Source organism: Anser anser (genome assembly GCF_964211835.1).
Source record: "Anser anser genome assembly, chromosome: 2".
Taxonomy (NCBI): domain Eukaryota; kingdom Metazoa; phylum Chordata; class Aves; order Anseriformes; family Anatidae; genus Anser; species Anser anser.
Genome location: NC_139721.1, coordinates 18945052 through 19089230, shown reverse-complemented (window position 1 = coordinate 19089230; position 144179 = coordinate 18945052). Strand labels below are relative to the sequence as shown.

Sequence of the window (144179 nt, the reverse complement as noted above, 5' to 3'; positions counted from 1 at the left end):
CTGCACTGTGCTGCTAGAGGGATGGAGAAAAATGCATTAGCGATATCAATTGTGGCATACCACTTGGCTGCCTTTGATTCCAGTTCATACTGGAGTTCTAGCATGTCCGGCACTGCAGCACTCAGTGGTGGCGTGACTTCGTTCAGGCCACGATAGTCCACTGTTAGTCTCCACTCACCATTAGACTTTCGCACTGGCCATATGGGACTATTAAAAGGTGAATGAGTCTTGCTGATCACTCCTTGGCTCTCCAGTTGACGAATTAGCTTATGGATGGGACTCAGGGAGTCTCGGTTGGTGCGATATTGCCGCCGGTGCACAGTTGTGGTAGCGATCGGCACTTGCTGTTCTTCAACCCTCAGCAACCCCACAACAGAAGGGTCCTCTGAGAGACCAGGCAAGGTAGACAACTGTTTAATGTCCTCTGTTTCCAAAGCAGCTATGCCAAAAGCCCAGCGGAACCCTTTTGGGTCCTTGAAATATCCTCTTCTAAGATAGTCTATGCCAAGGATGCACGGAGCATCTGGGCCAGTCACAATACGGTGCTTTTGCCACTCATTACCGGTTAGACTCACTTCAGCCTCCAATACAGTTAACTGCTGGGATCCCCCCGTCACACCATAAATACAGATGGGCTCTGGCCCTTTATAGCTTGATGGCATTAGAGTACATTGTGCACCGGTGTCTACCAAAGCCTTATACTTCTGTGCGTCTGACGTGCCAGGCCATCGAATCCACACAGTCCAATAAACTCGATTGTCCCTTTCCTCCCCCTGGCTGGAGGCAGGGCCCCTCTAGTCCTGGTCAGAATCTTCATTTCTGTGTTTAAAGGACTGCCTGCTGGAAGTTGGAGCAGCAAACCTTTCAGAGAACTCCTTTTTCCCAATTGTTTTCCTTTGCAATTCACGTACCCGTGCCTCTAGGGTCGCAGTAGATTTTCCATCCCATTTTCTCATGTCCTCTCCATGGTCACGTAGGTAAAACCACAGGGTGGCGCGGTGTGTGTGCCCACCATATTGTCTTCCTTGCATAGATGAACGTTTACCCCTAATAGCTGAGACACTGGTTTGTACAGGTGGGGAGGAAAATAATCTCTCTTTAAGTTGGTGGATCTCTTCAGAAAGTTTCTCCAAGGTATTCTCTTTTAGCTGGTGGACACTAGTTCGTTCAGGTGAAGGGGAAGATAATCTTTCTTCAAGTTGGTGGATCTTTTCAGAAAGTTTCTCCAAAGCATTCTCTTTTAGCTGGTGGACACTGGTTCGTTCAGGTGAAGGGGAAGATAATCTTTCTTCAAGTTTGTGGATCTTTTCAGAAAGTTTCTCTAAAGCCTTCTCTTTTAGCTGGTGGACACTGGTTCGTTCAGGTGGAGGGGAAGATAAATTCTCTTTAAGTTGGTGGACCTCTTCAGAGAGTTTCTCCACAGCTGAGACACAGGCCTTTAGGGAAGAGGAGAGATTTCCTTCGTACTGCCGGAGTATTTTAGTCACTTCATTCACTGTGGGATTCTCCTCCGTTTTCCAGGCTAGTATTGCCAATGAGTTGGCATATGATGATGGGGCACTCTGTACAAACTTCCGCCACATGGGTGGTGTACACCGGACTGCATCTGGATCTGCGGATGTTTGTGCGTCGTCTAGGTCCTTATAAATTACTTCCCGTACGGCCAATTCCCTCAGGTACTGAATTCCCTTCTCCATGGTGGTCCATTTGCTTGGTAAACATACAAGTTCTTCCTTGAAGAGATACCTTTCCTTCACAGCTGACAGGAGACGCCTCCAGAGGCTGCGAGATTGTGCTCCATCTCCAATTGCTTTGTCAATGCATGCGTCCCTAGCAAGGGATCCCAGCCGCCTGGCTTCCTTGCCCTCCAATTCCACATAATTGGCTCCCGTGTCCCAGCACCGGAGCAGCCAGGTGACAAGCTGCTCGCCTATACAGCGACCAAAATCTTTTCGCACATCTCGTAGCTCACGCTGGTATAGAGTCCGGGTAATTACTGTTGATTTTCCGACATCCTCATCCTCATCTTCAGTCTCCTGCACCTTTGATGGCTGGTATGGAGTCCGGGTAGTTACTGTTGATTTTTCGCCATCCTCATCCTCATCTTCAGTCTCCTGCACCTTTGATGGCCCAGCCTCGTCTTCACTACGCCCAGACTTAGCAGAAGACTGTCTGCGTTTTAAACGACCTGAGCCTCTATACCATTTTTTCACCTTGTCTACAGGGGCAACTTGCACTGCTACAGCTCGTTTCTCTGACCCAGCCACAGGGTCTGCCACAGGGGTTGGAATACCCTCTGCGGGGTCAACTTGCACTGCTACAGCTCGTTTCTCTGACCCAGACACAGGGTCTGCCACAGGGCTTGGAATACCCTCTGCGGGGTCAACTTGCACTGCTACAGCTCGTTTCTCTGACCCAGACACAGGGTCTGCCACAGGGCTTGGAATACCCTCTGCGGGGTCAACTTGCACTGCTACAGCTCGCTTCTCTGACCCAGCCACAGGAGTGGGAGCAGCTGCACGAGCTGGGGCAGCTGCAGGAGCTGGGGCAGCTGCAGGAGCTGGAGCGGCTGCAGGGGCTGGAGCTGGAGTGGCTGCAGGGGCTGGAGCTGGAGCGGCTGCAGGAGCCGGAACGGCTGCAGGAGCTGGAACTGGAACGGCTGCAGGAGCTGGAGCTGGAGTAGCTGCAGGAGCTGGAGCTGGAACGGCTGCAGGAGCTGGAGCTGGAGCGGCTGCAGGAGCTGGAGCTGGAGCGGCTGCAGGAGCTGGAGCTGGAGTAGCTGCAGGAGCTGGAGCTGGAGCGGCTGCAGGGGCTGGAGCTGGAGCGGCTGCAGGAGCCGGAACGGCTGCAGGAGCTGGAGCTGGAGCGGCTGCAGGAGCTGGAGCTAGGTTGCTAATAGCATCAATTGCAGCTCGATAGGCACAAGCCAGACCCCAGCACGCTACAGTGATTTGTGTCACTTTGGAACTGCCAGAGTCATGACACCTTTTTTTCAAGCATTCTGCCAGCTTTTTAGGATTTTGCAGTTGTTCAGGGGTGAATGTCCAAAACACTGGAGGTGACCACTGCTCTAGAAACCTGCCCATATCCTCCCACACTCCCTGCCACTCGCAACTATCCCGCCTCAAGACAGATCTCCGGATGAGATTCCTAAGTAGTTGTTTAACCCTCCACAAAATCTGAAGCGCATTCAGGAGACATAACAACAAGAGCAGGCTGGTCTGAGTATCCCAAGGATATTCAACATCTCGGAGAACCACCGTAACTAACTCGGGGGATAAGAGGGTGGTGGTGAAGGAGAAAGGGAGAGTGAACAGGTAGGGAAACATGTCTTCCCCTGTCCCCTTCACAGATGGGCTCCCTAACGAAAACAGGCAATAGGTGTAATTGCTAATAGTTTCCGAGATATGGGTTCCAAAGTATAGAGTCGACGTCAGTGCTGAGTACAAATACCAGGTTAAAGTCGTGACCAGATATTTCATCATTTCATAAGCCATTGTTACACCGCACAGTACCATAACAATCTTAAACCAGGGCCCGGAAAGGATAAACAGTGCAACAGGGAGCACATACAGAAAGTAACGCACCATAAAACTCAATTTGGAATACAGGTACAGCAGACTGGAGATTAAGGCAATCAACATCGTGACTAGCAACTATTAAGCAGGTCCAATACTTATACCAATTTTAGTTTAACACACTCTGGTCAGATTTGTCGATATCTCAACCCTTCGGGCCCCACGTTGGGCGCCAAAAAGACTGTTGTGGTTTAACCCGGCTGGCAGCTAAACACCACACAGCCGTTCGCTCACCCTCCCCCCTCCCTCTCTGGGATGGGGGAGAGAAACGGGAAAGTGAAGCCTGTGAGTTGAGATAAAGACAGTTTATTAAGACAGGAAAATAATAATAACAATAATAATAATAATAGTGATAATGGTAATAGTATTAACAATAATAATGTGTAAGAAAACAAGTGATGCACAATGCAATTGCTCACCACCCGCTGACCGATGCCCAGCCTATTCCCGAGCAGCCGGCCCCCCCACCCCGGCCAGCCACCCCTATATATTGTTTAGCATGACGTCAGATGGTATGGAATACCCCTTTGGCCAGTTTGGGTCAGCTGTCCTGGGTCTGTCCCCTCCCAGCTCCTGCTGCACCCCCAGCCTGCTCGCTGGCAGGACAGAGCAAGAAGCCGAAAAGTCCTTGGCCTGGTGTAAACACTGCTCTGCAACAATTAAAACATCAGCATGTTATCAGCGCTCTTCTCATCCTAATCCAAAACATAGCACCCTACCAGCTACTATGAGCTACTTAACTCTGTCCTAACTGGAACCAGGACACACATGTATTTAATTATCACTTTGTCTCTAAAGCTGATATAAATGCCAGTAATATAACACAATCTAAAACAATTTAAATACAATCCACTATTATTGGAGCTAGACATTTTTCTTCATCTTGTGTTTAAAATTAGTTCTACTATTCTTACCAATTATTCTGATATTTTCTTGCTTGTCTTGAATTTTCCCTCAAAGAAAACCTTAGCTTAATAATGTTTTGTGACAACACATAGACTTTTAAAATGAAAACACAGTAGAAAGCAAAGATCATTGGAGTCAATGAAAACAAAGTTAGACAAAACAAATGCAGTTTGTTTCAACTGCCTTTGGCTAGAGAGCTACCTCCTCTGCATGTAGATGCATCATTGAGAAAACACGTGCAAGTAAAATCTGGTAATAATAGCAGAGTACTCACCAGTCCTATCTGTGTACTAGTTATGAGGTAATCTCCTCAAAACTGTTATCCTCAAGCTCTCAATGAGGCCCATGCCTGCAGGAGTGTCTTCCTTACTTGGCATTGTAAAGGCTCTCTAGCCTGCTAGGCTCCAGAGTTTTCACACGTATCAACTGCAGTGACCTCATGTAATCATACTCTCACTGTATATAACTTGTCTTTCTCAAGTAACATCTAGCAGCATATTATTTTGTACTTTGCAGGTCCCATTTCTCTAAGTTTCGGTAGGACAGCACGCAGATGGCATTGAAGAGCTCTGGCAAAGTAAGGCAGTGGATCTGCTGCCTGCCTCAGTAACAGAGACCCCCTTGCCCTGTGGCACCAGTCCCCCACCATGGAGGAGGAAGTTTCTCTCCTTAGAGTTCTTCAAAAGCCAAATGGACATAGTCTTGGCAACTGACTGTAGGTGGCCCTGCCTGAGCAAGGGGTTGGACCAGATGGCTTCCAGAGGTCCCTGACAATCTCAACCATTTTGTGACTCTGTGACACCGGTGGGATGTTCCTGAGCCACCAGTCTGCACTGCTCTCTGAGTAGTGACTGTTCTCATGTGCATCTTCCCCCAGGCCAGTGCTCTAAGACCCTCACATGCCCACACCTCATGGAAACCCAGAGGTCATTTATATGAGCCACCTTTCTAGCAGAACTGGCTTTTCCTTTGTCAATTTAAAATAACATTAAAAAGGGGAAAGAAATGGGCTGTGCTTTCTAATGGGGAGATGGGTTAAAGGTTCTGTTGTGGCTTAGTCCAGCATCTTGAGATGGCTAAGCTAGCCAGAATATCTACAGATATTCTATTTGGTTGGCATGAAATATGAACACAAATGTGTGGAAATATATCTTCCCCTTTTCAGAATATTTCCTCCTGTGCTGAAAATAGTGATAGGCAATGTCCTTTGATTTCACTTCTTAGTGCTATTCATCAGGCAGTTGTTTTTTCCTAGAGAAGTCATATTTTGTGAACTGCATGGCTATAAGGATTTCTAAATTTGACTAGTATCCTCTCACCCAAATCATATCTGAGATTTTGTCTGAAGTAGACAGAGCATGTGGAACATTGGTTTTATCCTGACCTCTAAGAAATCACGATTTTGATCCTGAATCTTAACATCTCAGTATGCCCTCCTATCAATGGCTACAAGAGCCTTTCACTCGCTTAGCACCAGGTTATGTGCCTCTTCTCTCATAGACTGCCCTCCTGCTCCCATCTCTTTTGCTCACCACACCATGGTAGCTAATTTACATATTCTGGAAAACCTCTTATTTTTCTGTGACTTTGTTAACAATCGCCTTGCCCAGCTGCTCTGAGACTCAGCTCTCCCTGGGCTCTGGCTTTTGATTATTTCTGGCTCTAGCATGAAATGGGAGGAATGACATTCTCTCCCCAGCTTTATACAAGATTTTTAAAGGGAAAATATTAAAGAAACATTTTAACCAAAGATTTTTTCACAGTCTGAAGTCAGATGTTTTATTTTTTCCTGTTGACTTTCATATGTGTTTAACATTAAAAAGGAGACAGGAAAGAAAGAAATTTTTAACTTTGCTCTGTCTCTTTTCTGTTTTCTTAAGTACATATATACATGCCTGTTCAAACAAGAGGGAAGTGAACCTTATCAGTGTGAAAGAAAACTTCACCTTTCCTGTTATCTACTGGTGCATCATTGCATATCTTGGTTACTGTCAGCTACTTAGAGAAGCCAAATCCCCATGCTCTAGCCTAAGTTGAGAGGGCAAGTTTATCCAGTATAATATGAGTCCCCTCTGGACTGACCCCGAGGTACTAATAAGAACAAACTGCAGGTTTTGACAAAAGTCAAGAGGGCAGAAAGTGAGGAAAAAGCATCAACTTCAGCTCTCTGTAGACAGTGTCAGGCTGCCAAGAACAAACCTAGCACTTTAAAGAGAAAGGCAATCTTTTCCTTTGACCTCTGTGCTGGAGTTTTGATTTGTGAAATGGGATTTAGATTTAAGCAAATGAGGATGTAAAATTACATAAAAGGTGTTTTCCTTCATCCATCAAGTGCCACAGATATAATCTATCCTTTAAAAATAAACAAATAAATAAATAAATAAAAGTGTAATAGTCTCATTAACTAAAATTAAGGTAGCTGGATGGTAGATGAACTAAAGATCTCTTTATATATTATAAATAAATACTTGATGAGAGGGAATGAAGAGAGATTCTTGAGTGGTCTGCAGTGGAAAGGCAAGAATTAGTAAGAGGTAATAGAAACAAGCTGAAATAAAGGAAAATCCATTTAAACTTAATAAAAATATATTTTTTCTTTTTACTATAAAGGTGGTTGAAAACCTTTAACAACATGGAGAAGTTTGTGGATTCTTGATGCTTGGAGATACTCAAAACCTTAACAGAGACAGTCTGAGCACTCTGGTCCAGCTGACCCAGCTTTGAGCAGTGGGCCACACCAGATGATCTCCAGATGTTCCTTCCAACTTCAAGTATTCTGTGATTCTGCTTCCAAATCTACCTCCCTTGTTTCATAAATGAAATTAAATTAAAATTCATTCAATTTTCATTTTAGGATGAAAGTTAAATTTCCATGGGTAGAAAATTGAAAATTCCATGGGATGAAAATGAAAACTCAAAACTGAAGAGAGTCTTAGTACTCACATAATACCGAAAACGCATAGCCAGCTGAAAGTAACAAGTAATAAACAAGGTAGAACTACAAAGGAAAAGCTCTAGACATCACTTCTAACTAGGGTATTATTCTTTTTCAAAAATATGTGTATACACATGTGTGTCTTGCAAATGACTAGTCCTGGACACTCTGGAAACTGTATGAGCAACATCTTCAGGAACACATGATGATAGCTTGTGGTAAAGCCACACAATTGAATGAAAGCAATTAAAGAAAGCAACCTACACTATACTTAATTTATGTCTGATTTTTCACAAACACGCTGGCTTTAGCTGTGGGTTTTCTTCCCACAGTGTAGAGCAGGCAAAAAAAACCAAAAACAATAACAAAAAAAAAAAAAAAACATGATAAAAACACTTTCCTTTGTCTTCTGGTAAAAAAAATATCTTGCCATGGATCCACATGTAATTATGGGTTAAATGATAAGCAAGATATGGATAGAAGTATTATAGTTTCCATTAGATAAAGTTGGTCTACAAAAAAAATTATCTTACCTTCCAAACTCGGTACTCTCATTTCTTTTAACTACAGCAGCCACAACATCAGTGGATGTAAAGATCACAGGCAACAACAGAAGGGTAGAAAAAGTTTGGTTTTTATTAGGCTTTGAGCGTATAGGACAAAGCTGTACTAGTACATCCAGAAAAGAAGCAAGCATAATATATAAGGTAAATCTTGCCGTGTCAGCTCTCTTCTGGTTAGAACAGTAAGTTGAAGAAAAGGCTAAGTTAGAACTAAGAATTAAATTTCTCCTTTAATCTAAGCTGAACCTATATATATATATACATATACATATATATATACACATATATACATTAAATATAGTACATTAAATATATATACTACATTAAATATATATATAATACATTAAATATTGTAGTTTAAATATTAAATACATTAAATGTTGTATTTCCTTAACAAAAAGAGCTTGCCTTCCATACAACTTTCAGTTCACATCAGCCTTTCAGTCAGGTTTTCTTTTGCTTTTCCTAAACACAGTCAAATTTATGTGCTGTTCTGATTATTATTTTTTTTCCAACTAAAAGGACATCAGGAAAAACTCATGTAGCAGTCTCTACTGAAAAGGCATTGCCAGCATACATAGCAGAAAGGGAAAAAAAAATCCCATCCAGCAGAGAATACAAAGTTGAAATATTTCAACTTTGTAATATTGCCCATTGAAAATTTCCTAGTGATTTCTGCAAGGGAAAGGGAAAGGGAAAGGGAAAGGGAAAGGGAAAGGGAAAGGGAAAAAGAGGAAAAGAGGAAAAGAGAAAAAGAGGAAAAGAGGAAAAGAGGAAAAGAAAAAGAAAAAGAAAAAGAAAAAGAAAAAGAAAAAGAAAAAGAAAAAGAAAAAGAAAAAGAAAAAGAAAAAGAAAAAGAAAAAGAAAAAGAAAAAGAAAAAGAAAAAGAAAAAGGAAAAGGAAAAGGAAAAGGAAAAGGAAAAGGAAAAGGAAAAGGAAAAGGAAAAGGAAAAGGAAAAGGAGAAAAAAAAGAAAAAAGAAACATAAAAAGAAAAGAAAAAGATAGAAAAAGAAAAAAAAGAAAAGAAAAAGAAAAAGAAAAGAAAAAGAAAAAGGAAAAGGAAAAGGAAAAGGAAAAGGAAAAGGAAAAGGAAAAGGAAAAGGAAAAGGAGAAAAAAAAGAAAAAAGAAACATAAAAAGAAAAGAAAAAGATAGAAAAAGAAAAAAAGAAAAGAAAAAGAAAAAGAAAAGAAAAGAAAAAAAGAAAAAGAAAAAAAAAGAAAAAGAAAAAGAAAAAGAAAAAGAAAAAGAAAAAGAAAAAGAAAAAGAAAAAGAAAAAGAAAAAGAAAAAGAAAAAGAAAAAGAAAAAGAAAAAGAAAAAGAAAAAGAAAAAGAAAAAGAAAAAGAAAAAGAAAAAGAAAAAGAAAAAGAAAAAGAAAAAAAGAAAAAGAAATACATAATGACAAAAAATATCCTCATGTGAACTATTGACTCCTTTCAGGTCTGCATTCATTCTTTATGATTTCTTAAAGCTGTGTATTGTCAGCTATTTATACCCATTGCTTTGTAGAAGTATTTGCATGCACGTTCAGCTTGTTCAAAGGAAATATCACTGAGAAACAAGGCTTGAGAGCCAACACATTCAGTCTTGGCTAATTTAGGTGACTCTGCAGAGCTATCCCTGTAAACTTGGACTGCAAGGAAAATGCAGTGGATGTCTTGTTTGTTAGCTTGATCTTTCTTCTGTGCTGTGAAGCTCGGAAGGTTAAAAATCAGGAAGCCACATTTCACGAGAGAGAATATTTCACTTTCATTGATGCTTGAAGCGCCGCACCGCCTCTGCGGCGGCCCCGTGCTGCCCGGTGGCCGCGGGGCGGTGCTGTGGCTCCGGAGCAGGCTCCGGTCCCTCCAAAAACCGTCCAGCTTCCTCCCGGAGCTCTCCCTGGGAAAGAAAAATCCTGCGGCGAAACAAAGGAGCTGTGCGGTATCTACGTGCAGTTCTTAGCCTTGGCTGGAGGCAGGCTGCAAGTGCCAGAGAGCACCATGCGCTTCCCGTAGCTGTTCTGTACTGGTGATGCTGCGGGAGGATATTAAAATAAACCTACACGCACGCCACTGTTCGGCTTTTGTTCTGAGATAAACCTAAATGGTCAAGCTCCTTTTTATTAAAAATGTTCTTACTGTCATTCACGGGGAGGAGGGGGAATTATAACACGAATATGTGTGTTGGTTTCTTGGACGGTTTCCGAGATAAAATTCCTTATCTGAACTGTATTTAATATTTTTGTCGTTTATTTGTTTGTTTGTTTGTTTGTTTGTTTTTCCTTGATAAAAAAGCTATTCAGGCAATAAAACAAAATCTATTAGAACTACTTTTGGAACTGTTCTAGGTTTAGTGTATCTGATATTTCACAGATGGGCATCAGAGTTGTTTTGGAATGAGGCACTATTTTGTTACTAAAAGCTACCATAGTAAAATCTCTCATCTCTGTGCAAGCTGCATACTGATTTTCTTCAGTCAGATAGATCCTGATTAACCAGGTAATCACACAGTATCACAGTATCACAGATTTCTAGGTTGGAAGAGACCTCAAGATCATCGAGTCCAACCTCCGACCTAACACTAAGTACTCCACTAAACCATATCGCTAAGCTCTACATCTAAACGTCTTTTAAAGACCTCCAGGGATGGTGACTCCACCACCTCCCTGGGCAGCCCGTTCCAATGCTTAATAACCCTTTTGGTAAAGAAGTACTTCCTAACATCCAACCTAAAACTCCCCTGTCGCAACTTTCGCCCATTCCCCCTCGTCCTGTCACCAGGCACGTAGGAGAACAGACCAACCCCCACCTCTTTACAGCCTCCTTTAAGGTACCTATAGAGAGCGATGAGGTCGCCCCTGAGCCTCCTCTTCTCCAGGCTGAACAACCCCAGCTCCCTCAGCCGCTCCTCGTAAGACTTGTTCTCCAGACCCCTCACCAGCTTGGTCGCCCTTCTCTGGACTCGCTCGAGCACGTCCATGTCCTTCCTGTAGCGAGGGGCCCAAAACTGAACACAGTACTTGAGGTGTGGCCTCACCAGAGCCGAGTACAGGGGGACAATCACTTCCCTAGACCTGCTGGCCACACTGTTTCTTATACAAGCCAGGATGCTGTTGGCCTTCTTGGCCACCTGGGCACACTGCTGGCTCATATTCAGCCAACTATCAACCAGTACTCCCAGGTCCTTCTCTGCCAGGCAGCTTTCCAACCACTCATCTCCCAGCCTGTAGCTCTGCTTGGGGTTGTTGCGCCCCAGGTGCAGGACCCGGCACTTGGCCTTGTTGAACTTAAATGCTTTGCTTAACCTGAGGAAAGTAGAAACTGCTCTTTATTTTGTGCAAAAAAATGAATCTGAATTAGCAAAAATACTTGAAGTTTAAAACACCCTTGGCCTGTGTAAATATTGGCTTTACTGTTTCTTTTTATAACACTGGGGGAAAAAAGAAAGAAAAGGAAGGGGAAGGGGAAGGGGAAGGGGAAGGGGAAGGGGAAGGGGAAGGGGAAGGGGAAGGGGAAGGGGAAGGGGAAGGGGAAGGGGAAGGGGAAGGGGAAGGGGAAGGGGAAGGGGAAGGGGAAGGGGAAGGGGAAGGGGAAGGGGAAGGGGAAGGGGAAGGGGAAGGGGAAGGGAAGGGGGGTGGGGGAGGGGGAGGGGAGGGGAGGGGAGGGGGGTGGGAGGGAGGGAGGGAGGGAGGAAGGAAGGAAGGAAGGAAGGAAGGAAGGAAGGAAGGAAGGAAGGAAGGGAGGGAGGGAGGGAGGGAGGGAGGGAGGGAGACATATGAAGAATCTTTTCTGATCTGAGTCTGGGATCTATGCAGATTGATGGATTTACCAAAATCTTTATTAACAGATAGATTTCCATTAAAAATCAAAAAATCTTTCTGCCTCCAGAGGATGCTTATTACCTGTGAATCTTCATTTGATTACTTTCAAAGGAAGCGGTGGTCAATTTTGTTGAACTCCCTTATTTTCAAACAGCGTTTATTTTGGTTCTTGTCCTTTGAGAAAATCTTTTGAAGATTTGTGTGATGTGGTTTCTCTGTGAAATCTAATCTGTTTATCTTCTGATGCAAAACTGTTAAGCCGTTAACAAGAAGTCATACATGAACATAATAGCTGTTAAGTAATAATGTTCTATTATACACTGCTGCACAGTGACAAAGTGTTTAGGGGTTACAGATGGGATGAAGATGATAAAGTAATTGACTCCTCTTTGCTAAACCCAAAAGACTAGTAGCACCCTTTCTCCACGGTGCTGCTAGTCCTGGCTTATTCTTGTGGAAAATAAGAGCAACATCAACACAGTGGGACTGAAGGGCAGTTGAGCCAGAAAAGTATATGGTGAAAGGATATTTAGAAAAGCAGGGCAGTTAACTGGAAGTGAACAGGACAGGGATAAATCTAGTAACATGGTATTTTGAGAGCAGTTCAGAACTGGCATTGAAGTCCAAAGTCTACATGGTGCGGAGACAAGCCACAGACTGGAAACTTTAGGCAACCTTGATAATATTCCAGGAAAAGAGATCTTGGTAAGCTTTCTCCCTCTGCATAAACCCATGAGTGGGTGAATCACAGCGTGGAGAGAGTTTATCACTGTATCTTCCATCTCTCCTTAAATAAAATCACATAGCAGGTAGATAAGGGGAGGGGTTTTGTTGAAAAGGTGTCTCACTGGGGTATAAAGGTAACCAAGCCAATGTCATATATGCTAACATACGTGATGTCCTACAACCTGATGATGTTGGTTAGGCATGGGCCAGAAATCGGGCCTGGCATTATTTTGCTCTGTTGCCCAATGTGCAATGTTGGCAAAGTCTAATTTTACTGTTCTGATTACCTTAACGATTAGCAGTTCCTGTTCTGGGTTTCATGGAGCTTTCCACTAGAAATTTAGGCAAGACAGTGGAACTTTCTCCTTTGCTGCAATGGCCAGAAAAATAATGGAAAAATTGATGGACAGATGATAATATCTTCAAAAAAGATAATATGTCTCTAATTATAAAATTTGTAGAACAGATGGATACAGCAGTCTTTTTCACAGGGCTTGAGGCTAAGGAAGATGTCCCAGGCAACCAAAAAAACCTTTTGCTCCATTTTAAGCAAAGATGGCTATAGGTAAGGAACTGGTATGAAATCTGCTTGCTCAAGCTGGAATGTAAAAGTAAAATATAAAACTTTTCAAAAACCTCTTTCAGCACTGGAATACTCTTTTGTTAATACAAAGCAAACAGCTGGCATATTACTCTTGAAAAATAAGAGAGTCAATTATGGTAAAAAAAAAAAAAAAAAGATTAGAGGAAATAAGGTACAACCAGATGAAGGGATGTGAATAAAATCCCAAGAGGTAATGTGCTCAAAGCAGTCTCCTTTTCCATCTCTCTGAAGTCAATAGATAAGACTGTTGTGGCAAGAGCTGTTATTAAAAATTACTTCTTTTCCATGTTTCTTGGTGGCAATACTTGACGTGTTACAGAAGGAGCTCAAAATACAATTGCTTGCTGCTGCACAGCAGCACATTGTGTCTCTCTCTAGACTCATACACTCCCTTGAAGTTTCTGGACCATCTGTGAGCTTCTGCAGGGATGGAGCAGGAGCCTCTGTTCCTTTTTCAGCTTTTTTGAAGACTTGTCAGCCCCTCTCAGAGTGACAGTTCCCTTTTTCATTTGGGCTATAGTTCTGCAGTTGCTAAGGGAAATGATGGAATGTACAAGAACGTGTTGTGACAGTCTTAGTTTTCATGCTAACAAGGATAAAAATGTTTCTGCTCAGAGCTTTGGAATGTAGTTGCCCTCCTTCTCCTCCATGGTGTCTTTCCTTTCAAAGGTCTTGTCCAGAAAGGCCTGGACAAACTAGACAGAAATGAAGTGCTGCTATTCTCTTGGCAGCATTTATTTTAGGCATGGAGGGCAAACAACAGTCATCTCGGTCCTGTGAGTGCTGCTTTGGCTTCCAATTTACACAATAATGCAAAACATCCTCTTTGGCTTCTATTCAGCTTTATGACACACAGAAATACACATAAAGTTTAATGCAAATTTTAGCATCCTCTTTGCAGAACTCTGTTCAACAAAATACACCATACTTCCTAAAAGCTTCATATACTTCTAGTCATTTCCATGGCTTGATTTAAATATTTACTTCTTGAAAGTTCAGCTTTATTTAATACTAAATTTATTAATAGATCTTTGAACTAATACATCTTTTCTATTGTTTTAGTTACATTCTTGCTATCTTCCACTATTATAAACATTTTTGTTGTGCAATGCCTGAATATTTCCACTTGTTTTGTGCAGACAGCTTGAATTAAAGAACAACATGGGGTCTGGGGATTTTATGAATAGGCAGCAAGTCAGGGAAAATGTATGAAGGCAGCAAACATGATCAGTGATTAGGGAGTTCATGCAGAAACGGAAGATTTTGAAATTTTTAACTTCTTCAGACTTGGCAGCTATTTGAATATGTGGCATTGATCCTAAGGAAGCATCTCAGCGTGGCAGCAGACAGCAGGTATCCACAGCAGGGTAATTTTGGTGTTTTCTGCACAGAAGTGTTGTCAGACAGAACTGAGCAGAACAGGATGCCCTCTGCCTCATTTCCAGGGTGGCTGATCTCCACCTTTGCAGTGTGCCTGGGTGGCAGTCTGCTCAAACATACCTTTGATAAATCTCATCCTCATCAGATCTCCAGAATGGAGGAGAAATGTGGAGATTCCTTTACGAAAAATACTTTTGGGGACATTTTTATGACCATCCACTTCTTCACAGATATGTAAAAATGCACTCCAGTTTGTTCAGTTGCATGACAACAGTAGAGTTTTGGCTCTTCCTGCTGAAGGTATTTCTGTCACTGATCCTTTCATTTGTTTCAGCACTGAGGCCAGTTTTGCACCTGCCATTTCTCTTTTCAAGAGCAAAAGAAAGCATCAGGTAGATATGGACATTCTCTGACAGGTCTCTGGATAGGGTTGAACATGTATGTCTCCCTCGAAGGCACAAGGCTCAAGATCTCTGAAGGGCTCTCAAAAGAATTATCAGGAGACAAGAGAATGACTGTACTACTTCAGATGTTAATATTTCTAAATATCAAAAAGAGAAACTCCAGTCTTTCAGCTATTTTTTAAATCAAAACAGTGACATCTAGTCAAAGTGATCCTCAGAACATATCAGTGTAACATTTGGGAGAGTACTAGAGAAATGAGGCTTGAGATACAGCCACTTGAATTTTTAGGCCCTGACTTTTGCAAAATCTCACCAATGGGAGAGATTTTGTGACGGGAAAACCTTTTTCCCTTAATTGTTTCTCTTTAACATCATACTTCTCTCCAACTGCTTTCTACTGCAGACCATTAAATAAAATGCCAGCTTTGTGCAAAATGGTTTCCTTGCAGAACATTGTGGCCTTGGTGCTTACCCAAGTGACTTATTCTTGGGAAAATGATTAATACTACAATACCCCACAGCTGTGACAAGTTACCTTAATTCCTACTTCTTCAGCCAGGAAAACCTGCAATATCAGCTCATCTGTTCAAGTGGATGTTTGCTGACTGCAGAAATACTGATCTGGATTTGCTCTGCTGTGGCATGTGCCTCAAGTACAGCATGTTCAGCCAAGGTCCCCTTAAAACCCAGGCTTATACATTAAATGGTTTTGAATTGACTCTTACCTAGGAGCCTGAACAGTAACATCAGATATACTGTAACATAGGGGCATTTGAGAACACCAATTTTTGTGAAGTTAAGCATCTGTTTCTATTCCAGGTCTCCATTACTGTCAGCAAAAAAATATGACTAGCTACTTGACACAGAGTATAAGACAATGAAATGGAGCTACTAAATAAGGTCCATATTTAATTCTCTCTTTTTTTTTTTTTTTTTTTTTTAAGTGCTGCTGCTACATTTCCAATCAGGATCAGAAATCATATTCAATCAGGGAATGAAACTCATCTGTTTCTGCAGAACTCTTGCCAAACACATCATTTCAGACAGCAAATTACCTGGAAATATTCACACACAACTTCTGATACAATTTCAAGGAAGCAAAAAGAAACACCAAATAAATGTTAAGCTGTCAACAAAACCAGCCCAGTTCATTTCTTTTACTGCCTCCCCATAAACTCCTAGGGGTTTTCAGACTGAAAAAGCTGTTGCCCTGTCTGATGTTTTAATCTTCTCAGGACCTTGTAATTACCTCTGTAACCCAAATGTTGTTAGCAGTTCCCTCAGCTTGGCACTGCCTGGCACGCTACACATCTCAGTGTGTGGAGAATTTTCAGATTAAAACTGAAGCTCAGCTCATCTGAAATATGACTGGCTAACACATTTTGTCATGCTTCTCTCTATAGCATCACAGTATTAGCTCAACGTACCTTTTTTTCTCCTGCTGCAGCCTGTTTCTGGGATCCTAAGCAAGAGACCATGCACCACAGAATGAATACTGAAAGTTTTCCCAGCCTGGCATATCAACACAAGCCAGGGTATTATGAACCACTTTTCATGGGGAGGGTGCTAATTTTTTTTTTTTTTGACTACCTTCATTATTTCCAACAAGGATTCAAAGATTTTGAAAAATAGTTTTCAGGAAAATTGTAAAATAATTAAATGAATAAAGAAGTTTGCATAAGGAACTGGGACATCAGCACAATCAGTGTTACCATCCTGCTTTATCCTGTGCTGTTGTGGGCAAAATGGGAATTTTGCTGGAGTGCCAACAAATACAACCTCCTCTTATTGAGTTTGGTACTGAGAAAAAGAATATGCACACACATGCACAAAAATTTACAAAACCTCCTCCTCAGTCTTCAGTCTCTATTTTCCTTCTTTCTGCTGTGGGTTACACTTGGTCTGTCAAAACTTCTCCAGTGTGGTAGTGAGCTGAGACCCTCAGGGGTGGCACCAGACATCCATAGCTGCAGTCCCTCAGGGGTGTCCCTACCCTGGTAAGGGCTGCAGTCCCTTAGGGGTTGTATCTTCCCTGGTGCAGTGTGCTCACAGGCCCCTCAGGGCAACCATATCCTCCTTCAGCATGGAGCATCTCTTGCTATAAAAGTACCTCTCCAGACTCCTGCAGCCACCAGTGTCTTTCTAAAATATTTCTGAGTAACAGTACTGGGGGCTTCTATGTTTGGCTAAAGTTTTGGTCAGTGATGGGTTTTCCCACAGTTGGTGACTCCAGTTGCAGAGCCAGCTGGAAGCAGCAGTGACCATCACAGCACTGTTCATGGCCACCCTGCACAGATCACCACTGCTTACCCTTGTGGCTTAAACCTTGCAACTTATGCCCACTTGTGCTTATATGCCCAATATAAAATTGGAAAAGAAAATAAGGTGTGCTGAAAACTAAAATGATCATGTAGGACAAGCTACTGTGAAGATAGCGCTGGCTTTCTAAGACCTCAAATATTTATGTCATACTCCAATTCTTCACACTCCAAAGGTTTCCCATCAAAAGAATCCTTTGAACTTGTAAATGGTATATAAAGTGGTTATTTAGGGTGGGTTTTTACTCCAAAAAGTAGTTTTGCAAATTGACAGGTACCACTTGTACCCCAATTCTTCTCTCTTTATATCATTTACTGAAATACACAACTCATGAAAGAACTAATCGTCTCTCTCTCTCTCCCTCCAAACAAAGACTAAAAACTAAAGGCTTGGAGCTTTCTCTAAGAAGCTAAATAACGATTATGAAGCTCACAGTCTTCTAGGTAGCAATTTGCATAACTGGCATTGAACTGGTGCTGAATATGCAAAGCATTGGGTCCAAGCCAGTGGCTTCCTGTTCTGTTGAGAAGTTCCTATTTGCACACATGCTTTCTATCTCTCTTATGATCCAGAGATACCAGGACTGGCTAAAACAATACCATTGGAAAAAATGAGGATATTTTGAGGACTTACTAAGCTTATATGAGTTTTTCAGTTTATGCTGTCCCCCACTGATGAAAAACTGCATCAGTAATTCTACTTTTTCATGAAGATCTTTTGTCTTCATTAAGAATTTATTTCTTCAGAAGTCAACAAGTTTACATACATAGACTGAATGGGGAGCAGCAAAGAAGATCTCATCTATAACTTCAGTTTTTAAAAATGAAATAAATTTTTGTGTTCCCATTTACAAAGAAAATGGTGACTAGATTCATCTTTGTATCAGAACTTCAGCTGCTTGCCTGATTGTGCCACATGTTATTCCATATGGCACATAGTCACTGGTCATACATACAACTGGTCATAATCAGATACAGCTGGTCATAGTCTGTGAGATAATGGATGGCCTCCTTTCCTTTTAAGATCTCAGTGTCCTGTGCAAATAGCATTTTTTTTTTAGTTCCATATATACACAATATCATGTGTTTCTTTATTACTGTTACTATGAAACAATTATTAAACGTGCGAATATAACATACATTTTAGAAGTGCTTTGCTTCGAAGGGCTGAATCTGCATGGAATCTAACCACGGAGAGACTTCACTGGCAAACAACATTTGTGAGACTGCACTTCTGATTACATCTGATGTTAACTTCCAAAATGTTTAAGGGTAGGACACTTGCCAGTTTAAGATTACACTGTTCTTCAATCTAGGCAGAACATTTTTGGAATGTGTTTGTTTTTGTCTTTATCTGCATCTGAATGAGTGCCAATGTGAATTTTCTAAAAAAAAAAAAAAAAAAAAAGCGGGTGAGAGTGGTGGTAGGGAATGACATTTTAGACACCAGCCAAGTCTGTATTTTTACAGATTTCTGCCTTCTCATATTCAATGTTGATTCCCTGAAGTTTCAATGCGCCTTATGGGAGCTCACGAATCAGATGAATACAGTGGCATCTGATAGCTTCACCTCTGAAAGATCTACAGATTCACCTGCAATATTTGATGAGACTCCTGCACCTTCATGTGTCTCAGATTAATGCAATATAGCAGTATGTTACATACTATGTAACATCCCATTGTTTCTGGGATGCTGTGATTTACAGACTGCTATACTCAGATTTATCTCCATCTATTTCAATTTAGATTAATATATGTCTCTCATCAACCCTAGCAAGGCTAGAGACTATGATCTCTGGCAGTCTGTGGAGCAGACAGCTGTGAACTCCAAAGTATCTGGCTGCCACAGGCAACTTAAAGAAAGCTGGTGAGTCAGTCCTCAGCAGTACAACCACAACTGTACAGACACAGTTATACAAGAATTAAAAGCTAGATTCTGGCTGTGCATTGGCCTTCTCTCTGGCCATATGCACATCTAGTCCTTCAGAATATTACATGCTGAGCTCTCATATTCCATATAGGCAACTAATCTCCCTTGCAAATTGCTTAGATCACACTTAGATGGGTTTCCATTTCATACTATTTTCAGTACAATGGACGACAAAAGAATTGTTAAAAGGCTAGGCCAGGCTAAGCAAAGCTCTAAAATTTTATATATAAAATGTTAATGTGATTTTATATATATTTAGGTAGATTTGCTATTAAGTCTCACGTGGACATGTATTTTTCATTTCCTACAAAAACAATTGTATACTTCTGAGAGTTTTTAAATTGTGATTCACTGACCCAGGTGCACTTTGCATAGTTGATGCCATGTGGAAAACGTGTGTGTGTCGTGTTTGAAGCAGGTCCTGTGTGAGATCTTTCATCAAAAAAAAATTTCTGTGCAACTCTTTTCCTCTCTGAATGCTCTGTGGAACCAAATTTTACGAACAATGGATCGCAAGAATTAGCATAAAAGGACTTCTGTATTACAGTGAGAGAACTAGAATAGCATGTAACTAACAAAGCAGAGGATATGTGTGCTTAGTGTTATGCATAACTCATCAGTGACAAAGAAATTCATTACAATTAACACCACTACAGTCAAATTCTGAATCTCGCTCATTTCAGCGTACCTAACCAACCCACCCTTGCCCAGTTCCCAGGAAGGCAGAAAATACACACAATACAGTGTATACAGACCTTGTTGCTGTCAATCAATGTCAAAACTGCTGCAGTATTGTGGAGCATGATCTGCTCTCAAAACCTTTAAACTATTTCTGGAGGGCTGGGGAGGTACAAAAGTTTCTACAGAAAAGGAAAGCGACTTCCGTTTGACAAATGTAGCATTCAAAATGGGCTACAGCCTATGCACAGTTTTCCTGCTGGAAAAGTTAGGAAGGTGAAAGCAGGTTGAAGAAAGACACTCCCACTTGATGTGGAAAGGAAGAATAGCTTGCTGTTTTTGAGACAAAGTCAGATGGAGGAAAACACACATCAGGAATTGCGTTGTATATCCTGCTATATTCCACAGGGGAAAAAAAAAATCTGCTTAGCAATCAAAATCAGTCTTAGTTTCAAGTCCTACTCTAAATTTTAAGAAATATATGTTGAGTTTTAAAACTGATCTTGAACAAAGCCTTGGTGATGCTATAGCCCAGGCTGAAATACATCATACGTCTTCACTGTATTTGCCAAGAATCCTCAGTCTGAATCTATACTTATACCTGTTAATTTGACATTTTAATAGGGAAATAGTAATTTGGTTTTGTGACAAGGTTATTTGTGACAGAATGCTCGGTTGTACAGCTGAGTTCTCCAGCTCCTCTGTATATTCAGGACAATAATGTTAGGGTTCTGTTTAAAAACACACTGATATTCTTGACAGTCATTATGGTTAAAGATCTCACTTTTCTAAGAAAAAAAATTAGAGGCTTCTCAGATCACACGTCTGCCCTTTCTTTTTATATCACACTTCAAAATTGAAGCTTACCAGATAAATTATAAGAATTAATATATTTCTTCAAAATACATGCACTACCTAATTTCTCTCTCTGAAATAACTTCTGGATTTTCTTCATAGTGGCTGGCTGTGTAACTAGGAAATATGCTCCAAAACATCTGCAAGTCTGCCACATGTTACAAAGCATCTGCAGGTTAGAGCTCATGGGATTTCCTTGAAGCAGAGTAAAGGGAGCACTGGGGACAGGAGAGAAGGGGAAGAAAGAGTAGGCAAAAATAACAATAAAAATAAAAATTCTCGTACTGTACTGTTTGCAGAGATGAAAAGCAATAACAAAATGAGAATAAGAATGAAGAATGATTGCCCCATTCAACTGGTCAGTATTGCAGAAATGCAGCTCATTTATGATCAGAGAAAATAAAATTTTGGTCACCCCAGTAAAGACTTTCTAGATGCTATCATTTGGCATTCATGCATCATCATCATCATAACTGCATAAAAATTCGGATGAAAAATTTTTCTTTCACATTCATTCTTACTGTTGCCTAGGGTTCTGTGAACTAGCACTTTGTCATAAGCTGGAAAAATCTTCAAGATCTTAGTCCAAAGTCAAATGTACCTTTAAGTGGTAGAACCTTGTACCATTTTCTAGCAAAGTCACCATCTTTATCAACTGTTCCAAAATAATAGAAAAAAATACATTGATTTTGGACAATCCCATTGAACTGGGATTGAACTGATTTGAATTTATGAATTCACAATGCATGCATGATAATGGGAAAAAAAAATCTTATCTAAACTTAGTAGAGCAACAAACACTATATATTTCTACATATACGTAAAAATTAAAAAATAATAATAAAATAAAAATAAAAACAGACTCTAATGGGTCAAAAGAATAGTTCAATATTCTGTCTCCAGTAGGAGAACTGGTAGATACTGTGTAATGAGAGCACATGAGCCTTTGCCATTATCTGCAGTCCACTCCTCTTGAACTCCCTCAGCATCTGCAATCATTAGTTGAAGGATGTTCATTAGATTGGGGGGTGTATATACTCACCTATTCCTGTTTTAGATAAAGGATGTTAGAGAATACATACTTACCTTGTCCTCTCATCTGTTTAAGGACCTGTAGTCCATGAATTTCTCTAACTCTCTAGAAAGAAAACATCTGATTATAAAATATCCTAATAAAATTATTAGGATCAGCCTCACAGTTTGAATCCTCATGCCCTACCTGACAGAATAAGCAAGCTATAAAGCATTTCTGGTAGAAACACAGTTCATTCCTCCTGCTAAAGACAGGCCAGAGGGTAACAAAGAATACAAGGCTAAAAGGAGAGCACCAAACTGGAAGACAGAAATCCTGTGGCTGTACTCCATGTCCCTGAGATTTTTTGTGTATATACAGAAATTCAATAAAAGACTGAAATGATTCTGGAGCAAAGATCAGAAGCCCCCCCTGCAGTTACGGAACTTAGCTTCTGTAAATGACAACCAGTACCTCCAAGTCTGCTCAGAAAGAGAAAGAACACATGGCCTGTCACCAAAATTTCTGATAAAAAGAGGACTTCAGAGGAAAAACAAAAAATCTTATCTTTCCCAACCTCCCCACCCCCCACCCCCCACCCCCAAAGTCTGATAGGAAAGAGCTAAGACATATTTGCAAGCCAAGACATATTCTCCAACTGACACTGTCTGGGCAATCACTTTTTTCTCTTGAACTGAATTTCCGTTTTGAGAAGTGACTGGGGAGAAACAAATCAGCCTCATTTTCAGTGTTTATTCATTTGTGGTTTATAAACTTTTAGTTAATTTCATTGGTATTTTTCAATTAGATCAACAAGATTGCATGTGTGTCACTGAAGACATAACTTTAAAACAAGGAGTCTGGGCAGCAATTTCTCCAGAGGCATAACCACAGAGATATTACCAGCCAGTTTAGGTATGGTTCCAACTTCCCTGGAGTTCAGAAATTCGCTGGACTTTATTAGACATAAACAGTGCTAGCTTGCCTAAAAATAAAATAATAATAATAATAATAATAAAATCTGTTGAAGCCTTGAAAAGTTACACAATGGACTAAAGGTATCCTGTAGGTCAGGTTGCCCTAATACTTCCTAAATTTAATATTGTTTCTTCACTCCTGGACAGAGGCTTCTCTTGAAAGAAACAATGCCAGGCTCGGTGTAGAGCTTTCAGTGAAGAACTAAACAGAAAGCTTATAGCGGTTTGTGGGTTACATTGTGAGAAGGGTACGTTTTGTTCTTGTTGGTGTCAGTCCAAAATAACATCAGTCTAAACTTTACTGGAATTCATGCTGGCTTACACCATCAGAAGTGGAAGTGAACTAGTAGTGTCAAGAGACAAGTACATTTTGTTGGTGAAGGGAAAGAGATGTGCATTTTGAATTCAAAAGGCTCTTATACCATCTGCTGAGTGGTAGCATCAGTAACCAGTAGCATCACCCACGTTTTTAAAAAATCATGGCACTTTTGCAGGTAGTATCCAGTTATTTTTATTCTATATGCTATTTCACAAACATAAGAAAGTTGAAACATTAATTTTGGTCTTAGTCTGCTTGCAAAAGTCTTCTCAATTTAGAACCTGTCAATTAAGATTTAATATATTTTTTTTATTTTAATCAAAAAAAGAAACAAAGTTAACATGATGTTTCATGTATTTTTGTTTTGTTTTTAGCTGACTCAAATGAAAATCTAACATTTATTTTTGTTCTGCACTATAAACTCATATTGCTAAGGGAAGACATATCTCATATGTTCTATAGATACTCAATTTTCTTTCGTGGGCATCTTTATATATATATAGTACATATATATATAGTATAGTATATATAGTATATAGTGTCAGAGAACAATTTCCTAATACTGACATTTGTAATATGGAAGGTTTGCATTGCCATAATGTGGAGCACAAAGTTTTTTGTTTTTTATTTTTTTCTTTTTTTACCCAGCAATAAGGAAAGAAAAATGTAGTAATAATTTATCACTAGCAAGAACAGCTGAGATGCATTAAAGACCAGCCAGCCACAAAATAATTGCTTTAAATGTTCACCTGTGTTTTTACTAGAAGGTTAGGAGAATGCAGGGCATACTGAGGATACAGAAGTTCTAAAAGGAGCGTGAGGCTATTAATTCTCTCTTCTGAGAAAACTGAATAAAAGAATGTACGTTTTGGAAAAGGAATTCTTTGGACATCATCTCAATGAAACATTTTTTTGTTAACAAATGAATATAGCATGGGAAGTTCTTTATCCTGCTAATTTGAATCTTTCCTAGTTTTAAACAAATTTCCAATAGTTAATGTTTAAAGTAGAGGCATACAAACAATGTGAAGACAGAAGCTCCATGGCTCCAAATCCTTCCGGTATTTAAAGAAACAACTGGATTCAAAAGGTAGTGACAGTTCTGAAAAGGAAAAAATGTAATATGTGGTTATTTAGCCTGAAGAACATGCTAGAGGGAAATCTAGCTGCAGTCTTCAGCTGCCTGAACAGGGTTTAGAGAGGAGACTGAGTTCAGGATGAATAATAACAGACAGAAATCACAATGACAAAATTCTTATTGGACAAAAGGAGAAAACTTCCCAGTGAAGGTGGTCAAACACTGCAACAGGGACTAAAATGTTGTGAAATCCTCCACCTCAGACATATCTGATTTAACTTTGAGGTTAGCCCTCTTTCAACTGGGGCCTGGGACCAGATGGTCTATCTAGGTCCTTGCCAATTTCAAGAGAAGTATGATTTTATGACATCCCAAATACTACGAGTGCTTTTATAGAATCTACTCTGCAAAAGCAAGATAAAAATAGATGTCTAGGTCAAAGAAGAAACTACACATGAGGGCACTTGCTACTTAGAGATGAGTTTCCTGTGCCTATACTCTCAAGGAAAAAACAAATATGAAGATGACTAGGAAAAAAGAAACCAATGTGTTTCTAATGTATAGTGCCCGTATCCTTTTCAAACATGTTGTAAATATCAACAAAACCATATCTGTTTGGAAAATCTCAATATTTTCCACTCCAGTGTGAGAAAATCTGCATCCACACACCTTCTCCAATTCTTCTGTTTGCATGCTATTCCGAAGGAATACACTCCTTGAATTAAAAAGGACCAGAACTATTTTAGTCAGAAGCTTGTGACAACATTTTATTGTATTTTGTAGCATTCTTTCCATGACATGCCTAATACAGTATTTGTAACCACTATTAGAAGGATGGTACGAAGGTATTCTCTGCACTTACAGCCAAATTTGATAACCAGTAAGCAAAAAAGCAGCTAAAATTCTTATTGTCCTTTTCTATTATTGTTATTATTATCTTTTTTATTTTAAAGTGAGCATTTAAAGTCCAAAATAGCAGCCCAGGATCAGAACAATCTTACTGTCCTTAACATTATTATGTTCTAGGTAAATATGAGCATATTCTAAATGAAAGGTGAAAACCTCGTGGTTAAGTGGAAGTCCACGAGCAGTTTAATGGAATGTTTGTATGTGTCTAAATTCTGCACATTTTTAGCAATATGTGTCCTAGCTAAGTATGAATATATTTGTGCTTATAGGTGCTTTATTTCCTTTATTTATTAATAAACATACAACCCATAAAACTAAAAATAAGATTTGTGGGATTTTTCTAAAGTATATCTCAAAGAAAGATTTGTAGGGCTCTGTGGTCTCTTTCACCTTTTTCTTTGTTGGAGAACACTGGGACTCCATGTGTGCAGTAACGCAAGTACAATTTAAGCCAGGTCAGACAGAAGCTTTATGGACTTGATCACAGTGAGAGAGCATTCAGATAGCACCTTCCCCTCTGCTCCCCCTTTTCTGGCAAGCAGTTGCAGAGGACCCACTTACTTACTGTTTCAAACCAACAAAAGATGTAAGGAGAATTATTCTAACATTAACTGAGCCAGATGTCAGTCCTTGGGAGGGATGGGCTCCAGACAATCATTTCTTTTTATGTTAATAAGGCCAAATACCCATGCCTGGGAGAGATGGACTCCCTCAGTAGCTTGCTAACTGCCACAGCTGACACTATGGAGCAATGGCTCTTGGTGGAGCCAATACGAGCAGCGCATCCAGTACATTCAGTATTATCCTAGCTCAGAAGTGAGTACAGGAGTGGGGGATGGAAACAACAGATTCCTATATTTTATTTGAAAGGAATGATCTTTTTGTTAGGATAAACATGTTAGACAGACCCGTCACAACTTAAATATAAATAATTTTAACACCACACCTTGGTTTGTGTAGGTAGCGGTGCAAGGTTTAGTCCTAGAAGTAGAATAAATTCTCTAACTGACAGCATAAGTGACAGCAACTTTCGTGTGGGCTTTTCCAAGCAGATATTCAAAGATCTCCTCAAATACAAGCTAATAATGCAGGATTACCAAATTAGACATCCTGAGCCATTTTAACTTCCTACAAAGACATCCCCCTGCCCCCCCATCCCCAACCCAGATGCAGATTAAATTTGCTAAACCTACAAGTAACTGGCAATTCTGGGATATTGACTGGTGCTTGATATACTTTTGAATGACTGATCTTACAGTGTTTTTCTTTTGATTCTCTGTACTCAGGTGTTCAATTGCTGTATCTGACTGGATCAGGACTAACAGAAATAAATCATTGTGCATCATATTTGAAAAACTACACGTACAATCTTAGATACCAAGAACTTCTGAAAAAATTTCTTTCCTGATACTCAAAACATCTATCATCATTATGCCTCATCTTTAAAAAGTTACCCTTATTTTTCTTAGACAAAATACACTGGGGATGAGATAGGAGTACAGAATAGCAGAAAAGACTTTTGTTTTACTAGTCTGATAAGTATACTTCAGAGCTGACACTCCACCATCCACTGTGAGGGTCAGTACAAGGTAGTTTAGCCATATGAATGTGCTTTACAAATGAGAAAAAAATCCACTTTGGAACTATTGAGAAATACGAAAAGATACTTAAACATAGTAAAAAGTAAACATTTACTGGGTTATTTTAAAGTATATTACTAGAACCAACAGGACATAACTTTAAACCTGTATAAAGTATTATACATAAAAATGCATAGATGTACAGTAAATATGTTCATTTATATGTAGACAGCATAATATGTACACGTAGGGTCTGTTGCGTATCCATAACTCTAAGCAATAATTCCTGTGGTATATTGTTTTAAAGCGGTTTTATTATACAACTGTTTCAATGTAGCAGGTGCTGAGAACAATGCACATTAACACTAAGTAGGTAAGTCATACCCATTTAATCTTGAAATGTACAAATATAGGGAAAAAAGGCCATAAATGCAATAGTACCTACACCTCCAAGACTTCCTTTTTTTATTTAAATATGCACAAGTCCGCCTAATGGTGATACATAGGTCTCTTTCCTGCTTCCATTCAGTGTCAACATGTTGACCAAGCACTCAGTACAAAATCTTTGACACACTTCAGCACCACTTCCACTGATTCAACTCAGTGCGTTCCTGACCTTGAAGTCTTCAGGTCAAAAATAAGACGAAAAAATAAAATAAAAAAATATATAAATAAAACAAACAAGCTTGTGGGCTTCTTTTCACAAGTTATTTGCCACCAATACTGTTAAAGCAGCTGAATCGTAGTGCATCCATGGGCAGGAGCATATAGCAGCTTTTCTGCACTTCGCAAAAATATATTAAAAAAAAAAATCAAGTCTTTACTGGCTTGTTTTATCTGTAGCTAAAAAGATGCTGTGCTGCTTCTGAGCCCTCTCCATCAAATTCTTTTTCTTCTTTTTTTTCTCCTTTGTTTTTGTTGCCCTTCTTCCTAAAAAATATAAATAAATAATAAATAAATAAATAAATAAAATATCTATGAGTCAATTAAGTAAAGAATACAAGGCAATATTAGAATGTAGTCAAAGAACTCAGTGGCACAGAAATTACTGATGGAGACTGCAGATGTAATGCTCGGTTAATAAGCTTTGATCATCAGTGAAAACAGAACTTTTCAATACAGTACAAGAGGAAGCAGGATCCCCAACTGTCAGCACTTGTCCACATGCACAGTTTTGCTGGTATGAGTAATAATGTTTATGTGGGTCTCGGTTTAATGGGATAATTCATGCAAGCAATATTATGCAAGTGCCTAGGGCCCAGAGCCAAACAAGTACGTAGACTCTAACTCACTAAAAGCTGGATACGTGCCTTAGACCCTTGCGTAAATTTGCTTGAGTGAGTAATCCTATTTAAGTCAAGTCCAATATATCCCTGATTTACATGAGAAATTAGGCATTGCAGCCCAAGTATTTGGCTCGATGTAGCCCTACATGCTTTGGCAGAAAGAATGCCGCCTCTGTAAAGAACTGCTATTATTGGTGATTAGCACACACTGCCTAATTCTCACAGCACATTATTGCGCTGAAACACAAAATTCATTACGCACTTTCTGTTACTGGAAGTTCACTGAAAAATAACCAAAATCATGAAATCGGGATCAATACAGGAAGAATTCTCAGAGATTCTCAGGGATTCTCAGAGTTCCTGAAATGAGAAAGATTTTTTTGCTGTTCACCTCTAATAATAAATCAATGCCCTTTGACTAATTTAGCAAAGATCCCATGGACTGAAAAAAAAAATTTAGACAGAAAAATCTTAATTCAGCATTGTGTTAACTTTTGTATGTATGTTTAAATTCTATAAACTTTAGTAGGATTTAAGGAGATGACTGAATTTTGTCTTGAGTGAGAGTGGTCTGTGTTTTCTTGGCAGTATGATAGACTGAAATATGTGATCAATGGAGAAAAAATGACATTAATCTCTAGAGGTGTCAACCCTAAACTTTCAAGAAAAGTAAATTAATGTAAGAAAACAAAAAAGAAATTTCAAATAGCTGATAACACAAAAATGTGAAGATTTCTTTCTTTTTAACTACAATGACAGCACAGTATTAACTGGGAGAAATGTTTGTTAGTATGACTTTGACTTACTTCCACATTGTTTTTTAACTAAAAGAATAAAGGCCCAAACCAGTATGAAACATTCTTTCTCTATTTGATAACAAGGCTGAATGAATCTGATTCTAAAATCATAAAAAATTATGATTCATTAAACACATAGGTATATATATTTAAGATTACATATTTGTAATCTGCTAATCTGCTGCCTATGCTACTATTCTTTAAGAATTATTACAATACTGGCTTTTAAAACAGGACAGGACATTAAGGTAATGAGAACATGAGTTTAGCCCATATTAAAATCGCAAGGGTCCTTGGAGTTTACTTCTGCTTCTCGTTAAAGTCTGGCATTAATACTACTATGGCATTTTGCCATTTTTAAATCTAGTTAATCCTACAAAGTAAAACTTCAGTCCAACCAATCATTAATCAAAGCCGCTTTTAAGTTAAAACTCTTTAGTAACACTGTATCTAATGACTAGGCACACCTAATGAGGTCAGAGAGAAGTAAAAGACACAAAGGGGCATTACAACAAGATGGTTTTGATTACACAAATTTCCATATCACAATTTTGTCATTCTATTAGTCGGTATATTGCAAGGCATCAGGACTGGGTTGAATATATAGTTGAACATTGCATTCTGTATTGCATTTTAAATATACTTATTTTTTTTTTTCACCTGAGTCTTTTAAATATTATTAAGGAAGTAGCAGATGAGGGAAAAACCGAACTGAAACAAGTGACAATTCTGTTAGTCAGAAGACCACCAGAACAGTTTTGCTGCACAGTTTGCACAGTGATCTCACATTGTGAAGTTTTGCACTATACAGAACACTCAGTAAAAAGAAATATAATTTCCAGTCAGTGCCACATCTAATTTTCTCTACAATGTCCTCCTGAAAACTAAAGTAAGAGCTTACTGCAAGTTTCAGGTAGTAACAGGTTCTATTATTTTTCCTCTGAAAAGTCTGACATGCACAGGTAAAATGACACACAGCCTGCTTGGTGTGTATGTTTAAGCCTTACAAAATAGCTCTTGTAAGTGTCAAATCATATTGCTAGCTGATGCTCTGCGGCAGCCATCTGGCTGCCTGCATGGAGAAGGCAACACATCTTCTTTTACATGTCTTGCAGTAGAAACCTGTGGAAAGGCAGTACCATGGAGCCCCGCATGCCTCATAACTTGCTCTCATGTTATTGAGACCTTTGTTTGCTCATTAAATTTCAAGTGCTGTGTTGTACATAATAAGTTTTATTATTTTCAGGACAATGCTAAACTACACAAGCAATATCCAGATGACTGGCAATGCTAACACAGTCCCAAATGGCAACTGTCACTTTAACCAGAAAACTGAATATGAACAGTTTTCCTTGGCTAAACATCAGCTCCCGTATTGCTACCAGGATACAACGGAGATTAGAGATTAGCAGAAAAGCAGTGACTATAAAGACTAGAGAGTTCAATGTATGTTGCTGAGGTCCCAGTGCATGAGAACTTTTATTAAATTCAGACTTCAATTACAGTCCTGATTCTGTCAGCAAAAGCACAGTCAACAGAAGTAACTTCTGAATGTCTTGCTACAGGCTTCTTTTGAAGAACACAATACAGAAAGCAGATCCCCAGAGAAGATCTGAGAACCAGACTCTCCAGGTTCCCCAACAGCAGGACCACAGGGTGAGGATGGCCATCAGAGGAGACCTTCCCTGGGTACCAGCAGCAAGCATGGCAGCAGCTCCCTCCACTCCAGGAGACGTTTCAGGGTGGTGGACCTTGTCTACAGTGATACTTGGGTGGCCTCCTCCATGTCTGGCCATGCTCCCTGATCCTGAGAGCAAAAGCCCTGCCTCCAAGGCCCTCTCTCCGTTGGGGCTCTGCTGTTCTTAGGTTTGCTTAGGCTGTTATCATAGAAACACAGAATCATCTAGGTTGGAAAAGACCTCCAAGATCATCTAGTCCAACATTACGTAGCAAGTCCCATCCCTAATCCATGCCCCTTAGTGTCACATCCACATATTTTCTCCAGGGATGGAGACAACCACTTCCCTGGGCAGCCCATTCAATGTTGAAAAGGAGTGGATATTAGCAGTGATTTATTTTAGTCCAGAATTTACCACTGCACACACAAGTAAAATCCTGGCTTGGGGCAAGTTGTCTGAAGAGAAAGAGGGGGGGGAACATAAGGACAGGTTTTACCTCCACTGTGCGGATTGCCAGCCCTCAGAGGGAGCAGGGTGGATAAGAAAGCCAGACTAGCCTTGCTCTGCAAAAGCCTCCACTATGGGCCAGAAAAGCAAGCCACCCCTTTGAGTAAGAGTGACGAAGCTATTTGTAATAACTGCTGAAACCTATACAGCCCAGATTGTGTAAAAATAGGGTTGCTAGAAAGGGAAAAACCCCACAGTCCCCCTCCACAGGTCCTGGGAGGCACTGGGGCCTCACATCAGGCTCTGCCACAGCCTGTTACTCAGCTCAGCGTTTCCTCCCAGCCTGGCTCCAGCTCTCTCCCATCAATAGCAGGTTACAGCATTACTGTACAGGACACAGAGTGACAATATCTGAGATAATAATCCCGGTCCACATAGCCTATAAAACCCTTCTTATCAGAAACAGAGCCCCAGGGAGCAGATCGTTCAGTGCAGCACCTGGCATCTGCAGCCAGCAATGCTCTTTAAGCGACATCGCATCGTCTCCAGTGATAACTCGCCCGCCTGTCAGCTGGCAGATAGCCATGGGCTTTGTTTCCCCTTTCCAAGTTATAGGCCTCCACATCAGATCTGATTTTCAATCTTTATTTTATTGCTGCAGACAACATATCCTTGAAAGACCTTGGTGTGAACAGCAGTGGGAGCAAATACAAATAATTCAGTCAAAGAGCAGGATATCTGAACACGGGCTGTTCAGGTTACTGTATTCCTGTTTCTATTTCAACTGGCTTTTCCCTTGCACGCTAACAAGCTAACCAACTTTTCCTTGAAAAGCATTTTTTATCTCAAACTCCCTAAAAAAAAAAAAAAGAGTGCCTCGATTTTTATTATCTGCGTCAGCTCAGAACATAATTTAGAGAAATATGTTTAATACTTTGTACAGTCATGTGTAGACACTGAAAGATGTGTATGGCCTAAGAAAGAGCAGAAATATAGTTAGATTTGATGTTCAGTTATTTAGCAAATAAAATCCTTAAAAAGCTTATCTATCACTCTGTATCTCACAGTTCTGCACAGAAGCAAGACTGGCAAAGATAGTCAATAAAATCCTTTATTTCAATGTTACACAATTTGGCTTTGTTGTTTGCTTTGTAAATGACTAAGGGATAATTTTTATTTTTATTTTTTTTTCTACAAAGTATATTATCACAATCATCTGTATTTTTACAGTGTTATTCATTAAACTTTTTTTTGGACTACTTGTTTATGGTTGGTGTATGGTCAACTAATATGCTGTGCAATGAAACATTATTGTTAGATAATAATGTAACACGGTTTCTAATGGTATAATAATATACAGGCAAAGGTATAACAACATCTAGGTAATATTGTAATTCCAACATCAATTCCTGGGGGGAGGAAAAAAAAAAGAAAAAAAAAAGTATTTATGCTAATATACACAGCAATTGTCTATACAGCATAGAGTAATAGCTGTGAGTAACTTTGTCAATATGTGAAGGACATTTTTTCTTTTTATGTTGTTGCTATTGTACCACTTTATTATCATTGCTCCTAAAGCAGATGCATGTTGCTAATTAGAGATTCATGCTCAGTTCCCTGGTTTGTCTCCTACCCTGAGCTCAAAGGGATTTGGAAATACTGCATGTTCCTTCTGGATTGACCCTCCTGGTCAATTCAGGATACACATTAGTTGGTTCAGAAGGAGCTTCATTAACTTCTGTCAGCTGCAAAAGTCGCTTTCTCCAGGCAGAATTTGGGGGGCAGATTCTTAACACTCAGGGCCCACCTGACTCTCCAGAATTAAAATGAAGCAGATATATTTACAGACTCCCAGCCATACTGCTTGAGGCCCTTGGCTCAGACATCAGCATCAGTTCTGTGGCCAAATTGTCCTTCATTTGCGGTGTAAATACTGTTGTACGTACAGCTCTTCTAATGAAACATGTCCACTTCTAGCTTCAGCAGACAGAGAAAATGAAATGTGTTTTCATCCACATGAGGGCAGTAAGGATTTCAATCTAAAACATTTAACAAAAGAAAAGAAAAAAAAATCTGCATCTTTACTTCACAGGGTAATTCCCTCACAAATTTTCAGTGTTCACACATAAAAATTATTTTATTTCGGAGAGATAAAAATGCCTAATACTCCCTTCTTTGTTTAAAACATTTTCCTCTTCCATTGATGACTACAGAATGATGGGACTTGAAAATGTCCCTTCTAGTATTTTCATATGCAGAATTTGCACTGCACTGTAAAAGCACAGTGGTGTCCTGGGATAATAGCATACCTCATTAAATGCATATTTTGATCTTTTCTTACATTTCGTTTGGCCTTTTAGGAGCCAAATGTTGCATACTTGTAAAACATTCTCTTACAGATGTAGTTCCAATTAACATCCTGAGTGTGGCAGCATCTCCTCTGCAGGGTGAGCTAGAAACGTTATAGCACTCGAGTCAACAAACAAAAAACAAACATATAAACAAACAAAACAAACAAGCAAACAAAGGATTCAGTCCAGAAATTATTCTCCAATAGAAAATCATTCCCTGGTACTTTCAGTTGGATGAAAAATATCTGATACTGAAAGTGCCAGAGAAATACACAAGTTGTTAAGAAATCTTATGCATTCAGTAAAAGAAAAAAGAAAATCCCCACTGCTACTAACTCAAGCTTAAAGTGTGGCTAAAGCATGATTTACAAACCTACTCTGACAAGTGGTCCACAGGAAGACAACACAATGAACTTTAGTAGCATAGCAAACCTTACATCATGGGCATCACTACCCTTATCACCTGTTACGGAGTTAATGACAGCTTTCGTAATAAGAAATTATTCTGCAGTTATTTTTTAACATTATAAAATTTAGGCTTAAATTGTCTATGCTCAGTGTGTTCTACAGAAAGAATATGACTAGGGGGAGGTCAGCCAAAATAGCCATTTTGTGCAGGGAGTGAAAGAGATTGGGACTTGGATGGTGGCACTGGAAAAAAAAAAAAAGGCAAATTGGTTGAGGAGATGGGACAGAAGGGGACAAGTGTCAGAAACCAGTGCCTCATTCTCCTGGTTGAATTTCTGTTGTTGTTTGAAGTCTTACATAAACACATTTGCCTCAGAAGACAACAGAAAGGACGTTATGATCATATAAAGTACATAATCAGCCCATGCCACCATTTCTAATCCCAAAATATCAGATTTTATAAACATGGGTTAATATTTGCAAAGCACTGAAATATGAGAACAATGAACACCTTAGAAAAGTCATGAATTATTTAATGTTCTAATGGTTGAATAATGTTGAGCAAATTAGGCCTCAGAACAATTACTGAGTAAAAATAGAAGAAAAAAAAATCTAATTATACTGTAACATAACTGATATGAAGAAGGAGGAAATGAAGGCATTTCTTCAGCTTTGAAGTGCTTGATTTTGCAAACTTAATGGTCTTATTTTTTACTTTTTCATACAATACTAATAATTATATAAATTATACATATTTGTAGTCTATTGACATTAATAAAGCTATTACAATAATAGACTATGAAAACGAGTTCCCTTATGTAAAAAGCATAGTTAGACGATTTTTGCACATTCTTCTCTGTTCAACCTGAGCTTTCCTGGTGAAAACCAGGGAAATTTCTGCCTTGAATAGACTTTGTAATTTCTACATAAATTAGTAAGAAAACATTGGTAATGCAGAGCTAACTTGTGTGATATCTTATTCAGTTCCTGGCAGTCAGAATTCTGACATCTTATTTTCAACTTAATCATTTCACAATTTAGGGTAAATGATTATATCCCATCCTACACACAACACTGCATATAACTGGTGTTTGTATGTTGCCAGACAGAGATGAAGGATAATTTAAAGAAGCACATAATTTCTTGACTTAAAAAATAAATAAATAAATAAATTAATTAATTAAAAATCTGTATCCCAAATTTCTGTATCTCAATCTCACTAGCTCTTTTTATTTCAACATATCCACTAAGAAGCGAAAGCTTTTATTATTTAGGGCAAGAATAAGCAAAATGAGGTACTCTTTTCCTCCGAAAAGTACGTATCTACTTTTCATCTGGCCTGAATGAAAACTACTTAAGCAAAACTAAAATCTGATGTTCTTTTCTTCTAGACAATATTGAGTATCACCAGACATTGTCATCTAATTGAGAAATTCCTACACAAAGAATGGAATTTATATGTCACAGTCTACTAAGAGTTCAGAGGAGTTTTCCTCAACTTCAGAGCAAATTGACTAAGAGTAGTCTTACATTGCTGAAACACAGCTTTCTCCACAGTGCAGTTTTACAACATGCACAGTAGATGGCAGTGAGATATTAAATGAAAAATGGTTTCCACTTCCATCAAAGAATATTCATTTTTCTTTGCAGAATTATACCCATTTACTCTGCCTAGAAAAATAAAACTGATAGAACATAAAAAATAGGACTTCACACATACACACTCAGAAAATAAAGCAAAAAGAAGCACATTGTGGGAAGAGGAAAATTAGCAAACTCTAGGTTACATGGAAACTCACAGAAAACTCTGATAGAAGACCTAAGCTTAACTGAGTACTATAGATGTTCAGACATTGGGTATCGTACTCCTTTTAGCCACAGTTATGTGAAAATATGTCAGTCTCCAATGCAGCCAAAATGCTAATCTAAAGTGGATTTAGCTCAGAATTCAAAAGTTCTGGACATTGGTGGCAAAGAGGTTACTCACCATCCTTATCTCAGTCAGCACCATGTCAGATCAGATGCTTTGCAAGCACAGCCAAGCAAAATATTTCCAATGGAAGGCTGGTTAGTTTTTTTATTTCTTCCTTTCACAATTCAATATAAAGTAAATTTCAAAATAATATAAAAAAAATTATGCCCAGTCAATAATTTGCATACATATGTAAATATGCTTTATATATATAGGCAACAGTTAGAACTGAAAACTCTAACTGGCTTTGAACTTCTATATGTTTGATTGAACTCTGATCTGACTTAAAACTCTTTCGTCGGTATTTCAAAATATTCTTTTTTTTTTTCCCCCCCTTTTCTGCCCACTTCAATTCATTTTTTTTAATCTCTTTTTATAGTGAATATAAAATATTTTTTCTTGATATAACATTTATTTGTGGCACCTGCAAGATTTAATTTCATATTAGAAATTGCATCAAGGAATGTTCCATCCGTTGTACCAAAAGTTCCATCAAAGGTCTCTTACAGAGAGAGACTACACTGGAAAGCTGATTTTATTATTTAGTTATTTATCTAGAGAGTTTTGTTCTATAAAATACTATTTAGTTCTGAAGGGTTTATCTTTTTATTTCCCGTTAAGGATTCTGACCTAGAACCTAATACAGGAACAATTTTGCTTCACAACTACAGCTCAGATAATAGTTTCAACTGTCTATTCTGCTTCTCTTTAAGTAATGCACAGACAATCTTTCCAAGACTCAGTAAGAAGAGAGGCTACACTGCACACCTGACTACTGAATAAACTACTGTCAAACAGGACGACCCTGATGAATAGCAACTGAAAACCTATTGATTTTTAATATATTATTCCTAATCCTATGATGTAAAATCATCACCTAGGTCTGCTCATCAAAGAGCGGTGTACTAGATCAGCTGCTAAACCTGAGTTGCTCACATATGCTCATTTGGTTTATACTTGAGAAGGGGCTGAAACAGAAGATATTAATGCTGCTTTCCTGACTTTGGTCAGGTTGGTCTCTGTTTATCCTTAGCTATACCAGTGTGCAATGTGTACACTTTCCCCTTCTCCTCAGACATTTTTCTGGTGCAGGAAGAGGAAATACTTTCACCTGTTTTCTTCACTAAATCTGCAACCAGAACTTCACTCTATCCTTTATAGTTTTCACTATCGGTACTATGGTCATGATGGGGTCACTGTCTCAGTTTTCTAGTTGCAGAAGACTTCTGTATGAGCTTATCTTTTCCAGTACTCCCCCTGTGCTGGTGCAGTGTAACACACTCTCTGTACCTAATGATCTAAATTTAGCTTTCAGGACCTCCCTTTACCTGCACACTGTGGCCACAGACTTCTCCACAGCATTCACTGTAAGTCTGTCAAGGGGTCCCGTGGGATTTACTGCCTTTCCACCTGGGAGAGTAAGTTGCTGAAAGTTTCCCAAGGTTATTGCATATCCAGTTACTGACCTTTCAAGGATTCAAACCCCCCCAGAAGCAATAGGGGAAAGACTTCTCTGCAGCTGTTTATCAAGGCAGACACAGATAATTCTTCTGAAGCTGTAACTCTGTAATCATTTAATCTACCATAAATTTCAGCCACTGAAAAGGGGGAGTTACCCTTCTTCCTGCTTTCACCTCCCTCACAGCAGCTTGTTCCCCATCCTTCCCACGTGTAGGGGCCAGGTCATCATCAAACAGTATCAGAGAATATCCCCAAACGCTGTACCTCAACTGTCTGCTGTGTTTTGGCTGGGCAGCCGGCACCCTCCCCTGCCCCTTCAGGAGATGTCTCAGGAAACAGCACAGGCCAGGGCCATGCTCCTGTAGGCATGTCCCTGGCTGGGGAGCTCTAAGCAGAGCAATGCAGATGTGGATCCTTTTCTGTTGATGCTGGTGACAAAGCAGCCCCCAGCACATTTAATTAACTGCTATTGACATAGTCACTATCTTTGAGCCATGGGCAATCTGGATTTAAGAGATGTTCTGATGTATATGGGTTTATCCCTAAATGTACTTCAGTAGCTCTCTTGCCAGCTTAGAATCACAGAATGGTTTGGGTTGGAAGGGACCTTAAAGACCTAATTCCATGGGCATGGAGCCTCCTGCTTGAACATTAGCACTTTTCCATGACAGCCTATGAGGGCTCTTGGACTTACTGCACACATGGAGCCTGCTAACACTCGTAAGCATGCTAGGTGTATTCATGTTGCAACCAGTTACTTCTACATCATATAGCTACAGAAGGGTTATTCACTATCTGAAGCTTGTAAAAGGGCACTTTTCTGCCTAAATCCTATTTATTTCCCAATAGTCACACATCACTTTTTCACAGATGTTAAAATTAATACTGCACAGCCATTGACAGAAAATAAATAGGTATAGTATCCAATATGGCACTGTATCTTGCTAAAACTTTTGTTTGTGCACAAGTACATCAAGCCATTGTCACAATTTTAGAAACAAACCACAAGCCAATAACCAAATTACTCTAGGCTTATTACTAGATTTAGCAACTTCAAGTATCTTGTTTGCCTTGAGGTTAACAGAAGCAGTTCTTACCTGAAGTTCACTACATCAAGACTGTCTCAAACCTGTATATCTTTACAAAGTCTGTAGAGGAAATAATAAATACCTGGATAAGAAAATTAGACATTGCATCTCTCTTTAAGAATGCTCATTCCTAAATTAAAATTAAAAACATGGTTTATTCCTTAAAAATAAAGAAGATGCGCTGATTGCAGGTGAGAAGCGGGTTCAAGAGAAAGTCTAGTGAGATTTCTTACATAAACATGAGCTATCATATATTGCTCTCTCATCCTGTTGACGTTAATAACTTGTTGGAGAAAGGCATCCGGTATAGATCTGAAGGAAACAAAGGATCCACCACTTCCTCTGGTAATTTTTCCAGCAGTTAATCATTCCACTGTTAGAAATATGCACCCAATTCCTAACTTAAATTTTAATATCCAGCTATTACTTCTCATTATACCTTTCAAGATCAGACTTTTTCTCTTTATGCGCTGTAGATCATCATCTTTTTTGAGAAGTTAAACACGTGTGTTTTTGTGTTTATAACATTAAGGTTATTTTGTAGCCCTCAAAAAAAAAAAAAAAAGTTTGTGACTCATCTCTGGTTCAGTTTTTCAGTAACTTTTATAAATAATGTTTCTCTGATCAGATGTTTCAGTTCTGCTCATATATAGGCTAAAACTAATCACTTTTACTGTGCTTTTTCATATTACATCATTACAGAGCCAAGAAATGCATGCTTGTTCCTTTTTTGTTTGTTTTCTCACAACATTGTAGTAGACTCAATATTTCTTCTAAGAAACATTTTTTTTTTTAATATATATGCAATTCCTCATCCTGCAGGTATGCATTCATAGGTCAATACTTCTTTGATCTTCCGGTATAACATTACATTTAACTACATGAAAATTAATTGTATTTGAATGGGACCACTTTACAAAGCAAAGAAATTATTATGCTAGAGTATTGTTTACTATTATAAACAGAATTTTTATTTTAATTTTTAAATAGGATTGACTGAAACAAACAGCAATGCTGTATAGTACCATATTAAGGCCATCATAACTTTCTCCTTGACATCCAGCCAGCATGTGGTTTAATTTTACTGTGGTAAAGATAAGAAAACTTTATAGATCTATAAAAGTCCCAAGTTTAAACATATCCATTTCAAGTACAGTAGCTATTCCTGCCTGTGACTTCTGTGATGCTTTTGTTTGCTTCATTTCTACAGATGCAAATATTAATCTAAAAGGAGATCAACTGATTTTGCAGAACCTTTCCACATATGAATGTACAGTATCATTCGTCACATGAAGAAACTTTATCTTGAAATGAATTCTGCATGGATAAACTTATCTGCCAGTTGTACAATAAAAAGAAAACAAACCACATTGGGCTGGACTTGACTGTAAGCCTCTTAGAGCCTCTACCAACTTTTACACCAAAAGCTGCAAAAAATAGACAATAAAATGTGATTTGACAGGGAAGTGCCGTAGAACCTAGAATTGTTATGCACCTTCACCATAAAAACCTATGTCTAGAAAGAGCCATGAAACCTGAACAGATTGCATTTCCAGAATGAAATGAGTATTGCTGAGGTTAGGAGGAATGCCCCTTTCTGGATACAACTGGAGCAGCTGAGGACATTTGCCCCAGCAATGCCTCAGTGCCCAGCACCTGGCAATCACTGCTCTCACAGCTTTGTGTGCAGAAGAGACTGTATTATCAACTGCTAATCCACATAAGCAGAAAACAGGGCCTGCAGGACCACTCAAGCTATCTACCTGGGTCCTTAAGGCCACCCGGATGACCCCGTGCAGGACTGAATGGGAGTGATCCTGTTCCTTCCCCGGCACAGCTGTGTAGCTGTGAACACCCGGAGCAGGGCAGCCCTGCCTTCAGATACATAGCAAACATGCAAATCTGAATGAAGTTTACATTGAAAAAGACTTTCCTAAACTGAAGTTACACCTCGACAACAAACTTATCCACAAGAGCTGTTTCACATACTTAGACTGAATAACGAGCATGAATTTCAACCCTAAGTGCATCACTATTTAAACATGTTGTATTTAAAACATTTATATATATATATCAGTACTATATATATATAGTGTATATATATATATAGTGTGTATATATTTATATATATAGTACTGATTTTAAGAAAAACACTGAAATACCTTATTTTCCTACCCAGAAGTTACAGACATGGATTTGTTAGGGGAATGAATGGTCTGCAGCACCTCTGTTGACAGCCTGTTGCTGCAGATGCTCTCAGCACCACAGGGGGCTGTCTTCCCTCCTCATATACACAGCAGCTGGATTCAGCCTTGGCATCAGATGATAAGAAGCAGTATAACGTGGTGTCTAATAATACATATGGAGTGGACAAATTAGGTTATCTTCATATTCTGATTTACATCTGCAAGAAAGACAGAACTATATTTCCACCATAAGTTTAAAGTCATTCTAAACTAAAATGAATACTGAAGGTTTTTTTTCCTGCATAAAATATTTAAAATATATATTCACTGATAAAGCTGAAAAAAAAAAAAAAAAGTGTGGATGCTTTGTTAAGACAAAACGGAAAACGAATATATGAAATAAACACAGCATGTAGCTTAAGGGCCACTTGCCATAAAAGGCTTTTCCTGACTGGAAGTTACAGATGTACTTAAAAAACAGATGTACATCAAAGGCTGTTGATTAGAAGCACAGAGAGAAGTAATTATCAGTTATTTTTCTTCCAAAAAGAAATTCTTTATTCTAATACCAATAAAACCTTAGTATGTACAGAATGAGTCTATGGGTTTAATTAACCATATGAAAATATCAATGTATATGCTATTCCTGTTCCACGTCATCACTCTCTCATGGATACTTTGGGTGCGCTTCTGACAGATGCTTCATTGGCTTCGTTATTGTGTGACAGTGTTAGGTTAAAAATATTGCATAACTGAAATTGTTTGAGATCAATTCATTTTAAGCTTAGAAAACAAATCCCTGATGCTAACAGTTCTTTGTGGGCCAGAGGTATTTCCACCAGTAATAGAGAGCCCATCCTGAACACTACAGCTGGTACAGCAGGACAAACCACAGTCCTTGCTAAACTGGTGGCCAGACACAAGTAGTACAGGTTTGAACGTTGTCCTGAAATACCAGCAGCTTCCCTGGCACATTTCTGATTCGTGCCAAATAGTAATTCTCCCAGGAATGGTACATTCCTTTCTGTACATTTTTTGCAGAATATCAAGAGGTGATGAAAGAAACCTTAACTCTTTAAAACTCTTGACTAACTTCAAATTAGTAGCTGTTTTTCAGGCAACAACTTTTACATTTCTGACTTGGGACGCAGTTGTGATAAGCCCCCAGACTGCAATGTATGGATCTAAAAGCAGACATCTGAGTGCATACTTTGACTGCATACTCAGCCTGGGCTGACACTGTTTCAAATGCTGGAAGGAAGTATTTATTTGAATCAAGCTCAGTTAAGTGATTATCAGCTTCGCACATTGAAGTATAGTTGAGCTCTACTGAATGTTAATTATTTCATCATGTTAGCAAATACTCATTTCTTGGCCAGTGTCTTCATCACAATTTGTTCCATGTGTTGATGTAAACTGTCCTATAAGATTAATAATGGGTGACAACTGGATCATTTTAGGGTGTGACATACTTATTAAATTAGTTACAAACATCCACTCAACTGTTTATTTTATTTACTGAGACAATTAATCCACCATTTATGCCACTTTCCATCTCTTTAAATAAGACTGGAGACAACATTTTAAAATTCTCCTTTGCTGACTTCAGGAAATTCTTTTCAAAATTCTGTTGGAATTTATTCTCCTTCTAATTGTGCTTAACATCTTGCCAGTTTCCTTCTGTGTAGCCAAGTGATAACTGACTCCTTAACACTATCCTTTATTCTCCTTAAAGTGCTGTACACACATTTGGCTTTGATGTGATTTCTGCTGTTGTTATTTTTTTTTGTGTGTAAATAAACTTTAGATACTAGCAATATCCCCGGACCAGAATTGAATGGTAAAGATAAAGTACTAATATCCAGTCAAAAAGAAATGTTTGTAACAGAAGTATGCATTTGCCTGTCTACACAGAGAATTAAATTTTCCACAATTATATGAAATATTAGTTAGAAATTGTCAGTATTGTAGTTTTCCTCTAACAGAACTATAGAAACATCCTAGGTAGAATAATACTCTCTGTTAATTTTATTTGTCATATGTACACATTTTTGTTTGTTAGTGGATGATTAGTAGTAACTTAGTTCCTATGATGTGTAAATTTTCTCTTCAAAAAAGTTTTTGGTGTATTAGAAAGTTAAGAATCACAAAACAGATTAACTCTCATATCTCTATGATGAACCTTCAGAATGCACTTAGTAGTTATATATATGTAGTTAACTAAACACAGCAATCCTGCCACCTATACAATAAGCATGCCACACAGAAAATTAAGTTTTAAAATGAACATTAAGATTTAGCACCAACACCACAAGTTCTTTGAGTATATTAGTTATTTCCAAAGTCAAAGTTTCATTCATACATACTTGACTTTTAAAGGAAAATACCTCAGTCATTTGAATATTTTGTAATACCGAAAAATAATTCAACCATTTTAAAATACTGATCAGTTTCTGCATGGGTCTATCCAAGAGAAGAACCACACAGAAACGTTTAAGAGTCATCTGTGATATAAGAGCAACAAAGCAATTATTCATTGTCAGGAAATGTGTTTATTTAGATTAAATGATCATTACATTGTTCTTTTCCAAGAAATACAATTCAATGCTCTTTAGACAATATGCTATTTAAAAATATTTTGAATTAATAAATGAGATGATTTTTTTTAAATCTGTATAAATATACAAGTGAAATACTTGTGAAACAAGGCTTTCCATGCCAAGCATCAAATATGGGGAATTTTTTATGATTTAGTATGAATTCCTGGAAAACACCATTTATCAGAGAAAAAACTGACCAAACTTTCACAGTATCTGCTCTAACAGGCGCCACTGCAATGGACTTCAGATCTATGAACAGGCCAAGAACAGAAGCTAAAACTAACAATGAACAATGCAATATGTTACAAAGTGGGAAAACAGCTTTTTTTTTTTTTCTTTTTTTTTTTTCTAGATGGTAATAGATGGGATTGATTTTGATCCATAATTTACATAGTGAAGAACTTAACTGGTCTGATTTCATCAAATATTGTTTTGATAAGTGATTCCATTCTGAATTTTCATTTCAATTGTTTGGCAATGAAAATATAGTCATTTTTGAAGAGCTGACTTATTCTCTTCTTACGTGCAAGAATTTCTGCTTGGGAACACAACTGAGTTTTCAAACAACAGATCAGATATAAGAAGTTTGTTCACTCCATGCTGGCCAGAAATCTTGAGCAATGCACTGACCCTTGAATTTCATAAATCCTCAAAAACATAGGTTGATAATGTTACAGGCTGAGACAAACAGCTGGTAGCATCAGAACACAAGAACATGGAAGTGGCTGCTCTGGGTAAACCAAAGATCCACCAAAACTACTATTGGAGCAGTGGCCCCAAACTAATATGTCAGTATCTGTATAAGCGGACGAAAATAAGTGCTCCCTTTCACAAGAAACTTCACCATCATGCATGAGGCCTGGTGTGTAAGTGGCCACGCTGAGCCACTTTCTGCAGGAGGGCTTGTAAACAGTTTTTTTGCTGGGGAATGCATTTTCTGGTAGAATACTTGGAAGTGAATGCCGAAATATCTGCCCTTCTGATGCTCGGTATCTTCTTTGCCACTTCATGATTGTCACATTGCAAAGCTGGTTAAGATCATGTATCTGTGACATTTTGGCTCCTAATTTTTCAGCTGATTACAGATCATGCCAAACTTCCTTTGCACAGAAGGGTCAGTAGAATTTGCATGACACTGAAAATGCACGAAACCTAGTTTTATCAAGGGAAAAGCATAGGACATGTATTGAACCTGCAAGTCTCACAAGTACTGCATGTGACATGAGAGATCAGAAATGATAAGGGAACATCTGAACCACTGTATCCAATAAGACTAGAAGATAGAGGGATAAAGAATGGAGTTAAGCTAACCCTAACAGTGTTCTCAGGTTAAAATCAGGACACCTTATTTCATGGCCCCATGATTCGCATCAGGTCCATTCTAAACATTACAGGGACATGAACCAACTTCTTTACCAATGCCAACCTACAGTATCACTCATCTGTACAGAGGCTGTCAATGAAAAACTCATACCTTCATATCATGTGAATCACTGCAACTCTCATTTAAATGCTTTATGAATCAGGCTTACAACATCTGGAGGAAAGGCTCAGAGAGCTGGGACTGCTCAGCCTGGAGAAGAGGAGGCTCAGGGGGAACTCATCAATTTCTATAAATACCTGAAAGGAAGGTGCACAGAGGACGGAAACAGACTCTTGTCAGTGGTGCCCAGTGCCAGGACAAAAGGCACTGTGCACTAACTGGAACACAAGAGGCTCCATCTGAACATCAGGAAGCATTTCTTTACTGTAGGTGTGACAGAGCCCTGGCACAGGCTGCCCAGAGGTTGTGGGTTCTCCTCCTTGGAGACCTCCAGACACCTCCTGGACACAGTCCTGGGCACCCTGCTCTGGGTGTCCCAGCTTGGGCAGGTGTGGCACCAGGTGGCCTCCAGAGGTCCCTCCCAACCTCAACCATTCTGTGATTCTGTGATCTGTATTTCAATTATCCTAGGTTTACAGCCATAGAAAGTATTGCATACTTTTGCTTATGACTTCCAATTACTTACAGTTTTGAAAACTTATCCTGAATGTTGGTTACAAAAGATGAAAGCATGTGGAGACACAAATTTCAGATAAAATGACTGAATAGTTGGCAAAACTTTATTCTCTCTTGCAGACCTCTACTTTTAAGATTACCTCTTTTATAAATTGATATCAGACAACATTCTGAAATAAGATCTTTATCATTATTGGGAAAGGAAAGAGAAAATGATTTTCCTGATGCTTAAATGGGGTCAGAAAAGAATTATGTTATATATATTCTGTTAATATTCTGTGCTGATGCTCATCCAGCTATTGTACTAATGCAAATCATAAGAGTTTGTTGCAGATGTGCAGCTATATATAATTCAGCCAAATCATCTGGTCTTTTTGCATTGAGAATCTTCACCAATAAGATGACAGTGGGTTTAATGAATATATTAAAATAGAATCTTAAGCACAGCACCTTCCTGCCAACCCTGCCACAACCACCAAAACTGCAAACTTTCAGTTGTAAATGTTATTTTGAGAAGATTAAAATATAGACTGTCTTAGAAACCAAGATACAAGTTGCTAATAGATTTCAGACTTTAATGTTGACATTTCAAGACAGAATCTTTTCAGGTTCTACAGTCACTAATGATATTTCTTATTATTACGGTAGTAGAGAGTCGGAGATTGACAGAGTCATTGTACAACAGAGCAGGTGATTTACGATCATAGAAAAGAGACAAAAATGGTTTTAGTACCTCAGTTGTAAGGACATAGCATCCACAGATGTAACAAAAAATGACCTTCAGATAAACCAAATGAGCTGCGGATATTTTGCTTGAATTACTGTATGTTAGATAAGCTCTAATTACATTTTTTTATTGTATTTTTTTTAGACAGCTCTCTACATGTTTAAAAATTGCCCATGATTGCCTGCAGTTTTCCAGTGAGACCTAAGTCTTCTATAAGGGCAACATCTACAGCTGAACTAAAATATCATGTGCTCTAAACGATATATCTTTAAGGCACACTTGTTGCATCACTTGTTTTTCTTGTATTAATAGAGAACTACATAATTAATAATAAAGCCACAAACTTTCTGACAATGTTCTTACTTTCAAGACAGAAAACAATACAATTGTTACTTACTGTCTTCTTCAAATAGTATTTTGAATTCAAACAACTCCTACATACACACTGATCAGGATTTCTTACTTAAAGGCTGTACAAATATCCCCACATTACTCAGAGTATCTATTAAATACAGAACAGTATCACCACAAAACATCAAAATTGTCTTGTAGGTAGAAAAAAAAAAACTGCCTAGACAAGTTACATAAATTAATTTATTTCATGCAAAATGAATGATAGCTCACAAAAATGTAGGAGTGCTTTTTAGCATGCGTAAATAAATGAGGCATACAGAGTGGATAACACTGGTTATTTAAAATAAATAAATAAATTTAAAAAAAAAAAAAGAAGCAGAAGGAAACTGGGAAAGGCAGGAGGGATGTCATTAAACAGATAGAACCATGTCAAAGACAGAAGGAAGAAGAATGCATGCAGAGGAACTGAAGATCTCACAAAATAATTCTGAAATGTGCTAAAAGCCTGATAGTCATTAGGCCCAACTAAAGGCAGAGGGAATGGCATGGAGGAATTAGGGTGAATTTATGTTAAGTGTTGTTTTTTAATCACCCTCTGATGAACTAATTACTTATTTAATATATTATTTTCTTTTTAGAAAACAATTGTAATTATTTCATAGGAGGGCAGTAATCTGATATCATTACGTTCATCTACTAAGCTCAGCAACTTCAAAAATGTAGCTTTTGTTGCAGCTCCTACACTTTGATACATATACCTGGAGCTGTCATTTGCAGCATGCACCATGCACAGAACCTCTACAAGCACTTGCCAGCTAATCTGTCTTTGTATGAGCATCCTGAGTGCAGTGTAGCTACATCAGACAAGAATACCAAGGCTTGTCTCAATAGAGAACTGACTAATTATGCAGAAGATTTACATGGAGCCATTATGAAGTATTACCAGACATTTTTTTCTCAAGTGACTTTAAAAGTATATATATATATTGAATTTTGTTGTGGCTATGTTTAGAGAACTAAGAAAAAGGGATGGGGGGGCAGAGTAGAAATTTCCCAAGAAAAATGCACAATGTGCACAACAGCTCTGTCTCCTCTCCAAAACTTTGTTATTCCATTGAAACTCATTTATTGTTCTTACCATGAGATAGAGTTTTAATGTTATTTACTAGCCACATCTTGACATTTAGAAAAATATCTGTATATCAAGTAACACAATTATACACAGTACAATAACAATATAATCATACAAAACAAAACACAATCCTTTAACCACCATCTGAATATTTTCATATGCTTCAGCAATTCCTACTTTTAGCCAGTACTGGAAGCTCAAAAAAACTGAAAGAATGATTGTTTTTATGGTATGACTTCAAGGAAAGATTTTACATGTTTTTCACCTAGTGAAATGTTTATCCTTTCTTTTTAAGGGTAAGATAAATTAACTCATGTTGAAGCCTTTTTGTAATAATACAGAAAGGTAAGTATTCTTGAGGTCAAAATGGTAGGTTAGGATTCAAGGGATGTGGGTTAATATCAGGACTCTATTTAAAGATATAGTGTGCTATCATTATTCCAAACTAATACACAGTTCACTCCTATCTACAATAAAGAAATCTGTCCCTCACTATCCATTTCATTATTCCACTGCTTGATTTAGCCTTGTAAAAATATGTTTTAAAATACTTGAAAACAAATTGAGGAAATTTTCACTGATGTCAATCAATTCCAAGAATAGTGTAAAGAAAGTTTTCTTGCCAGATTTGAATCCAATTCTTAAGACAAAGTCATGGAGGGCTCCTTGAAGAGTGTTCAGCACATGTGACAACCAGATTATTTTGTCCTATTTGGACTAAGTACAACTGCAACATATTCAGAAATATTTCATAAATTACCTCACCGTTTTGGAAAAAAAAAATTAGAACATCATCTACAATACTACTTGTAATCTAGCAGTTTGCAATTCTGAATATTTGTGTGGAGAAATGTAAGACTGCAAAAATCCCATAGCAACTGTTATATCATTACTTTAGATAGAAAAAGGCTAACTTTAAGATGTACATTTTCACACGCACCTGAGGGATTCAGAATAGCAAGTCCAACTAGAATTCAGAAGAGCATTTTGAAAGAAGCCAAAGAATATGCTAAAACACATTCCTCTGAAAAGATACTTTTTAGTAGCAAGTGTTCAAAAGTGCTCAGCACCCAGTAGGGCCTGTTAATAACAAAATTATTATTGAACAAATATATTTGGTGAACTTTCAAAGGCCTGAACAGCAACTGTATATTAAAGGAAACACGATAGCTTAAGTTATCCTTTTTTTAAGTTATTCTAGCTACAAGCATCTCCCATTTAAGAAATACCAGCCAACACACACACACACTAATATTAGTATTATAAAAAGTAAATACTTATTCCCCCAATCTCTCTAAAGTGGAGGGTTATTTTGGGGGGGACAAAATAAGTTTTAGGTATAAATGAAAAATATGAGAGATGTCAAACCTATTTAGAAAAAAATTAAGCACACACAAAATCTAAGTATCCATATCTTAGCCAAATGTGTTGAGTTATAAAAATCAAAGCAGAATAATAAATGTTGGCCCTTAAGCTACAATAACTCAAACAAAAATGTTTCCAAATCTTAATGTTACATACATGATTAAATACTCAATTTCCTGCTATTTTTCCTTCAAAATAAAGCTAGACTTTAATAAGCATGGTATGAGCTTCAAACAAGGGAGATCCAGATCTGATTACTATTATTTTAAAATCTGGCAGAAAATTCCATCCTAGCCAAAGTACCTCTTGCACTTATCTTCAGAAGTGTAAGATCACTATGTTTTAGCTCCTTTTTTAAAGAGAACATGTTTGCTAGCAAAAATGAGATATTATGGAGCTTGTTTAGTATTTACTTCTGCCAAATGTAAACCATTTTTCTGCAAGTCACTATTGTATCATACAGAGAACAGCAGTAACTATTATCACTTCATTTTCTGTAAAACTTTTTAGGCTTGAAACCGCCCATGTTTTCTCCTCGTGACTACTCCAGACTATTAAAGGATTGGAAGGCACTTGCTTTCAACATCTAATATGCTTGGTAGTATGGTAACATCATTACTGTTCATTGGCCTTTTAAAATTTGCATTTTTTATTTTAAATTTCTCAGTTAAACGCCATGTTCATATGTACACTAATGTGATAGGATAACTTAAACTTGAAGACAAGAGATAAAACATTTTAAAAATAGCTACTTTGTACTAGCAGAATGTAAATATAACTAAAGACTGGAGTATTTTTATGTGTAGCAGGAAATTGCTGTGCTTAATAAAAGCATTTGGAAAACCTGACTATTTCATAACCAGTTTTAGTGCAATCTCTTTGAGGACACACAATTATACCTATTCAACACAAATGAAACTACTGACAGGAAGCAAGGAAGTAAATTACCAGCTATTTAGCTCAGACACAATGCATTGTGTTATCTTATTTTAAGAGCCTAAACTAGAATATGAATTTCTAATCTTCTCAAATTAGCATGCTAGATTATTGCATTGAAATTTTCGTTCAGCAATAACACTCGATTTTTTTGTTGTTGTTGTTGCTGACTAGGTTTTACTTGCATACAATGAAAGCAAGCTCTTTGAAAATATGCCAAGTCTACAGTCCTACACAGCAACATTATCTTCTTCACAAAATATATGACAAGTGATTTCATACAGAAATACATCAGAGTTTTCATATGAATATATAAATGAGAAACAGCATTTTGGCAAACATTGAAAACTCTTAACCGGCACCTTTTTAAGTTGGATGTCAGGTACAAGCTTGACAACCCCACTGAGTCAAAAATCATGAGTCAGCCTCAATATCATGAGTAAGATTTAAAACCACTAGATTTTAAATAATTAAGTTCCAGTGTTGTTTTTTTTTTTTTTTCTTATTTTTTGGTGTTGAAATACTGGTGTGTCTGTGTTTCCAGACTTTCCCCTGCAGCTACAAACACTGGAAAACTAACTAAAATATGAAAACTGTTATTATGTATTGGTTTCATCAGCTCACTTTTAAGAAATCAGGAAACTGGTGACAAAACTCATGCAAGAAAGCCATAAAGGGAGCTCCCATTAGTGTACTCATCACTGTCTCATTCTCTTCACTGAATCATCTTAAAGAGTAGTAAGTAAGTAATCACCTCTTTATAACAATTACTGCAAAAGTGATGCATGGCATCTTCCATGATTCCAAGAATTCTGTCCAAGCAAGAAGCTGCACTTTCTGCAAGTGTTCATGGGGGATCCATAGGCAAGCTCAGGAAGCGTGGGATAGATGAGTGGACAGTGAGGAGGATTGAGAACTGGATGGATGGAAGAGCTCAGAGGGTTGTCATCAGTGGTACAGTCTAGATGGAGACCTGTAGCTAGAGGTGTTCCCCAGGGGTCAGTACTGGGTCCAGTCTTGTCAAATTAATTCATCAATGACCTAGATTATGGAATAGAGTGCACCCTCAGCAAGTTTGCCGATGTCACAAAACTGGGAGGAGTGGCTGATCCACCAGAAAGCTGTACTACCATTCAGAGGGACCTAGATAGGCTGGAGAGTTGGTCAGTGAGGAACCTCATAAAGTTCAGTAAAGGCAAATGCAGGGTCCTGCACTTAGGGAGGAATAACCATAAGCACCAGGAGAAGCTGGGGGCTGACCTGCGGGAAAACAGCTCTGTGGAGAAGGACCTGGGAGTCCTGGTGGACAACAAGTTAACCATGAGCCAGCAATATGCCCTTGTGGCCAGGAAGGCCAATGGGATCCTTGGGTGCATTAGGGAGTGTTGCCAGCAGGCCGAAGGAGGTGATCCTCCCCCTCTACTCAGCCCTGATGAGGCCACACCTGGAGCATTGTGTCCACCTCCAGACTCCCCAGTACACGAGGGACATGGAGCTACTGGAATGAGTCTAACGGAGGGCTCTGAAGATGATCAGGGGACTGGAGCATCTGTCATACAAGTACAGGCTGAGAGAGCTGGGCCTGTTTAACGTGGAGAAGACTGAGAGAGGATCTTTTCAGTGTGTATAAACATCTGAAGGGAGAGTGCCAAGGGCATGGGACCCATGTTTTCATTTGTGCCCACCAGTAGGACATGAGGCAACTGGTACAAACTGAAGCACAGGAGGATCCAGCTGCGTATGAGGAAAATCTTCTTTACTGTGAGGGTGACAGAGCACTGAGACAGGCTGCCCAGAGAAGCTGTGGAGTCTCCTTCTCTGGAGATATACAAAACCCACCTGGATGCTATCCTGTGCAATGAGCTCTAGGTGATCCTGCTCAGCAGGGGGGTTGAACTAGATCATCTTCAGAGGGCCCTTCCAGTCTTGGCCATTTTGTGATTCTGTGACTGAATACCCTATAGATTACAACGGATCCACTGCTGAGACAATGTTCTTTCTCATTGGCAGCTAAAGCATTGCAACACTGACAGTACCAGAGTTGTTACCAGAAAAAGCATCTTTCCTAAATCAGATATTTTCTGAAGAGGAAGAAGGCCAAACTGTCCATATAGCACTGTTTACAGCAAGTAAGCTTTCCCTAGTGCCTAAATATTGTCATAGAACAAAAACATTGGAAAAATTTGTTTAAGTGGTATAAAAAGTAGTCAGAATAGTTGAATTGCCAGTGAACTGACATGATGCCTTTACCACATACTGAACAGTCCTCCAGCTCCCATAGTTAATTGTATAATTAGATTAAATTTTGGTTCACATGAAAATAAATAAAACACACCCCTATCAATAGATCCACACCCTGTTTTAATAGCCCTGAAAGATGATACAGAGATGCTGACTTGGACGACTGTGTAAAATATTTTAAGTGGTTCCTTTGCAACATATTGTTCCCAGCTTTGAAGTGCACACAGTGATACAACTCTGCTACAACTCTGACTCCAGCCACTCTATTTAAATTCTTATATTCTATACTCATCCAGTTGAGGCAGGTGTATTTTTTTTTTCTTTTTAATCATTGTTTTTCTAGGACAACCATCCCGGTCTTACATAGAGGATCCAGACTTTCTCAATTAAGTGAGAAGGACTGAAGTTATTTTCTGGCTCCTATTTGAATTTCACTATTAAGTTCTGAGATCCTATTACTTTGTGGAATAACTAATGATTATAATGCAGCCAGATTTCCTTTCCATTTTAACCAATCTTACAACAATGATTTTTTGCTGGTTTTCATGGAGCTTTTCTTGACTTCTGTCTATAAGAATGAAGAAGCTCACGCTCATCAGTACTGTTAGAGATCAATAGGTGCTCATCTGTAGAACAATACTGACTTATTCTAGATGAATATCTCATCCAAAGATCTCAGCTGTGACTGCTTTACAAACTCAAACCACAGTTTGAGATACAGTAAGCCTAAGACAGTTAGGTAGTTTTTTTGTTTATTTGTTTGTTTTCCCTCCAAAGAAATGGAGTTCCTTTTCTCTCTCTGAAAATAATAATAATAATAATAATAATAATAATAATAATAATAATAATTCAGATGATTGGAAGAAAAGGGAAAATTAATATACTAGTCTTTCACAACATACTCCACACACACATAAAAAAAAAAATCTAGAAAAGATGCATCAATCAACATTTTTTAGAGTTTGAAATTTTAACAATTCCTTACTTAATAAAAACATCCAGTTGAAAGAAATATTTAGTATGTTATAAAACTCCTTATGAAACACACTGACCTTCTTTGGGTCATCTCTATTACTGTGATCTGTAGAAAATATAAATCCCTGTTCTCCTTTTCATTGCCTTAGCTGCAAGAAAAATGAACCTTATTTCACAGGAATTTTCCATTTATATGTCTAGGACTCATGATCCACTGGTTTTCCCTGCTCTCAAAAGAGGTATTACTACAGCCTACTCTCAAGCTGGCATCGGATTGCAGAGCCGATTAGGAAAGCCTGGTGGCAAAAAAATCACGTACTGAGTGCTGAGTATTTTGTATTATAAAAATGACACCATCTGTAATGATTTTGAAACCAACTTCCTTTTGATTCTAGACTTGTATTCTGCCATGGTGCTTTCTTTTAGCCAGAAACCTTCCATCATCTGTTCTAGTTGTTTAACAAGAGCAATGGTTTGAAGCCTGACACAGGACTTGCTCAGAAGATCTTTTTTAACTGTGGAGTTTTTATGGCCCATAAATTTCTTCAGCAATCCATTATCAAACACAATCTCTTTTCTTCTGTTGTAAATACACTCAGAAGAGTTCTTATATATCACCCTTAGTGCTACACAGTAGAGCTGTGAACTGACTTTTAGTGTGTCTCTCCTGCACAATCTTTTGCAATACTTAAAATTTATTCTCTGTATTTTGCCAAATTGTGGGTTTTCTTTGCTGGGCCTCATAAAAGTTGTTTCTTCTAGTTTAGCTGTTATAAGGAACAGATGGTAAATCAGGAGGTAACAAAATAATCTAGTCCACAAATTCAGAGGAAAAATACAAAGCTGGAATTTAAACATCTTTGTGGTAGTTTAACTAGCTGTGTTTTAGAAACCCTTTGGGCATTTGTCATCTTAAGTAGCAGATAAATGTAGAAGTTTTCTCCGTATTTGAGATACTGTAGTATTAAAGCTAAATAAAATCTACATTCAATACAATTCTGCTATAACTGATCAAAGCTGCCTGGCACTTGCATCTAGTCAACAGCTAAGGTATAATGCAACTTTAAAAACAATGAAATAAGCAAAAAAAAAATGTACAGTTTTTACAGTCCAACTTCTACCATCCTGAAATGCTTGTGTAAGTACAATTACAGCCCATTCAAGATGTTCACATTTGTATCCGACAGATAAGCAAAATAATTTAAGAGCTACCTGTCATTTTCATCAGGAATTCATTATAATACATGCCACAGTATTATCATGGGATATTAATGTCATTGGAAATACTTGTGATCTTTATGCTACATGATAGTGCAACTCAAACATAAGTTCCTGAAAGTCATGTCCCTTGTTTGAACTTCTTTTAAAAAGTTCTCAATAAATCTGGCATGACACAAAGCAACTGTTCTTACTGGTATCCTACTGCTACTACTCTTTACAGCTAGATACCTGCATGCTTCTCTGCTCTCCAGCAGAGTCAGACTTTTTACCAGGTTCTCAGAAGTCATCAGAGTTGCAGTTCTGAAGAGCTAACTGCCAAGGAATGCTCACAGGAAACCAATAAATTATAATTTGAGTAAAAAGGCTTGAAATGGACAAATGTGAACAGCCAAGCTAACCAGGTTCTACAAGGAAAAAGACCACACATGAACAGTCTTAATAGATGTACTAGCAGTTGGCTACTCTTACTGCAGACATATATTGCAGACAATAGACATGTACAACCTAAGACTGAAGTGCTAAACTTGGAGGTTATATGTAAGGCAGTATAAACTTAGTGTTAATTTGAACTTAAATTTCCTTATACTTGATTAACACTCTACAAAGTAATACCAACCAACATACTTTCGTATTAAATGGCATAGAATATGTAAGATTTTAATAGAGTGGAGGATATTTTATATTAGTCTTTTGCAGCCCCTTCAGAATCCAAGATATGCCAGTTTAGACACCGCAAATAAATATGTTTAAGAGAGAAGACTGACTGCCAAGGCATAAAGGAGCACTGTTGGGAACCAAGTATACTGAGTCCAGTATTGCCTCCATCATAATTAATACCACTTCTGTGCTAGATCATTTGAAGCGCAATGCTATATTGACCCAGATACAGTACCGAGCTCCCTCTGTGGTATTGCATTGATATTTTACATGTTACTACTCATTTAAGGCTCATGCATTTTTAAGACTGTGCCCAGATTATTTAAATATACCCATTATGAATTACAGAGTATAATACCATGTAATATCAATGCAGAACAGCAAAGCCCTGTTCATCATTAGTACTGATTGCTTCCTATTGCTTTTCTTCACTGCTAGTTGTTGCTGTTCCTTTTCCAAACATTATCTGCAGTCACATTCATAGTGCTTCAGAACAAAACTGGAATTCAAATCCTTTAAGAGGAGGTTCTTTTCATTCACCTACGACATGTTAAGCAAAAAGTATTACAGGAATCAGTGGTGGTGAAGTTTTCCAATTTGAGGTAAAAATTACCCCAGAAAGCTCTAAAAAAAATAATTAAAAAAAATAAAATCACAGTAGATCATTTCCTCTGTTCCACTCCTTCTTGAAGCTTACCAGAGGTAAAGAATGTAAACATATCTAGAAGCAATCAATAAAGGATTTCCACAGTATATCTTTAAGAATCAGTGATGCTGACTCCAGCCTAGTTCTAACACTGATGGTAACTTAATCACGTGAAAGCAGCTGGAGAGATTGCTCCTCCACCTATTCCCTGTTGGCATTCCCCTTTGACTCCTGTAGCCAGCTGGTGCAAGCTGATTTAATTAAATCTGGCCTACAGCAGAGTACTGGAAGCTGTTGCATTTATGAATTGAGCAGCATCCCCTTCCAGAATTTTGTGAGGCCCTCTGTGATAACTATTTGAGAGGAATGAGAATGAAACCCCCAAGTTAGCACTGATGAGCTATGCATCCATACAGCAAATCACAGTTCTTTATCACAAGCACAACCTCATGTCCTGCAAGATTATATCTGCCTAGCACTGTGCAAAACCTAATAAATCCTGTCTTTCAGTAGAGGTAATCAACTCTTGCATAGTGTTATACTGACACTTTTCAAATGTTTTTGTCTCCAGAGCTATCTTATTCAACACACCAGCTTGGGAGCCTCTGAACTGCACATCAACGTGTATGTGCTCGATGTGTGTCAGATTTTAGAAGTCAATGGAATCCAGTCAGTGAAGTAGCATGTATGGATAGGCTTTACCTTTTGTAGTCAGCTAACAAAGCCATTAATAAGGATTCAAATGTGCCTGCATGAACTTTTTCTGTCTAAAGAGCAAAAAACATGAAGAAGGCCAAACTGCCAATTTCTCATACTCTTTCCTCTCTCGTCCTTTTAGCTGGATTCCTTACTCTCCAGATTCAGGCTCTTTGTTTGTGAGACATGAAAAAAACATTTTTGCTGAATTCAACTGAATACATGAGGCTCCTGTCTTAGGTTGCCTCTAGCTATCAAGCAAGCAGGCTACAGAGCATTCTAAACGATCCTCCAAAAAAAGAAAGCTATTGTAAAGCATCCAGACAGGCCATCACAATCAATCATGTTACAGAGTGTAATGAGTTCCTAACTTAACAGCCAAGCAGCTGTAATTAGCTGCATGTACACTGCTAGCCAGTCAGAGGGTGATGTATGCTTAGACAATTTACTTTCCATTGGTACTGTGCAAGGAGTATGCACCCAGTTAGCTATGGCTCAGCTGAAGAGCTTTAACTACTTCAACTAATAATTTAACTGTTGGCAATCAGATGCACATCCAAAAAATCCTATTTCTGTCACAACTAGTTAGAGATCACCAATCCAGGCCTGCAGGGTAGGCCCGACACGCAGAGTTATACACATTTTCTTATAGCATTCTTAAGCCAGACAGTATCTAGATATTGCATATACAAATAAATCATATTTTCTTTAATATTATGCTGCAGTGAAATCTTTCTACTTCAATCACAGTTGCTGTTGTTTACAGAATAATATTTCATATATCTGAACACTGCCATTGTTAGCACATGTTCTGCTGGGAAGATGAACAGTACAGAAGATGAGTACTGGAATCACCCAACCAAAGATTCTGTCTGGAGCATGTCAGGATATGGTGCTGTATCAATGCTGTGAAAATGAATAATATCTGTATAGCCTAATAAATGTATTACTTTAGAAGAGACTTCTGTGAGAAGAAAGCCTTAGTGAAACCTACGAATCCTTTAAAATGAGCTAGGCCAACTGCTTTATAGACATACCACACCTGAAGCAGATGGATCTCCAGACCTGTCATACCCAGGCCTGCGGCTTGGAAGAGAATATGCATAGAACTGTGCCTCACTGATTGATCCTTAGGGAGGGAAAAAATAATCTCAGGTAGGTGAGGGTTTGCTGGTTTCTCCGCTGTGGCTGAAACAGCTAATTATACTGTATAAAAAAGGCTGTCTGGCTGAGAAATGAGAAATGAGTAAGTATATGTTTTTTCCATGTAAAGGTGAATTGTAGTTTCAGAATGAGCAAAAGACAAAACCAACATGAGTTACTTCATAAGGGCATGGACAATAAAATTTGTCAGGCACCTTTTATGGACAAATGCAATTTATGCACTTGGATCAGCTACAACTGTTTTCAGTATTTGTATTTCCATGTGGATTAGCATCTGGCTCTCTTTCCACATTTTTAAACAATCCTGAACTGTGTAATTGCCATGGGATGGTTCTAACTCATACTCTAACTCACAGTCTGGTCATTTATGGGGATTTGCACTGGTACTTATTTGGTTATTCATTAAAAACAGGAAACTCCCATAGGAGATACTGCATCATATGATACTCATGCTACTTCTGAAATACAATATACTTCAGGAAACACACGTGTCAAAAGTATTTATCTGGTCTAAGATATAATAATGACAATTGATAAATTGCATGTACAACTTTTTAGTGATTGGAAAAGCTATACGAAAGCCTTCCCAGGAAAATGTTTCCTATTGCTTTACTTCAACTAAAAAGGAAGATTGGAAGATAATTTATAGAGAAAGGGAAGGGGAAAATGTGCTTGAGTTGGCACTTCTGTACTGCCAGTAATTCACTGACAATCCTTTGAAAATAACTTGAAAATTTATCATGCTGCAATATGATAAAACAATGCATAAATTCCACAGGCTGAAATGTCCTGATAAGGTAAATAAAGCTAAAACCTTGCACTCTAGTGTATGTAGTCCATCATAAGATATGTGTTGGGCAGTGGTCCTAAGAAGGAAAATTAAAACAGAAATCAGATGACAATGATCTTTTTCCACAAGTGTTTTGTCCATGCATTTACAAGTTCTGCTCAAGTCAAAGAGAACCAAGCCTCTTAAAACCTTTTAAAAAAATGACCCCACAGTTAAATAAAAAAACAAATCTAAACCAGGTTCCACGACAAGACTCCAAGGAAATTTAGACTACTTATTTGTATCTAAACAAGTTACAGGTTTCAATACGTAACTTGTACGTATACGTAACAGTTATTTCACCATATTCACACTGAACCAAAAGCCTTTTTAATACTTATCTGGACTAAGACAGCAAAAAATGGTTTGTAGCTGCCGTGTGACTTGATATCAAACTGCTCAACTGCCACACAAGATCTGCCATTCCACTTTCAAGGAAAATACCAACATAAATACTAATCATGTATTAAAAAAAAAAAAAAAAAGGATAAAATTGAGAAATTCTATGAACCTTGAATGGGTACAAGCAAAGACAGAGAATACTGATTACCTTATACTTGGAAGAGTTATTTACAGCCAGCATAGATATTTTTCTAAGCTTTTTCAATTTTACAACTGACAATCATGCAACCTTTCTCACTGATCTCAGTCTCTTTTTCACTCTTATTGTTACTTGGACTCCCAGTGATTAATTACCCCCCAGTTCTTGCCTTCTTCTTTTTTTTTTTTTTTGTCTCAACTGATTTCTCTATTTAACCCTTTTCTTCAACTGGTATGATTGTCAAATCTTTTCATGCCTCAGTTTCTCCTTCATCTTATGCTCTTTTTCCATCTACCCATATCATAAGGTTTATATGGCTGTCTTTTCTCATAGCTTTCTCATAAGCTGCAGAGCATCTCTAGCAAGATCCCATGATCACATGCTTTTATTAAAAGTATGATAGGCAATATAAATATAATTGTAGAACAATTTAGGTTGGAAGGAACCTAGGGAGACCATTTAGCCCAACTTCCTGCTCCAAACAGAGTTAACTTCAAAGTTACACCAGGCTCCTAAGGGCCTTCTCAAGTTTTGACAGCTTGCAAGAATGGAATTCCCAGGACTTCCATGGATAACCTGTTTGAGTGCTCAAACACACCCACTGTGAATTTTCCGTCTGCCCAATTGTAAATTGCCTTGTTACAACATGTGCTTATTACTTCTTGTGCTTTTGCTATGCACCTCTGAGATCAGTTTTTTTCTGTCTTTTTAAAACCGCCTGTTGGATAGCGGAAGACTATTAGATGCCCAACTAGCTATTTCTCTTCCAAATTAAACAAATCCAATTATCCCAGTTCAGATTAGATATTAGGAAAACGTTCTTCAGTGAGAGGGTGGAACAAGCTCCCCAGTGAATTGGTCATAGCCCCATGCCTGGCAGTGCTTAAGAAGTGTTTTGACAACACACTTAAATCATACGTGATTTAATTTTCAGGTTGTATGGAGTCAGGAGCTGGACTCAATGATCCTCATGGGTCCCTTCCAACTCAGGCCATTCTGTGATGCCAGCCTCTACTACTATGAACCAGCTCCCAAAACGTGGAGCTTCATAGATCATTTGTTGGCCAAGTTGTGATAAAAATAAATCCCTCCAATTTGACAACAAGGATACTACAGGAGTCTACTAGAAAACTTGGCGTTATTCTACCCATATCCACAGAGGCATTTTTTTCATCTCAAGAGGTCCATCAGGTTCAAACCCCTTAGTAAATTCATGCTGGTTTTTTTGTTTGTTTTTTGTATTTTGATACCGTATTATCAGTGGTTTCTGTATGTATATTTCTAAGGAAAGCACATACATCAAACATGTCAATTGATCTCTGTTCTTCTTTGCCACCCTGCGTTACCTCCTGGTTTTCTAAGACAAGCAATACAGATGTGGAAAGTGAAACTATCACCAATGGTCTTGACACAGGAACTCACTAGGCCTGACCAAAGCACAAAGCATGTCATTTTTGTCAAGTGCATATGTAATCTGTCCAGAGAGCTTTCTGTGATATTATGGACAGGTAGCCCACATTACTACTTATGATAGTTACTTTTAGACTTGACACAAAGCTCTTTGCACTTACATGTTAATTTTGAGTGAAGACTACTTCACTAAATAACTTTTTAAAAAGTGATAGATGAGAAGACAGCTGTATATTATTTTACATATATTTTTAATACATTTAATGGACCAACCTCAATGAAAATAGACACATGGTGTTTTAAGTCAATTAAACTGTTGTAACCACTTCAATCGGTTTTAGGAGAACTTCTGTTTGGTTGATTGGTTTGTTTTGTTCTAAACATAAAGGAGAATGAGCACTTAAGGATGCTCAGGAACGAATCCTGCAAGCCAGCCAGCTCCTCATACAAGTCATGTGAAGATTCCTTAAGTGCCTAGCAGGGAGGTACATTAATGTGGGCAAATTCAGAGGAAGATCTTGTGGGCCCTCCCTTCTAGCTAGCCCATCACCTGCCTACTGTGCATGTTACAACAGAAGAGGAGAACTTCCGTATGATGACTATAATCCCATTTTATGCTTCTTATCACTCTTCTTGGTGAAGAAATGCTTAACCAACCAATATGAGCACAGGGGCTAAAACAATGGCTTTAAAGTAAAATATTTCAGTGATTTCCTAGACACATGAATTTGCATGCCCTTTTTCTTAGGAATTCAAATGATTCAAATGATGATACAGACAACATACACCCCAGCTTTTTGTCAAAAAACCTTCATAACTCATCAGAAGGCCTTTCAGGGCACTTAATTGCTTAGCCACTTAATTTAATTGACCATATTTCAAACACATAGAAAATGGAGGAGGATGAATCAACAGCCGTATCATGTTCCCAAAGTTTTAAGAGCAATGTGATGTAATTTAATCACAGCAAAGAGAAGTCATTCCTCTAAAATCTGCAAAGAAAACCTGGATGCTGGTCCTTGCTGGGTAGTACTTGATTTTAGAATTAAACATAACTACTACTTCAGCTGATATTATATAGCTTGTAAGAATAATTTTTAACTACTTTTCAGAAATGATTTTAATCAGATGGCATTTTATTAGAAAATTTTATTAGAAAATAACTAAAGAATGGATTGTTTCCAACATCATAATGGAAAAATAACAGCAGTTTTTAGAAAGTCACGCTAAGTTCATACTTCAGCTCATTTTAATGAATACAAATCCAATGCATACTTAATACAGTTATTTTAACTCTTAGCTCACAAATGCATATGCACTTTCTTTTCTGCATACATTCTGGGATTTTTGTGTCTGGATGGAGGGGTGGTTTTTTGGTGTTGTCAGCTTTTCTTGTATTTTATTGTTGTTGTGTGTTTTTTTAAGTGTTGTTACACAAATTCAGCTGAAACATTTTTTGTGCAAGTGAAGTTTTAAAACAAGATTTCATCGATTCATTAAATCATATTTCCAAATTGATATGACTAAATAATATATATTACACTGTATGAAAAGTAAAATTTATGTTAACCTTTCTGTATCTCTGTCCTAGAGCTAAGACAGCAACACATCATACTACATTGTCAGGAGTTAATGGATTTGTTATTCTTCAGCAATAAGAAAATATCTGCCTACCTTTATGTATTAGTTTCTTTACTGCTTTGATATGAAAGTATGGAGGAGAACACTCTTCCAACTATATACTACTGATTTTCCTGCCTCAGCTGCAGGAGGGAATAAGAAAAACACATAAGAAGTATCAGTACAGGTATTTTTTGTTTATAAGAAATGACGATACAAAATAAGTGGAATGGATTAATGTAGAAAAGAAAAAGATGAGGGTTTCCTCCTATTTTTCAGTTACTTTATACTGAGTAACTTAATGGCTGAGAGGTACACCTTTTATATGCAAATGTATGTGGCATCAGATACAAAAGCACTCTGATACAGATATTTCCATGCATTATATAGCTTTCACATCTAAATGCCAATGAATGCAAATATCATGAATATGTGATTTAAAATTTACTGTACTTATCTATATCTTTCACTTAGAAGCAAAGAAAAATAACACCACTTTTCTGATAATTTATCAATCATCATCTCACAAAAGAAGATATGAATAGGAGAAGAGCTATGACCAAAAAAAAAAAAAAAGGTAAAATACTAATATCTCTGTGTATTTTCAGAGCAATAGATCATTCTGGTTTCCTCACAGTTTACCTTGTTTGAGCAGGAAGCTGAAATAGATGACCTTCTGGGGTCCTTTCTACCCTGAACTATTTATGATTCAATTTTCAGTTTTTATTATTATCAAATGGAGATGAGAAACTTTGTGTTCTTTTTAGAAGTTGTCAAGAAGTTTCTATCTATTGGTAATATAGCCATATCTCTTTCCAATGTATCTTAATTTAAAGTACTTGACTAGTATTTAAAAGTCTAGTTGCAGGCACTCTTACTGAAATGAGCAATATTACAGATTTCACTTTCTTTATGGTCTAGATTTCCTTTGTCATTGGCTTTCATCTCCAGCAGCCCCTTCAGAATGTGATCAGCAAAATGGTAGAAAAAAGCATTTGAATGCTTTCAGCCTAACATTCTGTGTATGAAGCAGATGTTGACAACCCAGACGAGCAGATTCTGCAGCTGACAAAAGCTTGTTTCCTGAACAAATGCACTAACAAGCATGCCAGGCTCCAAGGGTTAAGCCACACTATAAAACAGTTCTTGTTTTCTGGAAAGTCTCCAAACTATGCTCATCATGTCCCTTCTTGCTCCCACTTGCTAGCTCCTTCACAAAATGTGCAGAATGGTCACCAACTTAAATATTTATGTAAATATTTGCCCATTATTATTACTTTCCCAGTCTGCACTGTGCAAATAATTGTCTTTGGAGGAATTTACTTCTTGTAACATCTCTGCTGATGCTGAAAGGATTTTTCCTTTTTTTCCTGCAGAACCTTTGAGTCATGCTTTGTAACTGCAAATTATGGGTTATGTTTTCAGACAAGCTAAGGCCAAGCCTTCTTGGTCAAAGTGTAATTGGTGCTCACAAAATGCATCAAGGAGGCAAGCCTGCTTGTTGATACCAATATTCTAGCAGAACCAGTGTTCAGCAGAGCTACACTTAATGCAGTTTCTACCTTTCTGCTCATGTCAAAAGAAAATAATAATAATAGTAACAATAATAGTAATAATAAATGGCCCAATGCTACTGTAAAGTTAACAGAGTTGCAGTAGGCAGTATCTCATTGCAAATATATGTGCTATATACTATAATCTCATTTTAAATGCTGATAAGACTTGTAAACACTATTTTTTAGTATTAGTGATAAATAATATTCCAATTTCTTCAAGATTCATGCAATAGTAAACAAAGCAATAAGATCTTACTGTTTGCAAATCATTTCAACTTTCCCAAAACCACAGGTCTTTATGTTTGCTGCCATTCCTCTTCAGATCATGCCTCAATAAACAAGATAATCTTTTTAAAGTAGGACCATTTTCTTTTGTCTGTAACATGCCACACACATTTATGTCCTGATTTAACTCTGGAATGAAGTCCTCAAGTTACTAAAAAATGTTGACAAGTTTCTTGAAAATTGATATGGCCTTCAAAAACAAAAAAAAAAGGATTTTTATAGAAAGAAATTGTATAGAAAAATTTCTATATTAGTATCCTTATAACATCTCTTCTGATCTTACAGTGTTTTCTTAGACTAACATGGTGTATTAATTTAAAATAAATGGAGGAGCGGCTGATGACACAAAGCTGACGACATAAAGCTCTGAGGAGTGCCTGATACCCCAGAGGGCTGTGCTGCCATGCAGAGGGGCCTCATGAAGTTCAGCACAGGAAAGTGCAGGGTCCTGCACCTAGGGAGGAATAACCGTAAGCACCAGTACAGGCTGGGGGGTGAGCTGCTGGAAAACAGCTCTGCAGAGAGGGAGCTGGTGAACAGCAGGCTGACCATGAGCCAGAAACGTGCCCTTGTGGCCAAGGCCAATGGGATCCTGGGGTGCATTAGGGAGTGTTGCCAGCAGGCCAAGGGAGGTGATCCTCCCCCTCTACTCAGCCCTGATGAGGCCACACCTGGAGCATTGTGTCCACCTCCAGACTCCCCAGTACACGAGGGACATGGAGCTACTGGAATGAGTCTAGCAGTGGGCTCTGAAGATAATCAGGGGAAGATGATCAGGGGACTGGAGCATCTGTCATACAAGTAAAGGCTGAGGAAGCTGGGCTTGTTTAACGTGGAGAAGACTGAGAGAGGATTTTTTCAATGTGTATAAACATCTGCAGGGAGGGTGTCAAGAGGATAGAGCCAGTGTCTTTTCAGTTGTGCCCAGCAAGGGGACGAGAGGCAACAGGCATGAACTGAAGCACAGGAAGTTCCAGCTCAATATGAGGGGGCACTTCTTTACTGTGAGGTGACAGAGCACTGGAACAGGTTGCCCAGAGAGATTGTTGAGTCTCCTCTGGAGATATTCAAACCCGCCTGGATGCCATCCTGTGCAACGTGCTCTAGGTGATCCTGCTCAGCAGGGGGGTTGGACCAGATGATCTTCAGAGGTCCCTTCCAATTCCATCCACCCATTCTGTGATTCTGTCCCCAGTTCAACCTTCTACTCTCAGTAGGGTCAAGACCATTCAGGCCAGGTCAGGTTTCAGAAACTTCCAAGAATGGTGAGGGTACAGTCCACTGGACAAATCCAGCCTGGCGCTTAACTGTCCTCATGAAGAAGTTGACTAGTCCAGGAACAGCAATAACTGCCTTTGCCACTTAGGCTATTTGGTCTTGTGGCAATGTAACATGACCAAGAGGAGACATAAAATGTGGTAATGATCTTTACTGAGTCCTACCCAGAGAGAGCACTAGTATTGACTCTTAAAGGGCAGATGGTGTTTGCAGGTGTTGTGAACTCAGTACAGGTGCAATGCAGAAAGGTCTTGAAAGCAAAATTTTCAAGACTGCCACTTACTGTAAATGTAGTCAAAAAGCTCAAATAAACATATTCTGTCTGATCACAGAGGTCACTCTGAACTGAATGTTCTTGTGCTCCATTTAGTTTGAACTCTTCTTTGTAAATCTCACTTCTGAAAAAGAGAGTAATTGTAGCTGAAAGAAACCTCATGAAATTCAGAGACAAGTGCAGAGTTCTGCATGTGGAAAGGAAGTAGACCTCGAAAAAATACATACTGGGCATTGACTGGCTGTGGAGGAGCTCTGCTGGGAAGGGCCTGAGGTGTCCTGCTGAAATTGAGCTAAATGTGAGCCAGCTGTTCACCCTTGCAACAAAGATGGCAAACAGCATACTGACTGTATTAATAGGACAGCAGGCTGAGGGAAGTGATCCCTTTATTTGACATTCATCAGACCACATCTGGGAGACCAGATGCAGCTTTGTGTCCCTCAGTTCAAGAAAGATATTGATAGATGAAAGAGTTTAACACAGAGCCACCAACATGGATAGGGGCTGGTGCACTTGTCCTTTAAGGGTAGACTGAAGGAACTGAGTCTGTAGAACCTAGAGAATAAAACAGCTTTGATGAGCTCTCCAGAACTGTGCCTGGTAAGATCATGGGCCTGATCCTCCTGGAAACCATCTTGAGGCATGTGGAAGACAGAGAGGTGATTAGAGACAGCCAAGACGGTTTCACGAAGGGCAAATCATGTCTGACACTAAGTTGGTGGATTTCTACAACAGAATAACAGCATTGGTGGACAAGGGAAGAGCAACAGATGTCATCTACCTTGACTTGTGCAAAGCCTTTGATACGATCCCATACACCATCTTTGTCTCTAAATTAGAGAGACATGGATTTGATAGATGGACTGTTCAGTGGATAAGGAACTGGCTGGACAGACATATCCAAACCGTCGTACTCAACAGCTCAATGTCCTAATGAAGACTGGTGATGCCTAGCGTCCCTCAGGGGTCCATACTAGGTCTGGTACTGTTTAATATTTTCATGGGTAACATGAACAGTGGGATTGAGTGCACCCTCAGCAAGTTTGTGGATGGCATCAAGCTGAGTGGCATAGTAGATACCCTAGAGTGAAGGGGTGCCATCCGGAGGCACCTTGACAGACTTGAGAGGTAGGCCTATGCAAACCTCAACAAGGCCAAATGCAAGGTCCTGCACCTGGATCGGTGCAATCCCAAACATCAGTACTTGATTCTATTAACACAGATTCAGGCTCTGCATGATGGTGCATGGTGGAAGGATGAGAGAGACCAGACAAACTGAAACAGAAGTTCAGTCTGAATATAAAGTTTTTCAATGTAAGGTTAGTGAAGCATTGCAGCCAGCTTGGCTAGAAAGGTTGTGCAGACTGCCCACTTAGATATTTTCAAAACCAGACTGTATGTAGCACTGGACCACACTGTCTGACCCTACTCTGAGCAGGAGGTTGGAATATATGACCTCTATGTCTCTTCCAACATGTATTATCCAATGATTCACCCAATGATTTGCTGGGTGTACAACTAAAAAATTCTTCAGTTAGCCTCTTCTAAACCAGATATATATATATATATATATATAGCTAGGACCAAGCCGGGGGGTGGGCAGGCAGAATGACAAGGACATTTTAGATCCTTTTTACTGCAGCTTATCAATTAAAGCCAGCAATTTTAAAACAGTCACTCTCAGATGAAATGTGTTGTTTTAAAGACAAGTTGTTTTCCTTATCTAACAAAGGAAACTACACCTGTAACATGGTTACTATTAGAAATTATGCCAGTTTAATATAGCTTAAGTGTATACCTCATGTCTTCAGCAAAGTGTATGGACAGTTTTAACCTAAATATTTTTTGTTCTATCTTATATATATTTGCAAATCAGGATCACTGACTCCCTGTTTGCCACATCACTAGTAACTTACCTGACTAAAAGTCCTTTCACTACTTATTTAACATTTTAACATTCATCTTGTAGCTCTGTGTATTTATTTGTTCTCTGTATTTAAGTACATATTTTTATCTTTTAATATTTTCAATCATAACTTCTGCATATTAATAATAAAATGTAACTACAGTGTAAGGATAGAAAGCCTGACTGAGTATTTTCACTGTTGCTCCTCTAGAAGTCTTATATTCTATTGCGGCACTAGGAAAACACAAGATTACTGCATAAAAAGCATTCAAAATGAAATCAAATAGCACAAAGTACATCCAATTACATGTCTGTGTTGAGGAAAGAACTCCCTCCCACTGTAACCTCGTGACTTTCCCCCTTTCAACATTAGGAAATTAATGCAGACATACATGAAGAGAGAAAGATGTCCAAATAAGCATTCTTGAATGGAATAGTGTTTTTTACTAGAAATAATAGTTTTGTGTAAAATAATATTTGTGGAATATTTAAAGTAGAGCTGTTTCACTTGACCTTGTAATACTTAATATGAAACATGAAAACAATCTGTGAGTACCTGGAGGGTACAAACAAGAGAGAAGTAATTTACTGCGTAGAACATGGGGAACATGCAAACATATGAGGAAAAAAAAAAAGAATAGCTATAATAAATATACAGGAAAACTTCAAGACAACAAAATGTATCAACCCATAGAACAATTCTGGCTGCTAATTTTCCCATTCCTTGTATCTGAATTGTTGTTTAATTTTTTTTTATTTTTTTTTTTTTTGAGCTATGAACTAGAAGATTCCTGGTCAGGAAGAGACCAGCATGGGTAGGAGGTGGCCTGAATGATCCAAGTCATCTTTTTCTAAGTCTAACTTCTTGTAGTATGAGTCACGTTACACCCAAGCCACAGGGTAACATACATAACATGAACAGATATACAAATGTGACATTCCCATCTGGTAATAACAGCTAAATCAATTAGTACTGACAATAAGAAAATATTACTAAGTAACATCTACTTTGAAATCAAGTAGAGTATCCTCTTACATGTTGCTGGCTTCAGTAGGAAAGAAGTGATATCATCTTTCACTTGCATTCCAGCTTCTATCTCTACAACTCTGCATATACCAGGAAAGTGATAAAGAATTCTTCTTCATCAACAAGATTTGTATTACAGCCACATGGTCAGATGGGTAACATCTTAATCCCTGATAAATATGAAACTGAAGTACTTAGTAGGAAAACTGAATTTAACTCCACTTCTTTTGCAAGCATAAAATCTGTTTCGGACGTTTTTCTGTAATACAGACCATAAATAGTAACTGTAAAAATGTACAGAAGTAGAAAACATATGTTACAAGCACTTTATTTGACCCTGTTCTACCAAAAATATCCTTACTTCCTGTGCTCAGTTTAATCCATCACAATCTATAACCATCTTAGCTGTATAATCCAATACTCAGCCTACATGTTTGTGTGTTTACATACTGAGAAATTTAGGACAAAAGGATTCATTAGTATAGCCTTTCAACAGCTATTTAAAGGGATAACTGTTCTTCAGTCATCAAATATTGCCGACCTTGCATTTTTTTCTCTTACTTCTTCAGTTTAAAAGTTCAATTACAAAATTTCTAACATCAGGAAAATGCTGCATTTTTAAAGACAGAATCTCATCTTTAGCAGCCAGAATCTGCTTGATTTGCGCTTCCCTGTAGCAAACAGGTCTGCCTCCTGGTACTTCACCATCATTAGGAAAGCATTGAAGCATTGTGAGTGACTAAAGGGGCAACCTGCTAACTAAATGAAATATGATAAAGAAATCGGATCTTAGAACAACTATGTGTAAAATTGTAATTAAAACATATAATAAAGCCAGAGATTCTAAGACAAATTCAGTGTCTCTCACCTGCAGAGGTAGCCAGGTCAGGGGAAAACCTACCCCAGGCACTTAAAATACTACTAACATATCTCCTCCCAGGAGTTTCTTAGTAGAGAGAAAGGAGCTTATACTCTGATCAGTGATTTATATGATTGTACAGAATCAGTATTAATCATCAGGATTCAGTGTGGTGAGTTCAAACCTGCAGTTTTGTACATATTTATATTTTATCTCTGAGAATATAGGCAGGGAGTTCCACACCATGGGAGGACAAGAGAAAACTATAAACCTCAGGATGTATTAGAAATAATAGTCATGAAAGAATACTACAAGTCTTTCACACTGAAATTGTATTTGCAGCAACAACTTTTCTGAAACATGCTGAACAAAACACAGATTTGATCAAAGATCTTCGTGTAGACTACAGAATAAATTTCCTAACTCTAAGGAAGGCCTTCCTCTGTACCTTCAAAAACTTAAAATTTGGAAGGTAAATCTTTAATCTGTAACCTGAATTTCCGGAAAAGAAAATCTGAAACAGCCTAAGAGAATACTATGGCAGCCCCGATTTTTACCTTTTTTCTTCCCTCCTCCAAAGAAGTTCATTTTTTATTTTATTTTTTAACACCTCACTTCTAAACTCATCACTTCTCTTTTATCCTAATAGAATTGATACCAAACCCAGTCTTTCTGTTGGATAACCAAAGTTTTCTCCTTTTTTAATACATAAACTATTGTATATTACATATATTAGAAAATTAACCATTAAACTTAAAATGTAAGAACAAAGTGTTAGAAAATATAAATAATGTAAAACAAGATGATATAGGCTGTATATCACATATAAAACAGATCATTTTGGTGCAGCATAAGAAGTCCATAGAATCTCTTGTTTGGGCTATATTTAACTTGCTGACAAGAAGCTCAGAATATTCCCATGGACTTTTGCTGCTACTCATGGAGGTCAGTCTGCATGCAACATGAATCAGACTCAAAGTGTATAGTGTGACAATGATGCTTACTTGTCATCTCAGTTGCCTTTTGTTCACCAGTGTTATGTGTTTGTTTTTTTTCCCCTCGTTGGCTTGCAATTGACTATTAGTATTGTATTTGCATTTCATTTCCACAATTAAAATACCCCCCCCAAAAAAAACAAAAAATCAACTTGACATCATTATAGTCAACTCTTCAGTGAGACTGACTTTGGGAGATACTTAGGTTGCAGATTAACTGTGCTGTACTACTTTGACTCTATGTGTAAGTGCATATGCATGCATGCACACGTCTGTGAATATAGAGAGTGGGACAGGGAGAAAGAGTGTATAACTTAGATTCAGTTAACCTGGACAACAGAGAATCAACTTTATATTCTTTTCCAGAGTGATACCAGGGTCCTAGAGACAAAACTACCAGAATATAAATCATAGTTATTTATGTACCTACTCTAAATTTAGTTCAATTTTAGCTTATTCTTCGGGTTATGGCTTAATCTCAGGACTCCACCACCCTTTATTCCCTTTGTTTTGTCTGATTTCACAGTTCACCATGCTTGCAGCAGCAAGTTGGACTAGAGATCTCTTGGAGTCCCTTTGAGCCTGAATCTTCCTTTAATCCTACAATTCCAAAAGAAATGGCATCTTTATCACCTGCTGATCACTCGCCTCTCCTCCAAATTCTGGAAACTGTAAATGTTCAGTCTTCACAAGTGAAAGATTAAGCATTTTAACTAAAAAGATAAAAACACCTCTCACCAGTGACATGTCTCCAAGCTGGGATCTACAAAATGCAAAAATTTGAAACTTAATTTCCCTTTTCAAAATTGCTTAACTATTTAAGTCTTAGAACACTATAATAAAGGAATATGATTCTTTCTTTTATCTGCTCATGGTAATTGCCATAAAGCATAATTTCTATCATTATTCTGTTTGTTTCAAATATAGCATAGTTTGGCCCTGATCAGAACAAGATATTCAGAACAGGTAACATTTCAGCTAATAGTTCCAGCTAACAATGCCATGTGTAATTTTCTTCGTTTAGTTTAAATACCCGTAACACCAGCACTGTGTGTCACCTGCAGAGAGATTTAGAATCATGATCTTTTTTCACAATGTGCAGAGCAATTAGTTATTTCACAATCACTATAGTTTTTACGCTGCAGCTCAAACTACAACCTGTTCCAGTTCTTTGATGAGCCACCTCTTTGAAAGAACAGACCAGGAAGAACACAGTTTCACAGTCCATTGAGAGACTGATCATTCCCATTCCAAGCCTTTCCCTCATGTCTTGCTGCACAAATTAGGTCTGCAGTAGTACTGCTGCCATTCAGCCTCATCTGGCAGAGCAGACAGGGTTTCTGCTTCAGCTGGAATGAAACAGCTCTTTTTTCAAGTTAGAAATAGAATTTCAGTTAAGGAAAACTCAAAGATTTTTGTGGTGTGGTCTAGGCTTACCTCCTGGACAATGCCTCATAGCCATTTTACACCGTCTGGATTCTGCAATGGTTGGGCATGGTATTGTGTCTTTTGCTGGCTTCTTCACAATTTGTCTTGTTCTCGTTTCCAGGCCCCACTTAAATCCACATGTTTTATTGTTTCTGCTGCAAGTTCCCCACTCACTCCACTGACCCACTTCACAGCCTTCTGACAAAGCAAAAAAGAAAACACATTATCAATTCTTCTGGTTCTTTCTTTCTCTTGCTTAAAATTTTGCAATCAGCAAGCACCACTAGAATGGACCACTTAAAAGCTTTTCTGCTAACCAGCAAAAACTTGGATACAAAATATTTTACAGAATCTGAATCATTTCAGTCTACATCATTTCAGGCATAAAACAGTCAGACTATCAATTTGCTTGTACAAACAGCATGTCAGTCCCAAATACTCAGAAACACTCCTAAAATCATGAGATTGATTTACATTTTTCTCTTTTTATTTAATAAATCCTGTTCAGTTGTCAACTAGATTTCCAAAGCTCAGGAGTTCACATTTCTAGGTCCTCCCCACCACAAAATACAAGGACCATTCTTGAAAGGAGTCTGTACTGACAGTTGCCAGGCTTCAAGGTAAAACACCAAGCTCTGAGGCTCAAGCAGTTGCCAATGTTGCCTCAAAGTTATAAACCAAATTTCTACTAAAAACACTAATTTGCTAGTTTACATTTGAAAAAAAAAAAATAGGGAGAAAAAAAACGGTCTAAGTTGGTGACAGGATCTCAGTGCTACATATTTTACAGAGCCTGCAAAGGAATATTCGCCACGGTTTTGCAACAAGAGACAGTGAAAATGCAGAAGACCAACTTCAGCTTCTATTACTCTCTCTTCTAGTTCTTCTCATCTTTCCAATTAGTCCTGCACATGGATGTGACTACCTACACATCTTCCTGCTTACAGGACTTGTACACTTCATTTTTTATTTCCCCCTCCAACAGCAGATAGTGTTTGTTGTAGAATGCCCAGTGTGTATAGATGATGCCATACAGCAACTTAAATGAGCTGGTATATCAAACTCCTTCTATGCTTCCCTTTATTTGCTAAATGGAATTGTGGAGAGCTACAGAGGAATTAAAAATGACTTTGCAGCCCAGGTGCTACAGCAATTCAATCTGCCCTGCCGCTGGGTTCTGGACTTTGTGAAAGGCAAGAGGAGCAGGTAATTTTATGAGGGCAAGAATTCAGTGAGTAAGTTATTGACTTCAAATGCTAGTGCAAATACTGGCCTTCCTGAAATCTTGGAAATTCTGAGTTACAGATCTACATACATGGTGATTCATGGGACATAACTTTCTGATGCAGAAAAGAGATGCATTCCCAGTAATGTATTATTTCAAAATGTTCAAAATTATTTTCAAAATTATTATTATTATTATTATTGTTATGGAGAAAGAGATCCAGACACAACCCATTAGTGAATATTTCTTAATGGGAACTGCTAAGCATCAGCCTAAAAACTTTGTCATCAGCATTTGAACCTGGCCACCTGGTAAAAGAGTAGCTTCAGCAGCACTGCTGTGCTAGAAGACTCACCCACACATTCCATAAGCTCTTCCAAGGCAGCAAATCCAGGGGGGCATCCTCTGAAGCAGCGGCCTCTGTGTGAGTAGAAGCCAGTTTTGCATTTGGTGCAAAAGTCTCTGCTAAAGCAGGAGTCGCAGTTTTCTATTCTGCATCCTGAATCAAAAGGATCATAAGGAACAACAACACTGCTAAGTTAGGGTAAGACTCAAAATGAAAGGATTTATAAAGCAATAGAATAGCAAAACCACAAGTACTATAATGAGGAACAGTTATCCTGAAATCTACCCACTACATAAGAGAAATCAGTTAACTGTATGTACCACATTTTCCTCTACATCCTTTTGATCCTATTTTCTAATCAAAACTGTAGATAAAACTTCCAATTGACTGTGATTTTTTAGAAAAGTGATTTTTTTTGAAAAGTGATTTTTTTTGAAAAGTGATTTTTGAGTTGATTTAATCTTTCTGGAGGAAAAATATCAAATATAAACTAATCTTCTGTTTAAGTGATATTGAGGAAAGTAAGACAGGTTATTTTGGGAAGTATGCAAATACTCCACGTATTATGTTTGTTGTATTATTTATTCCTGCAAGCAGGATCCACATTTTTTACATGACTTGACCCAATAAATAGTTGAATGTTTTCATGTGTTATGTCTGATTTCCATATCTGCACATATGGATGTGCCACCATGCAAAAAAAAAAAAAAAAAAAAAGAAAAAAGTCAAGTTTTCTGGATACAATTGCTCTCTATCATTAATGAAGTCAATCCATAAATATATATACATATTAAATGTATTAAATGACTAAAAGATACACAGCTATAATACACAATAAAAAAAAAAATAACTACTGCCTTTTCAAACATTGAATTTCACTAAAAAAATAGGCCAAAAAAAGGGCATACCAATACACTTAATCTGAGTGATTGTGGGAAATTATTCATTGTAGCAATTAGGAAAACATGACACTTTTCAGATCAGATTTCTTATGCCATTGGACAAGAAATTAGGCAAAGTGCATGGAAAAGAGGAAAAAAAAAATATTTCAAGTGCTGGTATACCCTTGGTTAGAAAGAACTCAAAAATCAGTTTGAAGTTTTCCACTGCGAAAGGTAAGCATTTCAGGCTGTATGTAGACACAATCAGACAACATGTTTGCAAGGAAATCCAGTGTCCAGCATTTCTCAAAGGGCCTCCTACCAGCATATCAACAGCAAAAGTTTGGTTTCTTACCCACGGTCTTTTTTATAGGAAATTCCCAAGATTTACCATTTCCTTTTCATGAGGTTTGCACTAAAGAATAGGAGATCAATGCCCATACAATAATTCTGCAAAATCACTTCCCTAGATTAATGTATCTGCAAGGTAAAATACGGTGAGCTGCTCTGGTATACTGGGTGTACTGCAATAGTTAATTGCAAATCTGGTTTATTAAATTCAACATGTACTGCAAATATTTTATCAATTGCAATGCTTGAATCAAACATCCTGTGTGTTTAAATATTCAGAAAAAAAAAAAAAAAAAGCCTTTTGCCCACACACACAAGGCAGCTTGAAAAGACATCAAGGTTTTTCCAAACCATTTAGTCCAATGATGAGGTGAAGAACAGAACATTAAAAGATAAATTAGCATCATGTGACCCTCCCTCATATCTAAATGACGCAAGTAGGTTTTTTTTTGGAATAGTGTTTTAACTAGTGCTTTCAAATCATGTTGAGGAGTAATATGTATAAAGTCTACTCCGTTTGAATTCTCTTGAGTCGAAGAGAGATTAAATGGAAAACATTGCCTGTTGATAATATATAAACACGCTAATCAGGTGAAATCCTGTCTCACTTTCCACTGGGGGTACCCTCCATAAAACAACTGCTATTTAACAGCACATACATGAATACCCTATATTCAAGCATTAAACTAACGGATCAGTCTTCTATTAGTTCTTTGGTTGTACCTCAAACTCCCATCCTATTTATATCCTTTGCTTTGCCTTCTATGTCAATTTTATTTTGTATTGCAGTAGAGCCCATACCATGACAATTATATTTTGGACACATTAATAGGGGCTCCTGGGTTAAGGGTAGGCTGAGATTTCCAGCTAAGCAAATTTATTTTTTTCCTATAAAGATAAATTACTTCAAATATCAAATGCCTATTATTTAATCTGTATCAGATGAAGTTTAGGGAAAATATACTAAAAAATATATTAGAAATACTTTAAGATTTCTGACACTAAAACTTTAATTCACCAGAGTGATCCAGCATGGTGCTTGGGGTTACTGGGTACTACTTGTAATGTTTCAAATCATGAAGGATGCTCGTGTAGCTCTGAGCCTTGAAGGAGTTTTTTTGGTACAGATTCAATAAACTAAACTAAAGAGATAAAGAAAAGTGGTATTCCAAAAGTTAGAAACGTTAACTTTCTATGAGCCTATTTTTAATCACAGTCACAGGAGTGGTTATAAAACTAAGAATGTTTTTTTAAGTTGGTTATTTTTGGTGCCTAGCTTAATCTTATTACATTGTTTAAATGCTTTGGGGGCAAATTTACTTTACTTATTTTTTAAATCAATGTGATGTTGATAAATAATTTTAACTGTGTCTGAGCCAAGTAAATCAAAATAAGTTAATTCTTAAAATTCTTTTGTTTTTAAAGCTGAATATATCAACATGGACAGAGAAAGAAAGCATACTTATTTTTAGTTGAACATTTAAAGAATACTGATTCTTCATTATCAATATTAAGATACATTGGTATGCAACTAAATACAACTGTATTAAACTTAGTATTCGTTTTTGTTTACTAGTATTATCTACATATATGTTATTAAATGTAAGTCTTAACAGAACTCTATTCCAAATTTCTTTTTTTTTTTTGTATTCTATCATTTCAATAATAAATTGGATAATAAATGTGTAATCTGGTATGAAACCTAAAGAGCTGTTTGACATCATATACAATAGTTAAAAAAAATAACATTTTACAAAATGGCTTTATCCTTTAAACAAAATAACATAATAAGAAAACAAGGAAATATTTTTTTATGGTTAAACTGAATTGCTTTCTTCTGATTGCCATAGCTGTCAACTGTTCTAATTTTTTGATCTTAGCATCTTATATCTAACTCTGGAAAAGGGAAGCAAAATCTTTACTATTTTTCTAAATCACTTTAAATTAACTAGTCAGTTTACTGACAATTATAATAAACTGGAACAAAAGAGAAATTCTTTTTTTCATTTGGAGAAGACATCAAAAGCATTTTTATGAATTCACCTTGCTAGCTGTAAATCTAATTACCTTTTTCACCCGTTTAGTGATTTCATTTTCCGTACTGTTCCAGTAGCTAAACGATGTTGCTATTGTATTATTTTCATTTCACTTAAAATACTATCTAGATGTTTACAACACCTCAAAAAAAAAAAAAAAAGGAAATAAAGGTACAAACTTAAAAAAAAAAATACCTTGAGCATTATTAAGATTTTAGACACCAGTGGTTCTGTAAAAGAAAGAAACAGAGAAGTTGCAAGGAGAAGCCTAGAAGTGGAAGTTTTAGAGGCTTAGAGGCTTTGGAGGAAAGATAAGGCTAGTGTTGAGGAGAGAATGAGCTGATGAATTCCAGCTTGCAGAAGAAACCTTAAGAGCAATTACACACCTCTGTCAGGCCAACCATACTTGCAGGGCAACAAGAAGCTAGGACACCTAATGTTCAGAACCTGAGAATGAAGTAGTAAGAGGTGCTTTGGTGCTGCTGTTCCCATTCACCTAGCAGCAAGAGACCTATATGTTATAGTCCCTACCACTTCCTTCCATTGTACTCAATTTGCAGTGGGTCTGCTTCCTACCAGACCTCAAGTCCCTTTTATTCCTGCTTGGCATTGTGCCTCCTTATATCCCACTGGACCTACTACCCACTACTACTATATTGCCAGCACCTCTCAGACTCATAGCACTCTTGCTGCATCTCTTCTAGCACAACCTATTTTCTTTCTAGTGTTTCTATCTTGGCACTCAGGGGAGGTTTAGGTTAGAAATAAGGAGACATTTCTTCTCAGAAAGAGCAGTCAGGCATTGGAACGGGTTGCCCAGGGAGGTGGTGGAGTCACTGTCCCTGGGGGTATTCAAGGAAAGGTTGGACGTGGTGCTTAGGGACATGGTTTAGTGGGTGACATTGGTGGTAGGGTGATGGTTGGGCCAGATGATCTTGGAGGTCTTTTCCAATCTTAACAATTATATGATTCTAGCTTCCATTCTTTCACTTGACATGTATAAAACACTATTTATTTATTTATTTATTTGGTACAGTTTCAATAAACTAAACTAAAGAGATAAAGAAAAGTGGCATTCCAAAATTTAGAAATGCTAACTTCCTATGAGTCTGTTTTCAATCCTAGTCACAGGAGTGGACATAAAACTATGAAAGTCATCCCCATGTGGAAGTGAGATATCTTCCTCTGGTACCATCCTTACCTATCTAGAATTCAAAAAGCACTCAGGGACCCCCAGAGAAATCTGGTGGTATGTCTGATTAGCACAGCCTATTTCTAAACAGAGGCCATTTTTAAATATGTTACACCATACTTCCCACCAGAGCTGTATGTAAATGTTAAAAGCTCAACATTCTGACCTTACTGAAATCCATGGCAAAGGTCCTAATTGCTTCAGCAAGGGCAGTTTTCAACTAATAACCTTCTTACACCAACGGATAGATCGCAGCCCACTATAACTACCTTAATGGGCAAAAACGATATTAAACCCCCTGAAGAGAGACAATATTTCATGATAAATATGTATTTATAAAGTAAAAAATGAGAACTAAAGAAGAGCAGTACTCCAACAGTCAGAAATGCTAACTTTCTACAAAGTCTATGTTCAGTCACAAACTGTCACAGGAGTGGTTATAAAATCACAGCACCATGACTTCACCCCTCAGGGGAAAGGGTGGAAAAGAAGTCACTGCTTTGTTTGGTGAAGCTACACTGGGCTGAAATTAGACTGGAGTGCTCTGCTGAAGTATCTTCAGCGTTTTGGCAAAACAAAATTAGACAAAAATGTATCCCTTCAATAGAGCTCTGAAATTTTGTGGGTTTTTTTTTTTTTTTTCATACAAGATACATACCTTCTCCAATAGAAAGTCTATTGATACTGTGCAATCTCTTAATTTAACCAGAGAGAAGAGTAAGGACTTGAGTGAGTGACATTTCAGTGCAGCACAAAGGCATATCACAGTATGTTAAAGTGCCTCCATGCTTTAGAACAGCTATAGAATATGCTCAGAAAAGAATTATAATTCCATGAGCTACAGCTGACCAGGACCTCAATGACCAGGAAACCTGCAGAACTGAAGGACCAAATTTTTTGGTTCTCCAGAGTAGAAAAAGAAAGAGGATCACATCTCCCTCAAAAGAGCCATTGGCAAAAAAGAATCCAAACACAGAAATTTAAAACATTTTAGATGTTGCTTACTGAAACAGAGTAGGAAAAAATTAGTTATGAGCTTAGGAGCCAATGCCCCTTTTTACTTAATTTTCAGTGAGCTTTAGCACCCCATGGCACGTCAGAAACAATTTTCTCCTAAACCGTTTCTACATACACACCAGATTTTTATTATTACTATTTCTATTTTTTAAGTAATAGCTATGAACCATGTTTCAGTCAAGATCAGGGCAACCAATCAGGACTAAAAGAATTGCATTTAGCTGGCCAGCAATAAAATATTTGGTTTTAGACTTTATAGTCTCATTTATTTTGATCCAAATATTCATCCTGAATATCACACAAAACAAATGCAATTGAGGTGGATGAAGCTTTCAATATTTATAGAAAACTACATAAAATGGTACATTAAAGAACTCTGGAGGGAAAAAGCCTGGATTACACATCATGCCCAAATCAGAGATACATTTTAAGCAGATGAAACACAGTGATATTAAAAGATTTTCCTGAGCATTTTTGACTTCCTGACAGTCCTGATAAGCCACTTATATTAATTCTTCTTTTAAAATAAGCATATAAGAATTTACAAAGAATTGACAGACTCATATTTTAGAGAAGGAATCAAAAGCCCAGGAGTTCAAAATATAAATTCAGATACTGAATTAAATTTAGACCTAGGTACATATGCTTGCTATGATTTATAATAATAATAATAATAATAATAATAATAATAATAATAATAATAATAAATTAAATTAAAAAATGGTACATGCTCCTGTCAATAGCTTCATTTTATACTGTAGTTACAGAAAGCATAACATTACCAAAATAAGTACTATCCTTCCTTTGTAAATCTACCACCTGCTTTAAGATGATGCAGAATAAGCTGAATCATAGGAAAAATATAATGCCTTTGGAGATCAAGCTGAAGAATACAATGCTGCAAGTCCCACTCTCATTTTTCCGCTTCTCAGTAAACAGCATTGGTGCTGAAGTCTTAACTTCATGCTGCCATCCTGACATTGAATCACAGAGGCATACAATGGTTTGGGTTGGAAGGGACATTAAAGCTCATCTAGTTCCAACCCCCTGCCATGGGCAGGGACACCTCCCACCAGACCAGGTTGCCCAAAGCCCCATCCAACCTGGCCTTGAGCACTTCCAGGGATGGGCTTCCTGGGCACAGCTTCTCTGGGCAACCTGTGGCAGTGCCTCATCCATTGACCAGCACCAACTTTTACACTAATCACCTGCAGAATTCCCTGAACTAGGAAACATTTCAAAAACCCAGACATTTCATAATTCACCTGGAAGAGAGAAGATAAAGGCACATGAGGGACAAAGACTGGTAGTACTACTAAGAAGACTGGTAGTACTACTAAGAGGAGGAGACACATGGTCAGAGCTGAAGTAAGCTATGCTGTGAGCAGCTCCTGTGGGGGATGGAGTTGAATGACCAATGGAAAAAAGAGACCAAAACATCAACTGGCTTTCAGGAAGGTCACTGAGGAGACAGTAAAGAGAGGGGGAAAATCATAAGAAAAAGAACTTCAAACTACATGGAAGCTATTTAAACTCCCAAACAAAAGTGGCTTTAGTAGCTGCAGGAGTTGTTTTGTTTTATTATTATTTATTATTATACAACTAAAGATTTTTAAGCTACAATTTCGGCCAGGGCTGAACATGAATTCTAGAGAATGTTACACAGCCACTTGACAGTAGCAGTTCCTAAAGTTTACCACAGGTCCATGATTTCAATGAGATCGATGTTACTTATAAAATACTATAATGAGGATTTTTTTTTAATTCACTTCATACACACATAAAAATACATTTCTATTATGTTCTATTATTGATTTGTTATTAGTTGAAATCTTTTAAACAAATGCCAAACCATAGTGTTTTCTATTCGTATTTTACAAATTTACAATTGCCTTTTTAAGTCTATTCACTACAGATTTAAGAAAACTTAATTCAAAACACTATTAAGATTTTTTGTCGGCAGCTGAATGGAAGGAAGGTCTTCTGTCAAAATATAAAAATTGGCCAAAAATCAAAAAACTAAGAATATGACCAAATCCTTACCAAGAAGCATTACCAAGAAGGAGGAAAAGAGAGTAGAAGAGAGGAAATAGAGGGAAAAATAAGATATCTATAACATAATTATAGTTAAAACTTAATATCTGGCCATACGATTTGACTTTCAAAATCCCAAATTAAGATTATTTTAAATACTATTTTTTCTTTATAAGAGAAAGTCATGAAAATTGTTACTAAAAAGGCAGAATAAAATGATTTTATTTAAAGCAAATTGTGCTCTCCTTGTTTTGAACCCTTGACAGACTGGTATGAATTGTACTGACTACAATCATCTCAGAGCTTCATATACTCTGCAGTACTACACAAGGAATAGTTAAGCTATCATATGTCAATGATGTCTTACAATTTTGTAACAAAGTTTGAAAAAAAATATTATCTTTCTTTATATTTCATATGTTTAATAAATAACTGATTTGTTTAAAAACTTCTCTTTATTTCACTTAAGGCACATGGAAGAGGTAATAACAAATTTAGCAATGTCTGACCCTCCCATGAGAAAGAGGGTGGACATAAACAAATGGAGTAGCCAAACAAATCTGAAGAGAGGTATAATTTCTAAGTTGTAAGTGTGTCTTCCCTAAAAAAGATTACAATGGATACTGACTAGGTTGAAACGTTCAAGATAGGCTCAATACCTAAATCAGACCAACGTTAAACCAACACTGATGTGACAGATTTCATTCTATTCTTTAATTCAGCTTTGTGTTTTCTTCTTCTTCCTTGGAATATTTTTTATTCTTGTTGGAAGATTATAATTCAAAGTTATTAATTATTAAAATTTCTTGGAAAATTAACAAACTGTAGCTCTTCTCTTAGGCATTCTTTTACAGAAAAGACGCAACACTTTCCAATTTGGTGTCCAAATATACTGCATTCTTATACTTCAGTGTTCAAGATGAAAATCAACTCCAGCAGGAAACACTACATCGATTTCTAGGGACAAGTAGTTTAAAAATTACATTATTCACTGTTACTAGAAAAACAGTCTAGAACCATTTAGCAAATTCAAGAGACATACTGCATACATGTAGAAAAGAAAATTAGCCTTGAAATTCAAAATTTCCGTAATTTTTGGAGCTGTTGCACTTGGCTGTAGTATTTATTGTGTTACATTTGGCACTAACTATGCTTGGCTTTTAAAATCATGTCAACATTTTCCATAAAAAATGTTCTATAGCTTCTCTAACAAAAATGGGCAAGTGTTCCAGTAATAAAATGTTAAACAGCTTTTGTGCCTGTAAAGACATTAATAGGGCAGAAATCATTTCAGCTTATGTAATTCAAGCCCTGTAACTCCCAGACGGATTTTAACATTGCCAGAATTTTTATTATTTTTAGCTGAGATAATACTATCTGAGCAATAGTCTGTAACTAGCTGTACCTAAAAGTATCTAGCATTGAGTAGGAAGAAACCTATTCTACTTTTTAAGAATTTTTATTTTAAGTCAGTTTGAATCCACAAAATGTCTGTGTTGCCACAACGCAGTGTGTGCGCCATGCGAGATCACCAAACCAAGAGCAAAAATGTAGGTATGATTTATAAATACACCAGATGGCGACTACACCAAAACAAAAATATACAGGTCAAAAATCATTGGAGGAGAACCAAAACTGGTCTGTAAATGCAACTGCAAAATCATTCTCAGAGGGGGAGACTGTCAAAGGCATGAGGGTGAGTTAAATATGCAGCACTCAACACATGCTAGTATGGATTGGACACAACCTCACATTTGTGTTTTCAAAACCAATCCTGTAATTCAGGGAAAAAAAGGCCACTTTCTGTAAGTGGTAAAAATGTATAAAAGTTGTATTGAATTCACAATCCACCTTCTGCAAATATATATATATATATTTTTTAAAGAAAGCAAGGAACAAATACCAGTAAAGACCGTAATTTTTCCTATCTAACAAACACAGTATAAGCTAACATAACTAAATTAATCTATTTCCCAAAACTGTAAAATATTCAAAGACATTTTTTACATAGGCAAGTTTTTACAGCCCAGTTTTGAAAGGATGAAGGTGGACAAGTTGCTGAATTCACAACTGTGTTATGAAAATGAAGGCCAAAATCCTAAATTGCTTTACAGAAGGGATATATAAACTATATACTAGTCTCATTTAATTTTTCATCAAAAACTAGCCACCTGGTACAGATTAGGCGGCACTCAGCAATGTTACCTAACACAAAGCGAAGAATACCATATCCACCAAGCCCGCGCAGGGAACTTGGAGAAACAGCCGGGATGTCATTACGTGGGCTGGAACGTGGCCAAAGCACTGAAGTTAATGCTCTTATTCTATCCAAAAGTGCCACAGAATGACCTCATATGGCTGTCAAGATTATGTGTGATCTGAAAGACAGCACCCACTTTCTCACAACACAGTGCATCCCAGTGACATGCCGCAGGACTGAGGGGGAGAGTGCCATACATTTAACGAACATTTGATTATTTCAGGAAGCAGAGAAAAGCTGTTTTTCACTTCAGGTTCTTAGGTTTGGTGACCTAATTCTGGTTTGACTATTACACATGAAAAAAAAATGAATTAGAGGTAGTAGCAATGATTAATAATCCATATGGGTAATTGTCCACATATGAGCATATGGAAAAATCGATACGAATAGGCACAACTGCCAGATAGTGGTGAAATAATGTGTAGATATACCAGAGCACTCATTGGTTTTAACAGTTGTGCTGCTAGGCACAAACATGCAAACAAGGAATCTTGTTGCACATTAGCAGGTTGTAAATTTCCAAATAAAATGCAGTACTAAAAGTGAAAGGTTGTTTGTTTGTTTTTAATAGTACATCTGTTTTATTAAAATAGCAACACTTACATATTAAAACATGTCTGGTGTGAGGTGTCTGGTCATCTGAAATTTGTGTGGGAACAAATAGCATGAAGAGAAGCCCACCCATATCTCGGTGCATAAACTAGGCTAGTTCCTACATGAGCCATTATTAAATTAATGCTTACTCTTCTTTATTTTCCTATAACAGGAATTATTTTTTGTTAAAACCAAGAATATCTGCTTAAATCATCATTCTTTCATAAATTTCTCTTTAACTAAATAAAAACAACACAACAAAAACTAGGTTAATACATAAACAATTTAATTTACTGAATGTTACAGATCTTGGCATGAGCCAGGACATTCTTTAGAAAGAAGTTTTATGATGATCTTGAGACATCTGTAAAAACATCATTACGTTCCACAACATATAATTTTAAAAACGAGTGTGAATTATGGCCTTCCTATAAAAAATGAATGTAAACTTTCAAAACAAACAGACAACAACAACAACAACTCACTTGAACATCTGTTCATATCAGGCGTTCGGAGCCCATAGTACCCCGATGGGCAGGAATGCAAGCATTCACCGTATTGTCTCATTCCTTCTCTTCGTAGGAAGAAGAATAACTTATGTTGGCATCTTATGCACCCATTATCCTTTGAACAAGATAAACAGCCTTTGCAAATTGGATTTGGTCCATAGCTAGCTGCAAAATAAGAAAATAAATTACACTTTAAGATCATCTGGAAATTATTTTGGCTGGATTTCCTCTTTCCTGTAAAGTGTTATCTACTGCATGATTACAAGTAGTTTTAAAAGAAAGGTTTTAGAAGTACACTCATTGCCACACATCTGCACTGGCAAGTGAATAAAAAGAAACCTAATCTCTGTATTTTACACTAGTATGCAGGGCAATTTAATGAACTTACACACTTTTTAAATAAAGCTACAAGCAAGTGGAGACCCAGCTATACAAAATTCACAATTACAACATAAATAAAATCCATATGCTGAATTCGAGTTTGAAGCTGAGCATATAAGCACAATCTATCAGCAAAATATAAGAATATCAGCACCCTGATCTATGCACCTGGAATGATATTTCCATTGAAATACAGCACCTACACCATTGCAATTTCTTACTCCTGAATAGAGAGCAACGTTAAGTTGCAAACTTAAGCAGCAAACCCTCTGCAGAATAGGTACAACACTAGTAATGCACACCCCATATCTTTTGAGGGTATTAGTGCAGCTATCTACAAGTTTTTAGACAAAATGGGTCAAAAAAAAAATGCACAGACATTATGGAAGAAAGGCATTTAGATACAATTATCATTTTATGTCAACAGCTACTATCTCTTCATCTAAATGGTTTGCTTGTTTGTTTTTATGACTTGAGTGATACTGCAACACAAACCCTAGCAGCATCTTTAGTACACTGCCTTTCTCCAGAGTCACAGAACACACCCCTGCCCCCATGTGCACTCAACTCCTTCTCAGGCGCTGAGTCAGCACAGCAGGTTAGCAGAGGGACGATGGCTCAAGATGTTCCTGAAACCAGAATAACTTAATGGGACTTTTTAAATATTAAATTGGCCACAGGACCTCACAGAAATTCGCCAGTTTGAACCTAGTTTATGGTGAAAGGAGAGAGAGAGAGAAAGAGAGAGAGAGAGAGAGATTATGCAACAGAAGGAAAGCATCTTTGACGCATCAACATCTTTTTAATAGAGGCCACTCTGACAGCAGCTGGCCAAAAGCAGAAGGACTATGTTTAATTGCTATATTTTAAAGTATTTAAAAGTATCCACACCCTAACACAGTACTCCAGTAATTTTATTTTATATAGATGTATAAAAATTGTTGTTCAATGGCTGACTTCACCAGCAGAGCTTGGAAAAGAAGAAAAGAAAAAGCCCACCACCCTCTGGAACCAGTAGCTGATAAGCTTTACTCTCACCTTCGCACATCTGCACACCACATTCTCACTCCCTCGCTGCTCTGTGCCCCCCACATGCCTCTCCAAGTTCAGTGTGACAGCAGTAAGCTCCTATCTTGTACAAAACAGTCCTGGTGGGTGGCAGGCAGGACAAGGAACCAAGCAATCTGGCACGAAACGTCTCAGCCAGTGGGACACTTTCTGAGTGTTGGAGTCCTCTGGCACCAGGTTCATGTGCTAAGATTCTCCTGATGGGAATAGCACCCTTATCCTCTATGGTATACATACTGCTACTCCTCAGCTATCTTAAGCCCTTTGCAATGACACATCCTACAAGACCAACTGCCTTAAATCCCTGAACCATTGCACACATCCTGTTGTCCACAAGCCCTCTGATTTAACTTTTCCTATGGTTCATCTCGCAAATACTCTCATTCTTCAAAGACGTACAAGAAGGGAAAAAAACAGATGAGCTAGGCCTGAAAGCATCCCTCATCTCACTGTCAGCAGGGATTGCCTTTCTGTAACCACATCAAATAATATGTGACCATGTACTCCAAAGCAATTGTTGCTTAACACGTGGTGGGCAATCCCGTAGACCTCTGGGTCCCTTTTTAGTCTCCTTGCATCTGACTCTCAGCAAAACTGTACCTCAACTTGCTCAAGGTTCCTCACAGAAGCCTGTACTTTAACAAAGGAATTGAAAACAACAAAGCAAAAGTAAAGCTGCAAGATGCTTCAATTTATTCACCACTCAGAGAAGTTTTTGGAGTTGGAAACACTAGAAGTCAGGATCTCATATCCAGCATGTTGTTTCTACCGCAAGTCAAGGATATGTTTTTCCTCTCTGTCCCTCTTGAGCAGCTGCACAATATTGTCATCAAATAAGCCAGCTCCCCCACTTCACTCCAGGTTTCAGCCTTGCCCGTCTGCCTTGTGCAACTGTCACTCCAGCCCTATGCTCTCTTTTGGAGTAAGCTAACTCCTTTCACAACATAAGCCATGCATACCTCTGGTGAGTCTGCTTCAGGGAATCCACCAAATAGGCAGCATGATGACTGCAGAGCTCTGCCACACAGTCCTCATACCCTTTTCTACCAGTCTTGGGCAGGAGTCTCCCCCATACACCAGGGGTACAATTGTCATTAGGGATGCCGCTTAGACTCACTCCACCCAATATGTAACAGATGTCAGAAACAAACAAACAAACAAACAAAAAAAAACTATCCAAGCACAAAGTATAATCCTTGCATTATTTCAGATGCTGAACAGAGAAGCATATATATGACTATGACTTAACACAAACATCCAGGGCCAAGAAGAAACACAAAGCCAAGTGTTAAACAGCATGGATATAGCTAAAGGCTACTATTCTCAAGAGTGTGGCTTGGGGAGCACGGATTACAGTCTGGAGCAGATACATCTGTAGTGTCCATGCTGGTCTTATCCCCTTCCCTCACTGACCCCAACAAAATTCAGACTTCTTGGCTACAAAATGTGTGTCTCTATTTGACTCTACTGTCCACCCTTCCTGTATCTACGACTGTCCACGTTATTCTTTTTTTTTTTTTTTTTTTTGCTATTCCTGGTAAGATGCTTTTGGTGTTCACCCTTTGTTCTGCAGACAAATTTAATTATGCTGACTTACTTGGGCTTCAGAGGTAGCTCTGTTCAGGCATATTCTCACATGAAATGGAGCTAATAGCATAAAAATGATCCTCCATTACTTTGTGTTACCATTTGTTTAGGAGATGAAGGGTAAATCTTTCACAATTTCAGGTCAACAACACAGGATATATGATAGGATTCAGTAACAGTTATTTTGTAAGTTGTGTATAATTATCCCCAAATTTTAACTCGTGTAAGTTCCCCAAACTGTCACATCTAGACCTTTACCTTAACAAATTCGTAATTTCTCTGCCTGTAGTTTTTTCTTCTGATACAAATGTTATGAGGTTCAGTATTAAAACTTGTAAACTGCTCTGCAATCCTCATGTGGGAGTTGTTATAGATGAGGCACATGTATTACTACTTAAATGTCTGATTATTAGACACATTGATTTTGGATAACAGGGAGATCAAGATGGTCACATAGTGATGACTTTTCCTCTTGCTCTCCTTGTTTCCAAGTTATAATAAAAAAAAACTAAAAATGCATCAGATAATTTTCTCTTTTCTTTACCACACTAGGCAAAAAAATAAATAAATAAAAAAAATCAATGAAGAGTTATACAATGATAAGGGGAGAAAATATAGGGAGAGAACATGATTTGTATGCTATAATAAAGAGAGTAGACTTTATGACAGAATCTGAAAACTTCTGACTGTGCTGTTTAGGCAACAAACTGAACAATTTCAAAGTATTTTGCATACAGTAAGTTATTGTAAAGTGTATGTCACAGAAACAGCTTTCTTCCACTTTGTTGTTGCTTATATTCTTGCAGAGCTTCATGGCAAGCATACTGACTTCTTCTGCAACCTTTTTGTCAGTTCAACTTGTCCCATAGCAGGAAAAATCATGACATGCTCTACTGCTAAATTACTTGGATACTGAACACATGCTTTAACAAATCAAATGCTCCAGCAATGTTTTCAGCATCACATAAGCATGCCATCTTGAAGATATCAACCTAACTATACTCACAGGCTATAATGAAATTCTACAAACCCCTCAACCCCTCAGAAAGTTTTCCCTTTACATCTTGCTTTAACACAACAAATACAACATATTCTTCTTGTACATAGCTTTTTCAGTTCTCATATAATTGCTCCTTGAATGAGGAAGTGAATGCCTCTGTGTTCAGCAGGAACATCTATACACTTCCTTTTGAATTTCTTCGTAACTTTTTTTTTCCCCTTCTGTATTAGACTGCAAGAAAAAAATAACAAGCTTACAAAACATGGTCAATCACATTCCAAGTTACCAGTTGCATCATATGCAATGTAAAACATCATTCTACTCTCTCAGTTCTCACATCTCGATTTCAACTCTGCCTGGAACACCCTCTTTGACTCTGTGTGCCAGGCAGGCAGATTTTCTCCATCCAAATCCCTCATGAAAACTCACTCCTTCCACAAGGCCCACAAATGTTAACCAGTGTCAGAACGCTGCTGTCGTCACATCATAAAACCAAAAATGCACACATGCTCTAACTTAGCACCATCCTCTGGGTCTCAAAGCACATGATTGCTCTGGCTGTCTGTTAACTTTGTGAGCTCCTTGCAGCAGGAGCAACGTTTTGTACAGCCACACAGGTATGTATCTGGGTGTGAACACTGCACATAAACACAAACACACACCTTTATATAGATAGTGTGTTTTCTATTCCTTCTGCTTGCTGCTTCTACAGCTACATTCTAGGGTATCTCTGTATTTAAACAAAAAGCATTTACAGACTTGATTCCCTGTGTTGCTTTTTTATTTTAAATCTGGGATTAAATATGCCATTAGAAAAGGTTACTTGAGAACACAGACTAATACCCAAACACTGAATGAAACACTTCTGAACTCTAAGGGTGTTCAAAGTTTCATGGTTTGGATCCATATCAAGTAAAATCAAATGTCAGCTAATTACTTTAACTCTTGTCTGGATCAAATGTATTAAAACCACTTCAGCGATATGGCTTAAAGTGAATTGTTATGACTATTTGAAATCACAAGAGAACCAGCAGTACAAAATGAATCTAGTCTGTTCCCCACAATAATGCAAGTTGCTCTGTGAGCAAGAGAACTAACAGCATTTGATTTCCTATGAATTTTAATGTCTTGCAGCCCACACCACAATAACTGCTACTAATTTGTGCCTTTCTTGTATACCCACTTGCTAGTTGTCACAAATCACTTCAAAACCTAGTGTTCCACTTCACCCCAAGAACATGGTATTTCACGCACCTGTAAAAACCAAGTTGAAATGGGCAAATGGATCCAAAACCAATCAAAGAAAGAGGAGGACCTGGCAGAGTAAACAAGCACTAGAAAACACCATTACCTTAGCATCATTTCTTTAAAGGGTCAGAATAACATGCTCACTGTGGTCCTAAAATCACTCACTGCCTGTTCATTGTGTCACTACTTACCTGTTTGGTTTTGGTCTTTTGAATTCTCTAAAGCCAGAAACTGGGGTTATTAGTACAACAACCAGATTAATGACACTCGCCCTGACTGGGATTGCAGCTACATGAACATTGATAATTGGAGTTTAGCTCAAATCTAGCAGAAATGCCTCTGAGACACTTACTTATCACTGCAAACATGAGCTGTGCACATGGAACTTGGAGGAGTGAAGCAACTAAAACACCATTACAAGCTGCATTTAGAGCAGAAAGAGTAGATTTCAGAATTCAGAATTCAATTAATGCTATAAAGATAGCATATATCATAACATACATATATCTCCAGTGCAAGAGAATAAATTAGAATACACTCATGCTTGGCATATGACTTCAGAATGGAACAATGATTACAGCCATATAGATGCACCGATATTATATACTATATCAACATACTGACCCTATAAGACTGCAAAGTCATTGTAGCTAAAAACTATCTAATAGGTTATTAACTTACTGTTTAATAATTTTCTTGGCTGGCCAAGAAAACTGCATATTTTTCATTAGAGTTGTGCAAAAAAAAAAAAAGTAAATTTTGGATAGAAAACTTCAGTAACAAAAAAAAAGAAAAGAAAAAATGACTAGTCTGACTCTAGTCATTGTCTTAATTTAAGAGAATTATGATATTCAAGGTCAAAGGGAATTTTTGTGATCAATTAGTCCACTGCCCTGTACAAAGAAGCCACAGAACTTGTGCTTTACTAAAATATATCATTTAAGAAACCACTCAGACTTGATTTTTAAATTTTCAGTGGCAAGGAAACCACCACAACCTTTGTTAAGATATCATAGGGGCTAATCACTCTCACTGTTGAAAACCTGCAATGGAATTTTGAACTTCAAATAGCAACCACTGGACCTTTTTATATCTTTGTCTGCCAGATGGTTAACAGTTTTTCAATGTTTTTTCCCCAATGCAGACACTCTGATCAGGTCAACTCTTAGCCTTCTCATGGGTAAGATAAACAGAGAAAGATTCCAGAATGTCTCACCGCAAGGCAAAGTATCCAGTTCTTTGATCAATCCCTTACCATTTTATCAACAGACTTATGGACACCAAAAAAGAACTCAGCAATGGAAAAGTGATTGTACCAGTGCCAAATACAGAAGCGATACAGCTTCTCTACTGTTCCTAGATATTACTCGCTTGAAACATTCACGTATTATGTAACTTCTTTTGACCACAAAAATACTGCCTCCCAAGTACCACACTGCTCTGCATAGGAAGCAGCCATTTTGTTCCCCAGTGCATTTTGCAGTTACATAGCAGATCACCCAGTGTTAATCATTTTCAGGTCACCGATCCTTAAACCCCTGGAATCACTCTCTTCCAAGTTGTCCACAGCCCAGAGTGTTTCCCAGGATGCCACTCTTCCTCTGAAGACAAACTGTAGGGTGGCATTTCACTTCAATAAATATGGTGCAAATCTCATTAAATTTATGCTCACAGTATCATGGAATGGTTTGGTTGGAAGAGAGCTTAAAGATACCATGGGCAGGGACACCTCCCACTAGACCAGGTTGCTCAATCCCCCAACCAACCTGCCCTTAAACTCTTCCAAGGAAGGAGTATCCGCAGCTTCTCTGGGCAACCTGTGCCAGTGCCTCATAGTAAAGAATTTCTTCCTTACATCTAATCTAAATCTTTAATTTAGACCATTCCCCCATGTTCTATCACTACACCCCCTGACAAAGAGTCCCTCCCCAGCTTTCCTGCAGTCCCCTTTGGATACTGGCAGGCCCCTATAAGGTCTCCTTGCAGCATTCTCTTCTCCAGGCTGAACAACCCCTATTTTCTCAGACTGTCTTAGCAGGAGAGGTGTTCCAGCCCTCTGATATGTCTTCATGGCCCTCCTCTGGACCTGCTCTGGTGCTGGGGCTGCAGAGCTGAATGCAGCACTCCAACTGAGGTCTCTCAAGGGTGGAATAAAAAAGGGGGGAATCATTTCCCTCAACCTGTCGCCCATCCTTATTTTGATGTGGCCCAGGATACAGTTGGCTTTCTGGGCTGCAAGCACATATTGCAATTGCTCATAAGTGGGCAATTTTATCTGTATGGCATGATGAAACCATTTCTTCACTTCCTTTAGAGGTTTTAATTATATTTCAATATCATAATTTTACATTTAAGCCACTAACATTTGTAATCTTTCATTCCTTTGTTAGTGATATAATGTTCTCTGATTATTCTTGCCTCAGAAGCTTTGTCTTTATACTACCTATATTTCAAAGACAGTGCATTTTTATTCCACTTCTAGATCAAAATATTTCACTTTTGTTACATGGCTATCCAGCCGAATACTTCCAGAGATTTCTGTACTGTTTTCCCCACCACTGTAGTAGGGATAATCACTGTAAAGACCCATAAGATACCATTCCTGTCAAGCACCCAGGCAGGTCTTAAGAAATAACCTACACATTTAGATATTCTGCAATACTTAGAAACCATAGACACTATCAACACCGGATACTTGCTACCAAATTCAGAAGCCTACTTAACAATAAAATGACGACATGTATGATTGTTTCAGGATGCCTTGGTTGCTCATATAGTTTGAGAACATTACTGATGCTCTTTCTTAGCTTAACCAATCACAGAAATGTGTTAGCCATCTTACGTCATTCAACCATCTAGATCTTTTACAGACATCTCTTACAATTTACTTTCTGGATATCTGCCATCATGTTGGAAACATTTAACTCCCCTATTCCTCTTCTGCTATTTATGGCCTATCAATCCTCACCTTCATCTGTAGTGCCTTCAACTCTATTGAATGGTGCTTCATGGTTCTATTTCTGATATGAATCCTCCTCCACAATTTCTTTCTGTTTAGTTCCTAGGGGGACAATTCCTTTCTCCCTGAAAATGGAATAGCATTGTTTCCTAAGCCTGGTTGCTCAGAGTTATTCCATCTCCCCAGCATTCCCCAGTGACTATACTTGTCCTTCCAGTCTAAAAATCCAGAGCTGTCAAAATTTACATTTTATGTACAGGAAGTCATTACTGGCTACAGGACGGAAAAAATAAAATAAAAAAACAATCCACAGAACTATGGAACATCTGTTGCAGGTCACAAACGTCACTATCACCTGTCATCCTAAATATTTAGTATCGAAATAGATACAGAGAGGAAAGTTTCCCATTCCCTGTTCAAACGCCCTTGGAAACATTAGCTTTTATTGCTGTTTGCTATTCACAGGTTCACCAGTTTTATCCTAGGTCATCCTGTTGTCACTGACAGAGTAATGCAACACTAATACTTGAAACACTGGGGACAAAAAAAGGCTCAAGCATCACAGCCAGAGTGCACACAGAAACAAAACAAAGTAAAATAAAATGAAATATACTAAAAAGAAAAACAAACAAAAAAATCCTCCCTGTATGTTCATGTACAAGGGCAGTGACACAGCCAGCCTAGGAGAGGGGAAAAAAAGCCTCACCAACCAACTGGTTCACAAGTCCACAAATGCCACTTTTACAGGTCATTTATCTTGAAGCCTTGCCACCCAAAATACCTGTGTTTGTGTTCGAAAGTCATACATGATTCACTTTCATGTATGTGTTGCCAATCCCATTTCTGAGTTTTAATTTATAGGCCAGTACACTTCAGTTATAGTAAGATGCATTATATCAACTAACAGACCAGCCATTTAATTTAATTCATTCAAGTTGTTGATTTGTAAAGTGGCAGCTTCAGTATTATCACACTGAGTGGCTGCTTCAGTTACTATCACATAAGAACCCCTCTAAAATGACTTCTGTTTCATTTGCTTATGAGCTGTTAGAATTATGTTGGGTTTTCTTCTTTTTTCTTTCTTTCTTTTTTTTTTTTTAAACAGAACCCTGAACAGCAATAACAAAATATGGCCAATAGATGCCCATCTCTGTACTGTTTGCACAGCTGTGAGCAGTTTTCCTTTACTCCAATCTCAAAATTTCCTATCTTATCTGGCATCTTCAGTCTCTGTAAAAGTACCCATAACATAAGCTTTAAATAAACTTCCATCAAGTAGTTTTATGATTTGGGATACTTTATAAACCCCGGATAATTTGATTAAATGCTGGAAGCTTCATGTATATTAGCCTCAGAAATCCTAAACATAAAGCCCGACAGGATTTTTAACACTCAGCATTTTTAGAGGATAACTTGCCTTCCAATTTATCTTATTTAGATTTTGCATTAATTACACTTTTAGATTTCTACAGGTCTACAGAGTAGAACACAGAAATCCTCCAAAGCCAGTACTTAAAAAGATGAAAAATATCACATCTGAGGTTCACAGTTGCTCCCCAAACCTCAGCAATTCAGACATGCAGACGACTGCACAGATTAATTAGAATCATAGAATCATAAAGGTTGGAAAAGACCTCCAAGATCATCTGGTCCAACCATCACCCTACCACCAATGTCACCCACTAAACCATATCCCTAAGCACCACGTCCAGCCTTTCCTTGAACACCCTCAGGGACGGCAACTCCACCACCTCCCTGGGCAACCCGTTCCAATGCCTGACTGCTCTTTCTGAGAAGAAATGTCTCCTCATTTCCTATCTAAACCTCCCCTGGTGCAACTTGAGGCCATTCCCTCTAGTCCTATCACTAGTTATCTGTGAGAAGAGGCTGACCGCCAGCTCCCCACAGCTTCCTTTCAGGTAGTGGTAGAGAGCAATAAAGTCTCCCCTGAGAGCAGGTCTCCCTTGAAAGTTGCTCCTCCTGAACAGACTTATAAAATTCACATTCCTCAGCTAAAGCACCCACTTTCACCTTTATCTTTTTAACTTATATCTGTTCTGTCTCACCTATGGATGAGGCCCAGGAGTTCCTTCTAGGACTCGTATGCAGGAAGAGGGTGGTGGGAATGACTGCTCATGATAACCCCCATGTTCCCCAGTTCGAGTGGGAAGTTTACCTGCCTTCCATTGGAAATCTCATTTGGAAGCATGAACAGATGCTCAAATGCTGGTAGTTCTAATGCATAGTTATACTGATAGTATAACTGTGAACAGATTTCAGAGACTTACTATACCTTGGACACACTCTTTATTTACTGTGTTAATGCAGACACTGCAAAGATAAACAAATAAACACTCTTTTACTTTCCTTATAACACCACGCTCGCTGGTAGGGTGGTCTCAGCAGTGAGACCACAAAGCACTGTATTTCCACCTCTCAGGTGATTAAAAATCATTTGGTCACCAGTTCCAGACCTTTCCATTTCAAGTTCCCATGCTATAGTCATCTAAAAATGTACAGGCTGTCACAGCCTATTTCTTAATTACAAAATTGTAGAGGAATGCATTTTCCCCATCTACATATGAGTGCCACTATCTGACAGCACACTCATCAGCAAACTTCATCCAGCATGTTGCTGCTGCAGATCAACATCTGGGACACAAATCCTATTGGAATATAGTCCCAGACATTTAAACAAATTCATTTTGTCAAACCTTTTAATATCTAGAATATTTCAGTTAGATGCTGTGCAAAAGATTCATCTCTACCATGCAGGTGAATAAATAGAGATTTAAAGTTTTTCCCCTTTGGTGGTGTGTTTGTGTTTTATTGTACGTTATAACTTTTCCAAGCACTGAAAGCTTCAGAGATCCAACATAGAGGCATTCCAACAAAAACAGAGTTCCAAACCAAGATCCACCCAAACCGCTGAAGACAAAACATTATTGGAAGCATTAAAGCTAAAAAGGTGAAGATCCAGAACACTCTGCTTAAGACACTAAGTACAATGACATATAAGACTTTATGTATGATGCATGACATTTCACTTTACCACATCATACTTTTACTGACCAGTTCTTAAAAAGGTAGAAAAGATTGAGGGACACAAAAATAAATAAATAAATAAATAAATAAATAAATAAATAAATAAGCTCAAGCCTGGAACATCATTTCCTGGGAGATTAAATTTAACATATTTTTACATGTGATAGATATGAAATCTAGACTCTTAGGCTGGACAATGTATATAGCAATTTCAACAGAAATAAGCAAAGGGAAAAATTGTATTTTTTTTTCATTGTTAGATTAGGCACCACTAATGACCACATGCTTAACTATTGTTTACTATCACATTTTTATGTGCAACAGGAACTGGCATGTAAAGGAAATGCCAAACAAATAAATATTTGACTGTGGATTGTAAATCTGTAATAGTGAAGAACATGCTTTATTTCTTCAGTTTATATAGCAGTGAACACACTGGTTAGTGTTTCATAAATACCAAACTTCTGAAATGTTAAGCAACCTTAACATCTTCCTGTTAAGATGGAAATGTAGCTTTTAAAAAAAGGTAAAAAATATTAAACTGAAAGGTACAGAAAATCATACCATCTAAGAATGAAGAAATCTAAGGTTTAGATAGCTAGGAGTAGTCTGTAAGATTTAACAGCATCAGTCATAAAAAGCTGGGTAGAAATCTTTAAAACGCATGAGAGATTATATTCACAGTGTCTTAAGTTTTACAACAGAAATGCAGTACTGGTCCTTATATTGAACACAAGACAGCTCCTAGCAAACCTTCTGTAGAGTTTGTACAAGCAATGTTACCGGCTGTCCAAGCCTGATGGAGGCAGCCTGAGTTTCAGGTTAAGCACTAGGTTGAGAATGAAGCTAGGACCACATTAAGTATAATCACACACATAGCAGGAGGCTGGACAGGGGACCTCCCAGGGTCTCTTTCAGCCCTCCCAAGGTCTCTTTCATCCTTTGGTGCTATGACCTGCACCTGAAGTCTCAGATTTCACTTCTTGCTTGAAGGAGGAGACAGCCTGAACTACATGATGTGCAACACGGCTCTGACGGAGGGATGGGTAACAAAGCACATGGGGATATGGGAGGTTTTCTCTATGTCCAGATGTATCCCATTTCACAGGAGATCCCACAGAGGAAGGCAGAAAGTCTCACAAGGAATGAAATAGAAACAAATCAGTTTGGATATGTGCTTTAACTACAAATAAGGGAACCTAAAAGCTATCTTCACAGCTGGAAGTAACTCTCCCCATACAAAATGAGCCATTTTAAGAGAAAAATTTGCAAAAGCTTACCAAAGGAAAAAGGTCTACAGGTAGCAATGCAGCTCAGCTCAAACCATGTGAAATTCAGAAAAACACAAGACAACATCTACCATTGTCCAAAACACCCTGAAAGTTCCCCCTACAGATACCTTCATTTTGAAAAGAGCAGAGAGGATGTTCCAGAATGACAGGTGGCAACTTCCTGCCTCAGAGGACTGAACAGAGGACTTTCCACAAGGATAAAGCCACCCTGCCCTGTATTGTCTTGTTCACAAGAACAGAGGTTTCATTAAAGTCACACCTAAAATTAGAATGTGGATATGGATACTCACTTTGCACTACCAGTAGAAAGGGCTTTATGTTCAAATGCTAAAAATTCCACCCACGCCCAATTGTTCCAGAGGATGAGACTGTGATAAGTAGTGATGGGGACAGTGTTCTGCATCAGGCAAATCGTTACCCTTTAATGTCACAGGCAGAAGTACAGCAACTACAAGACATATAAAGCTCTCACTCACAAAACTAGAGATTTGTGGAGTTCAGAGGACTTCCAGTCCTCTGAAGAGACCAGGATAATTTTTTCCTTAGTCATCAACTATCAGAAAAGAAAAATGACATCCCAGGAAACTTTGGCATTGGAGAAATCTGATATGAAATATGTCTGATTGAGCATTAAAAACAGTAATAATGAAAGAAGCTCTAAATTCTTCTTCTAATACGATTTGGGGCTGTTTTTTTGTTTCTTTGGTTGGTTGGTTTGGTTTCATTTTGTTGATTTAAAGAGCACTAATTTAGTGTGCTTGCTATGGGGTAATTCAAAATTAGATTACCTTTTAAGACAAGAAACAGGTAACTGTTGATCACAAATTAGCAGTTGAAAATGCCTCTATGAGTTTTGGTCTGGCTGCATTTCCACTGTCCAAGCAATACATAGCATAAGCCAGAAATGTGACTATTGGAAAGTTTGCAAGGGCCAGATTTGCCAAGCTTAAATTACTTGTTGGCATAATTGACTGGAAACAAAAATTAGATGTTGGGAAGAGTTAAAATAGGGAATTTTTAAAGGAAATTCTACTGGATGAATAACAAGCCATAGTTCCACAAGTACTAAAAAAACAAACCAAACAAACAAAACAACAACAAAGTATGGCAAAAGACCATTCTGACTAAAAAAATAAAGAATAAACATGTGGAAATGGCATTAAAGTACAGCTTCAAAGGATGGAAAAACAAGACAAATAACAAATAATGTAAGTTAAAAAATTGAGATAACTGACAAAAAAAAAAAAACTCAAAGGGTTCAAAAATAATGAAAATAACTCAAACTCCACCTCTCTAAATCCTCAAAATCCCCAAACTCAGTACTGAATAGAGACCAAAACAACAAACCATATTTCTAACACTTAAAATAACACAGAGAAAGCAAAAGACCCTAACAGTTACACCTCATGTTTGGAATAAAGCAGGATGTATCCACCCAATGTGGTAACATAGCTGTATTCCAAAGGCTGCCACCTCTATGAAGCAAAGCTATGCAAGACCATTTGCCAAAGAGAAAGATAAATAAATAAACTATCACTGCCATTGAATTGCTAAAAGCACTTAGTGTTTCCCTTTACAGTTTTTTTTTTTTTTTAAGTGTTGGAAAACAGAGGAAAGCCCGACAGCTTGTGGACAACTTATGTACCAAGCACAGAACTACAGACCAAGTCACCAAATCACCGACCATCAATTTCAGGTGGGAAAAATTTATTTTTTAAGAAAGTGTTGCATCATCAAGAAAGAGATACTAAATATACATACATATGTGTGCAATGTATATGTAAATATAAGAAGCATGGTTTGGAATCAAAGTAAACTGTTACTCCCTATGAACATGGAAGGAAATAAAACTGTTGACAAAGCTATAATTTCATTTCTTCAAGTCATTTGACTTAGTATGACATGGCATTTTGATTTTAAAATCTAGCTCACCAACAAATCTCTAAATATATACTGATATTAGGAATTACTCAGTGTTTACTAAAAAGAGGCTCAATAAATAAACACAAATCTTTCCTAGTACCATCTTCAGGTGACAAAAATTGATGGGTTAACATGTCATCAGAAGCAACCATTCCTGGTACAGAGTAACCTCAAGACTAAACAAAATCCAACAAATGCAGTTGAACAAAGGTAAATGTGAGCTATCCAGGTGAAGGGATGGAGACGGTCCATTCTGTTGATGATGACAACTGGAAGATGAAGTAAGTCTTGAAATAAAACTGGATGCATCCACCCTGCAATTAAACACTGGAATATGTTGCCTGTAAGATGGAATCAAGGGGAGAAGAGAGTGGGAAGAGGTTTGGACTGGCTTGGAGCCCTTTTTTATGAGACTTCCCCTCACTTCAGAGGATATATGCTTACATGCCACTTCTGTGATAAAGTATTTGGTTCTTGCCCCTAGAAATGTCAAGCAACCACTTCAGAATATGTGAATTGTGAGTGTCTATCATAGTTTGGCTCATCAGTGTGCTTATAAATCAGGAATACTAATCAGTCCCTATAAACTGAGCTTTGTTCGACAACAAGGAACAGTCTTGGAGCTGTATTTTCTTCAAATTAACCTGAACTGAAAAACACGTTCCAAGTATGCATCTAACATGCTTCAACAAGTAGCATACACTCAGTTCACAGGCCCACATTAAAGCTAGCCCCAAGTAAAACCCTAAAATGCCTAAACCCTGCTTAAAGTGTAGGCACCAGGTCCCCAGAACTATTTGTTCAGATTTATAAATGCACCCCACTGGGCCTCATTTCTTGCTATCGTAGATATGTCCAGCCTGTCTCCCTCATCCCAGGCAGGACACAAATGTCTGGACTGCCCTTGGTAGTCTCATGGCTTGGTAGTCTCATGGCACAATTACAGGCTGGGTGGAGAATGGATGGAGTGCAGCCATGAGAAGGACCTGGTGGTATTGGTTGATGAGAAGCTCAACATGAGCCAGCAATGTGCACTTGCAGCCCAGAAAGCCAACCGTATCTTGGGCTGCATCAGTAGAAGCAGGGTGAGGGAGGCAATTCTCCCCCTCTGCTCTGCTCTTGTGATACCCCACCTGGAGCCCTGCATTCAGCTCTGGGGCCCCCAGCACAAGAAGGACATGGAAGTATTAGAACAAGACCAGAGGGGGGCCACAAAGATGATCAGAGGGCTGGAGCACCTCTCCTACAAAGGCTGAGGGAATAGGGGCTGTTCTGCCTGGAGAAGAGGAGGCTCCAAGGAGACCTTATAGCAGCCTTCCAGAACTTAAAGGGGGCTGTGGGAAAGCTGGAGAAGGACTCTTTGTCAAGGAGTGTAGTGATAGGACATGGGGAAATGGTCTAAACTAAAAGAGGGTAGGTTTAGATTAGATATAAGGAAGAAGTTCTTCACTCAGAGGGTGGTGAGGCACTGGCACAGGCTGCCCAGAGAAGCTGTGGATGCCCCATTCCTGAAGGTGTTGAAGACCTTGTTGAAGGCTGGATGGGGCTTTGAGCAACCTGGTCTGGTGGGAGGTGTCCCTGCCCATGGCAGGGGTGGCAGAACTAGATAATCTTTAAGGTCCCATTCAACCCAAACCATTCTATGATTCTATAGCTGTTAAGACAGTAGTTATAAATCACATACAGTCTCATGCTTCAGGACTCAACCAGTAAACTGAAATTATTACTTACTAACACACAATTGGCAACTGTAGTTTCCCAAGAAGAAGGGAAAATTATTTTTCTCTCTCTGAATTATCAGACTGGCCATAACTAGAGGCAAATAACATGCTAGATCACTCATGTCTGGTTTGTGTATGTCCCCCATATACTCAGAGTCAAGCTAGTTATCAGATTACATTCAAAATGGGATTTTCTTCCATCAAATCACCATAGGCTTGCTGCATGTGGCATGGTTTACCTGTTGGGACTGTCTGGGCAATTCTCATTTAGTTAAAGTATACCTTTGCACGGACGCTAAGCGCTCTGTGGCTCCTCAGTTGCTACTGTGGTCTGTGGCACATAGTTGGGTCCCCAGAGAATTTAAGTGTTTTCTGCCAGCTCAAGTCTTTAGACTGCACACAGATCGGCATCAAAAGTATGGTCTGCAATATATTATAACAGTCTTCCTGGTCTTAATTTTTAATTTACTTTTATTATAAAGGCTGTACGTCTGAGGGGAGGAATGAACTACTCAAGGGAGCTCTCAGCTTAGGATAAAACATACCTAGGTTCAAGTCATAATTCAGCCACAATTGTTTTCATGGCTTGGCTCTATCCCAAGCGAGACCAGGACAGCAAGTAATTTTGCTTTTTTAACTCTGAATTCCTCATTGCTAAAATTGAGATAATAGCAATTTACTTATCTCAGAGTGAAAGGAGTTTCAAAGACTTAAAGTAAGAAATTCCATGATTTTATTTTTCTAAAATAAATATATAAATTAAATTTTAAAAAAATCCATTTAAAAATTAAAAAAAAAAATCTGGAATATTTCATAGAGAAGAAATTATTTCTTTACAGTTCTCCCCTTACTCATTTCTCAAAACATTTTATCTGAGAGACCAGGAGTAAAAAACTGTATAAGTCATTGAAAAAAACAAAAACAAAAACAGAAACAAAAAACAACAAAAAAAAACACACTGAAAAATGCAGACCAGTATTTTCAAATGAGGTGCCTGAAACCTGGCAGCTAAATCCATACTTTAATATTCAAACAGGTTTTATTTGACATTGCTGTACTTTAACAGACTCCAATCATGTCAAACAAGTCAGTAGGAGCCGGGACCACTCCAGTTGAGTCTCCTGGTACACTTTCTAAATGATAAATATTTGTTAATTGTGAGGAAAACTGTGTAGTACAGCTTTGGCACAACTATGGTCTCTAATTCAGCCAGCTAATTCATATCATGATTACAACTCTCATTATTACATTTTTGACTTGAAGTAATTAACTGGAAGAAAGAGAACATTTTCCCACTGGAAACAGATGACATGAGTTTTCTGTAAAGACAGGCAAAAGCTCTTTAAGAATTTGGTTATTATGAAAGCCCCTAGAGAACCAGAAAAGCAGCATTTGAGTAAAGACAATGCTAACCATACCATTATTTAACTAGAACATCCTAAAAATTAGCAGTATTAAACTGTTAGACATGCTCTCATATATACTTGTCCAAAGTCTAGCACATCCAAAGTCACTTACTAGAATCTCAAAAAAATAAAATAAAATAAAACCAAACCCACTAAATCTTAGCTTCAAGACATTCACCTAACTATCTGTAAAAGGAAAGAAGTAATGGTGTGGACAGGACTGGACTTTAATATGAGAAGTGAAAATGACCTCAGAAGATCCCAAAATACACTCTGTGATCTGTTCTCTTCAAACAGTTATTTCACAGGAAGAAATAAAAATTTTAAAATGCATCTCTCATTATCTCAGATGTACTTGAGTTTTTAATTAGTTAAGAATTTTATTATTTTTTTTTCACACAAAGTTGAAGCTGAGAATCATAAGCACATTTTCATCTCTACCAACAGAGGCCAATTTTTAGGAAGTTGATGACAGTTACTTCTGCTTACAGAAAACACATTAGTATTTAAATCGATATGTAAATACTTTACTTAAGCTGAAACCTTCAGTTACTTGAGCAGTCTCTATGGTTTGGTTGTTTTTTGCTTGGGGTTTTTGATGTGTGAGGGAGGGTTGCATTTCTTTTTCTTTTTTTTTTTTCTCTGACATTGCCAAATACAGAGAGAACAGGCTATCCCAATCTGATGTACTAAGCTTTGAAAAAAAAAAATGATGCAATTAGAATATTCTTCAAAGTACAGCTCTTCTCCAAAACATGACTGCAAAAACAACATTGTGGTGTTCCGCACTTGTGCCTCAAGGGCAAGAAAGTTTGCTCAAGTTCTGAGCTGCACACATGTAAATGTGTACATGCACACATATACACACGCATACATACTCCCTGCCAAAACCAGCCTTACAAAACAACTAATTAAATCATGACATGGAAGGTTCTTGCATCTCCCTCAAAGATTTTGTACTAGTTATGCCTTCTGTTAAAGCAATTAAAAAACATGGCTAGTTAAAAAAAGAAATGTAAGTAAAGATAGAATTTAGATCAACAATGCAAATATATTTAATTATTCTTTAAACATACAAGCAGGCATCTGAAGCATTTTTTAATTCAAATTCTGGCTTTACAAGGCCAACAAGACAAGCAAGCAACTTTTAAGTCTATGAAGCAAGGATAGGGAATACATGCAAGGTAGTCCCACAGTAAAGGCTTTATTTTATATAAGATATTTTTTAAGATACTGTTTCATCTTTTTATTCAAAAATACAAAACTACATCTCAGTGTAGTACTGTATAGTGTTCTCTTATGGCTAGGTTTTGATGCTCATTATAAAGTCACATCAGGGTCTGTTTACAGTCGGGGTCATGGGACAAGACGTGGTGGTCCAGCTGACTAAGATCAAGGACCTGGCATCACCTCCATGAAGGAAGAGGAATGGGAACACCAAGGACTGTATGTAGAGCAATTGCCAGTGTCTCCATGTAGAGCTGTAAACTCCTGGCTACTGCTGCTTCCTCCACACTGGTCATCACAGGGAGCCATCTGTTGTAAGTGTATGACTACCATCAACCCTTTATAGGAGATTTGCCTCCAGCTACTCCCCTGTGTTACTTGAACATCAGGAACACCATCCCTGAACTTGGGACACACAAGGCAACATTCATTTTGTGGCTGTTTTCCTTTTAAAACACTTGTAATACAGCTGCCCAAACATAAATAAATAAATAAATAAATCCAGATGAGTATCTGATCAAGGTAAAAGATAAAGTAGATGATTTAGAACCACCATGGAAAATGCAAGATAGATAATCACACAGGATTATCAGGCTTACATATTTCATTGCAGCCAGAGGAGAAGACTGGATCTTGGAAACAGCTTCCCATTTGATGAAGTGCAGTCTGGTCAGACTAGGATTCTGGTAAAAAGATATAAAATATTCTGCAAAGATGGAATGAAAGCAGAGGGGAAAGAGGGATGTATATATATATATATATATATAATGGCACCTTCTTATGCCTATTCTCTCCTCCTACACTCCTCATATATCACCATTCCCCATGGAGCTATTAAACTCAGTGTATAGCTCCTTACAATTACTATAACCATCTGATTTTTATAACCTCCCACTCCAGGCTTTCATTAACCCCAGACTCACTTGATGCCAAGTCTTCCTTCCTGGAGCACCATGGCTATGTGTGGAGTCCAGCTGGCGAGTCAGGGAGACATCGTAAATTGGAAGAGTGTGCTGGAGCTACTTAAAGTTGTGGTGAACCAGAGGAAAAGGACCAATTGCACAAAAGATTTAGGAAATGGATATAAGGTGTTAAAATATCCATCGAGAACATAATTTATAGAATGACATCCAGAGCACAACAAAATCTAACAATAAAGACATCTATCCAAACCAAAATCATACATCCAGACCTGGTTCTGCACAGAGTGACCTATAAAAACAGACCCCAAACTGCCACCATACACCTATCACTGTACATTTCCTGACTTCTGGGAGTGCAGCACAGTGAGAAAGCAGCAGATTTCCCCATCTTGTTGATGTTCCTCTAATTTCATATCCGCTAGATTTTAATTGCTTTTCAGCAACGATCTCACATAGCATGCTTTGGCTGGGAACATATTTTTATAGACAGTTATGGCTCCTTCACTCCAAATGGAAGCACTGTCATGCTTCTAACATTAGAAGTATTAACAGGAACTGTAACACAAGAAGTCTGGTTTAAAACATAGCCTGTGACCTGGAAAGACATTTTTAAACTTTGTGATTTAATTTTTTTTTTTGCCTTCTTAGGGTTGATTACATGTGAAAATTAAAATCTGAAAAAGAATCCCAGGTGCCAAAACTTCACAGATTTCCCACACTGTCCACTATGGTCCTTTTTGAACAGCTGTCTCCTCCATTTCCAAAGATGGAAAGAAAAACAGAATTGTGCCATAGACCTGCAGGAAAACATTGTGCAATGCTTAGCCCTGCTTTGTTGCAAGCACCATAAAACATATCCATTTTAATTTAGCTTTTAAAAACGATGTAATCTATATCTGGAGAAACAAATAGAATGATGCATGAACACATTACACTTCCTCTTCACAGCATTATAGCAACCAATTTATCTGCACTCAGTACTAATGGGGGCCACTCATTTTCCAATGAAGCTGACTCAAAGATGAATTCACTCACATGCAAAACGATCTGGTTACACAAAATCGCTCACTCACAAAATCAACTAGTCATATGACATATCCACAAACTCTGCTCATCAAAAAGAAAAGAAAATAAACACAAAAGCTTTACTCTTCAAACTACAACTAATCTGCCAATTCAATAACAATTGTGAAAAAAAAAAGGAATTGATTAAAAATTATAAAGTAGGAATAAATGTTATACTTTTACACTTAGTTGTATGATGACTTTCTATGTATGAGTTTTTGTTTGTTTTAAGTATTCTGTTCCCTAACTGTATAACTCTTATCCAAATATACCTAATAATTGAAAACTCCATGGTACAAAATGGCCTCTATCATTTTCAGGAATGTACAGGAAACTGTAATCCCATTTTGCAGATGCCCTTGCTGTTTCCAAATTCAGTCCTCATCCCAGTGCAGAATAAGGTAGGAATAAATACCTCAAAGATAAAACAAGTTTAGGAGCTGCCCACCTGTCAGGAGAATTTAATTGCCCCAGAAACACAACCTGGCATCCCTAGCAATTCCCAGGTACTCACTCCCTTTCATGACATTTAGTGGGCAGAAGAGAAGCCCCTGATGACCAGCACCATGCCACCTCAGAAGCTACCTGTGCAGCCAAAGTCCTGCCAGAGCTGGAGCGCTGTGGGAGCCCCAGAGTGGGTTCAGCATCCACAGCATCTTTCCTCGTTAAGAAATACTGTACTAAGCCACCAGACTAAGAAGGATTTATAAACATGCCACTGATTTCTGCAGTGGTTCTGAGATGGTCCAGACTTGGATATAGGTAATGACCTTCTGACTGCCAATACTTATATGCACCCACATTTATTTCATAGCTGACAGTCTTCCTGTGATTGTATTCAGTGGTAGCAGAGCTCCCCTGACTCACTGGAAACAGACAGGCTGCAAGAGCGAGCATGCAAATCCCTACCTTGACACTTAAATAATTATTAATTTTAAGCAATACATACATAGTGCAGTATTTTAGAGCTAGTTTACACTTTAACCATAGCCATTAAACTTCACTTTGATCTAGATCACTTTGGTCACCAGCAAATAGCATAAGGTATAAAACAGAAAATTCCTGATTCAGAGTCAGAAAAAAAAACACTATAATTATTTCTAGATAAATCCTCTGAACCTAAAATAGCTCATTTGGAAACACAAATTAAGAAGTTATTTAAACAATTAGTGCTTAACTTACTGCTTAAAGTCTGGAGAGCACTTATTTATCAATACGTAGAAGTTCAGTGGGAAAAATAATTAGCATCTTATTTTAAAAGCTGTCTGAACTCTCCGTTTCCTTAGGGAAACAGTCTTGCCAGCCTTAATTATAGTTTCCTCCAACTGTAACATTCGTAGGTCTTAAATCCTTTACTTAGTTTTATTGCCAGTAATTAGAGAGTGTATGGTTTCTTTCCAAAAGATGGAAATGTTTTAAAATATTAAGAACTTTGTCAAGAAAGCAAAGTACTTTGATATTGCTAAATGTCCACTTCTTTCTTTTTTTTTTGCTTCCCCCACCTCATTTTGCTGAATTAATTCTGGAACATAACATGTATTGTGCTTGGATTTCTCCCAGACTTTAAATCATTATTTATCATTTACGATGCCTTTTCTGAACACATTTGGCTACCAAATCCCAGCCAGGTCCCTTTTTACCAGCGTTTGAGTACGCAGGACTTTAGACACCAGTACTTATACAAAGAGTCAGTGCTAAACCTGAAACACAAGTTTTCTTTTAGTCTTAAATATATTGTGCAAAATAAAGTAAAATAAAATGCACTTTCAGTAGTAAGCAATAAATTATATGACCAAAATGTGTGGGCAGTATTTTGAGCATTACAGGCTAGTAAAGAACACATAGGATAAAAAGCCTTGTTAAGTAATGGAGTGGGCACCTATACCACAAAGTACATAAAGCAGAGATGTTCTATTAGTCAACTAATGACACATACTTTGCATCCAATTATCATTAAAGGAATACGAACAAACAGCACAGCAAAACAATGCCGTAAAAGTGGATGTAGATTCTGCAATATTATATCACTTACGAAACAGTCTTTGAGCTAGAAACTGCTACAGCCATCGCTACCTCAGGAAGCTGCGGTTAGCTGTTTGGAATATTTCATTCATTTGCTATTTTTAGGAATGCAGACATCTAAATAAAATTTTGTAGGCACACAAGGTTATCTAAGGGTAAAACTTAGTTTATCATGTTCAAAAACACAAGAGACAAAGAATAGAGAACAATACTTCTTTATTGGGGGGGTGGTCATTTTGGAGCATGTGGTGATTAGGAGAGAAAGAATGGTTTTCAGTCCAAGTTATGCTCTGCTTAGTTTCTCTTAGAAGTCTGCAAAACCAGGAGGCTCAGAAGGGATCTCACATAAATAGATGTCAGTTTCAATGTTGTTTCTTTTCAAGAATGGATTTCTTCACCATAACTAGCTGGCTGGGCTGCAAGAAGTGCCTTGCTTCATGGGTAGGCTGTAGTGTATTTCTGACTGTGATCAGGTTGGTATCACCCTTTCCCTTTAAGCATGAACATCCTCCTCCTCATGGCTTTGTTCCTACTGGTGGTACAGGTGCCAGTAGAGTGCTGCAGGGACATAGACCACTAAGGCACTAAAGTAGTCCATGAGAAAACATTGTCATACCACCATCAGCTTATCCTTTTCCTTCCCTTGTAAGTGAAAGTTCCAGCCAGACTACTGTCTTACAGGGTCCTCCTGCAGCCCCTGTAAAACAACCTAGCATGGCCTGGGCCTGGGCCTACATTCTCCAATAAGATGCAGAGAGAAGAGTTAGGAGCACCTCAGTCAGGAACTGAGATGGTCAAATATGTACATACCGTGTATCTAATTAAATGTGTTCAGCAGCACAGAAGCAGGTCATTTAAATTACAGGAATAGCATATACTTTGGGGATTGCCTTTTTGCTGTTTGCATTTTAACTGTGTCGTTCCCACTCCCAACAATGCTACTGTGCACAGAAAGTCACACTTTTTCTAACTATCAGATGTTACACTTGCATGTCCCTGTGTGCATATATCTGTATACAGTGCTAAACCACTTCCTCAGTCTTCAAGAAGAGGTTCTTGGAGAAGGTGCTGTGCTGAGAAGTAGATGTAAAACAGAGCTCTCATGGGAAAGGAAAGAGAAAATAAACACTAAGATAAAGCTAGCAAAGGAGCTTGTTAATACTATTTCACAATGCTGGCTGATTTTAAGTCCTAGCTATCTCAGTTACAGATGCAGAATTGACACCTGATTATCAGATAAATTCTACTTACTACAAAACTCCAGGCAATGCCTCAAGAGATGCTTCAAATTCCTCCTATTCTCTAACAGTTGCAGTTCCATGCTCGCTTCTTAGATGACAAGTACCTGTTTTGCACACTGCTGGGACAGACTAGCTGGTAAGATCCAACTGGAAGTTAACAAGAAGCATAAAAAGTTGGCCTCCAACATAGCTCAAGGTTGCCCTGAGCTTCTGCAGCTATTGTCTCTCAATAAGAAACCCCAAACTGACATCAAGATCACATACACAGTGGTTAAGACCAGAGCACCTTAGGCTACATAAGAACCTAACCACCAAACCTCATGTGGTTTGTTACCCATGAAGTCTACAAAAAAAGAAGACAAAACAAAAATATTTGAGGAACCATACCAGAAAGGCTGAAACTATAAATTACAAATGTGCTAATCCCAAACTTTCCCTCCCACTTAGTAGAAATTGTCAGGCTGGCATATTGAAAGAATAGGTCACTCTTAGCAGGGTTTGGAGGAGTCTTAGAGGTTCTTCATCCTGTGGATGAGATTCCTGTGGTCTTGCACTTGGCTGGAAAGGCAGGGATCTTCCAGGGACAGAAAGTGTTACTGGATTCCTGCTGGGCAATGGGAACATACATGCCCATTCATCAGCTTTTCCTCAAAGGCTCCTGTGGCCTTTGAAGCAGGAGTAATTATCCAGTCAATTTGCCTTTTTTTTTTTTTTAATCATTCTCCACCCGCTTGTAGGAAAGTTTCAACACTGCAATACAGGAGAGTTTGGGGAAAGTACCTATTCTTAGAAACAGAAATTAATATGAATATCAGAAACAATGCCAAGACATGAAAGGAAAGCTTGTCAGCTTTTCTGGGATAAGGATAGGACTCTCCCACTCCCACTCTTAGGGCCCCAATCTTCTTTTATAATAGAAGCAGAATTCCAAATAACATTGTATGTACACACACACGCGCACTCTGTAGCTGAATAATTCCACCATTTGCTATCATAGAATGGTTTGGGTTGGAAGGAACCTTAAAGATCATCTAACTCCAACTCCCCTGCCATAGGTAGGGCTGGGAGAAGTGCTATTCTAGAACAAGAAGAGTGTGACTCAGTAAGACTACAGAAAAGAGAAAAAGGTAGAGGTCAGCTCAGACTGACATCAACTCCTACTATAATCCCCCAAATCACTTAACTTCTTTCTCTAGTTTCCCCTCTCTCAAGTAGAGATAATGGTTAAATAAAAATGCACTTGTTGGAATAGGGAAAATGTTAGATATATGATTTTAGTAACGAAGTAGTTTGTAGATTCTACAAATTACTGTATCACTTTAGACTTTGAACTGTTCGCACTAAGGTTTCGTCTCATTTCCTTCTGGTTACTGCTCTTACAGACACATGTGATCTCAAATACATGTCAAAACAAATAAAAATGCATCCAGAAGCTCAATTAAATGTATGTAAGTTTCTTTGGCAACATTAGGCACCTCTATATGAGAGAACAGACTGTTTTTTACTAAACAGGTCCATCAGCTTCAAACCATATTCCAGAAAGTACACAAATGTAAAATTCTGGTATACAGCTGGGAAAATTAAATATATATATATATATATGTTAAAAAAAAAAAAAAAGTTAATCTTTATAAACCACAGAAGAACATCTGTGTACAAATGTGGAGCAACTTCAAGTATGATCAAGTAAAGATCTCCCCTCTTTACATACTTACTGCTCATGGTGTTTTCACAGACTAAGAACAGAACCTTTCTAAAGAACAAGCCAGAACAGAGGGATGAAACTGAACACTATTCATCTCCATGTGTAGTTATAGGAATCAACTACCAGCTTAATTCACCTCCCACAGCAATTCCAGGAAAACACTTACAGAGTCAACAGTTAAAGCAGATCAGTATTCCTTACTTCCAAGGGTCTTTACACCACCCTTGCCTGATCAGATATTTAAAATGAGTTACTTCTGTGCAAATCTGAATTCACTTGGAAAAGTGACTCTGTAAACTAAATTTCCAAGTTAAATATATGAAATAAAATGATAGCAGAGTCCACACAATGTAAGGAACCAAACAGGCAAGCTTGAGATAATCAAGTAAGCTGTGTACCAGAGATGAAGTACTGTTCTTTCACTTGACATCAAATAGCAAGTTCATGTTGTCTCCTTGCCAACTCGAGCGGCACAGCAGAATACCCCAGTCCTTTTCTAGCTATCCTGAGCCTGGTCTAACATTAACAACATGTGTTTGTGGAACTGAAACTTATAGATAATAAAGGACAAGCACAGATGTAATAATGAATCTAAAGAGGAAGAAGTAGTTCCACGACCATGCATTCCACTCTAAAAATCTGATCTTAACACACAGGTGTATTCAAGTCAAGTATTTACACCTGTATGTGGCCAGTAACTTTACCATAAGAAACTTACACACTCAGGTAAAAGAAATCAAACCATAAAATGGGAATTCTCTGTCTTCTATTCAATTAAGATTTAAATACCGTAACATTTTATTTATGGAAAAAATAAGAGGGGACACTCAAGACGCTAATATAATTCTTCACAGAAAAAAAATAAAAAGGAATTTGTTGAACATATTTTCAATAAATCATTCCAACATATGAAACACGAATCAGACCAACTCTTACAGCACTTTTAAAATGCACTTTACAAACTCCCTTGATCGACACCAGAGACATAAAACCCACCTACAAGGTCAGCTGTAGAGAATATCAAGAAAAGCAGGGGCCACACAGAGGCATTTGCCTACACAGACAAAACAAATACAATACATATAAGATTTCAACACATTTTCAAGTCCTTTTAGTGTTGGCAGAAAATGCATGGTCCCTTGAGTCCCATTGAAACTATAAACTTTACCCAGGTCTCAGCTTTGAGAGTCTGTTGAAACAAGAGTTTTCCACAGTGTATTTTGTGTTGACTACTAAAGTTGGAAAAAACATGTACACACTTTTTCCTTTTTTGTATTTTTCCTCTTTCCTCTCCAACTCAGCAAATGAACATTTATGACAATACAAAGAACAAATTATAGCACAGTGTGGAAACTGTAAAACAAACACGTCACCACAAGTAAGTGTCAGAGATAGAAATCAGTAACTACAACGCAAAGAAAAAATATTTAGGAATTAAACAGAAGCCAGAAACCAGTCATGCACTTGTGCCAAAAATCCACACACATACACACCCCAAAACCCAGGATGGTAACTACGCAGAACCAAAGAGGAAACACAGGAGAAAAGAGTAATGTTATTTCAGTATATAGGTTACTATGGATAAGTTAATATTGCTGTGCAAGTGAACATACAAAGATTCAGGAGCTTCACAGAACATCCTAACGTGCTTTCAAGGCAATCTTGAAATTCAGCCTACCTCAGTAAGTCTTCACAAGCACTGTTGCTGAAAAGGCTTCAACTTTTAAGCTGCACTAACAGAACTGGAGATAAGAGGATTTCTTAATTTGCAAGTATTTTGATCAAAAAAAGTGCTACTCATTTACAATTGTGAGAACAGGAATAGGAACTGTGTTAGCTTTATGCACACAAAGATTTGCATGATATATTGGCTCCAATCTACTTTTGTGAAATCGGTTTTGAAAATATAGGAATAAAGAATGAGAAAGGACCTATGCAGGTTGTACAATGTAAGATACCCATAAGCCCTTTAAATTTCATCTTTAAAACATTTTTCAACCATAACTCCTTCTGTCATCATTCCATAATGGAATGCCATTTCAAAAAAATCCACTTAAACTTTGATCTCCACCCTCTACCTGAACTTCGCAGACGTGAGTCCACCTGATGAGATTCAGTCTTGATGAAGATATTTCATTTTATGAATTTTCAGCTTAAAATATTTTCATCAACTACGTAAAACAAATGCCCTGTTTTACTAAATTATCTTTGTTATGAATTTTAATTTCTACTGCAGATATCCTGGATTCTTTTTAAGTTAGAACCAAGTACACACCTGTAATGAGTTACAATGTCCAGCAAGTTAGGGATGGAATTAACCTCATTTAACTTTGTCAGCTAGAAAACTTAAGGATTCACTCAGGTCAGCCCCTTAGGATACGATAAATTCCCCTCTGAAGATGCTCATCTTTTTCCACTGACTGCAGAAGGGCCTGAAGCTAAGTGGGCTGAACTTCCCAGCTGAGATTTCACTGACATTCACATTTCATTTCACTGATTAATGGCTAGGTCAGACTGAATCTAACCTTCAGATGGCTAGAACTGCGTAAGGTGAGTCCTACTCTAAACTTCTACTCTATGACATTTTTGTACTCTAGCTGCTGTAACAACTTACGTGATGCAAGGGGGGTATGCTTTGTAGGGTAGGCAGACAGATGCTTTCAAGCAGTACTTGTTTTGTAGACAGCAGCTCCAAAAAAATAATTCACATAAATATCTAAGAGAATTAATTAAGAATCTGCAGAAAAATGAGGGCTATCTTGCCTATTATTTACAAGAGGTTTGAACTTTTTAAATTTTTTTTTTTGGTACATTCAAGTTGCGGACTGTGATCACTCAATGCATATGAATTCTTACCATCACTTTTAAGTTGCCTCTAAAGATTCCTTTTATCACAGTTTATTACATTTAAAACTCCTTAACCACATAAGAAAATTACTTTTGGCTTAAATTTCAATACAATTACCTTTCAGTGGCTGAATTTCCAGCTTTGAGATTTAAAGGGATTTTCTGGGGTTTAATGCTTTTTTGTACATATGTGCATTTAGCATTACTGTACGGTTATGCTATAGGAAATGAGGCACTGAGAACACCAGCTTCTTGTTAAATTCAATCAGCAGACAAACAACTGTGTCTTTGTCACAGAAGCCCAAGTTCAAATGCATAAGGATCAGATAATGAAAAAGAGGGGGAAAAAAAAAAAGTATCTTGTATGACACAATATGCTTTCACTTTATTTAAGAAGCAAATGCACAAGTGTCCAAATCAGATACTCTGGAACTAAAGCAGCTTAAATGACTGCATTTTAAAGCCTAAAACATGTTTAAGCAGTGGGATTTTAGAACAACTTACACATTAAAATTAAGTTAAAAACAGCCTTTTTCTAGTAGTATTTAAAAAATGGAAGAAAATAAATAAATAAAATGGCCCTAAACTCCAGAATTAAAAAAAAAAAAAATGGGGAAAGAAGGGTTAAAAGAGAAAGAATCAGAATTCATTTTCAGAAACAAATTACCATCTCAACATCCTTGTCTTTTATGTTCTGAATATGTAACAGGAAGTGGTGAATTGTCAGAGGTATGTATAACTATGCCTAAATTATAGCTATAAAGCCAGCTAGTCTAATTCTTAGAGAACTTCTAGTTAGAACCTACTCAGATTACATGCAGATAATAAAAAGAATTAAGCTAGGAAGCTGAAGGGTTTTTTTTGCCCACACATTACTTAAACATGAATCCAATTACTGAAGTTTCATGGAGTGGCTGTCTCACTCCATCCAGTTTATCTTAAAACAAAGATGATATAGCTGTACTGCAGTGTTGAACAATCCTGAATTAATGAGGGCAAATGAAATCTCTTCTACGATACCATTCTGCTGTGGGAGGAGTTGTAGGGGAATCACTTTTAGTATAATAAAAATGATGGTGATATAATGAATAATTATTATGGGATTTTATAGCTGGAAGGCATGGTAGTTATTTCAAAGCTATTTGTAACCAACAGCCTTATAAAAATCTAGAATGTATTACATATGTGCAGAAGGTAACTGGGAGCATGTATTAAATCCCAACATCTGAAATAACGAACGGATGTTTGTTTCTACAGTAACTACCTCTTTTTCAAATGTGAGCTGACAAGCAACTAAGTTAATTAATTATCAGCCTTTTAAGAAAACAGAAATGAGGACTTAAAAAATAAACTGCCATGAGATGAGAGCCCTCCCTTCTCTGACTGACAGCTATATCATTCTCTTCTTTCCAGCAGCACTGTTTTTCTGATGAAATGCGTGGATGGACTAGCCCTGGTAGATTAATTAGTTCCAGTTGCCATTCAAAAAAGTGCTAATGCCCAAGAGCAGAGACCCCAAAAACAAGCACTGCCAACGCTTTGGATGTGGGAGAATGGGATTCTAAATACCCAGTCCCTGGATTCCTGCGATAAAAGAGCAAACAATGGTCGCTCTTTCTGTATTTCTTATGAAAAAATAACAGAACAGTTCTGAAAAGGATAAATTGATTAAGCAGTGGCTGAGTGGGCATCTGGCAGCCAGCCAAGGCCAAGCCACCGCACTTAACCACAGGCAACAGTCACGAGATGAAGTGTGAACATCCTCATGGACTACAAAAGTGGGAGATGCACCCGAACATGGGTCTGTTCCTTTGTACAAGACTAACTGCTCTGGATACAGTCTGGAGAGGGTGACCTGTGAGTAGCAAAACAGCTCCATTCAAAGTCAGTCTACTTTTTTAAGCAAATCTAAGCAGTTCATGGAGTTAATTAAATATGAAAAAAAGAAATACCAAATGAAATTTAAATTTCTTAGTTTTACTAAAAAGTCTTGGAAAGGTCCATTTCTACATCCTTTTTTTCTAAAGTTTGGACTTCTTAACTTAGCAAGATAGATGGAATTTAGCAAGAACTTCAGCAGTATGTTCTCACATTTACATGCACACACATTCGTTTCAGAATAGTGCTTGTAAAAGTCATTTTAAGACACACAACGAAAAGCTGAAAGATTAGACTCCTGTCTATACACTTTTAATAAAGTCATGGCCCTTCTCTTCTACCAAGACATGCTTGTCTTGTTAGCAGTACACTGATGCAAGGGCCCAGAAGTCCAGGCTCAGGGTCTGGTGATGGTTCCTGCAGCCGGTGCCGTAGGTGCCGCAGGGCCACACTGCCGGCACAGCTTGCTCTGCCAAGGGAAGCCAAGCACAACTTTCCCAGTGTGGGCACCAACGTTCCTCACCAGCCCATGCCTAACAGGTGGAAGCAAAGGAGGGGTTGCTGTAGGTCTTTTAATGTGCTCCCCACAAGAAGAGTGATACAAAAGCCAGTGAGATGAAGTATCACGCAACAGAAGTGGCTAGGCTGGGCAGCGATGTAAGTGTGGCCCTGCCTTTGTAGCCCAAGTCCGGTGGGTTCTGAAATACTCCCAGGTGTAAACATTATTTGGATTTGGGGAGCAGGCAATCAGGCGCTTACATAATGTGACCCTATGTTAGCTGCCCATTAGTAGCCAAGCATTAGTTTCTTACAAGTGGTTGATAGAGCTGCTGTGTTTTTAAATGCTCAGCCACAAAGCAACTTTTAAGAACTAGAAAACTAGTTCTTAACCTTTCCATATAAAATAAATGAATAAGTCACTGATGCAGGAAGACTACATCCAATACCCATGGCTTCCTATATATTCTTCCTAAAGAGCCTTCCTAGTCTTTATTCTGAAAAGGATAAACTAAGATATGCATTGAAACAATTGTTTTAAAATGCAAGTGATGTACTGAATAACTACTTGTTTAAAATGAGTTTTTCCTTAGGAGCAGGGTTATTACATTTCAGTTTTTAGGAATTTAAAGGGACAATGCAACCAACACTGATGCCTGCTTAATGTAACAGTATAATACTGTTGGCTTGAACCCATTAATGAATTAATCTTTGTCAGAAGAGTGTCTATAAAGAAGGTTCTTAAAAGACCCCAAAGACATTATAGCACTGATGGTTTACCATTATGTGGTATAGCAAAGTTTTACTCAACTAGTTCTAAAAGCAGACATATGGAGTCCATTAAAACCCTCTCTTTTTTGTGGTGTAATTCTGAATGGCTGTATTATGCTACTTATTTAAAATATGGATCGTAACTTCCACCACCAATTAATAAGAGTTCTACACATCGCATGCAATTTGTAAGATGCAGAGACTTTGTCATCAGCACCTAACACTTGAACAACGTCAAGAACTGTATTTCAGCTAACTGTAACAAACAAAAGATTAACATGATGAGGACCAAATAACTTTGACACTAAGTCAGGGACACACAAGTTAGCTGCTGTTACAAGTCATTGAAGAGGTGCCTCTCCTATAAATCTTCTGACATTTTGAACAGTCTTTCATTTTTTTTTTGTTTTGTTTTGTTGTTGTTGTTGTTTTTTGTTTTTTCTAAATATACATTGCTATCTTCTGTCACACATGCATAACCATACTCAACCACAGTATTCCCAAGTAAGGAATTTAAATTTAATTTTATAAACAAATATTTTTAAAAAGAATCTTAGTGACATATGAAATTAATCAACTCAACTGATCCCTCTTCCATAGTAAAAACTGCTTTTGCTGCTACTTCCTCTCAGTGCCATGTTTTGCACACTTATTCTCTCATCGTCTTTTCCCACATTCCTTTCTTTACTATATTATTTTAGACTTCCTGATTAAAGCAGTTAGCCTTGGCCTTATATGTGGTTACTGAATTCAGTATGAACCTACAAAATTCTTTGCAGGTGCCCTACTTAAAGATCAGGGCTATGATAGAAGAACCCAAGAGGCAAGGGCCAGGGTGCGTGCTCAAGGTTCAAGTGGCTATCTTCTTGCAAAGCATCCTATCCAAGTAACAAACAGAAAGGAAGTAAAGCTTAAGAGTGATCCAAAAAAGTATATCTGCATTGCACCTGCACATGTACTTATGCATGGATGGATTCTGAGTCAAAAACTTCACAGCAGAAACTAACTAGAAGAAAGCAAGACAGGAAGGTTTGTTTATTTTTACTCAGAACTCTATTGCTTGCAAATTCAGCTAAAATGAAAGAACCATTGGGTTTAGTAAGTTTCTCAAGTAGCTAAGGAGAAAGATTTTCAAAGACATAAATGGAAGTAAAGGAACTAGCTGCCTTGTCTTAATGAAAATTTTCAGTTCCTTTAGACCACCACATTCCATTTAACATAATAATATCACGCACTAAGAACTATGAGGTTTTGCCATGAGTCCTATGGGAATCTGATAGTTAGCAAATGTGGTATCTCACAGATATGCTGGCCACTAGAAATGGATACACTGACAATGGGAGGGAAGACAGGAGAGGACATTTAAAACAGTTCTCCTCATATGCCCACCTTCAGCCTTTGAAGTGTTACAAGGCCCTGAAGATGCAAATACACAACGATCTGAGCAGACCCATGTCTCACTGAGCCCGTCACTGCCTTGGGCTCAGCTGAGGAGGAGACCTAGAGCAGGTGACCATACGCTGGAAGATGTGGGCAGTCAATACTTATCAGCACATGTTAAACATTGCAAACAAAGCTGAAGCCAGACTTAGGTGAATGTAAGGTTCCCAGTTTAACCCATCAGATACCATCACCAGCACTACTGCAGCTTTTTCCTTTCCTGTTTTTGGCCTTGCTGGCTTTAGTCTGAATGGGAAAGAGGACGATCATCTTGACATGTAACCAAGAAAAGACCTTCCTTTAAAAACCAGCTCTTACATTTTATCTCCTTTCTGTAGTTATAAAACCTTGAATATGTCATGCAGTCATCATATAACCAAGAATTAACAATTGAACTATAACACACAGCAAATGTTCTTAGATGAGTCACTGTATTCTTTGTATTCTTGATTTGTTGGATTCTTTGCTGAGCAATCACCAGCTAATTACTGGGCTAACTATAGAACACCAAAATTGTTACATCTGCTCAGACGCGTCTGTTGAGGAAAGAAAGAAGGATTTCTCATTACAGATGCAAGTTTCATATTAGAGTTAGAATGAAAGTTTATACAGTGATAGTTTTCAAGAGATCTCATTACAACTTTGCTTCAACTATTCACAATTTTTCACATAAATGCGTCCTTTACGTTTTTAAAAGAAATGAACAACTATATTATCTGCCCACCATAATACTACCTTCAAACTACTCTCCCAGGCCTTGTAATACATTTCAGCAGACTTGGGTTCCACAATTCAATATCTGGAAAATTCCAGTATATCAAATAACACTACAAAAACAGAAACAATCTTTCTACTGAACATGGGATGCAATTTTTTTCATTGCTTTTGCAACCCACGCACACATTTAGACCTACTCGTAGTGAGCACAGAGTAATATCAAATGTTATTGCAGAAGAATTTACTGGTCTTTTAACCCATATGAAAAACAGCACAGTGGACAAGACATCGAGTTGCCCAGTGTACAACACCTTGAGATTCAAAATGAAAGGTTCATTGCAACTGTATATCCAGGAGTGCTGCTGGAGCATCCTTTGCTACATTAGTGACCTGTTAAAATCATCTTTGTCTCCACATATCTCTCTCTACTGATAATTGTTCGAATGGCAAAGTACTTGCCAAAAAAGGCCTGGCTTTTGTTCAAAGAAAACAATGTAACATGGATAAGAGGCAGCCTAGCTGTAAGGAGTTTTTAACAGTAGCAGCAAGAAGAAATGCAAAGAAACCTAAACATTTTTTTCTGAGGGATTTTTCTTTTTTTGTTTTGTTTTTTGTTTTGTTTTGTTTTGTTTTAAGAAGCAGTAAGAGGAATGTCTACTACTGTTACAGATACAGGTACCACTGCTGGTAGATATTAAGTTTCCAATTATTTGTTATAACACAGCTGAGAGTGATTAGACAGTTTACATATGACTGCTAGGAGCCCGGTGCACATTATGTAGGCCATCAGGTCCTGCAGCCTAAACACAATTCTTGATTTAATGGATAAATGAATTTTGCTAAACCACTTCAAATACAGGAATGTTTTCTGAATCTGTGCACAGACTGTTAGTGTATTTCCATGGAGTCTCATTCCAAAGAGATCATAACACACTAATAAAAGCTGCACCCCAAAATCGCTTATCAATTAATTAGATGTTGTTTTTTTGTGACTGCTTGTAAGCTTCTACACTGATGTCTCATTTGGCAATTATTTTTCCTTTCACCTAATATTGCTTTCAATGAAAGTTGATCGCTTCTTATGAAAAAGTTTCGTTTTAGTGTGTCGTTACCCCCCGCACCACTATTTCTCTGCCTAGCCTCCCCACACACACGCTGGAAAACATCCCTATTTTCCTCCACCAAATCCACTGGATCATTTGTCATCTTCCCAAAATACCATCTCTATCCTGGAAGCCAATATACTGAAAGATCTTAAGGACAAACTCCATATGACAGAAAGGGAAGCTTTATTAAAAAAGAGAGCTTTCAGTATAAACAAAATGAAACTCTGCAGTACAACTTTTGAAATGTCACCTATAATAAAGGCCCTTGATCAATATTTTGCCCTTCACCAATTTAAAGCAGAAGTCTAGCACCTTGACAGTGTTACTGCCAATCCAAGAGGAAAACATTGTATGGAAAAATGAAAACTGTGTTCAAAGGCCTTCAAGCTTCCTTTCCACATGCACGCTTCTCACAGATGAGCTACAGATTAAAAGTATACAGGCCATTAGCTAGCGTATACTTTCCAGTTTGGAACCCAACCAATATTTGGAGGAAGTATGAACTGAAAACACTTTACGTGGGACTTCATGTCAATTGATATTAATTGATCTCAAACACACAATTAAAACAGTATATGTAAGGTACCAATATCTCAGGTTGTTAACCCATTTTTTTTTCAAATCTAAATTAAAAAGCCAAGTGATATTTTAAAGACCACATTTCTTGTAGCACATTTCTATAACCAGTTCATTGTAGAGGTTGCTGCAGTCTATTTTCCAACTGAATAACACTTACTAATTGACTTAACGTAAGGCTGTTGAGACCATTACGATCATGACTCTAAGACTCATGTATCAGATGCTATGGGATCAATAGGAATTTATTCTCTCCTACTTCTTAAATGAAGTGAGAAATTCTCATGTTAAACTTGGGAAGAATAACTAGTCCAATATTAGAAGATCACAGTAAAATAGAGGAGCTTGGATTTACTGTTTCTTTGAGTGGAATTTATATGTATATTAATTATTCCCTCTGTCAAACGTAGCTATTCTCATTACTGAGGAATCTTTTTCTTTTGTAAGACTTACTGGAGAACTCTTCACATTCTTTACGTTGCCTCGATTCTGCATTCAATGAATATTTAGCTGAAGGCAATAAAGCCACTGGTCCTATCTATTTAAGCTATGTCCAGCAAGATGTGATAGGCATCAAGACATAATGTGAAACGGTTGAGATTTCTTAATACTTTTTGCTCCTAACCCCAAAATAAACCAATAGCAGATGAGCCTTGTCAACAATTTGCTAGTTGCTTGGTACACTCTGACTACCATGTTCTAGAATGCGCTCTATATATCTGGTTGGTATTAAAATGCATAATGAAGAACATATTTACATCCTGTATTTTTCCAATCCTGTTCACTATATGACAGGATTAATGGCCCTACAGTTCACGTCAGGAGCCAAATTGTTCTAATAAAATAAGAAGCAGCTATCTCCTGAGAGGCTGGACAGGGCACAACTTGTTTATTGTCAAATCTGAAACAATGCTAACAAAAGAGAGTTTTACTAAATCTCATTCATGCCCATAATATTTTACATGCTAAAACTATGCTGAGTAAATAAAATTCAGAAACCTGAAGGAAATCCTATTCTCTTATTTTCATTGAGCATTAGGAACGAGTTTGGCTCAGTACTGAAAACAACGTGTCTTCTAGTTCACCTCAGCTACTTCTGAGATACCTAAAGACTCATCATAATCTACACAAGATATGGAAAGTACTGTGCAAACAAGCAAAGGAACAGTCATAGTAGAAACCATGCAAATCACTGCCTAAGTAAAGTTTGTTCACAGACATATCTTAACCAACAGTCACATCACAAGTGAACCAGTGGTGATATCCTCATTCCACCAAGGTCAATGGAGGATGTGCCACAGCTTTAGCAGGGTCAGAATTCTTCCTGTGTCTTTGCCTTGAAGAACCTACTGACCAGTTTAAACAAATGAAACTACCCTGCTTTAAAGTCCAAGGGCCATGTTTTAACCATCATGCAGACTCTGCACATCTCCTAAAAGAAGTAAATTCAACTATATTATCTAGTTCTGTTCCTACCTATATTCTGCTATTTTGTTCTGATGTTTATAACTTGGAAGGTCTGATCCTTAGTATTCTATATTCTTTATTTATTTTCTGCTTTTAGTGTTTTTTATACAATATGTTCTTTGGAAGCTTTCTCCATGAACAACTGTGTGATGGTTCATGAAAGAAGAATAAATGATAAAAATTATGCCAAAGATGCTGAGAGGAGGAGTAGAAAAGCCATCTATTTAAAAAGGAGGAAGGTAAGAGAGCAGAATAGGTGTCATTAATCACAGTGGAGAAACCCCAGATTTGAAAGTTATAACTCTGGAAATATATATACATTACCATATATGAACGTATCCAAGTTTTAGAAAGATGTATGGAAGAAGACATCTCAAACTCTCACTATTCCCACAATACAAAAATACACAGCTTACTGCAGGATCTCACTTTAATTTGATCCCAACAGCACTGTGCTTTACATCCTGCTTGTACTTAGCACATTCAAAACATCCTCCAAATCTTCTGTCATTCTCCCTGTTGTCAAACCAAGGTATCAGAGTTTGAGATATCAAACAAAGATGATGGACCAGACTTTGAAATCTTGAACTGGAACAGATGTAGTTAATTTGCTGTTTAGATATATATAGCTTTATCTCCTCATCTTGCAGAAGTAGCATTAAAAAAAAAAAAAAAGTAGCTTCTGTATTTCATATCCACTCAAATCACAGCAAGATGGGTCTCATCCAGGAAGATTGTCACTTTATGGGCATAGAAGCTTTTTTTTTTTTTTAATTAATCCAAATCTGAATTTCCTCATTAAAAAAGAGAAAAAATAAAAATGTATTAAGTTTACCTGTGTACTCTGCATGCTTAGCATTCATGACATTTAAAGCAGAAACTGAAATTACTGTTTGGCAAGGGGCTACTCTTTTTTTTTTTTTGTAATTCTGTGGAAATGCAAATACAGTCTTAAAAACAGGCAAGTAAGATGTTTATAAAAAGCTGAAAGCTACTTGGTTCACATTACATAGATGAAGTTTCTAATGTGAATAATAAGGGACTCAAGAATTAAAGGAAAGACACTGGCAGCTCTGAGGAGGTAAAGACAAATACACTATATACATTTTCTATTCTTAATGTAAGAAATACACATTTCTTAATTTTGAGAATGCCTTAAGCTTTTAAAACTGTTTCCGTTTTCAGATAAGTTACAGTAAAAATCTGTAAGGTGTTCAGTTAAGTATCTCTAAATGCAGGTCTCTTTGATATCTTCATGGCTGAAGTCTGAGGTGTCTCAAGTCTTTTGTCATTTCAAAATCTTAATAACATAATTATCTTATTTAGATATGAAATAAGACGTAATTCCAGTTTTATGCATATATAAATTGTTCGCACTGCAATTAAGTCAGTCTACTGCAAATAACTACTTGCATATGAAGAGTTCCATCCTTTGCATCTGAAAAATTAGTAAAATGTGTCAGGATAAAAACACATTTAAACACTTCTGGACACATCTTTTCATGAGAATGCAGAAGACTTCACATCAGCCAGAACAAACCCTTTCTAAATCTCTTAGATCATTGGCATGGATGCAATGTTCTACATGCAGATGTTTGCTCAGTCAGTGAACCTGAGGAGGCAGGAAACTCATTTATGTGCTTATTATCCTTCATAATAACTGTATACATGCCTAGAGATTAACACTCTAGGACCTCTTAGTAATGCAAATCACTGATACAATTTAAAATGCGGTGTGATAAAACACTACCCTATGCAACAGAGCAACTGAGGCACAGAAACGAAACAAAGACTTGCAGTTCCTGTTTAAGCTGTGAATGCTCCACATTTATTTACATAGGGGAAAAAGGGGAGAGAGAGGAGAAAAAAAACTCTTTGCAGACATGCATGAAAAAAATTCCATTATGGGGGTGGTGGGATAGAAGAATCTGACGTTTAAGACATACTGACCAGCTCTGTTGGTAAGAGAACCAGGCACCTTGGATTCGAATTTCATGCTCTCACCACTAAACCACAATCCCTGCAGAGCATTTAAGTAAAGCTATAAAATGGAACATCAAACACAAAATGCAAAGCTCAAGGATGTATTTGAATACTATCAAACATTCAGCTAATCAGATTTCTCCTTGGCTAAACATACATAAACAAAACAGTGAAATTATTCCATAAAGTAGAATATCATGGAGATCTTTACACGGTTACTACATGGAAAGAGCAGATACTGTTTCTGTTACAAACTAAGCATGAATGACAAAAATCAAGAAATTAATTAACACAGTAACAAGCAATGATGAAAAACAAGTCAACGATGTTTGTGGCTAAACAAAACGGGTAATGCTTAGCCAAAGTTTCAGAAGTTAGCAGTGAGAGACATAAATGAGAAAGGAGGATAATACTAAATGGTTCTGACATTAAATCATTCCAATACAAGCCTCTTGAGAGACATGTTATTCCTCCACAGCACTGCATTTCACCGTGTGCCTTTTCTCATTACATTTCTGCTAGGCTTAACTGTGACTTAAGGTATTTTTTAAGAAAAATCAAGTCCTGAAAGGCACATATTATGCTGAACCTCACAAAAATCTAGAATCAAATACCATTTGATGTATCTTGCTTTTCTATGAAAAGAGGAACTTTGTAATTAAAATTTTACATGGAAATTGATACACTGAGCAAAAGCACTACTCGCTCCAGCAGCAGTGAATAATGGTTCAGAGAGAGGTGTAAGAAACTTCTTGTTGGTAAAGGCAAATGCATATCCTTACTCCTGACCTGTCATACTCGACTCTAAACCTAAAAGCATAAGATAAAATAGTTCCTGTGAAGATCTATAATTTTTATAAGCGTAAATTGTTTTGATTTCCATATAAAAGGATTTCCCATGTTACCCTGCAATGGCCAGATCTCCAAGACTTGGCAGGAATGTCTATAATGGCCTGTGGTGGTGAACATCCATCTCGTCACATGATGTGGGAGCTACCATTTTGTTTTCTTCTAGCCCTCTTCCTGTTCATTGTGATTTGCTTTTTCAGAGGCACTAAGCATCTCCAGTCCTCCTTTTACCTGTCTTTTACCTTATAGAGGAACTCAGGCCTTTATAACCACAGAACTTGGTATTACACCTCTAAGAGATACTCCTCACTTCAGAGAGGTGCATGGGAAAGTGTTGTAAGCACCTCCAAAACACAAAACAGAATAAAAAGTGATTTTAAGGAGATCATCATAGCAGGCGTGTTAAGAGTATGAGGCTACTGAGTTGGCTGACCCCTCATTACCAAAAAAACAGATCATAATAGATAAAAATACCCCTGTGCGACAAACCACTCCACTGAGTCTTCTGTTGGATTTTGAGGTGCGATACACTTTTTTTTTTTTTGCAGCTCTCTCCATCTACGGATATGAATGATGTGTAGCTGTTTATCAGCTAGAGTGCTTACAGTGAGCTCCCAATGGGGATAAAAGCAACAGAATGCAGATGAAAAAATGTTAAGACTTTAGTAATTAGAAAAAGCCAGCTGCCACTAATAAGGAGAAGGAATGTTAAACTGGGATTCTTTTTTTTTTTTTTTTTTTTTTTTTTTTTTTTAAGTTTTCTGCCACTAAGACACAGAAGCCAAGTAAATCACTGGGCTTTTTCACTATATGATTGCTGGTAGAAAGCCATGCATGGAAAAACTACTGCAGCTCATCTGGTAGGAACACAAGCCCTAAATGGAGGTCTTCGTTCAGGTCAAGCTTTGGCAAATTCTAATCCTTCTCAGGTGACATTACTTGTATTCGACCACATCCCAGTTGATCTCTTCAAATATTTTCCTTCCTCTCCTCCTTAAGCCTTCCAGAGTGTGTTTAAGTAGCACAGACTAATGTTATTTTACCCAATGAGCCTCATATTACACCAGGCTCAATATGCAGTAGTTTCACTTAGCGGCTGCTTGGAAAGCTATTAAGAGAAAACAATACGAAACCAAGTCTGTCTTCAGATTCGGGTTTAATAGAGTCACATTTCAACCCTTTTCCAAAAGCTGAAAAACTCTACATGTATTTATGCCACTGCTAATGTTACAAAAACTAAAAGTTGGAAACAGCAAGACTTTTTCCAGGAGGCTGATGGAAAGAACAAAAAGGAATGAAAAAGAGTTTGAGTTCTCAGATAGAGCATTAGAAAAGTGAACTACAGCTCTAAAATAAGAGAAATGCCTGACTTTCAGTCTTTCTGTAGGATCTGACAGTACTATCGTATGGGAGTGCAATATTCACCAGAGCAAGCACCACTTCAGTAGTGTTCGCTACACCAGAGTCAGTTTGGCATTATCCACAGACTTATAAGAAAATGTGTGAGAGCAGAGTTAGTTCTAGTATCCTAATTATTTCACTCGCAAGCCACTCTCTGGTATTTGGAAAAATATTCATCTGAAAAGAAAAAAAATGGGTAACAAGGAACTCCCATGATGTAAAATTAACGTGATGGAAAACCTGATTTTTATGTTACTTGGTAGCTTTAAATGATCCAAATTACCTAGGTAAAGCAAGGTTTTCATCTTCTTTTTTATTTTGCCTCCTACATTTCACTTCCCCTGTGCACCAATAGCAGTTTGGGTTTTTTTGTTTGTTTGTTTGTTTTTCTTCTTTTAACATAGGTAAGAGAAGGGAAGTCAGAGATGGAACAGGTACTATTTAAAGACTTCTGCTGGCCGAGGAGTCTTGCTGAGGGAAGAAATGACAGAACTAGGAACTCCTGTGTCACCACTGAATATGAGGAAGTTCCTCTAGGTTGCTCGGTACTCTTAACACATTTAGGGTTATTACTGCACAGGATTTAGTGCATGTATCTCAGGGATTCCTAAAGGGCACAGGCTCTCCATGTTTCTTCTCTCCTTCTTGTCCCCGAAAAGGGACAAGCTAGGTACCTAAGACATTACCAAACCAAACTACCCTTCCCAGAATCCCAGGAAGGCTGAGGCTGGCCAGGCCCTCTGGAGGCCACCTGGTGCCACCCGTGCCCAAGCAGGGACACCCAGAGCAGGGTGCCCAGCACCACATCCAGGCAGCTTCTGAAGGTCTCCAAGGAGAAGACCCCACAGCCCACAGTGGTGACAGCAGCGAGCCCGCTGAAGTTCAAGAAGTGTTTGGACAATGCTCTTGGACACATAGGCTGATTTTGGGGTGTTTCTGTGTGGAACCAGGAGTTGGACTTGGTGATCCTTGTGGGTCCCTTCCAACTCAGGATATTCTGTGGTTATGTGATCATCTTTGTGGCTCTGTGTTGAACTTTCTCCACTATGTCCATGTCTCTCCTGTAGTGAGAGACCCTTTGGAGTTGTATATATTTTAGTACTACAAATCTTTACAGCAGTAGACGTGCACACCATGTAACACTAGGTTATGTTTATGTAAAGCTTTTGCATGATTCTTCTCAGTTTCACAACACAAAAATTGCATTGAAGCAGTTAATATTTTATTTTTTTTTTAGAATAACAATTGTTGTAGAAAACACAAAATGAACACAGTAAACTTGAATAAGTATAGAAAACACTATAGGTAACCATTTAGAAAAAAAATGGCTACTTTCAACACTACAAAAGTGTTTGTAATTTTTCTCATTTTACTTTGCAACTTTCCAATTGCAAATATTTCCTAAAATGTAATTCCTCAAACAAAATTTGAAGGCCAACAGTGAAGTCCAGCAATATCTGAGACTGAATAAGAGTTACGATGAGCAGTTATTCTGTGGTTTTATTAGCTTAAAAAAGAAACCGTGACCACTGTCACATCACGTCAGCATCAGTGAAGTTACTGCAGTCCTGCATACAGCACTGCTGCTGTGAGAAATACAGCTGGAACCCAAACACCTCTTCAGAAGCACCTTTAAATTAAAAGTACATTTAAATTACTAACTCCCATACTGCCATAACATTAATTTTTTCATACCGAAACACTGCTTTGCATTTGCATAAAACAGAAATTTATTTTGTTGCCACTGTCTTTGATGCATACATGTGTTAACCAAAATTTTTTCACGTGGACAGACTGACAATGAAAGCAATGCCTCTGGGATCCGACATGTACCCACGTACCAGCATGGCAGGCTTCCCCGTGCTGTACCACACCAGGCATACAACCCAGGCATGCTCCACATGACCTGTCCATTTGCAATCAGTACTTGCTGAACATCTTAAAGCCACCACGAGAGACAAGCATCTAGGCCATGTACACTTGGATGGCCCAGGAGCCTATCTAACATGAAGGTCTCTCCCACCATCAGCTGTTGCCCCAGGAGCAGATGACCAGAGCGCAGACACACAATCACCTTACTACAAAAGGTGCCATCCCTCCTCACGTTAACTTTCCTCACAAGTGGCAGTTCAGCAAAGTAGGGGAGAAAAGACTGACTGTTTTGGAGAAGACAGAAGGCCAAATTTAGAGGTGAAACCACCTCCCAAGAATGCTCCTGATGAAGGTATTAGAACATGTAATTCCATGAGGCTAGATAAATAATCCAACACCCCATGAAACGTTATTTGCTTTTACATCTCTTGCAAGAGTGAAGCATCCCAACACAGAGGCCATTTTTAATTATTTTGCAATAACAGGCAATAACTTTAAACAAACTGAAACAAGAAGCTGCTGTCTCATGTTGTAAGCACAACCTAAGGCATCCTGGAGGCATTATAGTGCTCCTGCTGAGTTACAGTTACTTTTGCGGAGTCAAAACTGCGTCCATGCCCATCATTTATTAGCATGCACTGCGTAAAATGAGACATAGACCAGATCTGAACTAGCTGTCATGAAAGGCCAAAGAACACTTCTGCTAGTGGGGGAAAATCCAGCCCAGATTCTCCTCTGGTGACTTCAGTTCAGGGTTTCTTTCTTGGCTGTTGTCTAAGTAATGCTAGCACTACACAGCCCCACCGTAGCTGGGATCCTTAAATGCTATCTCATTATAGATAATGTGAAAGATGATTAAACTTTAATTCCCATTCAAAAGAGTGTTAGCTACATGATTGCCAGTAGATTCAACAGGAAAGTCAGAGGGTTTATAATAAAAACATATCTATCAAAAATTTTGCAGCAATTGAAAAAAGAAATGAGCAGGTCGGTAATGCCTATCTTTGCTAAGCATAGTTGCTGTTTCAGTGGTTTCCAGCCTGCCCAGCAAATTTCAGAACGGACACGCTGGCTGTTGTCAGCACTGCTATACATGTGCAGATTAATCTGTGCATGCACAACAGCCATTTGTCTGATGTGGCTGGTTTGGGTTTGGGTTTGTTTTTTTTTTTGGTATTTCAAAGGTGGCAACCATACGGCTGAAGAGACCATGCATTAGTGCAGAGTATATACTTGTCTGTAACATATTTGAGCCAGCATTTCAACTCAGGAAAAAAAAAATAAAAAAATTATCTGGATCAGGAAGTTTATACTTTGTTGCACCACTGCAATTCTCTATCACAAAAGCTGTTGTCCCTCTGCAGTGTATATCTGTACAAGTTTTTCCCAGTATACACACAGGTACAGGTATTCATTGCTGCAGCCTACTTGGGAGTTAGTAGCAACCTCTCAGTGATTTAAACAAAATAAATACATTTTAGATGACACCTAGAAGCTTACATTCCCCAAACTATTTATCTTTTAGGTCTCTTACTCTGTCTCACTACATCTACGTTTGTGTCTGTTTTTCCTCAAGGTGAAGAAAATCTTGATGTTTCGCCAAAAAAATAAAAGTTTCTGCAAGGTAAATTTGAGACTAGTAACAGTGAAACTCTGGATTATTTTTAAGTTTACATTTTAAAAACCCTAGAGAGCAAAAAATATTATTTAAACACAGTAAAATTTTACTAGACAGACTTTTAGAGCACTTTGAATCTATATTAACCATATATGATATTTGCTGGTGCCCTCTTCAAATAGTGTTTATATTAACAGCGTTTATTCTTAAATGTAATTACGTAATTGCATGCCTGTTCTAAATATTGGCTGTAATTAATCACACTTTCCTTACCAGACAAACACCATCCCAGAAAAACAAAACAACAACAACAACAGGAGTGGATAGCTTAAATTCCATTTGCTTATAAAAGGACAAAGTTTCACAGATACATCAAGTACTTGGCTCTACTGAAATCAGTATTTCAAAAAGAAATACGTAACTGATTAATTAATGGATGCCATGCTTAATTACTGGATACCAAACTGCATGCTATCAAAAGATGTTTCACAAGCTTCTCCTGTTATAGTGAAGTAGAAATCACGAACATTTTTGTACTGTTCACCACGTCTTGACAAATGGAATCTTAAAAACCTCCCTTTTCTTTGTGATTACATAATCAGGGTACTTAAGATATCTTAAGAAAAATCACTTTTTTGCCCATACTACTATTTTATTCCTTTCTTTACATTCTTTCACTCCTTACAGTTTGTACACTCAAGTTCAAGAGGAAAGGCCAGGAAATTTAATCACCAATATCTTTCCCATGCTACTGCACAAAATGAAATGTGAAGTGACAACTCGTCATTTAAACAACAAGGAATTCCACCAAAATAAAGTAGCACAAAGCCACATAGATTCATTCTAGCATTGTCTTCAAGAGTATTTAAGTACTAATATAAGGATGATGTATACATGTACATAAAATGCTAACATCTGCTTCATGGACCACAGTTTGATAGGTGAAGCTCAGAGGTGTGCATGTCTTTGAAATCAAGGTGCTGAGATGGGGTAATCCAAAATTAAAGACATACAATTAAGTTCCCAAATCCTTCTAGTTGCACAAGATGTCAGAAAATCTACAGTAAGAAGTACTGTGATACTCCCTCACATGATGAGTTACAGTGGTTGCCTCCACCCCCTGCTCAGAATATCAACCTTCATTTCAACTAAGTACTTTTGACATACAAGATATACAAACATCAATTTCTTGTAATTCCCCCTTCCCCATCTCCATGAAGAAACTATATTGGAAAGGTGGCATTAAATTCTCTGTCTATCAGACTCTCACTCTTGCCTCTCTTGTGTTTGACACCCAGCTGCACCGTTATCTGCCTTTTGGGGAGCACACACAGGAGAGGCCACCACCCTGATCTGTTTCAACTTCACTTCTCCTCAGAGTTTTGGAGAAGTGTTAGTGAAAATGGACAGGATTGTTCACCTCATTTTAAACCATGCGACAGCTGAATCAGAGAAACATAGCTGCATCACTTTTCTCAATTCAGGCCCACAAGTTATCTTACTGCCCACAGATATATGAAGTTTAATAGGTTAAAAAAATAAACCCTGGTCAAAAAATGGTCTTAATGCATGGAGCTGCCCGGACAAAGCCATTGTGTAGACAGGAGCAGTAGCTGTACAACCCAAACTCCACATCTGTCCGATGGTGCTCAGAAGCAGGATCCACTTGACACATCACTTAGTAAGGTGCATTGGTCAGCATCCAAATTTATTATAGTTGGATTCTCTTCACAACCTCTTTTCCACACACTACACCTACAATTCTTTGGGAGGACATTTAACAGGCTTTAAAACCAACACCACTGCCCAGAAAGCAATAGATTCACTGCACATGCATAAAGTGACTTTGCAGTACCCAAATAATGCTTTCCAAAGTATTGCATCTGCTAAACAAACACTACACAGACAATGAGTATACACAGCATGGCAGCACCTAATTTTGGTGTCTAAAGCAGCCCGTGATGAAAGGATCAAGCTGTTACACTAGTGCATTATCAATAGCCAACATATATGAAGTCATGCTTTTCACTAAGAAAAGGATTAGCAAATACTTGGAGTCTAGACAAATACCAGAAGGTTCTCCAACTGTGCTTGAACAAATCTTTGAGGTTAAAAGAGAGGGCATATGTGAGGAAAAAAGTGATTTAATTTAGTATTATATATCTAAAAATCAAATAGATATCTAATACAAAATAAATTCTTCAGGAACTATATCTGTTAACTTTAACAGAGCTGCACCAACATGTAATTTTAATAACAAAGGTCAGAAGGTTGGATGTGGTGCATCTCCTCTCATTCGGTGTTGATTTCAGCTTCCCTCAGAGGCCAATAATACATATCTGAATTACACTTCAATTACAGATAGGGGAAAATGGTCATCTTATTTAAATTTTATTGAGTTTGAGGTATGCTTTATCTGATCAAAGGCAGAAATCTACCATAGGGTGAACTAAATTGTACTAAAAGCTCCATAGGCCCCACTGACTAACACTCCATCAGTTCTAAACGGAAACGTAGACATTCCTGTTGCAGATAATAATGTGTAGTCATGTGAATTCCACCCCCACAGTTTATAATAAAGGATGCATTTTTGGAAAGGGATGTTATGACTCACCTATAAGTTTCTGACTTTGATGTACAGTCCACTGGGAAAAATACGCAACCTGTGATGATCTGCAGGTTTGACTAGACAGTGCCCTCTAATCTATGAAAACAAATCAACTTACATAGCTAAGGGTTTTTTTTTTTGGGGGGGGGGGGGGGTTGTTTTTTTTTTTTTGGTTTTGGAAAAAGAAAAATACCTAGATGAGCAGAAATGAAATGCAGACCTCCATGGGATATTCAGACTTTTGGCAGAAGTAGGAAGAGAAAGAAAATGAAACAAAACAAACAAACAAAATGTTTAAAGACCATTCTCTTTCTTTATGCCTTCAGTTTTGATACTGAACACCTCTTCCACATTCTGTTTTTAAAATAACATCATGTCATTCAATGAAAGCAACTTATATAAAACAGCTCCATGCTAGTATGCTTTATCATATTAATTACACAGCCCTGTATACTGTAGCTGATACATTTAAGTGGGAAACAGTATTATTATTTTTATCACCTTAGCTTCCCTAATTATTAAACACCCTCACTTTTGGTATTTGTCATGCATTTTGACCTGCTCTAGCAACAGGTTTCAGTTAAGCCATAGGAAACATGGTCCCAAAAATTGGAAGCCACACAGTCAAACCAAGTCTATCAAGCAGATAAATATGTCCTTCATCACACTGACGAGCACTTTGAAAATCTTCCTACAGGTTTTAATACAAAAGAATAAAAGCATACACTTATTATGTCTGACCAGACACCCATCTAGCCCAATACCCTCACTCCAAGTGACCTGTAATAGAAGCCAAAAGGATGCATACAGAAAAGGAAAATTATACATAAATCAGTATTATGCTATGTGCTCCCCATTTTCAGCACCCACCATAAAAATCCTCAAGACACCTCAGGGTGTTAGATGCATGTGACCTGCTCCACAGCTATCCTGCCTGGTCTCCAGTTGTTGCTCCAGAAGGTCACGTACATCATCTGTCAAACTTGCCAGGCCCAAAAGGGCATCTTAAATATCACAGACAGCACTAGAATTCTACTTCAGGCAACTGGATCAAGCACCTGAACTTAGGTGTCCACTTTCAAGCTGAATCCCACTCTTGGCATTTTGAGCATCCCTTCTGCAAATCTGCACAATCCACTTCAGCACGGTGCATTGTTAGCTAGTTCGTTATTCCTTCATTTACACAGAAGTTCTCGCTTTTGCTGAAGTTCAAGAAGCTTCCTCAGACTTACCAAACAAGAGAGAATACACAGCCGAAAATTTTACAGCTTGACTTTTCAACAGTTTCGGTGTAAGCATATTCTTACTGGCGTAGTAGTAGGATGTGTACATAAATGTTTCTTAACTAAATATCCTAAGTAGTAAGGGGTAGAAACTACCCTCTAGAGCTTTAGTAATGCTCACAGGTACCTGGGGAATCTCTCCAGAAAGTGTTAACATGTCTTTTACAAATTGTTACGAGTATTTAATGTACAACCTGAGGAAAACAGTTCAAAGTACAGCTTCATAGTAGGATTTTAATCCTTGACCTACAGACAAAAAAATTCAATGTCCTCCAAATGTAGCACGTTTCAACTTCAAAGGGAAGAGGTTAGATCAGATAAGATGTTTGGATACTGTTGGACAATTAAAAGATGTTCTTTATTGTATGAATTTTTGTTGTTTAAGGTAGTACATTGCTCTTTGGAGTTAGTAAAATTCTTGTAAAAGTAGATGTAGTATTTACCTTAATCAAGTATTTCCAGCACAGGTTCTTTTTTCCTGATAATCAAATCCTCAATCTTTCCCACATAGCTGAGAAGGGCTCCAAGATTACCTGCTTCTCAGGTAAGCATATTATTAGGAAAGCTACATCCCCTATATCTAAATAAGCTTTCCTCTAGCTGAAAATCCATGTAACAGATTAATTACTGCTGTGTGGTCAAGATATCCATCTTACATTGTTGTGATACAGATTTAATCCGCATAATTTTGATTCCAGCAACTATGTTCCTCCACATATGCATGTAATCCTATGAGCACCCTAGAAAGAGCTATATTGAGCCACTGACACTTGAGGAAGCTTCCCTTCCCAGGCTTTCCTATTTCTGCCTGCAGATATTTTGCCATCACAATTGTTATTTACCATTCACACATTGCCACAGATGTATTCCCTTTCTTCATGTATACCCAACACAGTGTGAGAGCATCCAGAGGATGAGTATTTATGGTAACCTCTATCACACTCCTTGAATATGAACTCTTATGAACTAAATAGAGAGACAAAATTCCTACACTCACAGCTTTACTTATATCCAAGATCTGCAAAAAAATTCCAATATCCCCATGTGAATGTGTCCCCTTCATATCTCCTTGCTATTCCAGCAGTGGTCTCATCAACTCCAGAAAGTCTCTCTGTAATACAAAGTCTTCGTGTCAATGCCGGCACTGCTATTACATTGACTTTTTGTTTGTTTATTTGTCAGAGAATTCTTTTAGCAACTAATTTTTGGTGGTTGTTTACAATGAAATCTATATTCTTTTCAGCTGATGCTTTTGCAGAAACCCATTGCTCCTCCTGGTAAACCAGGCTGATAGTTTTCATTTCTACATACTACCATTTGGATCTCACGTTTGGGAAAGTTGTTCTCCTCACTTCTCAAAGAGGAGGAAAATCATGCTTGGTCTCTCATACATGACATTCAGTGAAGTGCTCAGATATGAAGTTGTTCATCTTATACTGATTGCTAAAGAGAAGGAGAAATCCAAAGAAGAGATTAAATTTTTCATTGAAGTGAGCAAGTGAATAGGTATCTAAAAGAAGTGAGAAATCAAGTTATACAATTAAACAAGAAAGGGAAAGGAGGTGCTCTGATATTAAATAAGCTAGCTGTGAAATTGGACTACTGACCTTTATGCTGTAAAACCCTTAAGTATATTTTAGAATAGCTTCTAAAAGAAAGGCAAGCGACAGTAATCACCTTCTTAGGATGGAGACTTCCAAAGGGAGAACTTGCTAGAGTGATTTGAGGGAAGTACGGGCTCTGGTCTGAGTGCACGAGGCAAAGCAGTATTTTAAATGAGCTGCAGAAGTAACTAAGTCAAGCAGTGGAGCTAGCAGAATCTGTTGATCGTGATGCATTTAAAGAGTAACTTTTAAGATCATGGCATTGACTAACAAAGCAAAAGTCAATGCCAGGTAGGATCCACATTCTAAGCACAGATTTTTTTGTTCCCCTTTACTGCAGTGTTGCATGCCTTGGTTTGGGAAAGGGTTGAAAGCAGAAGGGTATACAGAGGTCTGGAAATGTCCACTCAGATTTACTAAATTCTTGTTTACTAGAGTATTCCACAGACACACCAACACAGGCATATATATACTTAAAGTTTATGGTATGCAATTTAGCTACTTTTCAAAAAAGAAAAAAAAAGTCAGCTACACATGATATTTGCCATGATTCCAGACTGAATGCAATCGATTTCTACCGCACAGGAGACTCAATCTATGCCAAAAATTTTATTTCATTAAGAAAATGATATTATGGAGCATCTGAGATCATGTAACAGACAAAACAGAATGCCAGAGAAATTTTAACTGCCAGTACCCCACAGTGAATGCCTGATTATTTGCAGATGGGATATGGAAAAATTGTGAAATTATTGGAATTTTGAGTCCTGTACGAAAGCATTACTTCAGACTGCATGTGTCATGGCAAATGTCTATTACAGTTTTGAATACATTCTTAGATTTTGCTTTCAGTACTTAAAACTGGCTGTGCTTACTTCTTTAGGCTTATTAACTGGAAAAGACTGCATTCTTCAAAGCACGAAGCAAAACCCTAAGGTGACAGCACAAAACAGTGCCAGTAAGTCAACTGTCAATACCGATGTTATTTATCCAATAACTAAACTAAAACCTAATCAATCTCCTTTGGAAAAGCCAGTTGTTCAACAAGCACAACAATTGGTCTAAGATCAATCAGTGAACATGAGATCAATTAAAACCAGCTTAAGTTTTTGCAGGAGGACAATTCACACAACTCAAGTTAGATGTCTATTCATTTCAGTACTCCCACAATGCAATCCTTAAGCTCTGTTGTAAAGCAGAAATACCACTATCACCCTCCGCTGTCTAGCCAGCACTCTAAGTAGTTCCACATTTAATTAAAGACACAGTATCCCCTTTGTTAGCACAGATAGCCTGGTCACTTTAAAGGACTGCTATCGTTTTAGCCACACACACAAAAATTAAATTCTGGAAACCATCTGTTGAAAACCCATCAAAACCAAATTGCTTTGCAATTGCATTTGTACCCACTCTGAAGCTTACGCATGCATGAAAGTGCAAACTATTTTCCTTTTGCAAGTTTTGTACCGGCTTAACATTGAAGATGTCAGCTCCCTCCCCTTCCAAGGAAGGCTTTAGCACAATTTGACGAGAAATCCCAGTTTCTTGGCAGTGGAGCCACCTGATTTCCAGTTAACTTTAGAAACGGGGGGGAGACACGGCCCAGAAAAGCACAGGAAAAGGGGCAACAAAATAATTCGGAACATGCAGATGATAAAAACATTTTACACTGAAATTCAACCACCACTACCCCCCCAAAAAAAAAAATAAAAAAAATCAAACGGGAGCCCCCGATAGCCCTGACAGCTGGGGCAGAGCTGCAGTAACCTTTTTGTCCACATGGGTGCTGTACTGGCACATCTCACCGCTCCGCCCGCTCAACTCCGGCAAGCCCGGCTCCAGCATCTCGCCCGAGCCGCCGGGACCCGCACCCCGGGGGCTCAGGACCCCTCCCGGGGCTCCCCCTCAGCCCAAGCCCCCTGCGCGACCACGACCCCCCCCTTAAGCCCTGCGCCCCCCGGGGTTCCCTCAGGGTGCGCGAAGAGGGACCGGGGGGGGCGCCCTGAGCGGTGTCCGGGAGCACACCGGGGACACTGCAGCCCCCTGGGGAGACCCCCGACGGCTTCTTGGGGGCGCTGCTCGGGGTGAGGGCTCGCCGCCCCCCCGGGAAGGGCACCTAGCCCGACGGCGCTGGCAGCGGCGGTCCCCGCCGGGGCTCGGGGTCCCCAGCACGGTGTCACCCCCCCCCAATTTCACCGCCCCCCGGGGGCCGGGCTCACCTGCCCGGGGTGCCTCCGGCGGGAGCCCCCGCTCACCTCTCTTGCTGCGTCTCCAGCGGCTGGCTTGGCAGTGGCCGTAATCCATGCAGTTGAGGATGAGCAGGGCAAAGGAGAAGAGGCGAAACTGCATCCTGGGCCGCTGGGCTGGGCAGCCTCCCTCCCTCCCTTCCTCCGGCGGCGAGGGGCGGCGGGGGCCGGTGCGGGGCTGCGGGCGGCCGGGGAGGGGGCGCCGGAGCTCGGCGGCTGCCGCGGGGCCCGGCGGGGGCTCACTCGCCTCTCGCCCCCCTTCCCACACGCTGCGACCTCCCGGCGGCTTCCAGCATCGCCCCTGCGCTGCGGGGAGAGAGCGGGGAAAAGCTGGGCTCGGGGCTTCCCTCGTCCTCCCCCTCCTCTGTTTCTCCCCGTGGGGGAAAAAATAAAAATAATAATAATAATAAATAGCAAATAAAAAGCCAGGTCCGGGCGGGAGCGGAGTCCCAGAGAGCCCCCCAACTTTTTTCCTTTTTTTTTTTTTTTTTTTTTTTCCCCTCGCTCCCTCCCGGCTCCCCGGTGCGCCCCGGGGCCGGGCTGTCAGGCGAGGCAAGGCGCTATTTATCCCGGCGCGGGGGCGCACCCCGCCCACACTCGCCCAGGTCTCGGGCACGGCGGGGCGAAGCCGCCTCCCCTATCCCCTACTCCCCTACCTCCCCTACACCCCTACCTTCCCCCGGCGGCCCCGCCGCCAGCTCGCCCCGTCGGGCCGGAGGAGCCCCGACGGGGCGACAGCTCCGGACCACATGCAAGCGCTGTGTCCCCCCTCCAAAAATAAATAAAAAAAAAAAAAATAAAAATAAAAAATTTAAAAATCTACAACACAAAACACCCCACCTTCCTCTCTTTATCCTCTCCTCTCGGCGGCAAACCGGGCCGCCGGTGCGCGTCCCCCCCCCGGCCGCCCCTTTTATGCCGGGGGGCGGCCGCGGCGGCGCGGGCAGCGGGGCCGTGCGGGCTCGGCGGGGATGCGCGGGACGTAGGTGGTGCTGTGCTCCCAGCCATGCCGCCCCGCCGCTCCGCCGCCCGGCCCTAGCGCCGCCCGGCGCCGCGCCCCCGCCCTCCGCAGCCCCGGGGGCCCCCAGCGCCCGCCCAGCCCTGCCCGAGCCCCCCCGCCGGCTGCTCCCGGCCCCGCCGCTCGCTCCCGCTCCCCGCAACGCCGCCCTGTCCTTCCCCTGAGCTGCTTTGGGAAACCTCGTCCCGCTCGCTTCTCTCCCCCTTTTTCCCCCTTTTTTCCTTCCCGCAGTGTGTGGTAATTAAATCTGTTTCCTTCTTTCATCCCTGGTTTTAAGATCTTGAGACGTTTATTTTCCCTTCTTTTTTTTTTTTTTTCTTTTCTGCCGGGTTCCTACAACTATCCTACAATCTCACAACCTCCCAAGCCTCTTCTTTGAAGCGCCACTTTCATTATCCCGGGAAAATCGCCCTTAAAGTCCTGAAGTATAAGTTTTGTGAGTGATTTCTAGCGGTTTCTAGCCATATCTCTACTTGGCAAAGCACTCTGTTTCCCTGGTAAGCAGGAACCCAACAGACAAGCGAGGATGAAGTGCGAAGTACCCAGGAGGTTCCAGATGCGTTTAGCTCCGATCCACGAGGGTCTCTTAACTCCTCATAGCATCGGCTGAACTGACCCCACATTTGGGACACGTTGATTTCTCTGCTCCCCCACAGCACCACGGGTACCAACAGACCGCGGCTCCTCAGCTGTGGAGCTGGACCTGTTGGGGTTGCCCCACGAACCCCACGGGACGTGGGGTGACGGGGAGCAGGTGCACAAGGTGGGGAGGCAGCAAGGCCCTGGCACGGCCAGCACCAAGCCAGCTCCTGCACACCCTGGGCTGGCTCTGTGCTGGGGGTCTCTTTTCCCCTCCACCCGACACTTCTGGTTCTGGGAACGTGGTGCTGAAATCCCTGAGCTGCCTCAGGACGCAGCCAGCCAGGGGCTCACAAAAGCAGATGTACTCTTTCCAGAGCAGCAGCGCAACTGCATTCACGTGGCAGTGTGCCTGAGCTAATAAATCCCGTTAGACCCACGCTGGCTTTTCATCTGTGGCCTGGACAACCTGACCACAGAGAGATGACGTTTGGCTGTATGGTGTTTGCCATACTGTCCTGAGACTGCATTTAGCAGCATAATATTCCTCTAATGCAGAGAAGCACTGGTACTCAGCAGTAGAAGAGTGAGTTACAAAGAGGCTGAATTACTTGCCTGAAACCTAAAGGCAGGTGTGTGGCAGAGTCAAAATGTGATCCTGTGCTTCCCACATTCTTGGGCAGTGCTGTAAGCCATGGGCTGTCCTGCTTTACACCTACCTGTGGCACAGGAGCAGTGCTATACTTGTGCAACTGCTAGCATGAAATGTGAAGGCTTTTAAAAGTCATATCACAGTGCAGAATAATAGCTTCTGATGATAAATCCGTATTTATCATAACAGTCGCTGGGGGGTTCAGTGTACGAGGTCCCACTTTGCACCCACACAGGGCACCTCATGCCCATCAGTGCTGTTACAACCTAAGCACGGCAGGGACGGGACCTTTCCGCTGATTAACACAAACCTCAGAACTGGGTCAGTCAAGGTCACATTCTGGCTCAGTCGCAGTGGTCTCCAAGTGGACTTGGAGTGGATGCTGAGGGAAAGAGTGCAAAAAATAAAGCTTGTATACATGTGGTTTGTGGTCTTTGTTTTCTCCAGCCTACTTACACAGTGAAACTTTCTGACAGATATATATATACACGCACATATATACATATACAACTTGTTGCAACAGAGGCCATAATTTATTTTAGAGGAGGATATTTACTGGCAACCAGGTTGTGTAGTCCACATACCCAGCCTAGCTTCATGTGATGTGCTTCATGCCACAGGCTGAGACTGAGACTTTTTGCACTAACAGTATCCTTAGGGCGCGTTGTTAGCATTTTGTGATGCAGAAATAGAACGCATAGCACCACCCCACAGATCCTCCTGAGATGCAACACAAGGCAGAGGTATGCCAGACTGCAAGAGGAGGCGGAAATCAAACAGAGGTGCTAATTACACCTCAGAGAGACCTCCAGGAACTGATCTCCAAACAGCTCCACACCTGGATATATCAGAAATATATTAAAGTATATAGACAGGTTCCCTGCTGACAATGAAGACTGAGATCTCTCCAAGTGTAGTACAGGCTTTCAGGGGAAGCAGGTCTCAGCCATCTCCACAGTTCTTAAGGTAGAACAGCCTGTCACCCTTCTCTAGCCTGGCCTTTGGAGGTCTCCCAGACCTGGAGAAGAAATACCTCTGAGCAAAGTATCTTCAGATTAAGTACCGAAGTACTTTCAAGCCTAGGAGTGCCTCAGCGCTCAGTTTTTCCTGCATGCAGTAGCCCAGGTGGGAGCCAACTCTGGAGGAAGCCTGAAATCAGTGGTTCAGGAGCTGGTGGGGCTTTCAACACCAACATCTTGAGCCAGGCAAGCTAAAGAACCCCCAGAAACCCTTGTAAAACCTGGCAGCACTTGCCATGGGCTAGCGTCCTATCATGCCATGTAAACAGAGGGCATGACTCCTTCCTTGAGACTTCTTAACATGATCCACCCTTTGGGACACGATTTTTCCAGCCTACATCTATTTGTCCCTCCCGAAATGCACCCAGTCATTTTTCTGGGCCATTTCCTGGGCCACCGTGTCCTGCATCCAGAGCTTTCACATGTGACTGGCAGCCTTCCCACAGGAAATGCATCCCGGCAGCCCCTGACGGGTTTAGCTGTAGAGCTCAGTGATGTGGTTTAGTGAAGGACTTGTTAGTGTTAGGTCAGAGGTTGGACTGGGTGATCTTGGAGGTCTCTTCCAACCTAGATGATTCTGTGATTCTGTGATTCTGTGATTTATGGCAAGACAGCTGACAGGGAGCATCTGCAGACAGTGAGACACTGTTGGTCTGTGATGGGCAGGCAGCTCAGCACTAGTGGCATTTTCGAGACTTCAGTAGGAATCAAAACGATGATGAATTTACAAGTATATAATTATCATGTATATATAATTTTAATACTTCTCAAGAGCTCTGTACAAGCTTGATGGGCTGTTAAGGAGACTGTATGAAAGTACTTGTTCGAAAGATCCAGAATTTGGGTGATGGAGGCCTGCATCCTGGATCAAATGGAGATGGAGATAAAATGGTAAACTCTCACTGTTGCTCAAGATATGATAGGCAGGAAGTGCTTTTGAAGAGAAGTCAAGCAGCTAATGCTTCCTCTTACGAGGAAGAATCAGTGGAAGTATGCAAGGAAAAGAGCATTACAATCAAAGTTAATGTCCAAGAAAAAATTCTAGACAGCAGGCTAAAATTAGATTTAAATTCACAGAATACAATGTTGAAAAAAAAAAAATTTAACAATAAATATTTTGGTGATAATTTTGACATAATGATGGATGGAAAATCCATGTTTTAAAATAGGCTGCATAGAAAGAATCTTCTTTCTGGGTATAGACTGGCTATAGCTTAGTTGTCAAAACTACAGGTAAGTCTGAGATGATGACCATAATACTCCACACCTTTCAAATGAGACAGCAATGTTGTTCACAGATGTCATGTTTAAAGGTACCAGAAAAGTCTCTTAGAGCTTTATTTTTGATATCTGCATGATCATTTGAGACAGGCCTAAATAATGGCTTCAGTAGGAAGAGACAGAAAAAGTACACCTCAGTTAGTCACCACTATGGAGGTGATATCTGAATTTGTGTTTTCAGTAGAAGACTACCCAGAGATAGAGGGTTGAAGGAGGAAAAAATAAATATCTTGAAGAGACTATTCAACCCTGTTGGGCATCTGGAAGGTGGACGAGGATCACCAGATGATCATCTTTGGGTGAGGTTCTGAAGGAATGATAACATGAAAACAAGGCTGAGAAGAACAAGAGGAACCACAGAGCTAGTGCAGGACAAAAATTCAAACACATGGCTAGCTAGCTATGATGGTCGATAAATCAGGAAGAATAATGGTAACAGATTGGATTAAGAAAAAAGTCATTAAAGGTTTTGGAAATAATGATGTCAATAGATCAGAAGTCAAATTAGAGTCTGCAGAGCCTAGAGTATGTTGATTGTAAGAGGGAAAAGAGGTGACTTGAGAGGTTAAAGAGCAGGGGAAGGAAAGGTACTGTGATGGGTTCTGTAGGACCTTTGTGTCTGTCTGTAGTCCCATTGAAATCAGCAGAGAAGAACTCACTATAGGCATTGAATTGTGTGTGTCATCTCACAACATTAGGTTATTAATGTGTACTGCACACCGCCTTCTAGGGGGAGTCTTTGTCAAAGTGAGGAACTGGGAAAATGATCTGAGCAGTAGTGTGTTTGATGGACATCATCATAGAAAGAATACATTATTCAAGGCCCGAGAAGATGATGTGGCGATAATTGAAATACCAGATGAGAGTCTGGGCAACAGCTTCAGCTGTGTGGATAGCTAGAGAGGGGTGTATTTTAGATAGGTTATTCAGAAGTCTCAGCAACCAGATTAATGCACTTCAACAGTGCTGAGATGATTCATTATACACTGTCCTGAACTCATTATTTTATAGAACTGGAGCCCTGTTCACTGAAAATTCAGTTTCATGTGTTGTGTTCCACAGGGGTTCACTGACTGTAAAAGATTTTACCTTCTACATTTTGGCTGTATTAAAGTCAAAGCGTTGCTGCTTTTGCAATACGGAGTAATTGAACCTATCCATTCTTTACAGGGCTCCATAGGATGTGATCTGTAAGTATCCTAACTTAATCACATAGCAGAGAGAGATCTTAAAATGAACAATACCGAAGTTTATTTAACAAATATTCCTATATTGCTCCATATTGCTATGCCTGGGAGACTCAGCTCTTCCACAGTTAAGTCACAATCTGTCCCAAGACCAGAGTATGCGCAGTAATATGAATGTCTATGTAGCTTTATGCTGCAGTAGAGAAGTATTTTTTCAGTGAAAGAAATGAGTGATCCTGAACAGCTTTATATCTAGAGTTCAAAACGAAATAATTACATACAACCCAGCTTCCAACTCTATATTTTCAAGTCAATCTTTTCCTCCTTTAAATTCTTAAAATACACTTAATTCACAAATTCTTCAAAATGTGATCTGAAGTAATAAATAATTATGCCAGAATATTGTGACCAGTTTGAAGCCTCCTGAAAACAGAGCACAGCCCTGGGAGAACCACCAACATGTCTGGGGCTGGAGCACTGCCCTGTGAGGAAACACTGAGGGAGCCAGGCTTGTTTGGACTGGAGAAGAGACAGGACTGGGGAGACCTTGTGGCTCCTTCCCATACCTACAAGGAGGTTACAGGGCAGATGAACCCCTTATGGAGGTGCCAGGCAGAAGAATGGGAGACAGTGGTAATGCAATGAAACAGGAGGGGTTTGCACTGGGAACATGACGGGAAAGAAATTTCCCTGTGAGGACAAATAAGCACTGGAAGAGGTTTGCCCAGAGAAGATGTGGAATCACTCTCTTTGGACAAGGCTTTGAGCAACCTGCTCTGAACTCTGCTGACCCAGCCTGGCAGGAGGTTGCACTAGGGACCTCCCAAGGTCCCTGCCAATGTTAGAAAAAACATGAGTTCCAAAAATAGGGTGAGAATTCTGTCCCATGCACCCTCCAGACACCCACAAAGCTTCCCTTCAAGCCGTATCTGGCCACCTGTTTTCTCTACAACATCCACAGTACACAAAGAAACAAACACTCATAAAGCTGTCTCTTGGGTCTGAAGCAAGGGGAAGGACTCCAAGCAATCTATTTTTAATTTTAAGCTGCAATGATCTTTTATTTATTTATTTATTTTGTGTAAAGCCAGTGAAGCAAAACCATCCCAAATTCTTCTGTCAGGCCATGGAGATTACAATAGACTATGCGGAAAACTATTTTCATTTTTAAAAAATGTTGGGTCTCAGCAAAAATACCCAATGCCTTACGAAGGAAGACCATAGATATTAAGAGACTGTTACTAGAAGGAAATCTACCTAAATTCTCTTCCATATTGAGTAAGAGATCAAAGATTGTCACCCTGCTGAGTCTCTAACCCCTCTAAACCACCACCAAACCTCACAGTTTTTGACCTGATTGTGCAGGCTTTCCTCATGCAAAACTTCCAGCAGTATCCATGAGCACTTTGCCTGAGCAAGAACAAAATCATTAAAGCTGTATGTTTTCATTAAGGGTTCAGTGAAGCAAATGGAAAGAAGAGGTAACATCTCTAAAATAACTTTAATAGCTCTCTTGGGTTTAATTTCAAGTTACATCTGTTAAAAAATAAAATTAAATAAAAATAAATAAAAAAGAAACACAAAAAGTAATAAGAAAAATATGCTCTAAATGATGTGTATCCTCCTCTCCCAATTTGGACTGGCACAAGACAACCAGTTCCTGTCTGCCAGCTGTGGACACCATATTTCTCTAGGAGAGTGCATGCTCCAATTTGCTCGTGTGTGGATATCGCATTTTTAAGGTGAGAGTTCAAATTCCAGCTCTGCAGCTGCCGATAATCCACTCCATTTGGAGAATGGTGCTTTCAGTTTGCCAGCATATAGATCAGAAACTGACTAAAAAACTAATGTATATACGAAGCCTGTCAGACTTTCTGTTTTGGGATACAATTCATCAAACCCTAACTTGTAGAGTTGAGGTTTGCAACATGCATATATGAGTTTAAATTTGCTCTAATGTGGCCTCAAAAATGGTTTCACAAAGACCTGTGGAATAAAAAGATGAAAAATGAACTATTTTTTACATATTCTTTTGCATACTTTTACGTAGATGTTACATCTTCTGCCCCCACGCTTCACATGATCACTGTTTTCTGTCTCGTACATATACAAACACACCCACACAGGATCACCGAGTAACCCCATTTGGAAGGGATCTTGGAAGACCATCAAGTCTAACCTCTTGCTCAAAGCAGAGCTGACGTCAGAGATAGGTCAGGTTGCTGAAGACCTTGTCCAGCTGAGTTTTAAAGATTTTCAAGAATGAAGATTCCACAGCTTTTCTGGGTGACCTCTTCCAGGACTTGTCCACCCTCATGGTGAAAAACCATTTCCATGTTTCCAGCACAAGCTGTAAACACTGCCCCTTGGCCCTTCTCTGTGCACCCCATCTTCATCTGTATATTTATATAATTGTTTATGTATTAATTTATATATTTATTTATATTTATATATCACAGGGATATTTTTT

General features: G+C 38.5%; 1 protein-coding gene across 5 annotated transcripts; it reads right to left on the bottom strand.

Annotated features, from left to right (window-relative positions):
* Positions 1-24820: 24820 nt before the first annotated feature.
* Positions 24821-136995, bottom strand: RSPO2 (R-spondin 2). 5 transcript variants are annotated; one of them, XM_083823329.1, is made up of 7 exons: positions 136814-136995; positions 135947-136337; positions 83373-83561; positions 72532-72675; positions 70961-71149; positions 38054-38104; positions 27393-27485 (listed from the first exon to the last, which is right to left on the bottom strand). In XM_083823329.1, exons 1-6 carry the CDS (start codon positions 136979-136981, stop codon positions 38064-38066), a joined length of 1122 nt encoding a protein of 373 aa, XP_083679455.1. In that variant the 5' UTR covers positions 136982-136995; the 3' UTR covers positions 27393-27485; positions 38054-38063. The 5 variants fall into 5 exon arrangements, with proteins under 5 accessions (XP_083679451.1, XP_083679453.1, XP_083679455.1 ...); XM_083823328.1 differs by lacking the exons at positions 27393-27485; positions 38054-38104 and adding exons at positions 45124-70123; positions 70262-70286; XM_083823325.1 differs by lacking the exon at positions 38054-38104 and having other exon boundaries at positions 24821-27485; positions 136814-136991.
* Between the last annotated feature and the right edge of the window lie 7184 nt (positions 136996-144179).

Coding starts and splice junctions, on each gene's coding strand:
- RSPO2 (XM_083823325.1), bottom strand. CDS start 136,981: ATGGCTGGGAGCACAGCACCACCTACGTCCCGCGCATCCCCGCCGAGC. Junction 136,338..136,813: donor GAGAGGATAAAGAGAGGAAG/GTGGGGTGTTTT, acceptor GGGGAGAAACAG/AGGAGGGGGAGGACGAGGGA. Junction 83,562..135,946: donor GCCGGAGGCACCCCGGGCAG/GTGAGCCCGGCC, acceptor CTTATTTTGCAG/CTAGCTATGGACCAAATCCA.